General features: G+C 34.5%; 1 protein-coding gene and 1 long non-coding RNA gene across 2 annotated transcripts; one reads left to right on the forward strand and one right to left on the reverse strand.

Annotated features, from left to right (window-relative positions):
* The first annotated feature begins 72,916 nt into the window (after nucleotides 1-72,916).
* Nucleotides 72,917-118,707, forward strand: LOC148942947 (uncharacterized). Its single transcript, XR_016143104.1, has 3 exons — nucleotides 72,917-73,112; nucleotides 88,813-88,963; nucleotides 118,139-118,707. It is a non-coding gene; the product is annotated as an uncharacterized LOC148942947 (long non-coding RNA).
* A 4,214-nt stretch (nucleotides 118,708-122,921) lies between these two features.
* On the reverse strand, nucleotides 122,922-123,491 carry LOC148942948 (zinc finger MYM-type protein 1-like). Its single transcript, XM_089102408.1, has one exon. It carries the CDS (start codon nucleotides 123,489-123,491, stop codon nucleotides 122,922-122,924), a length of 570 nt encoding a protein of 189 aa, XP_088958534.1.
* Between the last annotated feature and the right edge of the window lie 20,688 nt (nucleotides 123,492-144,179).

A 144,179-nucleotide genomic window follows, 5' to 3' on the forward strand; every position in this document is an offset into this window, starting at 1 on the left:
TAATAGTGTTTTGCTTGAAAAGATGCTCTTAGAAAAGAAGTACTGACCCTTCATAAAGGTATGCTTCTTTAAATTATCTTTGAAGATGTCAAGACAAAACTATTCAAACAAAGTTTAAAGGAAAGACTTCTAAAGAACATTCTGCTATTGCCTCTCTCTAAGAACTTTTGACAAAGAAAGAAAACATTTGGATAATTTTATTGAAAAAATAATTAGGATTTAAAAGAATCTACTTCAGAAAAGTAAAATGTCCGAAGCTAACTGGTTGTGTACAGTTATAATAAAATAAATACGCAAATCTGCTTCTTCATATCGTGGTTGCAGCAGTAGCTACAGCCTGTAGCAGTAGCTACAGCAGTAGCTACAGACCAAATCACAGTCCATAGCCAGCGAAATCTTTGAAGCGTATTTTCTAGGAAATTGCCTAATGAGAAACATTTTCCATTTAGCGAAATTAAAATGAGAAATTGAATGAGAAATCGAATGAGAAATTAAAACTGTTATTCAGCTTTGATAAACCATTAAGCTGATATTATGATAATATCCTGAAAGCTTGATAGGTTCATGATATTATGTAGATTTATTGTGTATGAATTATTTATGTAAGTTTTCTTTTCGGTACATAGTTTCACACTTCTGCTTATTATAGACTATGCTTGGTTTTGTTCTCTATTTTTTTCTTTTTTGTTAGTAGCACATCCTTGCAAGTAATGCTTTTGGTGTGCTATCGATTGATTTTGTCTCTGTTTTTTTTTTTTTGATAATAAATTGCTATTACTTACTTAAAAAAGTACTTAAAAAAAGAATCTGAAATCCTTAAAATGCTGCAAATTGAAGTTAAAAGTACACTGCTGAAATCGTCAATCACATTTTCGCATGGATTTTACCATTTTCTGAAAGTAAAGTTTTTGCTGAAAACTAGGTTGAGTTTTTTGGAGACTTTCAATTGTATGCTAAAAGTTACCAATATCATGGTCAGCTCATACTATATAAGCCTTTTAGATTAGTCTTTTTATTTTTACAGGCCTGTCAAGGACTTTTCTTCCCTTAAGAGAACATCATGTTTTTTTGGGTGGCTTTTGTGTTTTTTTTTTTAAGTGCTATGTTTTTCAGAATTCTAAAAATAAGAGGAAATATCATCGGTCAATTCATTTGAGTTACTTTTGAAGATAAATTATAGGGTCTTATTTGCCTGTTTTACCCATGAATGAAACATACAAACTTATAGACCCGCATAAAAACCAAAAATGTTACAAGTGAATTTTTATTCATCAAATATAGTGTATCTCTTCTTAGGAAGGCCTTTTTGAAAACAGGAAATCTTCAGAAGAAATATTTTGATATCTGCAGAACTGTTGAAAGAGTTTGTCATGCTTATATGACGGAAAAGAACTTCTTTGATGTTGAGGCTTTCAAAGTTGATTTTAGTTGAAAAGAGGTTCCTAGAAAAGATGCACATATCCTTTTCGAGGCTGCGCTTCTTTAAATTATCTTTTAGATAATTTCGAAGACCACACTACCTTTCCATGAAGATAAATAAAAGTTCAAATTGGGATAAATCTGTTTAATAGACAGTGATAAATTTCACAACAAAATACTAAATATTTCGGTCACATGCAGTGACCGTCATCAGTAGTAATGCTAAAACTCTATAAGATAGAGTTTATAATATAAAAATAGTAATACAACTATCAGTAGTAACATAGAAATATCTAGTGTTTTTTGTGAAATTTATTAATGTCTATTAATTTTTTTTATCCCTGTTTTAACTTTTATTTAAATTATCTTTGAAGATCTCAAGACAAAACTCTTCAAAGCTCTTAAGGAACACTGTTATGCGTCTCTCTAAGAACTCTTGACAGCGAAAGGTTAATTCGGATATTTTTATTGAAAAAATAATTAGGATAAAATAAATCTACTTCAGAAAAGTAAAATACCCGGAGCTAACTCGCTATGTACACATTTCATGGTTGCAGCAGTAGCTACAACCTAGTAAGAGCAAACCACGGCCCATAGTAACTGGAATCTTTAAAGCACATTTTCTAAGAAACTGTCCGGTAAGAAACATTTGCCAGCAAGTTCTGATTCGCAAATATAGTGTCAATTGTTCGGATTTAACAGAGTGGTAATTCGTAAGAAGTTAAAACCTGAAACCCCTTGTAAATAACGGTAAATCGATATAACAGTGCACTAATGAAATCACCGTTCAAGAAAATCCTAATCAGGAATTATAGTCCCCCACCTTAACCTACCAAAAAAGTCACATTTTGTATGAATTTGCCATTTTCTGAAGCTTTGTTGAAAACTGAACCTGCTTGAGGTGTTTAGAATTTTGAGTTTTTTATTCCTTTATAGGAATTCCTTTAGAGTTTTTTTTTTTAGATAGTATAGCATTAATTCTAATGTCATTAAAGACACTATAGGTATTTAATGGTATAGCAAAGCTGTTAATTTCATGGCCGGTGAAAGACAATTGAGAACCTTATAAATTAGTCTTATATTTTTGGTAGAAAAGTCAAGAACTTTCCTTCTTCTCAGAAAATTTTCTGTTTTTTGATGTCTTTTCAGTAAGCTCAACTTTTTCAGAGCTTTACAAGCATGTGAAAACACCACAAGACAGTTTATTTGAGCTACTTTTACGAAATATTAGAGATGTTGCATAAACAGCGAAACAATAATTTTTGTCTGTTTTATGTTTCAACTTAGCTCTTTCTATCCGTCAGAATTCTTTTTTCTACTCAATAACACATATTTAATTTGGTACAGGGGAGGGGGGGGGGGGTCAACTGCCCAGAACAAAGTTTGCCCTCTCCCGCTGAAACTTAGTGTCTTCAAAAATGTTTTCAAAACTAAGATAGGCCTACATGATTCAAGCATCCACAGAAACAGATGTTTTCTTTAGTATGCCTTCACCTTTATTGGACTATATGGCTCATTTTTCGTTTTTTAATAGGTAATTTTCAATTCACTTGAGAAAATAGGCTTCTACTTTGCCCCCCCCCCCCAGGATTTCGACAAATCACGCCCCAGCTCAAAAAAGTAGGAAATAATACATGTTTTTCTTTGAAATCACACAGTTGTTTATTGCTTTTAAATACACATTTTATATGTTAAAAACTAACAAAATATTTGAATAAGAAATAAATAGTTTAGTGTGAGGGGTGGCACTTTTTTTTGTCATCAACAAGTTTTTTAATGTTAGGTTCTTACAGAGCTAAAGTTGTTGGCTTTGTGTCAAAATTCTATGAAAACAACGGGTGAAACACAAGGACCACTGTATTTCAATGAAAAGCTTTTTTTAAAGCAATAACAAACTTTAGTATAACGAGCGAGGAGCTAAGGAGGGGCCCCTTACAAATGAAAAAATTCTGTTCTTTTTAAGTTTTAATGTTGCACCTTACTTTCAATTCATAAAACTTGATTTTTTTTTTTAGTTTAATTTTTGATCGTTTTAAAATCATGAGAGGAAGTCCACCTCCTTCAGATTTGGTTTCAAACACCCACCCCCCTATCCAATCAGAAACGACCCACCAACACTCCTTGATAATAGCTGATACGAAATTATGCCTGATTGTACAGAACTTCATCAATAATTATCTCGATCAACCTGGTTGAATGAAGCTTTATAATAAGCGTCTTTATTAAAAGTTTATTTCGTATGAACTGTGTAACTCTTTAGTAACGAATTTGCCACCACGAGGCCTTACTGTCCCTGAAACTGGAAAGCCTAATATTTAATTTTTCAATAGTTTTGAGTTTTAAATCGTTTTATAATCTCATAATTTTCAGTTGAGAACAACTTGGCCATCTTTGGATCAAAATCGTAGTTCGATGCCATAGATCACCTTCCGCTGTCTTTTTGTTTATAAAGTCTGTTGTTTGTTCTGGGAGCGTGTATAGGAGTCGTGGTGTACGTTCTAATTGGTTTTGTAAGCCTGATTGGAATGATGTGAATTTTTCTGTTTATCTTATAACATTTGCTTCACTTCTAAGTACGATTTATGTTCCGTGTCAGCTTATGCAGTGTAGCCGGAATTTCATTTTTTCTAAATAGGAGATAGACCGACATTATCCTTCTATCTTTTCCGCCATGAAAGAACTTGAAAATAATTCTGTCCCAGTAAAATAAATCTGAAAAAATATTCAAAGGTTTCTTTGGTCACAAACCTTAATATTTAAGGTTTCCAAACCTTAAGGCCTGTAAAAATAAAGCTAAATTTTGGCTAAAAGTTTTGACAGAGTCTGGTCGGCCTAGGTTTCTTATTAAACAGAAAACTAAATTAGAATTTAAGAAGTATCTAAAATGTGTCCGATACCGAGGGCTTGATTTTCCATCTTCGCCTAAAGATTGGAGGAAAGTAATTAATTCAAGTAAAACAGACGATTCTGATGTAAGTAGTAATGCTATTCTACCAAGTTCTTGGCATGCATATTATTCGAAGATTTTTTCCGTTTTGAATTATTCTGTTCATAGAAAGTTTGGTGAAGCGTTTGTTAAAATTGTCCCTAGATTTCTAAGTCAGCGCTTTGTTTTGCCTATATCGAGTTGTGAAGTTTTGAACGCTTTGAATCATCTTCAGTCGAAATCTATTGATGCTGATGGTATCTCTAAAATGCATCTAACTCCCCAATGTGCTGAACTTGTGTCACATCTTGTGCTTTTGTTTCAAATGTAGCGGTAAAAGATTTACTATTTGTGGCGATAGAAGATTTGCTACTTGTGGCGACAGAAATTTCTCCGATGGCGCCGCTTATAGCGCTGGAGATTGTGTCAACTGGGCTAGCGCCGCTCTCAATTAATGAGAGAAAATTGAATATGTAGACATATAAATGTGGCCTCTTCTTTCTTGAGCTATCTGGAGATCAGATTCCTTTGGGAGCATTTACCTTGGAGACTTGCGAACTAATTACCTATTATCGGACTAGACGCAGACATATAAATGAAATAAACACATATAAAAAGACAATAGATTTATTGAACTTACATGCTTAGTTGTACAGCAACGGGTCACTTCAATGCCAATAATGGTGACCGAGATTATTTGCGGTACTAATCGTTTTAGGTCTGACTTAATATTAAAATTAAAAAACACATTAAACCCCATCCCACACGCAGTTCTTTCGTGCTGCGCTCTAGGGACTGCCTGCCATTGGCCCAAGAGGGCAAAGGATGTAAATCTTCCGTCCAATAGTCTTTTTTAAATGTTTTTGATGATTCAAGCATTCACACGGTTTTTTTGCCATTTAAACTTTCTTAGAAATATCGTACGTAGCGTTTTTTTTGCTACTAATTATCTTAGCGAAATTCGAACGACTAGCGCCGTTGTCTGACTGAAGCTAGAACGCAGTTTCTCTTTTTGCTGATTAAAAATTTAGACTCTTGGAAGCGGTATTTGAACTCAATTAGGGGACATTTAATTTCTGCCCGAATCATCTTTAGAAGGAAAGAGTTTTGTATTATAAATGTATGGTATTCTACTGCTGGTGCACATTACCCTTCCCATTAAATAATGACGTCCCGTCATTAGTAACTGCTCATTAGGAGTGCTGAAAAATTTTTAATTATTTTTATTATTTTATTCTACATCCCTATTTAAAATTCATCTACCGGACTAAGATTATTTTTGGTTCTAGGTTAGCTACTATATTAAAGATTTTTTTTTTCTATATCTAACACTGATTACTTTTACATTTCCAATAAGGTTGGGACTATTCTGCTTTTACATTAGTTTTTTTTTTGATTTTGCTGTCTATATGACGTACTACATACTATCTATACAACGTTAAATGAATAACATGATAATATTACACCTAATTATACTTGTGGTACATACAAGAATGATTTATAATATAAAATATTTGGTTCATCATATTCACTGATGACATTAAAACACTTTCACTATTGGGATGTTTGAGTTGTCAAAGCTATTAGGAAGTAACACATGTAGCTTCACATCTATTCGTCACCTTTCGTGTCCTTAGTGTACTACACCCTTCTGTTGTAAATTACTGTCCTTCACTCCTTTTGTCCTGGCAAAAATTTCGAAGCACTTACGTTATGGTTTCTTCATGGAACAGTTCGAGTCTAGTTGTTTTTACACGGTAAGCTTTCCCTAATATTCAACTGGGAAATGAACGTTAAATATCGTTCTAATAGTCAACTGGGAAATGATTCTTCCCACTACAGGTGTTGGGGTTTTTCTTCTCAGCATATCATTTTTAAGATTTTTGAGGCACATAGAGAATGTATTCTCGCGTAAAATTGTTCATTTGTGCCTTTTGAAATGGGTTGTCGTCATACTATAGTGACTCTCTTAATATATTGTCTTTAACTTCAGCTTCAAATATCTTCAACTATCATTTAACTTCAAATATCGTTAAGTATCTTTTATCTTGTGCTGCTCGATGGTGTTCTCAGAATTAAACTTCAAATTGTCTTTAATTTTTGCTTCAAATATCTTCAAATGTCTTTAAGTGTCATTTAACTTCAAATATCGTTTATCGTGTGCTGATCGATGGAGTTCTCAGAATTAAACTTCAAATTGTCTTTGATTTCGTCTTCAAATATCTTCAAATGTCTTTAAGTATCTTTCAAATTCAAATATCGTTAAATATCGTATATCTTGTTCTTATGGATGGGGTTCTCAGAATTAAACTTCAAATTGTCTCTAACTTCAGTTTCAAATATCTTCAAATGTCTTTAAGTATCTTTTAACGTCAAATATCGTTAAATATCCTTTATCTTGCTCTGATCGATGGGGTTCTCAGCATTTATGTAATTATATAGTTCGTTAAAGCACTTGATACTGAGGTTCAAATATAGGGTTACCTGATTTGTAATATGGTTCATGGTCGAAGAAACGACGGTCAAAGGTAACTGTTGTCTTTGTTGACGAAGGTGGGATGAAAGTTGCCTGGAGTCATGGTGAGTATTCTTCGTTGGTTTAGATATGAGGAAAATAGATGTTACTGGGTCGTATCTGTACTTGGTAGCTCATGGTAATGCTCAATAACCAATTTTCCATTTACTTCCTGTAATAAAAATAGCGAGGCAGACTAACCAGTTGTTTGAAGTAAATACCCATATAATAATTCACGCATTAATTGGGTTTTAATTTCTTAGCTATGAGATAGAATTAAATAAATACACTAATATTAGTATTCACAATGAAAATTTAAAATAGAGATGTCTTCAAATTTGTTTTGAGAATGAAAATATCGATATTAAATAAACATAATTTACCCTACATTATTAAGTTTGAGGTCTACTTTTACGATATTTTTCATGCCTGCATTGTTCACGCAAGTCCGTGCTGTTTAAGAAACGCTTTTTGCAGCGTCATAACCACACGGTTTTACGCGAACAGTACTACAATGGGGGAACAAGACATAACAAGGACGAGTGGAGACCTCTATACCCACTCGTTTTCTGATGTCTTCCCTATTTCTTGGCTTAGACTTTATCATGGGGCTCCGGGTTTAACCTCAGCATTTCAGCTGTTTCCCCGTGTTCTTCTATTGGTTTTCGTTCTATTATTTTTAGGATTTTTCCGTAATTACACTTTGATAGGGTTCTTATGGTCAGGTAAGTTGCGAATACGAAACATACGGCCAATAGTATGTTCCACCAGGAATTGGTCGAGAACAATCCGTATCTATCATCTACATACGTTAATCTTTGGTCTTCATTTGTAAATAGGGGAATTTGCGAATCCAATGTTTCTCTTATTTTTGTAAGCCTTATCGTCCCTTTATTCTTCTCTATTTTTGACCATATCGACGTTTTTAGTTCCTCGTTTTCTAGATTGGGAATAGTGTACGACAGGTTGATCGCCTTGAAGATAGTTATTTCGGGACTTATTACCTTTGTGGTTGTAGTAATTAACGGCGTTCGGACGGTTGACTCTTTAGTTACGAGTCGACACCCTTGTTTTATGGTTATCGTACCCACATTTTGTAACAGTAATTCTGTTTTGTAACTTGGGTCTATTCTTTCCGTATTATTGTAACAGGACAGAGTTCCGACGGTTTCTCTTGGAACTGAGAATAACCAAAGGTCATTTCTAAGGTGAATGAATATTTCTCGCTTAGTACTTCCTACCACGGCTTCGCATGAATTCGGTGTTTCTTCCTGTTGTGTGTCTTTCAAAAATATATCTAACATACAGGATCCAGACTTGACATTATAAATAGGTAACGTAAGTTGGCATACTAAGTTTTTGAATCGTACGCACTCTTTTAAGTCTTGTGGATTGGCTAGGGCGTATTTTCGTCTATCTTGATCGATAAGCAAGTACTCTGCTTCAGGCGTGATAGTCATAGATGAATTCGTCTTCTTTATGTTAGCCAGGAAAGTTGAAATTTTGTATAGGTCGTAAACGGATTTTTGATTTATCAAAGGAATTGTTACTACAACAAATCGCTGTTCATTTATTTCCGTGACGTGGACTTTTAATTTAGTATAGTAATGGAATAAATTTGATACTTCTGGTTCTCTGGACAGATTTAAGCCAAACGTTAGGTGCGTTTTTATTTTGTCTAGCATATTTTTTAGGCTAGAAGGATCTACTGGATTATAGGACAAAATTCCTCCCTTGAGGGTAAATAGTGCAAACTCGAACTTGCTGACGTCTGTCGCCAAATTTAGTAATGACATGGTAATTGTATCGAGTGAAATCATGGTTAAGCTCGCGTCTATTACCACGCGGTCCACTTCATTCCTTAAGTAATTCATTACGTTTATAGTTTTTGAGATTCTCTTAGATATCATATCGATTTTATCTCTCTGATAATTTGCTACACTGGCTTGCATCTCATGAGCGTGTAATGTTACGTTCATGGCATTGTTCAACTTTCTTACATTTTCCTTTAGGCTGTTTAGGGCTTCCTTTGTCGTTAAACCGAAGAATTGGGAGGCGAGTTCTCCAATGATGGGACTTAGGCCGATAGATCTACGGTATTTATTTCTTTGAAAGAATACTTCGAAAATCTTCGTGGTACTTTGTTTTAATTTTTGTATTTCCGTGTTAAATAATTCAAATAGGGCTTGTAATCTTTGTCTATATAGTATTAAGTAGGCTTGATGAATTGAAATTTTTTGTGTTCTTTTCTCATTTAGATTGGGTAACGGTTGGTCGTTGTTCGTTGCGTAATTTCCATCGTAAGGTTTTCCTTTCCCTGTAGTCAGTAGTTTAGGGTTTTTTGTCAATTTTGTTTGAGCAACGTCTTTTGCCAAGTCTTCCATATTATCCGCCAGTCTTTTCTTTCTGTCTTCCTCAGTGCTCGGTCCAAGTGCTATGTCAATTACTGTCCTTTTTTCATCAGGGTCATCTATTACGAATTTTGATTTTTGTATGGGTACAACTGAAGTTGGAAACTTTATTATCTTTATTATGCATTATTTTACTGGCCTGTAGTCCTTTGTTCGATCTAAGGTATTGAAATATCGATTCCTTGAGTTCATTCGTGTTTTTTTTCTCTAGCCTTGTTACTTGCTGGAACAAGGTTTCAAAAGGTTTGGGATCCAATTTCATAAAGATTTTCCATGAGTCATGGCTAACTAGCAGTGAATTTTCATGCTTGAATATTACTCCGTGTTTTACAATATCTTGGGCCACTGCGTGAACAACGAGGATAATGATGATAATCTTAGGCCTCATCTTATTGTTTGTTTCTAGAATTAATTTATTATATATTGTACCTCTTTTTTTTTGCAAACTTATTTTGTATACTCCTTTTGTTATTATTATATATATGTATTTTTTTTTCCAAAGGCACATTAATTTTTACTTAGTTTGTTTCTTATTATGTAATCATTTTGTGGCATTGGTCAAAGAAAACTGATTTGTAAGCGTAAAACAGAATGATTATTTAATGATTAGATAGGTTAGGAAAGTAAAGTTAAGACTTCAGAGCTTAATTCCGGTCGTGATATACCTCAAGGACTGGTTGAGATATAACTTTAAAGCTTAGCTAGTAATCGATATATATTTTTTTTTTTTTTTTTTTCGAGTAAGGAACATATGAGTAAGCAGGCGTGCAGCATATAATTACACTGGTATCCTATTTTGTGTGTAGGCCTAAAACAATTATAATCTACACTATGACAAAATAGTTTATGCATAGGAGTTTATTTTCTTTTAAAGTTACCTACTAATGGGTAGTTTTGAGTTTAGAATCTTTTCTTTATTTTCTTGTTACTATTTTTATGGGCGTCTCTTTTCCTTTGGTAAGTTTTCATCCGTTTCAGGAATAATTTGCTACCGAGGGATTTGTATTCTTCAGATTCAGGGTCAAATAAAAATTGTTTGTAATATTGGATTTCCGCTAAAGGATGATGTATGCCTTCATATTTGACACATTGGGGATTTTTTTCAAGGCTATAGCCAATTTTCGGGGCTCTGCATTTATCAAGGAGTAATAAGTCTGTTTGAGTGGGTCCCTTGCAATAGAAATACTTGATATTAAGGTTCTTTTGTAGGCGTCTTATCAATAATTGTAGACAGCCAAGTTGCTTTGCGCTTCTTCTCCTATATTTTGTTTTGACCTCCCCTCTAGCCGGGCGATACTTCGGGGAATTTGCAAGCGCTAAACCATACTTATAGGTGTGGGGTGCGTACCCTTTAAGGTTGTAGGTTACATCCCATTCTTTCTCATATATTTGATTTCCTTGTTCGTCCAAGACTAACATAGCTGCCGAATACATAATGTTTTCCTTCGCATTCATTATGCTAATGAACTCAGTATCAATTATCGCCCTTCGAGTAGTTTCTGATTCCATTGTCATGATCTGAAAATGCTCACGGTTAGGACACTCCACGATCATATTCAGGTATAGGACCAATAATTTCTCTTGGAAAAGAAATCATGATAGCCCTGATCTGGTGTTTTTTTTTTGATTTTATATAGCTGCCAGATATAATGGTACGGCCTACTGAATTGCATAGTTTAAAAATCAAACTTCTTTTCAAAATACCCGACACTCTGAACTAGTCGTGTTTACTTCAGCTAATAAAAACAAATTCGCTCTATCAAAATATACTGAAAACTGGCGGAAGTTTGTACGGGTATAATGGGGTGAAGAAATATAGGCCTCAGGAGGAAATCTCGTTAGTATTCGCTATATCAGAATTGGATAATTTAATGTACATGTTGCTCAGATAGATTTTGCATGAACTAAAAAAAGGGAGAAACAGGAAAAAAATTGACAAAAATAAACGTTTTTCACTAAATGAAGCACAGTCTTTTCAAGTTAAACATAAATCTTAGTCTAACTTAAATAAATTATCGGGGTCTAAATAGTTTATCGAGATGATTATATTTTTGTTCATAACTTGTGTATAAATTACACTTAGATAAATAATTAAATTACAAATTTGAGCAATAATTGACTATTAGATTAGTTAAATAGGAAATTGACTGATATTTTAGGTAAGAAAAACGAACAAGACGGCAAGCAAAATGGATGATTAAACACTAAAAACCTAAAAACAGACCAGAACACGATTCAGATCAAGCTCTAGCTATGAATAGTGTCAGATTATCGAATTTTTTAAGTCAAGTTAGGCATGTTTGATTTTCTTTTGATTAATTTTGTTCATAGTTAAATTTTTTTTTCAAATCTTCACGTGGAAGGCAATTTCAGTAGGGATTCTACATCTTAGAAAACTCTTATGCCCATTGTAGAGAGGAGATACACAACAGAAATCATGATAACATTCATAAATATGTACAGGATCCAAGGGAACGGAATTCATGATCCTCATGATCCGGTACATATCCAAGAACATGATCAGCTCATAATTAGACGCTTCTGTATTGGTAGTTTTTTTGTTTGGACCTGGGTCGATTTTTTCATAGAAAATCCGAGGGGACCCCCAAAAACCATAAAAATATGCTAATTGGGCGTTGATTTCATCCCCACGCTTACCACAAAAAGTGGTCCAACACTATTTTTCGTTATCAGTCGATCGCGAGCTTCCTACTTTAGGCCTTTTACTCTGATCACCAATGTTTTGACATCACTAGTATATATTTTTTTCTATTAAAATTTACTGTGTTAATTTTACTTGTACACTGTTAAATTTATTATGGTTGATCACAAGTTGATTTTAATAAGGGATTTGAAATTTTTTCTTTACATTAATTAAGTATATTTCAATCTGCCGGGTCTTTTAACCGTTCTACCTGACTGTTGCGTGTTATTGTCGTCGGTTTCTTTCGGTTTTTTCTTTTTCGGGTTGTATAGCAAAATAATGTCAAACTTTTTGTATTGTTTTTTCCAAAATTATTGCCCTTTTAATTTCGTTTGTTTCTCGTGTGTGGCTGCTGAGATTGGCCATGATTTCTCTATTTCTTTAGCTACTATAAGGTCTGATTTACTGTCAGACTCTGTGGACCTAGTTTCCGATGAATCTGGATTAGAAAATTTAGGGATGGCACTTTTGATGGTATCATCTGCAAGTGCCTTGTAAATTTCTACTCCCCTGGACGTAGAAGGTTTATTCCCAAAGTCCTCTTTTTGAGTCCTCAACCCGGGGGATTTTAAAGATTATTCAGAGCTTTTGGAGAAATCAATAGTTTTTTTGGGGTTCCTCAATTGTTTGAAGGTCATGTCTTTAGGGGGGTGGGACATTCTTTGCACAAAGGTTTCCCTCCATGAAGTCCACTTTTAGGTTTGACCTTGGAATCAGTTATATCTTGATATTGACCTTGCTGGTCATCCTTTGGAGTTTTATTCCCGGGCAATGTACTTTGACTCTTTTTTTATGGGGAAATTAATTAAGTCAATAGTTTTCGCAGGTTTGCTTCCATGAACTCTTTGAGAGTTTTCTTTATAGTAAAACCGGGAGTTTCTACAGCTCTGTTTGATTCTTCCTGTAAAGACAGGGGCCTTTCTATTGGTGTTGCAGGGGAAACCATATCGTCAGGAAATCTTTTGGGGGGACATGGTGTAGAAATTCTATCGGGGAAGAATTGGGTTTTTGGAGATATTGTATAATCTAAATCTCCCGCGCTCGCCGATGAATAACTTTTTGGAGTTTTTGGCGTTTTTTTTCTTACTGGTATTAGGGATTTTTTCTCAGGAACAACTAGATTTTCCATTAGCTAAAAATTCTTCAAAGTTTTCCTGATCACTGTCATTCTCAAAATAATCTTGTTTGAAATTAAAGGGTTTTAGCTCTGCCAGTCTTGACCTAGGGGGCTCATTTTCCCAATCTGACGAATCAGTAGAAGAGGGATGTGATACCCATATCTCTGGAAATTTGGCTCTTTTTATTCGGCTAACATGCGCCTTGTAAGATCGGGGTTCTCCCATTTAAAATTATGTACGTTGTCGTCATCTTCTACTAGTAGGTGAAGCAGGTAAATTTTTATGGAAAGTTTTTTTCCTTCCGCTTGCTCCTCGTTATTTATTCGCACTATTTCTTACGCTTTGAAATCTACGTGACTCTTAACTGAGTGTTTGTGACTTTTTTATGTGTCCTTTTAACTTTTTTACCACTCTTGCCTAACTATTTTATAAGTTTTCTTCATCCTATTTATGAATTCTTGTTTATAATCTTCTCAGTCGTTATAATACTGCCGAGATTCAATAATCTCATCATACGGGATTCTAAAATCTCGACCAAAAAGTAAATAAAATGGAGTGTCTTTGGGTGCTTCGGAATAAGCAGTGTTGATTACGTTAGTTAAGTAAGGTAAGAATTTATCCCAGTCGCTCCGATTGTCTTTCGTATAAATAATTAGAACGTTCGAAAATATTTTATTTCTGTTTTATATTTTTCAATTATCTTGTGGACGGTAAGGCGCTGTCACCATTTTCTCTATATTAAGGAAACTCATTAAATCTTTTGTTACTTTTGCAACAAAATTGCTCCCGTTGTCGCTCAAAATTTTATTGGGAATGCCAAATTGTAAAAATAATTTTGCTAATGCTTTACTTGTGGCATAAGCACCTTGATTTTTTAATGCTTTTGCAAAAGGAAATCCGGAAAAATGATCTACAACCGAAAGAATACAAGTATTACCTCTGCTAGAAACAGGTAAGCCTCCACTTGTCCCGTATAGGTCAAATGAGATAATATCGAAGGGGTACTTTGCTACTGGGACCCTTCCCATTGGAGGATTTGGATAAGCTGGGGGGATTTTTCTCAAATTATATGCTTCGCATGTACTTACAAATACTTTAAGTTTTGTCAGTGCCGATTGTACTTAAAAGTATTGTTTTACTTACGGAACGTTTTCATAACTCCTAAATGTCCACCCGTGTCCGAATAAAAATATTCAAATGCAGGCCCTATCAAGTCTTGTGGTAATAGAGGTTTTATCAAGGTTTGGTTTTTATTTGTCTCAGAAGTCACAATTCTAAACAGTATTTCTTCATCAAGGTCATAGCAAAAACTATCTATCTCTTTTCTAAGAGTTTTGAGTTTATCCGGTAACGCTTTATCATTCACAAAATAATCAATTAGTGCTACACACATTTCGTCCTTTTTTTGCTTTCTTTTTATTTTTTCCAAAGACAAGGGACAATAGTTAATCTTATTTTCTTTTACTGCGTCTTTGACTTTGTTTTTCTTACATCCATGTTTGCTTTTAGCATTAATAGCATTAACTTCATTTTCTTCAGTTTCCGACGGACTATTTTCTGGGTATCTACTCAAAAAGTCGCAAGCTGCGTTTTGTTTTCCCTTTAAATGTTCAAATTCATAATCTAGGTCTTGGATTTTCATAATCCATCTAGCTAGAATGCCCGTGGGGTTTTTAAATTCACGTGATGGTAAGACAGCAAACCTTATTGATTATGTTATAGTAAACCGAAGACTGGCAGGATCAATACAAGATACTAGGGTATATAGGAGTGCTGTTATTGATGTTAAAAGTACAGATCACCATCTAGTAGTGTCAAGGGTTAATTTAAAGCTGAAATATCAGAAGGGTAATTATCTCCCGGGAAGTTATGATGTTGGTAGACTGCAGCATGAGAATTTGAGAGAAAATTTCCTGTAACAGTTGAATATTAAACTTGAGAGTTTAAAATTTGATAATGTGGAAGGTGGTTTGAACAATTTTAGAAAAATAATTTGTAAAGTTGCTGAAGGTGCATTAGTGAAGAAAGCTAGAACTACAGCTAAGAATATTAGTGAAAAAGCTTTAAGTTTAATAGAAAGGAGAAAGGACTTGTACAATAATTATCTGAGTGATAGATCACATGAAAACAAAAGAAATGTAAAGAAAGTGGAGAAAGCATTGAAATATGAACTAAGGAGGTGTGAAGTGGAGGCCATGGATAAAATTGCCGAGGATTTAGAAGATGCAGCTAGACGGCATAATAGTAAGATATTGTACTGGCACGTTAACAAATTGAGAGGTAGTAGTCAATCCGGACTTGTCCCAGTTAAAGATAGGAATGGGGTGGCAATTAGCGATAAGACAAAAGCTAAAGCGAGGTGGGCCGAATATTTTGAGAATTTGCTTAACCGACATAGAGTTGCTGGAAAAAATTTAGAGGAAAATTAAAAAGTTTGTGATACCTTGGATTTGAAGGAAGATTTGTTTTGTGAGGAGGAATTAGCAACAGTACTAAAAGGATTAAAGAATAATAAGGCTCCAGGTGCTGATAGGGTAGTAAATGAGTTTCTTAAATATGGTGGCTCTGAGGTTAGAAATAAGTTATTGGAGATTATGAATATGATTTTTGAAAAAGGGAAAGTACCTAACGATTTCAGGAAAACCTTAATTAAGTCACTTTATAAGAAAAGTGATAAAAGTGAGTGTGGTAATTATTGAGGCATTAGTCTGGTCTCTGTAGGTAGCAAATTACTTAGTAATATGATACTTTTTAGACTGAGAGATGCCGTAGACAAAGTTTTAAGAGAAGAGCAGTGCGGTTTTAGAAAAGGTAGAGGATGTGTTGACCAAATTTTCACTCTTAGGTTAATAATTGTGAAGTGCCTAAGTTTTCAAACACCTTTGGTCCTCAGTTTTATAGATTATGAGCAAGCGTTCGATTCTGTTGATAGAGGAGCATTAGTAAAGATTTTATCCTTGTATTGTATACCAGACAAATATATTAGAGTGATTAGGGCTATATACGAGAACAACACTGCAGCGGTTAAGGTAGGAAATGAGGTGGGCAACTGGTTTTGTATTAAATCAGGATTTAAGCAGGGTTGTGTTCTATTCCCCATGAATATAGATCATTTTGATGGATTCTGTCTTAAGGAGCACAGGAAAGGCAATGAGAGACCATGGAATCAAATGGGGATGAAACAGTCTCTTGGACTTAGATTATACTGATAATTTAAGCATCCTAGATGAAAGTGTGAGCAAAATGAATGAAGTTTTAGAGGTTTTGCGAGTTCAGGGTGCTAGTATTGGTTTGAAAATTAATGTTAGGAAGACCAAGTCACTAAGGCTAGGAATAAGTGAAGATGAAAAGGTGACGTTGGGTAATGAAAAGATTGATCAGGTGGGGAGTTTCACTTACCTTGGTAGCATTATTAGTAAAGATGGTGGGAGCAGTGAAGATGCTAAAAATAGAATATCCAAGGCTCAGGGTGTTTTTTCACAGTTAAAAAAAGTCTGGAAGAATAGGAAGATAAGACTGCAAACAAAGATTAGAATCTTAGAAGCTACAGTGATGACAGTGGTCAAATATGGCTCTGAAGCAAGTACGCTCCGAAAAGAGTATGAAGATTTTCTAGATATTTTCCAGATAAATTGCTTAAGGATTGTTCTCGGTACCCGGCTGACTGACCGTATTTCAAACAAGAGGCTATACGAAAAATGTGGTTCAATACCGCTTTCTAGGTCTATAATGAAAGAAAGATTGAGGTGGTTAGGGCATGTTGTTCGGATGAGGGATGACAGATTGGCAAAGATTGTTCTTTTCGGCCAACCATCTAGGGCTAAACGGAAAGCAGGTCGTCCCGTCTGGGTTGGGAGGACGTCATAAAGAAAGATTTAAAGGAAATGGGAACTTCGTGGACGGGTGTAAAAAGGGAGGCTTTGAATAGATTGGGGTGGAGGAGGAGCGTGCGTAGCTGTGTTGGCCTCAGGCGGCTTGGTACTGCGATGAGTTGTTAGTAGTAGTAGTAGTAGTAGCAGGTACTGCAAGCTTTTATGGTCTGATCATAACATACATTTTCTACAAATTAAACAATGCCTAATTTTGTCCAAGTGGTAGATAATAGATAGCAATTCTAAGTTTGTGGCGGAATAACTACTTTCGCCTTTTGATAAAGTTTTACTTGAATAGCATATAACTTTTTCTATTTGTTGGGGTGTTCCCTGTAGAGGGTTAGGGTGTTCTACTGGGATTATTTGCGAAAGAATTGCGCCTATGCCCTTTGAGCTAGCATCAGTGGTAACGATGAATTTTCCGTTTTCGAAATCAGGGAGTGATAAAATTGGTTCAGAAGTGAGTGCCTTTTTGAGACGGTCTAGGGAAGTTTGAGCTTCCTGGGACCAGGTGACATTATGGGAGTTTCCTTTGGTTAATTCCGTGAGGGGTTTCGCAATTTGGGCATAATTGAGTACGAATTGCGTTTCTATAATTGCGTTTCTAAAGTAGCCAGTAAGGTCTAAGATACTCCTTCATTCTTTTATAGTTCTGGGGGGCTTGAGGTTTTCAACACATTTTTTTTGTCAGGGTCTGGGGATATCTCTCCCTGGGTTACTACTACTCCCAAAAATTTAATTTTGGATAGAAATAAGTTTACTTTTTCAGGCTGGCATTTTAAATTGCCTTGCCTGAACTTCTCGAACACCTTAGCTAAAGTTGCTAAGTGTTGCTCGGTGTCTTCCCCCACGCATACAATATCATCAACAAAATGAATTATATTCTTTAATCCTCTTAACAGGTGCAATAGGGGTCTACATACCGCGCTTGAACTTGTTTTAAGCCCAAATGGTACTCTCAAGTATTCATAAGATCCATATTCGGATGCTGAAAATGCAGTCTTATGGACATCCTTTTCGGCTATTTTCACTTGGTGGTAGCCTTGGGTAAGGTCCAAAGAAGTAAAAATTTTGTTTTTGCTTGATAGAGCGTCAAGAATTTCGTCTATTCTTGGTAAAGGAAATTTATCGCTAACTACTTGTTTGTTGAGAGCCCTATAATTTACTACGAGTCTAAGATCTCCATTCTTTTTTGGTACTAAGATTACAGGTGCGCTATACAGACTTATACTTGGGCGTATATTATACGGGCGTATAATTTCGTTTTTTTTCTAATTCATGGATTTTATTTTTTAACCACTCTTTGTGCTTATATGGCACACAGTATGGCTGTTTTGCAACGGGATAACCAGTCGTTAAAATTGAATGTTCGTAAAATGGAATTAGCCCGATATCATCTTCAGATGCAGAAAATATATCCTTAAATTTCCATAGTAATTCGGATAATTTTTTCTTAAGTTCCATATCCGTAATATGATCCATTTTAAATTTGTTTAAAAATTATGATTTAGTTAAAGGATATTCGTTATTTGAAGTTTTAATACCGTTAACTAGGTTTCTTTTAGAATTGTCACATGTATTTAAATCATTTTCCGTTAAAACCTCGATTTGGACTAAACAAGTCCACTTTTTAATTTTAATTGTATAGTTTTCATGTTTATTGGATACCCAAATAAAACCTTCCCCTTTGTCATAAGATATAATCTGTTCTTCGCATAACAGATTTTCAGGTATTTCAGACGGTGTCGCAAAACATATTTCTGATTTAATAACCATTGGCTCGATCATTTGTGATATTTGAATTTTTTGCATTGTTTTGGGAGGAATTTTTGTTTTCCTTATCGCAAATCCGTAATATTTTTCTTCATTTTCATTGTTTATTAGATTCATAGTGGCGCTATGCTGCGCCATTGCGGCATCTTGCTGCGTCACTTTGGGTTTTATTATGTTCTTCCATAATTCCGCTATTTTTTGGATTTCGTTTGACCTGTACTGTTGTATATCTCCTATTTTTATTTTTGCATGTTCAATACTTCTATTATTTAAATTTTATTCGTTTTTGCAATATCTCTCAGGAAAATTGAACAGATTTCCAATTACACCATGTCTTTGCGAGACATAAGGCTCATAATACTTCGACATTATACCACTAGAAATTTTGTTGAGTGTTCTACTATCTTCATAGATTCCGGCTCGATTTCCTCGGGAAGGAAGTTCTTTCCTTCCTTGGGTGGTGCAAGTGCGTGACTCGTTTCCTGTATCCGAGATACTACCTTAAGAACATTGCTATTACTACCCTGTGATAGCGGCATGGTGGAAGTTATTACATATAATAAAATTTGTAATGAAGTTTCTATTGTCCCTTTTTACGTTTAGGCAAATTGACCCTTTTGCATTTAACTTATGACCTGTCACGCTTGTTAAGTTGGGATTATTAGGGTTCTCTTGTCGCCTAATGTGCAGATGTAACATATTAAATACGTAAGAGTTTATGATGTTTACAGTAGCTCCACTGTCAACTAAGGCCGTAAAGTAAACGTTTTCTACACAAAAATCTTTAAATATAGGTAACTTGTTAGTTATATCACTAAAAGAAGGCACTAGTATTGTCTTTGACCAATAAAATAATCCTGGAACTCCCTGAGACCAACTCATGTTTTTGGGGGGCCTGAAGTGTTCCTCTGAGGATTTATTGCATTTGTCGGTGCCTGTAATAGATATTCAGATGTATTAGGTTCCGTAGGCATATTTAAATGATTTACGTCTGCCTGTCTTCGCCATGTATTATTATGGTAACGTGGATGTCTCGTGTCATTGCCGTGTGCTGGCGCGGTTTTCCAGTGCGGTTGGGTTGTAAAATTTTAATTTATAATTGGCAAATTTTAATGATTTCTATATTGCATTCTCGCATTATATTGGCCTTGGCGAGAATTTGGGTTTTCAAACCGATAATTAATTTGTTTGTTGGGGGAGGGTTATACAAAGTTTGGTGGTACGCATTATAAGGTATTGGTTGTTGCAATCGCGCCTGCCTATATCCTAGTGTGTGACCGGTGCTAAAACTTGTTCTTCTGACCAAATAGTTTCCGGAACTTTGCGTATTACTGACCGCAATTCTTGGTATGGGATTGGGGACATAGTGGCACTCTCTTGCTATGTGGCCAACACGATTGCAGTTATAGCACCTTATTATATTAGGGTTAATGGGCTGAAAACGTACTGTTTTCTGCCTAGCGGGTTCTGGCGTTTTGTTTCTTTGTGCTACTGGGGAGTTATCCCTTGAAAGGAAATTGGGGGATGCCTGATCGCCCTTGAAGATTAGGTTCGCGTTTGAGTCGTTTAGGCGATTTATTTTTTCATTACAATGATTAGCAACCAATTTATCAAATTAGGTTAGTAGCTCTAACTCTTTGACTGCAAGATACAACGTCTGAATATTCTTGGATATTAATAATCTATATAGTTTTGGGGGTAGCCCTTGCAAAAAGGTATTTAGTATGACTTTTTCATACAGTTGCCCAGAACCACTTCCGTATTTTGCTTCTACAGAAAAACGTATATTATCCATATATTCCCTTATATTTTGTAAAAAATCAAAGTTCGCTACTAGATGTTTTAATTTATTTATAGAACTGGTTTCTATAAATCTCTCTTTGAATGCTTTTAACAAGTCATCAACCGTATTTATTGGCAAGTTGGCGTCATTGCCTATGGTATGTTCGACCTGTTTTAGAAAGGTTAAGGCCTGGCCTCTTAATCGTAGAAGCAGCATGTATTTTAACGCTCCAACGTCTGTTTTGTTAATTGTACAAATTGGTTCAATTGGATATCAAATTCGTCAATATCTGACTGACCATTGTATTCCGGTATAGATTTTGCAATCTCTAAATTTTTTGCCACGAACTTTCGCACTATTGGTAATTCATTTAGATCGTCAATGTTTTTTTTTGCGTTTATATCAATTTAAATATTACTTCACCTGTTTCGGGGTATGATGATAAATCCTATTCAATAAAGTTGGTTTCCTATCATAGTTTAGTAGTCCTAAGAGTAATTCATTTATTTATATGTCTGTGTCTCTACTACAAATTAATTAAAATTACAAAGTTTAAACATCCTAACTAGTTTGCAGTTGTCCTCAAATTTCCGACCGCGCCATTTGTAGCGGTAAAAGATTTACTATTTGTGGCGATAGAAGATTTGCTACTTGTGGCGACAGAAATTTCTCCGATAGCGCCGCTTATAGCGCTGGAGATTGTGTCAACTAGGCTAGCGCCGCTCTCAATTAATGAGAAAAAATTGAATATGTAGACATATAAATGTGGCCTCTTCTTTCTTGAGCTATCTGGAGATCAGATTCCTTTGGGAACATTTACCTTGGAGACTTACGAACTAGTTATCTATTATCGGACTAGATGCAGACATATAAATGAAATAAACACATATAAAAAGACAACAGATTTATTGAACTTACATGCTTAGTTGTACAGCAACGGGTCACTTTAATGACAATAATGGTGACCGAGATTATTTGCGGTGCTCATCGTATTAGATCTCATTTCATATTTAAAATAAAAAACACATTAACCCCGCTCCCAAACGCAGTTCTTTCGTCCTGCGCTTTAGGGACTGCCTGCCATTAGACCAAGAGGGCAAAGGATGTAAATCTTCCGTCCAATAGTCTTTTTTAAATGTTTTTGATGATTCAAGCATTCACACGGTTTTTTTGCCATTTAAACTTTCTTAGAAATATCGTACGTAACGTTTTTTTTGCTACTAATTATCTTAGCGAAATTCGAACGACTAGCGCCGTTGTCTGACTGAAGCTAGAACGCAATTTATCTTTTTGCTGATTAAAAATTCAGACTCTTGGAAGCGGTATTTGAACTCAATTAGGGGACGTTTAATTTCTGCCCGAATCATCTTTAGAAGGAAAAAATCTTGTATTTTAAATATATGGTATTCTACTGCTGGTGCACAAATGTGCTTTGCATCTTCTGTCGTCCCGGAAAGCTTTTTGTGTGGCAGCGTGACTTCAATTTTAAAAAGAGGTAAACCGCCAACAGATTGCTCTTCATACCGTCCAGTTTCTGTTTCTTGCAATATCAGCAAGGTCTTCGAGTATATTCTTTTACCTAATCTAACTCAAAATATTTCTTTCTTTGGTGAAAATCAACTTGGTTTCAGATCTGTGGGATGCCAACATGCTCATCGTTTTCTTTCTTCTATTATACTTTTTAATTTTTCTAAGGGTAAAGGCGTAAATCTCTGTGCACTTGTCTTTCAAAGGCTTTTGATTCTGTTGTTCATAACCAGCTTTTCTTTTCTTTGGCTTCTTCTGGTGTTAATTTTTCGGTTATTTACCTTCTACGGTGTGGGTATTCTAATTCTTACCTCCGCCTGAAATCTTCTCCAGAAACAACTATTAAAGTGTTTCGTGGTGTTAGGCAGGGAGGTTTTTTTTCACCAACCCTTTTCAAAATTTGTATTTTTACTGTTCTGGAAAAGATCTCAGGCACTTATTTTTCTGGTTCTACTGATATTTCTTACATTGCCTATGCTGATGACAATCTGTTGATTAGTCGTACTAAGTCTGCTCTTTCTGCGATGGTTTCCTTAGTTTCTCAGTCTTTCCTAAATACTGGTCTATCCCTGAATCTTGACAAGTCTGAATTCTTATCTTATAATCTGTCTTCGTCTACTCCTCTGGTATGTAATGAATTTTCTGTACTTTCTGTCTCTTCCTTTCGGTGGCTTGGTATTACTGTTTCTAATTCTCTAGCTCTCTTTCGTAAACAGATTGTTGCTGATTCAGTAAAAAAAATTCAGTTCAGTTATTCAAAAATTGTAGCAAACCGTGGAAAACATAACAGAAGAGCTCTTGGGCGCTTATTCTCGACCTTTTCTGATCATTCAGTGCTTTATTTTTAGGGTGTTCATTCTGTTCTTAAGCTAAAGGATTTAAAAAAGATTAAAGTTACATATTTCAAATTTTGCAAATTTCTTCTTTCTCTGCCGCCATGGACTAGAAATCGGTATCTAGTTACAAATGTTTATGTTGCGGATGTAACTCAAAAGCTCGGTGACCTACACAAAAAGCTTTCTGCAGATGCATTTTGTAATATTGGCCCTGACCACGGTCTTTTACAGTTCTTTTCTTAGTTTAATTTAATTACTAGTGTTTATTGATGTTCTTTTGTGTTTTTCTTTATTATTATTATGTTTATACTCCACTTGTACTACTTGTTGTCTTGTAGTTGTGGGTAATAAATGATTGATTGATTGATTGATAATGGCAGAGAACTTCACTTTGCTGTGGCACAATCTTTTTTGTTAATTAAGAAGAGCACTATAAATTTGAATTTACAGTGGAATGAGCCGTCCCACAAATTTCAAGGACTATTGGTTCGAAACAGTCACCCCTGAAAAAAAAACAACAACAAAAAACTAACAAATAAACCTGAATTCGTGTTCGGTTAGTTCAGTTAAATAACAATGAGTTATTACGCAAGTAAATAAAGAGTGTTATTTAATGTGTTTAGTAAGATAAAAAAAAACAGAAAATTCCCTCCGCTTTGAAACTTTACCCCGAACTATTTCCCTGGAACAATCTCTCCACATCTAAAACTTTGCACCAAGAGAGAAAATAAGACGAAAAAAGAATTCAGTATATAAGTTCCAGAAAATTCCCCTGGAAGTATCCTCCCAAGGAAAACTCTCCCCATGAAGAACCCCCACCAACACCGGCAGAAAAATCCCAATCCCAGCCCCACCAAAAAAAAAAAAATTCCTTAGATATCCCAATAATAAATAACATGTGTAAAAATTGGGTAAATTGCTATGGTCATAGAAATTGGCATAGCTATTGGACCTTTCAACTATACTGAATCAAGGGCTATCTCAAAATTTTAATCGGATGTCTTTGGGGAAAAAGAAGTGACAGAGGGAGGCTAGCTGCCCTCCAATCCTTTTGGTTACTTAAAAAGGCATTAGAACTTGTAATTTTCGTTTGATGAACATTCTCTGGATTTTTTAGGACTATTGGTTAAATAAGGTCACATCTAGGAAAAAAAGAATCAAGCAAACACGCATCCGTAATCTTTGTTCTAGCAAAAAATACAAAATTACACACTTTTGTAGATAGGAGCTCGAAACCTAGGTAGTAAAGTTTTCTGATATGCTGAATCTGATGGTGTCATTGTTATTACTTTGGCCAAGTATTGTTATTGCTTCACTCATGGGGGGAGGGGGCGGGGGTTTCGTCCGTTTTTCGAAAATTAGGTAATTTTTCTCAGGCTCTTAGCTTTTTATGAGGAACATTAAACTAAACAAATTTTAAATATTTGGAATCAGCATAAAAAGCCAGTTCTTTTGATGTAATATTTGTCATTAAATTTCCTTTTTTTAGAGTTGGGGTTACTATTCGTCTGAGTCGCTCCTTATTTACAGCTCATTTTGCAGGGAAAAACAGTGATTTAAGCCAGTTTTAAAACACATTTATTGAAATATAAATAAATTAGGTAATATATACATTCACTTTCATTACTTTGTTCATTTATCTCTGATTAATATTTTTCAATAAAAATACTCTTTCTTAATTCTCGTGATGGCAAAAATGCAGTCAGTACGATCATTATTTTTTATAACAGAAGTTACAGTTAATACGATGTTAATATTTCGCTGTTCATATTGTTGACTTGCGAACAAAGTGATCATACCAATCGATGCCTTTTTTTATATTCTTTCCAAATATAATTATCAAATGAATTTTTGCCACAAATGAATTTTACCCTACCCCTATATATACCGTACCAATTCAGAGTATAAACTTGCACATTGGGGGGTGGGGGTAAATTTTAAAATTACCTCTCATTTGCATCAGAAATAAACTTTAACCCAACCCCCCTAATGTGCAAAACTTACCTTTAAAGTTTAAACTTACCTCTCATTTGCATCAGAAATAAAATTTACCTCCCTCCCCTAATGTGCAAATATATACCCCGAATTGGAATATATAGGGGTGGGGGTGAAACTTATTTGCAGCAAAAATGATTTTTATATTTGAAAAGAACATAAAAAAGGATTGAGTGGTATATTCACTTTATTTGTAAGTCAATAATATGAACAGCAAAATATTTACCTAATATGGCTTAACTTGAGAATCTTTTTTTTTTTTTTTCAGGTTCACCGTGACTTGCTTTGAAGTCATGATTTCGAAGAATAAACTAATTTCCAGGGTTTTACTCTGCTTCCAAGTGATTAAGAAGAAAAGGTTGTCCTCCTTTTATCTTTTCGCTCACTAATAGGTTTTCCAGGTTCATAAAGTTGTCTAAAGCACCAAGAAACATAAGGTAAATGAGAAAAGAACGTAGTCTTAAATTGAATCTTAGATTAATTTGTTGGAACTAACAGAACTGATCTAACAAAGCAAATATGAATATTCTCACCATTACTTGTAGATAAATCTTTAGTATATAAGTATGCCATTGACAGCTTTGTACATTTGTCTAAATTGCAACTTCAGAATAGTTTTAAGGGGCTCATCCACCAAGTGGCGCATCTTATCGCTTATGATTTTTCAAATTGCGTCTATTCAGATTTTGAAAATTCTTTTGGAAATCCCTCTCTATTGCCCTCAGGCTAATCATATTGGTTTTTTCTTTTTGCAAGATTAGAAATGTTACAACCTTGTTGAAATCTTGTGGAATGACCTTGTTGAAGGTTGAATTCTGCAAGAATTATTAGCATAATAGAAGGAGCACTATTACCCTCACTCCAACTGCATCTAACACATCTGCTCCAACCACGACTCCATGAATGTCAGTCTCTCTTATTATGCTATTTTTATAACCACTATTCCTATCACAACTGATCCTGCATTATGACTTTTCCCGCCTTTACATGGTGGTGCAGATACCATTTTCCTGCCATTAATGGCATGAACAAATATCATTAAAAAGAACTTACTAATTGGCATTTCTGCTATTAACACATACATTGTCAGTGTCAATTAAAAAAACGGATAAATTAAATCAATAAACAAAGCTTAATAATCAATGAATATTCAATTAAAAATTGAATACATTAAATCAATAAACAAAGCTTCAATATTCTATAACAACAAAAAGAAATATCTTAGAAAATCCTGATTTCAAGTAGTATAGGTAGAGCCAGGTGGCAACAAACATTTTCATGTTGATGCCCATAGTACTTTAAAATAAACAAACATTACCCTGATTGAAACATAAAACCACCAAAAAATGAAGGCGGACTTGAGATGAACAGATACTACCAATGTAATGTAACCTTCCCCTACAACCCAAATTCCCTTACCCCAATTCCTTAAATTTAATTAAAAATTTTTTTTACTATTTGATTTTATACATATTGTATTAATGAATTAAATAAAAAAAAAGTTTTTTTTTTAAACTGAAAGTAAGGAGTGACATTAAAACTTAAAACAAAGAGAAATTATTCCGTATATGAAAGGGGCTGTCCCCTCCTCAATGCCTCGCTCCTTACGCTAAAGTTTTTTTTATTGTTTTAAAAACTAAAGTTGTGAGACAGAGTCAAACTTTTACGTAAAGAGCGAGGTGTTGAGGATGAACTTTTTTTTCAAAAAGCCAAAAAAAGTGCCTTATTCGTCAAGAAAAAAAACAAACAGGGCGCACTGTTACTGTTAAACATAAATTACTATTACCATATTTTGCTTTCGATAAAGCTTAAGTGACAAAGGTAGGAAGGATGGGAAGTCTGAGGGGGATGGGGCAGAGCTCTAGTTCTTGGTAAGTTTTGTCCCGCCTCAAACTTAGTTAATTTTAAAGACAAGTTCTACCAGACAACAGTGCTGGTTTATTTATTTCTACATTGTTTTATCTCTCTTCGGTATTTATTATTTTTTTTTCCCTAGGGAAAATGAATTATCTCCTGCTGCTAAATTGACATATGGAGCACAATGTTATGTGCTCCTTACTTACTAAAACACCATCAAATTCCACTCAAGGTCTGTTTTATAAGGATATAATTTCCTGGCCCATTTCTGTTCTCCATCGTAATTCGTTTGTTGGTATCCATTTGTGACACCTTTAGATTGATGCCTTTGCTTTTTGTCGCAATAAATATTTTGCTTAACCTTTAAGGGTGCGACTGTATGCCTAAACGCGTCTAGCCTGACGCAATAGAAATATATCCATCCACCTTCAAATTGGGGTATTGTCCCTACTGTGAAATTAAATAAAAAAAACAAGTTTTTTTAACTGAAAGTAAGGAACGACATTAAAACTTAAAACGAACAGAAATTATTCCGTATATGAAAGGGGCTGTCCCCTCCTCAACGCCTCGCTCTTTACGCTAAAGTTTTTTAATGTTTTAAAAAATAAAGTTGTAAGACAGAGTCAAACTTTAGCGTAAAGAGCGAGGCGTTGAGGAGGGGACAGTCCCTTTCATATATGGAATAATTTCTGTTCGTTTTAAGTTTTAATGTTGCTTCTTACTTTCAGCTAAAAAAACTTGTTTTTTTTAATTTAATTTTTGAACGTGTTCGAAGTAAAGCAGTTTTTGATTTCGGCTCACCATACATGAATATTTAAAACAAAATTTGCATATTATATTTGGTTAAATGGCTTTCTCAAAACTTGTTTAATTTTATTTACGAACGTTTTTATTAGTAATAAATATATGTAACTTAGAATTAACTTACGTAACGAACTTCTATATTCATAAATTTTTAACACGTATGTTAGGGGGTTCGCCCCCTAGTCAATGCCCTGCTCTTTAAACTATAGTTCGAATTTTTTTTCCAGTTCTTTAAAAATGATCTCTTAATCACAATCAGTTGATCAGTTGAAAAACTTGTTTTTTTTTTATTTAATTCCTGATCTTTTTCTTTAATAATTCTGGGAAATCCGGCGCCCCCTTCATAGCAATGTCCCGTCCCCCCTGAAAAATTACTTCGTGGAAAGTTCCTTCCATATAGCTCCCGACTCTCTCCTTCCCCCACCTACCAGAAAAAATCTCCTCTGAAAAAGTCTGTATACTTCCCAATAGCCAATACTATATGTTAACATTGAGTAAAGTTCATAACTTTCAGCCCTCCCCCTGGGGACTTTGGGGGATCAAGTCATCCTAAAAGACATTTTTATCATATTTTCTACCATGCTGAACAAAATGGCTATCTCAAAATTTTGATCGGGTGACTTTGGGAAAAAAATGAGCGTGGGAGAGGGCCTAGTTGCCCTCCATTTTTTTTGGTCACTTAAAAAGGGCACTAGAAAATTTAAATTTCCGTTCTAATTAGCCCTCCCACGATATTCTAGGGCCACTGGGTCGATACGATCACCCCTGGGGGAAAAAAACAAAAAACAAACAAACAAAAAAAAAAACAAATAAACACGCATCCGTGATCTTTCTTCTGGCAAAAAATGCAAAAGTGCACATTTTTGCAGATAGGAGCTTGAAACCTCTACAGCAGGGTTCTCTGATACGCTGAATATGATGGTGTGATTTTCATTAAGGTTCTATAATTTTTAGGGGGTCTTTCCCCCTTTTTTTGAAAATCAGCCCAATTTTCTCAGGCGCGTAACTTTTGATGGGTAGCACTAAACTTGATGAAAGTTATATATTTGAAATCAGCATTGAAATCTGATTCTTTTGATATATCTATTGGTATCAAAAACCCGTTTTCTAGAGTTTCGGTTACCATTGAGCCGGGTCGCTCCTTACTTACAGTTCGTTACCACGAACTGTTTGATAATGTATTTCCTTGTTTTATTTCCCATGAATAAACCTTTCTTTGATCAAGTTGATCCTTTTTGGAACTAGGTGATATTTAGGAAGGGCGCGGCACCATTTAACCACCATTAATAAGAAAACAGCTCGGAATCCATATCAAAAAGCTAGATACTTAAGTATTAGTCTAAATAAACGACAGTGTCCCTAGGTAAAAAAAAAAAAAAACCAGCTATGTTTTTTAACAGCTCGATCTTGGTTGTTTTCACCTAAAAATAGCAATTGAAACTGTTTGAACCTAAAGCAATGTAATGCTCTTACCTCTTATCAGCCGTAGAGTTCCGCCACGGGTGGTAACATTCTGCCTCGTAAAGTGTCCGCAACTTAGTGTCCTCTTGCCACCTTGTGCAATAGCTCAGATTATTTAGCTCAATAAAACTTATAGAACAAGCTGCTACCCACTAGCTGATCAACAAAAATGAACTCATTTTTGAATTATGATTTATAAAATTGGCTGCTATGATTCAAAAGGCGTTATGATAAAAGACTTTATTTATTATTAAAAATATGATAAAATTTTGCAGAAGAGAGGCAAGTGAAAAGTTTTTCAAAATTTTTTGAACTATTTTGGAAAAAAAGATATTCCTACTAAAAATACTTTTAGACATGAAATACATGGTAAAAAAATTGATACTAGAATTGAACTTTCGTTTATTTTAATTAGTGACAATAGGGGATGTAATACATTTTGGAAAAAAGGATCTTCTATAAATTTTGACAACTAAATAACATCCAGAAATAGAACCATCGGCAGAGCGTGTCGGCCAACAATAAAAAACGTAGCGCCGTTTGAAATTGACGATATCTAAAATCATTAATTTTTGTATACAAGTGAAAATATTACGACATAAAAAAATTTTTTCGACTCTATATCATTTTTCATTTAAATGTCTTCTATTTTTAAGCATTAATGCTACTCTTTCCTTTTGTTGAGGGTACATTTAAAGATAAAATCAGATGCATTTATTAATAATCCCAATATTTATAACATTTTTCAAGAATAATCAGGGAATCCTCTGGGTTGTTTATGTTTATAGTTTCCATCCTTACAATATATTATATAAAACTTCATAGTATTAAAATTAAAAAGACTTATATTTATAAGAAATGACCCAAATGTTATAGCATAATTTTTTGTAGACAAGTGAAGAAAATATTACATAAAATTGATAAAATTTTTCAATATTATCTTTTAATTTGAATTTTCTAGCTTTTTAAGTATTAATACCACCTTTCAATTTTGTTGAAAGCGCATTCAAAAACAAATTAAAATTAGCTTACTAATAGGTTTAAAATTTTATAATTAACGTCTATAGTATTTTTCAAGAACCATCAGGGAAACTAGGCTATTTGTGATTGTGGTTTCCATCCGTAGCCTCCAACCTATTATACAGAATTTAACAAAATTGAAATTAAAAAATTTTAAAATCTATAAAAATATGACCTTTTGCATCTAGAGACGATTAGAATAGATAATAAAATAATAATACAGATTTTGCAAACCCCTTATGAACCCGATATAACCCTTTTATTTCTACTCTATCCCTTCAAAAAACTCAAGAATAGTCAATAGGAACCACTTAATCCCAGTCAATAAATTATAGCACTTCCTGGAAATGTTTTTCAGCGATAAATTCTCTTCCTATCTATTTATGGTAAACTCATTAATATGATGTTTTGTGAACTTTTCGTAAAAACACGAAAAAACACAACAGGGAGAGTTATTTAGAGTATCCTTTTAATTTCTAAAGAAAGGATCTGTCAATATGGCTTCGGATCCATTTCCTATATTAGTTCTGAATGGGATCACCTTTCTATGTTTGGTCATTTAGAATTTTGAATTATTCCTTTATTATAGTAATATTCTTATGCTGGAATGTCGCAATATTTTAAAATTAAAAAGTGTAATTATTAAATAGTTTATGTCTAAATTCGACAGTAAATCAAAATACGTATGCAGTTAGTGAAGAACCCAGGGGTAAAGGGGAAATAGTTGCATCTTTTAATGGTCCTAAATTAAATATGCGCTTGAAAGAAGGCATATCCTTATATTATTGTCCAAGCCTGAACAGCTGTCATAAGTTTACCGCAGATGATTTCTGGCTCTTCATTCTCGGTGCGAACAAAAAGCTCCTCCCACTTATGTCTGCACTTATGGGTTAGTGGGTATGCGTCAATCAATGAGAAATGGTTACAAAGTGCATTATTCGTAATTGCGAAAGCAGAAAAAAACTTGGTGAGCCGGCCAAGTGGTTTGCAAGTGTCCCCATCTCACAGGTATGACTTAATTTATATACAAATTATGACTTAATCTATTATTTATATACAGTGGACTCAACTGATTGGCCTGTGTAGGATTTTATAGAAAAGGGGGAGGGGAGTTGATGAAATTTGTGAAAATAAGGATTTTTTTTTCTTCTAATAACTGGTGGACTAGGTGTGATGGTTTCAGGGGTGGATCCAGGATTTTTTAGGGGGGCGCAAAATAGGTTGATCCGATAAACTTACGTTAGGAGCAAGTTTAATTAATACAAACTTGCGTTAATTAGGTAAATTACACTACTTTAGACTACTTTAAACATGCGTGAAAAGTGGAAGTGACTATATTTAATTTAGCATCAAGTCTACATTCATGCCCACCACGTAATTTCCCTTTGAGAAAAAATTGATAAAACTTTTAAAACTGAAATATCAATGCGAAGCACCAAATATCATAATCAAATGTCATCACTTTATGGCATTGTTGAAATAAAACTTATTTTTAACTTAATTATCGTTGTAAATTCATTCTTTGTATTTCTTTTCATTCTTAACCAATGTTATACTTACCTTTTGCATTATTACATCCTACTATATATACATTTATATAAATTTATATGCAGTGTTACAGCCATACCAGTTATTCTCCTTTCCTTTTTTATTTTATAATAATAATTTCTGGTCGTTTTGAGTTTGAGTTATTGTAGGCTTTTATTTCTCCTGATCTTAAGTTTAATATAGCCTTTACTTTTCTTTAAAAAAAACTTTCTTTTTCGTAAAGCTTTCGTAATATATATATATATATATATATATATATATATATATATATATATATATATATATATATATATCGGCGCGTACAAACAGCTCCTCTCATTTGATCTGCCATCAGCTGTCCTATTACCCTGGAACACGTATTTTGGTTAGAAACTTTCTCAAAATGCCTTTGAAACCAACTTGAGACTTCGAAACCTATTTTTAATTCCTAAAAACCTCTAATAATAACATTGCACTACTAATTACCCATTTTCATGTATGTATTGGAATAAATTAACTAAAAATTAGTTTCTTCAAAATTAGTGTTCCAACGTTGAAGCCAAGTTTCGCGTTCACGAGAAATCTGACTTGTCTACCCGTGAAAAGATCTAATGTCGCTTATGTTTATACCGATTTATACATTCTCTGTAGCAATCGCACCTCGGTCCGGGTTTTTTTAATGGGTGAGATAGGGAAAGATCATACTGCTATTATATATACTGTGGTGTATACTGAGAAAAAAAAACAGCCAAAAGTAATATGTTTTCTCGTTTCTATCTTGACTAGTCTAGCTTGTTTTTCAATGGAAAGGAAAGGTGTATATGGATTTAATGCATACGCTTAAACATTTATTTCTTCATATGAATTAACATATTACGGTTTATACATATCAGCTTTGAACAAGGCAAGCAGAGAGGTTGAATTCGATACCGCTTCTTTGGTGCATGCTGGATTTTGCATATATTAACTTGTAAAAAGGTCTTTTAAATCAATAGTCTTACAAGTAAAAGTAAGGATGGTATTTGAGCGAAAAACGGTCAGAAATAAAGCTAAGTAATCAACCAATTTTATAACAAACAGAATTATTATGAATGAATAAATGTACCCTAAACCGGATAGGAATTAAAAGGAATTATCAAGTCGAAATTAAAAAACAGACAGAAATTTACAGTGAATAAAGAGGCTTGTTGCCTCTCCCTACCCCCCTTTACTTTCAACCTTAGTAAGGTCACTAGAACTATACACAGGGGCCGAGAAAAATTCCTTTGTGCCCTTGCTGTTGGCCAAAAGCCAATTTTATCTCTCTCTATCCCTTTTACGGTATTCAACGCCATTTTGAAAGAATTTCTGAAAGCATTCGTTTTCCTTTCTCAGTTATTTTAAAAGTCAAGTTTGTTTTGAATTTGGCTTTGAAAACTAGTACAAACCGCTTTAAAAAGCTTTCACTTTTTAGGGAAAATTTTCTAAGGTCAGCAGTGAAGAAAAAATGAGATAAACATATGATACAGTATTTAAAATGAAAGCTTGTCCAATCGGGAATTTCTATTCGGTCATATTTTATTTTCAGCATGGAATATTTTCGCATTGCTCTCATCTCAGGGGAGAGAGAATCCCTATTCAATCTTTAACGGGAACATTTTGTCATGTGGGAAAATATTAGCTGCATACTTGAAACAATTATATTTGAAAATTAATTAAAACAATTATTTTAGAAAAACTGAAATCATTTTTAAAGAGGCAAGTCATGCAGAGTATCAGTAAAGGAACAAAATAACTGTTTGGAGAAACTTTTGCGCAATATAGAAAAGGTGCAACAAATTAGCATTTCAAGAAATGTTAGGCTCTTTTCCAGGCTCTTTCGGCTCTTTCTTGTTTTTTAGGCTCATTTGAAAGATCAAAGACCCAAAGGCTCTTAATAATTAGTGGGAACACCACCGATAATGAGGTGAGACCGCCTCATAATGCTTGACATATTTGCCAAGACATAGAAGAATTCCAAGCAAACTGATAAAATCGGTATCCTGGGTTTCTAATTCACCACAATTACATTTCTTGATTAAAACATTCACTTATTTGTTTCAGCGTAAAGTTTTCAACCTAAAAATAAGTGTTAGTAAATATCTAATCAGGAATCTTTTTTATAGTCTTCATTTTTTTTTTATATTTGTATAGTATCTGTTTCATATCTGTATAAGATCTGTATAATAATATTCCCTGAGCTTCAATTACTAATGAAACAATCTCGTCCTAAATTGTATTCCGCCTGAAGAATCAGTTTCACTCAATCTCTTGGAAACATGTGGGAGACCAGTGTTGCCAGATGTTACTCATTTATGCCATATATGCGCCTTTTCTGGAAGTTGTGAATTGAATTTTTCAAATTAGCGCATTTTTTAAAGTATTTTTTGTTCAAATTGCACTTTCAGAAAATTTGTATTCAAAGATTGTGCTTTTGGCGCATTTTTGCTATTATGGCTGCGCTATCTCATGCCTTGTATCATGTAGCGTTAGATAATTTTTAACTTCATTATCAGGATTCTAACACATTTCTAGTGAAATCACAAAATTTTTTCAGAGCTCCCTTTAAGAGCAATGAAAGTTTGGGTTGTTGCTCCTCTTTTAATGTTGCACCCCCTTCAACGAAAATGGCGAGAAGTCACATACTTTGAAAAGAACTATGATGATCATCATATTTTTTAACGTTAGGCCTTTTCTGGCGTAGATATTAGTCAACCTTGTTGATCGATTGTCTGTTTTGGCGGGGCATTGTTTATCCGAAATCGTGTTCTAGTGACCAACAAGGGCTTTGTTAATCGACATTGTGGGTGGAAAACGACCAACAATTGAAGTCGTTCTTCGTCAAACTTGTTGGTCAAATTTAAGACGGATATTTCAAGGATAATAGCATGGGGGAAAATTGTTTCTGTTCTTACAATTTTAGAAGAGAAAAGAACAGTTAATTTTCCAAAAATATCTTTATATTTGTTATTAAATAAATCTTTTACCTAAAATAAGACATGAGAGGGGGCTTGTTTTTAATAACCTACCCATTTTCTTCCAAGGGGCATGGAAAAAAAATTGCTGCATTTAATTGACGCTTTCAGAATTGGATCAGACAGTAAAAAAGTGCATAAACAGTGCAAATTATAAGATAAGATAAGATAAGTTTTATTCTTCATTAAATACACATACAATATTAGATGTTATAAATCCCTCAAAGGCTCATTGGCCTGTACAAAGAGGGAAGACATATGAATTACATACTCAAGGATAAAAAACATACTCAATATGAATTACATACTCAAGGATAAAAAACAAAAGAAAATTTAAAATGATCACTTACTCACATATGAAGGAGAAGAAAAGGAAATATAAATAAAATAGAAACTATAGAAAAAATTAGAATAAATAAACTAAATTAATTAATTATATTAAATAGACTCAAAAAAAAAAATAAAAAAAAAAAAAAATACTATAAGCGAATTCCTGTCGTCGAAACAGACTGTAATTATTAGACTGTAATAAAATGGTGCGAAAGCAATAAAATTTAACCTATCTTCATGAATGCTACTCCTTAGTGAACTATACAAGTTTCACCAATAAAAAATGATAATCATACCTGAGGCCTGGGAGTCATAGCGCAGAGAAGTCCACCATAAAACAAACTAACCATTCAGGGGACATCAACTCCACAAAAAAAAAAAAAAAAAAAAAAAAAAAAAAAAAAAAAATTATTCAGTTTGATTCTTAACTAAATGGTCCTTAAGAATCCTCTTGAAAGTGCCAAAAGAGTGACATTTCTGTACTGAAGAAGGCAGGGAGTTCCAAACCTGATGACAAGCGATGAGGGGATTGAAATCTGACCGCACAGTGGGAGTAGGAGGAATGCAGATATTATGTGACGAACGAAGGTTATATGGAGCTGAATCAGAAATAAACTGAGAAGTTTTTTGAAGGGATTTTGGAAGATCGCCATGAAGCTGATGAAAAACAAAAGAAGCACAAGAAAGAATGTAGATAGACTGTAGATTTAGAAGCGGTCTTGGTGAATAACGTTTGGTGTCAATAACCAGACGCCGTTTTTTATAATACTTTACAGAACGCGACCGCAGTGTAGAAGGAAAAGTAGACATCCATATTATGGGGCAATTAGAGACATTTGACTGGACAAGGCAGAAAAAAAAGAAGCTTCAGAATAGATCCAGGAAAGGTGTGTTTGAGTTTTCGAATGACACCCAAACTCCGTGAGACCTTAACCCTAATCATGGCTATATGGTGTCTAAACAAAAGGTTCTCATCAAGCAGGATACCAAGAAATCGGACCAACCGATTCTTTGGTCTACACAAGAAGCCTTGTGACACCTGAAGCTGTGTCAGTTGTGGGAAAGCTACACCAATTCGAGAAAAAATAAGAAAATGTGACTTGGTAACATTCAAGGCCAAGTAATTCGCCTCAAACTATGAAACTACTCTCTCAAATATTGCCACCAGATTAGACCTGACATCAAATTCCGTCTTCCCTAGAGTCCCAATAGTGTTATCGTCATCAAAAGCAACAAGGCAATCTTTGTGAGAAGTAGCATTGGGACACGAAGGTACATCCGGATAACGTAGATTGTAGAATACCAGAGGGCTGGTATTCTTGACTGCTGAAATCAGATCATAGACGTAAATCAGAAATAAAACGGGGCCAAGAACAGATCACTGGGGGACGCCATATTCTACTTCAAAAGGGCTCCGGAAAAGTGGATCAATTGAAATAAGTCTACCAGAAAGATATGATTCAAACCAAGAAAAAACATTTGATCTTATACCAATATGCGATAATTTCCAAAGAAGAATCTGATGAGTCAAAGAATCAAAAGCTTCGCGAACATCCAAAAAAAAAGTTGCCGAGATACGACCAAAATCTATTGCCGAATGAATGAAATTCAAGAGAGATGCGCAAGCATGCTCTGTAGAGTGATTCGCCCGGAATCCAAACTGAAAATCATGGAAAAAACTTTTGACATCCAGAAAACTAAGAAGCCTGGATAGCATAGCCTTCTCAAAAATTTTGCTGAAAACAGATAGAAGAGAAATTGGCCTATAATTAGCAGGGTCACTCCGGGACCCACCTTTATACAGCACTATAACCTTAGCTCGCTTGAGTGATTCAGGGAAAATTCCATTCACGAAAGACAGATTGACAAGCTTAGTCAATGGTGACATAATAGCAGGAAGAACGGCACGGATAACCCTTGTAGGAATCCTGTCTGGCCCTGAAGACGATGAACCTTTAAGTGCATTTACGATCCGAGCTACCTCAAACTCAGAAACAGGGTTCAAAACCATTGACTTTAAACATGGGGGTCCAAAATAGGCTCTGAAATCGCAACGCGGAGTTGTAGAGCTCACAGATGAAGCAGTCGCTTTTACGATATTAGCAAAATAAGACGTAAGCTCTAGCTGAACATTTTATTATCCATGGAAAGTTTTACCGTCAACTATCAGCGTTGTTGGAACTGAAGGCGGAGGGGGAGTAGGTTTAGGTACAGAATTAATAATTTTAGGTACAGAATTAATAATTTTCCATGTCTTCCCAACATCCTTTCCACACTCAGAAAATTTCCTGTGATAATACTGAGACTTGGCCTTCCGACACAGAGAATTAAATATATTCCAATAGGCCTTGAACCGCTGATGATGAGAAGCAGATGACGAAGCCTTATATAGTTTCCACAGATAATTTTTCCTTTCCCAGCTTTTATGGAGACCTGGAGTCATCCACGGATTCAGCAGTACTATCCTTTTCGAGGTATGAGGCTTTGAATTCTGGTGGCAAACTTCTAGGATACCTTCTTTTACTGAATCATAAAAGAAATCAAAAGAGTGGTTAAAATCCGATTCAGAATCCAAACTATCCCATGACTGATCAATCAAACAAGATTTAAGTAGACTGATCTCACTGACACCAAAACAGAAAAATGGGAGATTAGATGGCGAAACTTTACACTGCGATCGATTAGCAGTCCTATACCGTGAAATAGCAGGGACATGATCAGAAATATCACTAATAATCACCAAATTATCTAAGACATCTAGTGACGAAAAAATATTATCAATAAGTGATGCGTGCATCTCAGTAACTCGGGTTGGTATACAAACTGAAGGTAGAGCTCCCGCAGAAAGCATCATTGACAAAAAATCTGCAGCCTAAGCAGAATTTTGATCCAGCAGGTTAATATTGAAATCCCCCATAAGGATTAGCTCGCAAGGATACTTTTGGAGTAAGTCCAAAACCTCTTCTAGAATTTTCATAAACGAAGGAATAGATCCACTAGGGGATCTGTAAACCAAACCAACAACTAAATTCTTACAACCTGACTTAATCTCAATAAAAAGGGATTCAAAGATTCCTTCCTCATTGCTACTCAAATCACTTCGGAAATTATATACAAGATGATCGGCAATATACAGGGCAAGGCCCCCTTTCGCCATCTGTTTTCGGTTCATCCTCTCCATCCTAAATCTTTGGATATCTAAAAGCATATCCTTTTTTGAATCCAGGAAAGTTTCACACAATCCAATAACATCCGGACTTCCACCACTGACGATCCGTTTCAGCTCATCAAAAGAGGAACAAAGTCCCTGAATGTTTAGGTGAAGCACAGAGAAAATACCATCTTGTTTAGAAGAGGCAGAACCACTTAATTGCGAAACATATTTACTTTCAATAACCAATTTAGGATCATTATAATTCCTATTCCTACTTCCAACTGAATTATTAATTATACTTTCTATATCTAAAGGATTATTTTGTAACTCAACAAAACGTTCCCCCAAAGAGTTAACATCACCCTGGTCACTAAAAGAATTAATCATTTTACTTACGGTGGATAGTAAATCCGCTCCGCGACCAAACTCACCAGACCAAAGGTTAACGACTTCACAGCAGAGCTATGGTATCTATGCAGAAGAAAAATATTAACATCGAAAAATGACACAACCGAAGTAATAAAAAGAAAAAAAAATTACCGAAAAGTGCACCCAAAAATAAATATAAAACAAACAATATTTTTGAGAGAAAAAAAAAAAAAAAAAAAAAAAAAAAAAAAAAAAGAGAATAAAAAAATGAACCAAAAACTAGTGAATTGGTTTAGATAAAAAAAATAAAAGGGACAATAAACAAACAATCCATGAGAGAAACAAACAAACACAAACACAAAAAAAAACACAGAAAAAAAAAAAAAAAACCCAACTAGATACAGTCAGCGAGAGACCTTATTTTTTTTATTGGAGTCCCGTCACTAGGCTTTGCCAATATTTTTCCCCGATCAGACCAAGCATTCCGCTGACCGAATTTGTCTTTCGCCGCGTTCAGAATATCTCGTCTCTGCTTGGTCAGAGATTCAACAACAAAAATACCACTAGAGGCCAACTTGGATTTGGCCTTGAACACTTTACAAGCAACTCTTTTGCTCGAAAACTTCACTATTATCGGAGCGACCCTTGGAGTAGATGGAACCGCCTGAGTTGAATCAGCTGTAGCAGCATTATTCAGTCTAAGTCTATACACGTTCACGACCTCATTTGTACTAATTTCAGGCAAAGACATCTTCTGATTAATAGTTAGCAACTCAGCAGAACGAGTGTCAACTCCAGTTTTCTGCCTAACACCGTGAAAAACCAGACTGTCTAGTAGTGATTCTTGTTCATAACTATCCAACTTATTCTCAAGCCTGTTCAGTCTGTCCTCTAAATTTTCAAGTTCATTACTCAGTCCCTTTAGCGACTTTTCAATTCGCTGAAACTTGGGGTTAAATTCAATCATGAGAGCATCATAAATTTGACTAGCAATAAGCTCAGTCGATTCCTTAAGAGAGTCTGAGCTAGCCAGTTTTTCCGAAACTTTTTGAGTTATACTGTCCATCAGGTCATTTTTGGTTTTATCCAGTTCAGCTTGGGTAGCTACGAGTCTCTGTTGTATCGGGCTAATACTGCTAGATAATGCTAATGCTGGGCCATTTGCTCTGCTATTATAATTACCTCTCATCTCATGGTATTTTTTTTATAGTATAATTTATATATCAGGCGTATTAGCAAGCTCTTCAATAGCTTTTTTTGAAGAAGGAGCGGACAAATTAACAGTGTTAGGATCATAAACTTGGAGATTTGCAGCCACGAGGCGAAATTCTTCATGCGATCCATAGCAAAATGCCGTATAAACTGGCTTGCCTCGTGTATCTTTACCAGCTTTGATTATTCTTACTGGCCAGAGGGGATAATCCTTTAACTTCGCAAAAGCAAGATCAAACTGTTTAAAAGCCATGATTGTCAGTAGCAAGATAAAAAAAGCAAAAAACCTATCTTGACGTGAGGCCAAACAAAATATTCCAAATAAATATTCAAAAAGTCTAGCGCCAGCCAGCTAATGTATAAACCAAAACAGGTATTCACTCGATTATTACGTCAGAACACGGGTGAAATGAAAATAGGTCTTGCCTCGGGAGTATTTTCCACGGAGGCCGGGGGGGGGTAAACACCAGCCACCGTTCACAATTGGATGTAAAAATTATCCAAAATCTAAATGAATATCCTGAATCTAGGTCACTTTAACCCACAGCAAAATGTTACGAAATAACAGTCACTGAATTAGCTACGGACTCTAATTGATTCCGGATATAATGCTTTTTCAACACTTGTTCAAAACTGGTATTTTATCCTATTGAAAGAACAAATTGGTCTTCACAGGTCAGAGACTGAATAGCAACTGAAGAGTAAACACGAAAACGGCATTCAATTGATTTTGAAAATGTTACCATTTATTTTCAGCAATAATAAAAATGTGTATTCTTGCGAAAGTTATTGCTGATCTACAATTCTTGATAAAAAAATATATTCTCACGATTGTTAATCAACAATTTGTTCACCAGAAAAAAGGTATTATTCTGGGCCGATTGTTAGCTGCAAGCATTTAAGGTATTGAAATTCTTAATAGGTATGTTAAGACCTACCAGACGGGTAGTAGGTCTGCAAAACAAGGCCAAGAACAAAAGGAAATTTATCAAAACGATGCGTTATTTGTTATAAAAAATTTAATCTTTAAAGTTTCGATTACAGCTCGCGTGGGTTGCCAGTACTTTACTTATAGTTCGTCACAACGAAGTGCTTGATATATTTGAAGTAAAATTTGAAAAGACTGTTGGGTATCTAAAACGAGTTGTAAAAGCGTTTTGAGCGCCTTTTGGCATTAAAAGCAAGTCGTTCATTTTTCACCTGTAACCAGGAGACCCTGGTGGGTCAGGAGAACGTTGTGGGCCAGGAGATTAACTAGGACAATCGTGACCATACTAAATTAGATACAGCATTGGTTTTGCGAGTATATGAGCATAGCTTGTAAGTACGAGACTATTAACCAAGCAAAGAGTGTTTGTAATGCTTGCTCTACAGCCAAATTTTATGTAAAGTTGAATGGAACAAAGGTTTTAAAATAGAAAAACAAAATACTTAGAATCTTGCTTAAGAGTCAAATTTGCTAAATGCAATTTTTTTTCTTTTTATATAAATGGTCATGAGAAAACGACTACCAAAAAACGGGTTTCTGCTTAAGCTGCCAGATATTTCTTACGCAGAGGAACAGAGAGTTTGCTTTTCGTGGTTCGAAATCTTTTTATCTTTTTATTGGCTTAAAACTTTACACAAAAAAATAAAACAAATTATAGATTTTGCCTTAAAAGGATACCCTGCCTTTTAAAACAATGCCTAGCCTGACTTTCAGGATGTTAGGTGCAAGTACACATGGTTTGAAAAGACAGTCATTCCATAAATGAGGAATAATATGATTGGCTTGCAAACATACGTCACAGAAATTAGCCAATGAGTTTTAAGCACATATACAAACATCTCTCTCTCTCTTTGTCTCTGTTTCTAAACTGTAAATAGTAATGAAGGGATTACAAACCAGCCTAGCCAACTGGATGGCACGCTGGACTTACAATTTATGTCCTTTGGACTGATGACTTGGATTCGGGCGCCGCAAATCATTTAGCAATGGGTGCGGGTCAACGGTGTGACTCAGCAAGCTCAGCCACCGTAGGTCTATGAAGCTTACGGTTACAACATTTTCAAGTAACATTTGAATTTCAGTTATCGTTAACCTCAACGATTACTTTATTTAGATATAAAGAAGTATTTGTATTCTACCTTATCTTTTATTTATATTAACTTTAGAAAAAAAATGAGGCCAAGTTTTCAAATCGTCTTGTAGAGTTCTCTTTCAAATGTGCGGCTCAGGGGGAAAATCCAACAAACCTTCTCCAAATATTCAAGAAAAGCCAGAAAATATAAAATATTAAAAAATAGCTCTTTTTAACGAACAGAAAAGTTTAAAGACATAGATAAGCTTAAGAGGACAGTGACCTCGAAATTGGGGTGGTGCGAATTCCCAGCAACGAGTCAGCCCGGTCAACTTTTGCCAGGCCAAATGATACGTCCTCCCTGGCGAAGACCCTGCAAATTGATAAGAGTAAGGTTTCGGAAGAGTTTTTTTTTATGTACTGGCACGCTCCTGTCCATTTTTTGATTTTACATGTAGCCTATACATTTTGTCAGGTTTGCAATATATAGGGCTTATTCAAAACGAGAGGGTGCGGAAGCTATATAAAATTAATCATAAGACTAGATTTAATCTATGGACGGCAAAATTTTCGGCAACTATTTAAGACTTAAGCCAATCCATCTTCATTTTCATCATCGCCAAGAAAAGGATGATAAAAAATGCGAACAATCAAAAACAACAAAAGAAGCGTAGTAAAATAGGAACAAACATAATGTAAACAAGGAGATATAAAGGAGAAAATAAAAGAAATTTCATTTTTTCCTGAGAGGAATGGGCATACATGCGTGCTTATTTGTTTGTATCTTTTTTTCCAGGTGTCATAATATCGGACATTTGGTTTTAGAGTATCAAAAGATGGTTATTTCTGACGAAAATTGATAGGAATAGGTCCCACCAATACAATATGACGATTTCTGACATTTTGTGGCACAAAACAACAGTTTAGCCTCAAGAGAGGGAAAAAGCTATTGAGCAAAATTTCTAAGTGGCCAATTAATTCAAAATTTCTTGCTATGCCTATTGGTCTTAGAGGCTGAAATACCATGTGGTTGCACATTCACCCCCAACTATTTGCAGACGATTCAAAGTGAACGGTTATTATCTGCAATTTTTTAAAGATTCATTTGACTAACCTTATTTATTTTAGTAACTTAGTGCTTATTCAATCTTTCAAATATGTATGTATTTATGTAAATATGTATTTATCTTTCAAATATGTATAGGCACTATGTATGCCATATATAAGATACACAGATAGATAGATAGATAAACTTTTATTTTCACCAAGATCTTCATGGCACTGCCAAATTTCTTTGGTATAGTCATATTAAAAAGCATTAGTCACATTTTACAAGCATAGTTACATTAGAGTCACATAAAAAATTGAATATTAAAAAAGAAAAGAGAAAAAAAATACTAATCAATCCTCCTGATTTTGGTTGTACATATTTACAAGACTAGACATAAAGCTTTCGCTAACCGCTGATGAGCACAGAGTACCGACTGAAGTTTCAACAGGCACTGCAACCCTGCGCGGGAGTAATTTTTTTGTGAATTGAGGGGGGGGGGAGGATTTTGTGGATTGGGTAGATCAGAGATTGTCTTCCGAAATCCATGCAGAGTTTTTCTCTTCTTTTTTCAGAGTTTGCATTTTAAACTTTGTCAGCAGCTGACAATACGACATTTCTGCCTGCTTTGATACTATCATTAGAGTTTTTTTCCGAGCTCTTCTGATCCTGGCGCTTTACTCAGTCGTCAGTCCAAAATGCCATACGGGAGCTGCATATTCCAGAATTGGGCTAATAAAAGATGTAAATATTTGGAGGAGGTTATCTGGAAGGGCGCCATGTTTCGACATAAGCTTGAGCATCTGAAGCCCATCATTACCCCTTTTTAGCAGACTAGATGTGTTTGCTTCCCATGTTAAATCACTGGTAATAATAACTCCCAAAAGTTTAATCTTCCTGACTTTAAGAGAATCACAGATAGTTGGTAGAAAATTTGGTCCAGAACAATTTAAATATGAAATAGTTAAAATTGAAGATTTACTGTCATTTACTGTCATATTTGAACTGGAAGCTTTAGTCTTCACGTTATCAATTAAAATTTGAGCTTTGCTACATTCATTTTCTTCATAAATTTTTCCAAGTGTAAGGTCGTCAACATATTCCCAGCAGTTTTCACAATCATTAGCAATTTCATTCGTCATAACTAGAAAAAGAATAGGACCCAAAATGGTACCTTGAGGTACATCACAAAGAACTGTCTCGGGTTCAGAGAAAGCTTCTTATATTTTAAAATTTGGAACCTATTTATTAAAAAACTCTGAATATTTTTCACAACATCAGGATTCACTCTAAAATCAATTAAAAGCTTAGAAATTAAAATGTTATGATCAATCAAATTGAAACCCTTTTTAAAATAAATTTTTATTAAGTTTAGTCATTTACCAGGCTCATCAACATGCTTCAAAATAAAATGTAAAAGACTGACTAGATAATGGGATGCTGATGTATTCTTTCTGTTACAGTACTGATGAGGATCAAGGAGGGGTTCAACTTCAGCTTTTAGCCAATTTGCTACAAAACTTTCGCACATTTTGCTGAACAAGGGGGTCAAAGTGATTGGCCTCACACCATCAAAATTAAGTTCAGTATCTTTTTTAGGGATTGGAGTAGCATACCCCTTTTTTATATCTGTGGGTAAACTGAAGAAGTTGAAATGAAATTAAAAATTTGTGTTAGGGGCTTAGTCAATTTGTCAGGAAATGTTTTTATAAGTTTAATCGGAATATCTACGGGAGCTATACTAATTCGTTTAAGTTTATTTATTTTACTAAAAACTTGATCCTCAGAAATAGTAGGTAAAGGTACGCCATCATGTGGAATTTTCTGATACTCTTGGTTCGTTTTATTTACATCAAGAGGCGGCAAAGACTGGATTATTCTGGCCAAACAACCATTTAACTGGTTAGCAACTGTTTCATCGTTAGAATCATAGGCAGCACGCTAGCGCTGCCTAAGTAAAGAACGATGTGGGCACAATGTGTTTTTTTTTCTTCATACCCGGGCACTTCGTATCGAATGAGTTGTCGTAGAAACTTCGAAAAGGGCTCATTCGATTTGAAATTGGAGTGGCTAGTGCCCTTTTTAATAGTCGAAAGTGATTGGAGGGCAACTACCTCCCCCCCCCTCACGCCAATCATTCCCCAAAACACATCCATTCGAAATCTTGAGATAGCCATTTTGTTCAGCGTAGATGATTTCCAGATAGAAAATGTGTTTTTGAGGGGGACACTACCCCACAACCCTCAGGGCAAGGGTTTTAAGTTATGCCCTGTGGGCATATACGGTTTTTATAGAAGGTGTTGTCGTAGAAACTTCAAAAAAGGCTCATTAGATTGGAAATTCAAAGGGCTAGTGCCCTTTTTACAGCCAATTTGCTACCAAACTTTCGCTCATTTTGCTGAACAAGGGGGTCAAAGTGATTGGCCTCACACCATCAAAATTAAGTTCAGCATCTTTTTTAGGGATTGGAGTACCCCGTTTTCTATATCTGTGTGTAAACTGAAGAAGTTGAAATGAAATTACAAATTTGTGTTAGTGGCTTAGTCAATTTGTCAGGAAATGGTTTTATAAGTTCAATCGGAATATCTACGGGAGCTATACTAATTCGTTTAAGTTTCTTTATTTTACTAAAAACTTGATCCTCAGAAATAGGAATTAAACGTACGCTATTATGTGGAATTTTCTGATACTCTTGGTTCGTTTTATTTACATCAAGAGGCGGCAAAGACTGGATTATTCTGGCCAAATGACCATTTAACTGGTTAGCAACTGTTTCATCGTTAGAATATGAAGAAAAATCAACACCACTAGGGTATTTTCCACAAATTCGTTTTATTTCCTTCTACTACATGCTAGGCTTTGATTCAAAAAGGTTATCAGTTTTTTTATGGTAATACTCAGCCGCAGCTTTTCTTGTCATTTTACGTACTTTGTTCCGGAGCATATTAGAATTTCCTATTTTCCCTTCTTTTCTTAGTTGAATTTTATACTGAATCAAATTTATAATTTCTTGGATATTGTAAGGACGATCTGTGTTGTACCGCTTGAACATTTTCTCAGGAAAGCATTCTTCATATTTGTTTCTTAATTTATCTAGTAAAAATTTAGCTGAGTGGGAAACTTTACTGTTGGCTTGAGTCCATGTCTTCTGAGGAAACTTTCAATTTTTAGATCGTTCTTATTACCAGTAACGCAAATTACAAAATTTGGGTACTTAGAGGTAATTAAATCAACACACAAATCTAAGTTTTCAGCAAAGACCTTTTTTTGGCAAGATGCCATGCTAGGTGAGCAATAAAACACTCCAATAACAATACCAGTTACAGATGTCGGAAGCTTTTTTGGTTGAACCATAATCTAAGTCATTTCATCATCGTCATCAATATGGGAAATCTACAAAAGCCGTGGCGCTAACTGCTCACGTACGAAAGACACTACGGAGCCACATTTTTTATCTAACGGATGATTCGGATGTCTCAGTTTAATAAATTGTTTGTAACCTGGTATTGTAAGATGTTCAGGACTTGGTTTATGTACTTCTGTAACCGTAATAATATCAGCTATGGTTACATGAACATATGTATTATGTCAATCCTGTTACATATATATATAATATATATACTGCCTCTATAATATGCAACGCAAGTATTCTAAATTAAGGCAGAAAAATAGCCTTTTTCATGTCTCCAAAATTATAGCACGCTCCTTGTAGTGTATTTTGGGTGCCTATGATGTGAGTTTAGAACATATTTTAACTAGTTTTTATTCTTTAGGACATATTTTAGGGCATCTTTAGGACATATAACATATTTTAACTAGTTTTTATTCTTTAGGACATATTTTAGGACATCTTTAGGACATAGAACATATTTTAACTAGTTTTTATTCTTTAGGACATATTTTAGGGCATCTTTAGGACATATAACATATTTTAACTAGTTTTTATTCTTTAGGACATATTTTAGGACATCTTTAGGACATAGAACATATTTTAACTAGTTTTTATTCTTTAGGACATATTTTAGGACATCTTTAGGACATATAACATATTTTAACTAGTTTTTATTCTTTAGGACATATTTTAGGACATCTTTAGGACATAGAACATATTTTAACTAGTTTTTATTCTTTAGGACATATTTTAGGGCATCTTTAGGACATATAACATATTTTAACTAGTTTTTATTCTTTAGGACATATTTTAGGACATCTTTAGGACATAGAACATATTTTAACTAGTTTTTATTCTTTAGGTGTGTAAAGTTCCTTGGATGAGCGATTAACATCAAATCTCATTTACAGTTGATGGAGACCCACAATAAAAATTAAGGGCGAACTTAAAATTTTTTTTTTTGTTCGGCTTTAACTCTAGTCCTATTTCTTATACTATCACTTATACTTCGATAATTACTGCTCACAGACCTTTGAATGGTAATAAATTGACTTCAGAAGGATGTTAACTATAATTAGTACATTGGTGAGCTTTCCCATTTTGTGAAACAATTCTAAAGTGTCATCATAACTTTCCGTATTTTCTGTTTGACTACCTTGGAATCTTCATAACTTTAATAATATGTTCTAATAGTTTGTAGGAAAAAGAAATTCTCTCATAAAGCCTCCTTCCTCAGCTTAACTTCAAAGTGCTTCAAAAGGGACACTGCGGCCGATTTTTAACTCAGTAAAAAGATTTATTAGCAAGGGCTAGAAAGGGTTCATGAATAAATGAATGATTACACAGTCAGAAGATGAAAGTTGGATGTAAAATTAACTTTGGAGAAATGAATCCTTACATTGGATCTTGGAATCCTGTTCTTTCCCTTACAATAAATTCTACAACGTTTAATAGCCTTACGTTGGAACTTATGGCAGCCAACCGTAAACTAAACGTAATCAACGAGTAATGAATCCCTACACTGGATCTTGGAGTCGTGTTTTTTCCTTTGCAATGAATTCTTCAACGTTTATTACCCCAACGTTGGAACTTATGTCAGCCAAGCCGTAAGACAAACTAAACGTAAGAGCTTTGATGGAAGAAATTGAACAAATTTCTACTTCTTTGTTTAACTAACGTGTCAGGAATAGACTCGGTGATAAAATTTTTGAGGCTGGTGAAGCTCAAAAGTATTATTTCAATTAGAACTGTCGAAGATGGTGGTGAATATGTGTTGGAACAAATATGAAAAAAACCAGTTTGATATGGAAGGAAAACGACACGGGAGCCACAAGGAGAAACGTTACAACCTTTGCATTAAACTTAGATCTATATCTTTGCAGAACAAAGGGCCCTTATGCCCATGCTACATTATAGTCACACTTGTCAATAAAATCAAATTACGCACGACGACAGCGCCAATTATGTTCGCCGTTCGTAATTTTTCGAGTTGAACATTGTTCAAATTTCAAACATAAATTTCTTGCCTGACCAATCGGAGTCAAGGTTTAAGGCATAATTTTTAAAACTAGAAAAGATGGAAACTTAGAAGAGCGGTTTTTCTACCTGGGAGAGGAATCTGACAAAAGTTAAGAAGACTTAGTATTAGTAAAAAATGGTTGGACACAAATTACTGTTGGTGCAAACTCTTTGAACTAATTTCTTGCAATTTTAATTTGTTGCTTTTTAAATACAAGTGTGACGCTAAAATCAAGAAAATTGCCTGGTCATTCATGATATTTGGCTTTCTTTATCGATAGATTTGACTATGATGGGGCACGGACATTAAACATTCAAACTTTCTGAATATAAAAATTTGGATATAATCATTCGAATACGGTTATTCTCTATATAATCATTTGAAAATACAATCATCTGGTTGTGATCATTGGTGTAGTGGCTCATGGATGTAATCATCCTGATCAGAATCACCCGAATACAGTCATCGAGGACTAATCATCTAGGTGCGATAATTCTGGGTGCAATCACCTATGGATACAATCATTAGGGCGCAATTGTTTTGGGGAGAATCATTCAGCTGTCGTATTGAATGGTATTTACGTTTAAAACAGTGATATTTTTTGTAGCTATGGTGGATTAGCTAGCCAAGATTTAGTAAAAATACGACATGAAAAAAAAACAAATTGAAGCAATTTTTTTCTTGGTGAATTAGTGCTAGTTGGAACCTATAATAAAAAGTTCTTTGTAACAGTGCTAGTTGAAGACCAGTATACTTCTGTCGCGAAACGATTCTATCTTGTTCAGAAAATAATTACTGACTACCAATGGTGACCAAGGAAATCTGAAGTAGGACGACAACTTTAGAATATATTTCTTAATCTATCAAGTAATTTTACCTGTAGATAAAAGATTATTGCACAAAGAGAATTTTCTTGAAACTCGACAAAATAGTAAGAGGTATCAAACTATAAATTTTATAAAAAGAAAGAAAGATGGGAATTTGGGATCTTAAGATTTCCTTATTTAAGATAAACTTTCCAGAATTGTTTCTATAAAAATCTGTTTTAGGTTGTCGCAGGGATAAATTGATTTGCCTTGCGAATTTGCTATAGCACTATACCCAAACGTTTATTTTTGGAGCTACAACAGTTTTCTTGAAATTTGAAGCTCAGTTCAAAAATTCAAGTGAATTTCATAAGCTTTTGGACATGGGATAGTTTCATTTTAACATCATTTAGGAAATTCAGATTAAATAACATATTTTTTTAAAGAAAACTACTGGAAATTTTACAAGCTTCAGGAAATACTTTCTATTCGTTTTCATGATAACTATTTCGGAATAAAAGCTCAAAATTTTACTTATTGCTAGTCTAGGGTTATAGGGAAGCAAGTCGGCAAGACAATATTCTTTGACCTAAGAATATACATCAACATAATGATATACCTAATATATGAAGGTGAACAACCATCAAAACAACTAGTTTTGGACCTGTGAATATTCTGGTTAGCCAGCATTGCTGACGCTCATTGGCCTTTTAAATTAACTTTTTCGATAAGTAGGATAAAAAAACATCAAAACGCAAATAACAAAATAAAACGTATGTTTTTTTAAATCATTACTAAGCCAGCTCTCAAGGCAGATTGGAAAAAAAAGTTTTCTTCGGATCTATATCCTCTTGCGACGGTCCCTTAAGTAATGATCCAGTCCTCAAAAACTTTACCAAATTTCTAACACCTCCGGCTTTTCTATTCCTAATTGACCTTCAGACAAAGGTTCCCAGAGTTATTATCTATCTAGTTATATCCTTTTTTCCCTACCTGAAGAGAATAAAGCCAATTTTTTCGATAATTGGCAATAGGATGACTGCGTTGACTTTGCAGTGGAAAAGAAGTTATTGGAAGAAAAATCCTACGGGATTTAGTACCAAGTCACAAATTAAAAGAGAAGAATAAGGCTTAACTGCTGAAAGATAAGGCAAGGAAATGGATTGGAAAAGAAAATGCTGTTATTGGATAATAAAAGAAAATCTGGAATTTATCAAGTGGAGGGGGAGGGGGAGGAGGGCCGGTACAACTTCTTCCAAGGATTGCTAAAGTTTACCGAAAAAGTTTTTTATTTAGAAAAAAAACCAACAAAGAGAAAAATCTCTAAAAAAAAAAAAAAAAAACCAGACTGTGGCCAGTGGAGAGAAAAGAAAAAAAACAGAAAAAAAACACCGCGTATATTTCGCCTTTATACCAAAACGGGGACTAAAGAACTAAAGAAAAAAAAAAAAACCAAAAAAAAAAAACAAGATAAAACTAAAAACCAAAAAAAAACCCCCCAAAAAAAAAAACAAAAATGTAAACACGGCGCAAACAGAACCACGTAGGGAAAAGATGCAAAAATTGATTTAATTAAGTGAGGACACCAGAGTAACTGAGGAAAAATAAAAAAAACTGTAAATTACTTTAATTATTCAGTTGCGAAATAATCCTTTTGTTAGCTATTACTGTTTTTTAACTAAAGATAAATAATAATTGACATAAGCGGCTAATTGTTTCCCTTACAATTGACTAATTAAATATATTAAGCCTAACTGGCCAGCCATCAAAAAAAACAAACAAATAGAAAAATGTATAAAAAAAACAAAACAAACGAGACTGTGGCCAGTGGAAAGAAAAGAAAAACAACAGAAACAAAACAACGCGGATATTTCGCCTTTATACCAACAAGGCGTCTTCAGCACGAAATACACAAAAAAAAACCAAAAAAAAAAACAAGAAAAAACTAAAAACCAAAAAAACGCCCACCAAAAAAAACAACAAAAATGTACACTCGGCGCAAACTAATACACGTAGGGAAAAGATGCTAATATAGAGTTACTTCAGTGAGGACACCAGAGTAACTGAGGAAAAATAAAAAAAACTGTAAATTACTTTAATTATTCAGTTGCGAAATAATCCTTTTGTTAGCTATTACTGTTTTTTAACTAAAGATAAATAATAATTGACAGAAGCGGCTAATTGTTGCCCGTACAATTGACGAATGAAAGATCCTAAGCCGAACTGGCCAGCCATGAAAAAAAACAAACAAAGATAAAAATCTATAAAAAAAACAAAACAAACGAGACTGTGGCCAGTGCAGAGAAAAGAAAAACAACATAAACAAAACAACGCGGATATTTCGCCTGTATACCAACAAGGCGTCTTCAGCACTAAAGAAAAAAAAAAAAACAAAAAAAAAACACAAGATAAAACTAAAAACCAATAAAACCACCACCAAAAAAAAAACAAAAATGTACACTCGGCGCAAACTACACCACGTAGGGAAAAGATGCGAATATTAAGTTACTTCAGTGAGGACACCAGAGTAACTGAGGAAAAATAAAAAAAACTGTAAATTACTTTAAATATTAAGTTGCGAAATAATCCTTTTGTTAGCTATTACTGTTTTTTAACTAAAGACAAATAATAATTTAAAGAAGCGTATAATTGTTGCCCGTAAAATTTACTAATGAAAGATATTAAGCCGAACTTGCCAGCAATTAAAAAAAACCAAATAAGAGAAAAATCTATAAAAAAAACAAACAAACGAGACTGTGGCCTTTGTATATAAAAGAAAAAAAAAACAAAAAAAAAACCGCGTATTTTTCGCCTTTATACAAAAATGGCGTATTAAGAACTAAATACACAAAAAAAACCAAAAAAAAAAACAAGATAAAACTAAAAACCAATAAAACCCCCACCAAAAAAAAATCTTGTTTTTATCTTGTTTTTTTTTTTGGTTTTTTTTTGTGTATTTCGTGCTGAAGACGCCTTGTTGGTATACAGGCGAAATATCCGCGTTGTTTTGTTTCTGTTGTTCTTTTCTCACCACTGGCCACAGTCTCGGTTGTTTTGTTTTTTAGAGATTTTTCTCTTTATTTTTTTTTGGTCATGGCTGGCCAGTTCGGGTCAAGATCTTTCATTAGTCAATTGCACGGGCAACAATTAGCCGCTTCTGTCAATTATTATTTATCTTTAGTTAAAAAACAGTAATAGCTAACAAAAGGATTATTTCGCAACTGAATAATTAAAGTAATTTACAGTTTTTTTTATTTTTCCTCAGTTACTCTGGTGTCCTCACTGAAGTAACTTAATATTAGCATCTTTTCCCTACGTGGATCAGTTTGCGCCGATTGTACATTTTTTTGTTTTTTTTTGGTGGTGGTTTTTTTGGTTTTTTGTTTTTTGTTGTTTTTTTTTTTTGTTTTTTTTTGTGTCTTTCGTGCTGAAGACGCCTTGTTGGTATACAGGCGAAATATCTACGTTGTTGTGTTTCTGTTGTTTTTCTTTTCTCTCCATGACCACAACTTACGTTTGTTTGTTTTTTTTTAGAAATTTTTTCTCTTTGTTGGTTTTTGTCAGGGTGTGACAGATAGGCGCAGTACCTTTCAGTCGTCAATTGTGCTGGACGCATTAGTACAATTCAGTCCCTTAATATATGTATTTATTTAAGAAAAATTAATAGCTAACAAAAGGATTATTTCGCAACTGAATAATTAAAGTAATTTACAGTTTTTTTTATTTTTCCTCAGTTACTCTGGTGTCCTCACTGAAGTAACTCTATATTAGCATCTTTTCCCTACGTGGATTAGTTTGCGCCGATTGTACATTTTTTTTTTTTTTTTGGTGGTGGTTTTATTGGTTTTTAGTTTTATGTTGTTTTTTTTTTTTTTTTTTTTTTGTGTCTTTCGTGCTGAAGACGCCTTGTTTGGATACAGGCGAAATATCCATGTTGTTTTGTTTTTGTTGTTTTCTTTTCTCTCCACTGGCCACAGTCTCGTGTGTTTGTTTTTTTTTAGATATTTTTCTCTTTGTGTGTTTTTTTTCATTGGTTTCCACTTATGCTTAATAACTTTCAATAGTCAAATGTACGGGAAAAAAATATCCACTTATTTAAATTATTATTTATCTTTATTTAAAAAACAGTAATAGCTAACAAAAGGATTATTTCGCAACTGAATAATTAAAGTAATTTACATTTTTTTTTATTTTTCCTCAGTTACTCTGGTGTCCTCACTGAATTAACTTAATATTAGCATCTTTTCCCTACGTGGAGTAGTTTGCGCCGATTGTACATTTTTGTTTTTTTTTTGGTGGTGGTTTTATTGGTTTTTAGTTCTATTTTGTTTTTTTTTTGGTTTTTTTTGTGTCTTTCGTGCTGAAGACGCCTTGTTGGTATACAGGCGAAATATCCGCGTTGTTTTGTTTCTGTTGTTTTTCTTTTCTCTCCACTGGCCACAGTCTCGTTTGTTTGTTTTTTTTTAGAGATTTTCCTCTTTGTTGGTTTTTTGTCATGGCTGGCCAGTTCGGCTTAGGATCTTTCATTCGTCAATTGTAAGGGCAACAATTAGCCGCTTCTGTCAATTATTATTTATCTTTAGTTAAAAAACAGTAATAGCTAACAAAAGGATTATTTCGCAACTGAATAATTAAAGTAATTTACAGTTTTTTTTATTTTTCCTCAGTTACTCTGGTGTCCTCACTGAAGTAACTAAATATTAGCATCTTTTCCCTACGTGGATTAGTTTGCGCCGTTTGTACATTTTTGTGTTTTTTTTTGGTGGTGGTTTTATTGGTTTTTAGTTTTTTCTTTTTTTTTTTTTTGGTTTTTTTTTGTGTCTTTCGTGCTGAAGACGCCTTGTTGGTATACAGGCGAAATATCCGCGTTGTTTTGTTTCTGTTGTTTTTATTTTATCTACACTGGCCACAGTCTCGTTTGTTTTTTTTTTTTTAGAGATTTTTATCTTTGTTGGTTTTTTGTCATGGCTGGCCAGTTCGGCTTAAGATCTTTCATTCGTCAATTGTACGGGCAACAATTAGCCGCTTCTGTCAATTATTATTTGTCTTTAGTTAAAAAACAGTAATAGCTAACAAAAAGAATATTTCGCAACTTAATAATTAAATTAATTTACAGTTTTTTTATTTTTCCTCATTTACTCGGGTGTCCACACTTATTTACATATATATGCGAATATGGTCAATCCGTGTTGTTTTTTGATCGATGTTTAAATTTTTGTTTTTTTTTTGGTGGTGGTTTTATTGGGGTTTAGTTTTTTTTTGTGTTTTTTTTTTTGTTTTTTTTGTGTCTTTCGTGCTGAAGACGCCTTGTTGGTATACAGGCGAAATATCCGCGTTGTTTTGTTTCTGTTGTTTTTCTTTTCTCTGCACTGGCCACAGTCTCGTTTGTTTGTTTTTTTTTTAGATATTTCTCTCTTTGTTTGTTTTTTGTCATTGCTTGCCGGATAGGCTTAATATATTTAATTAGTCAGTTTTAAGGGAAACAAATATACGCTTATGTAAAATATTATTTATCTTTAGTTAAAAAACAGTAATAGCTAACAAAAGGATTATTTCGCAACTGAATAATTAAAGTAATTTAAAGTTTTTTTTATTTTTCCTCAGTTACTCTGGTGTCCTCACTGAATTAACTCTATATTAGCATTTTTTCCCTCCGTGGTTTTGTTTGCGCCGTTTTTAAATTTTTTTTTTTTTTTTTTTGGGTTGGGTTTTTTTTTTTTTTTTTTTATCTTGTTTGTTTTTTTTTTTTGTTTTTTTTTGTGTCTTTCGTGCTGAAGACGCCTTGTTTGTATAAAGGCGAAATTTCCGTGTTGTTTTGTTTCTGTTGTTTTCTTTTCTCTCCACTGGCCACAGTTTTGTTTGTTTTTTTTTTTTTTAGATATTTTTCTATTTGTTTTTTTTTTGTAATTGCTGGCCGGTTAGGCTTAATATATTTAATTATTTAGAAAAACGTCATGTTTTTCCGAATATTGAATTTTTTACTTTTCTTATGTTTTGAAGGGGGAAGGGGAGAGAAAAGTGAAGCAAGGTCACCCGAATCTTGCTTAAATGGTGCTGGTGGTCCATGATGTTTATTTGTTGTATTTTAGTTCTTATCACCTGCTTCTTTGTTATGTAGTAGTGTTTCTTATGCATTATGCTCTACTCTCAAACAAAGCAACATCCCTTGGTTTATCCTATCTGCATGTCCATGATTGTAACAATAGCTTACATAATCACCACAAAGACACCGAGCTTTCTCGGGATAGTTTTTTTTTCTTCAATAAGTAGAAAAATTGCTTCGGACATTTGCTTCAAGTGGATAGAATGCGTAATCGGTTCTAACGTAAGAAAGCTGCCCTAAAGTTTTTCTCACCTGTACCAAAACCAAATATCACACTTTGACAATTTGTTTCCTCCAAAGGGTAGGCAAATGTGCCTCACGATGGATCAGTGGATTGATCTTTGCCTGGAGATACATGATCCGGGTCTCAATCCCAGCCACCACGAGTCACCACAGGAACTTTTTTTAGTTGTTAATCAATGAAGGTTTTGACAAAGCTACAAGACCATGATTAAGATCTGGACGTGAGACCTGTCATTCATAAGTCCCCACATCCTAACAAAGAATTTTTTTTAGATGATTCCTGAAATTAGGGATTATTTCAGCCAGATTTAACTTATTTGTAATATGAGGGACCTGCTCCCTGAATGAAAAATCTAGCCTTTCTGAATTAAGTATAGAAAGATGAAGATGTTATGAACAAACATGGACAGCAAACAGCAAACAGCAAAACAGGAGCCCCAGAAATAACCTGGCTGCATGGCTGCATGGGTTAAGGTAAACAGTTTTCAGATTTTGAATCAGTTTTGAAAAATCATTAGAAAAGGCGTACATAGTCATAAAAAAGGTCATATAGCTTTTGCTTGTTCTCTTTTTGTGTAATTACCCAGTCTTCCGAAGGAAGAAGTGTATTCACTCACTTTTCATTATACTTTTTAAATGTGTAGAGGAGGAGGAGAGGATAAATTTTTGTGTTTATTTATTTCAATATATTTTGTGCAAAAAACAGTATCATCGAAAGGAAAGTTTAAGCGCAAGGGGGCGTGGGGCTTTTTTGTGTACTAGTCTAAAGCTCATACCCACCATAACTTTGAAGATCATGAGCCTTAAAAAAGATCGGCAGCGTAAATTCACAATTTCTGGAATTTTTTTTTTATTCACAATTTTCTGAATTGTTTATTGTAATATATCAAACAGTTCGTTGTAATGAACTGTAAGCAAGGAGAGACCCGGCTCAATAGTAACCGGAACTCTAAAAAACGGAGTTTTGATGCCAACAGATACATCAAAAGAATCAGATTTTTATGCTGATTTCAAATATTTAAGTTTCATCAATTTTACCAATCAAAAGCTACGTGCCTGAGAAAATGTGCCTTATTTTCAAAAAAAGGGAAACAACCCCTAAAAGTCATAGAACTTTGATGCAAATCACACCATCAGATTCAGCACAAGAGAGAACCCTACTATAGAAGTTTCAAGCTCCTATCTGCAAAAATGTGGAATTTTGTAATTTTTGCCAAAGATCACGGAAGAAAGATCACGGATGCGTGTTTATTTATTTTTTTACCCCCAACAGTGATCGTATTGATCCAGTAGTCCTAGAATATCGTGAGAGGCCTCATTCGAACGAAAATTGAAAGTCCTAGCGCCCTTTTTAAGTGACCAAAAAAATTGGAGGGCATCTTGGCCCCCTCCCTCACTCATTTTTCTCTCGAAATCACCCAATCAAAATTTTGAGATAGCTATTTTGTTCAGCATAGTCGAAAATCTAATAAATATGTCTTTGAGGATAACTTAATTCCCCACAGCTCCCGGAGGAGGGGCTGCAAGTTATGAACTTTGCCCATTGTTTACATATAGTATTGGCTAATGGGGAACATATAGACGATTTCAGGAGGGATATTTTCCTAGTGGAGGGGGGTAGGAGGAGGGGGTTACGGAGGATTTTTCCATGGAGGATGTTTTTTGGGGGGAAAGGACATTTCTATGAAGGAGGCGCCGGATTTCCCAAAATTATTAAAAAAAACGATCAGAAATTAAATTAAAAAACAAAAATCCAATTGAAAGTAAGGAGCAACATTAAAACTTAAAACGGACAGAAATTATTACGCTATGAGGGGGTTTGCCCCCTAGTCAATACCTCACTCTTTACGCTAAAGTATTTTTTAGTGCTTTCAAAAGAGCTATCAATTCTAATTAACCGGCCTTTGTGATTCAGGGGTTTGTGATTCGAACAAAATTCGAACTTTAGCGTAAAGAGTTAGGTAGTGACTAGGGGGGCGAACACCCTAATATACGTAATAAGAGCATAAGAATATAGAAGTTCGTTACGAAATTTAATTCGTAAGTTACGTTAGAACAAAAATTCGAGAAAGCTATTTATTCAAAAAAAGTAAAATTAATATTCAAAATTCGTTTTAATTATTCATGTACGGTTAGCCAAAATCAAAGCTGCATTAATACAAAAACGTTCAGAAATCAAATATTTTTTTTTTTTAACTGTGACATTAAAACTTAAAACGAACAGAAATTAATCCGTATATAAAAGGGGTGGTCCCCTCCTTAACGCCTCGCTATTTACGCTAAATTTTGACTCTGTCTCGCAACTTTATTTTTGAAAACAACAAAAAAATTTAGCTTAAAGAGCGAGGCGTTGAGGATGGGACCACCCCTTTCATATACGGAATAATTTCTGTTTGTTTTAAATTTTAATGTCGCTTCTTACTTTCAGTAAATTTTTTTTATTTTTATTTAATTTGTTCAATACATGACAAAAAAAAACAAAGGTTATGTAAGATACTTAATCTTAGAGGCCAAATTCTAAATGGGAGGGTGGGGGTATTTTAAATGATATGCTTTCCCAAATTTTTGCTTACCTAAGATTTAAAGACTATGGCCTTGAAAAAAAAATTTTAGTTGCCGGAAAAAGTACTGCATTAACGCTTTGAATATTGGCAAAATTTTTATCAAAAGAAAGTAAAACGAATGTCACAAAAAATAGTAATGGGGCTCGGTCGGAATTAATTTGCTAGATCTAGCGTCCTTTTTACAATTGGAAAATATTTTTGGGTGAGAGGGCCCCTTCTTTGCTTAGTTGGGTTAGGTTTCCTTCGGGACAATATAGGATATGTGACTTTCACTTCAGCAGTAGTTAGCGTCCCGAATGAGTAAATAAATATGGAATAGTTAAAAATCTCTCTGAGGATTTCTACGGGCCAAGGCTCGGGTAAGGATAAATCGAAATTTAACCATTTTTCGCGGATTTTTGGGCAGGGGATAAATAACTGGTGGGACAAATATATCGATTCAATTGACACATGTATTGTGAGACATATATAATCATCTCTCCTATATTTTTCAAGAAACGAGCATCGAGATAACCACTATGATAAAAAAAAAGAAAAAAAAAAAAGGATTGATAAAAGGTAACAATCTATTTTATTTCTGGAAACTTAAAATTTCTGTGATTAATTGTATGGGCTTAATTGTAATTAATTGTATTAATTGTATTAATTGTATTAATTGTATGGGCTTAATTGTAATTAATTGTATTAATTGTATTAATTGTATTAATTGTATGGGCTTAATTGTAATTAATTGTATTAATTGTATTAATTGTATAGGCTTAATTGTAATTAATTTTACTAATTGTATTAATTGTATGGGCTTAATTGTAATTAATTGTATTAATTGTATTAATTGTATGGGCTTAATTGTAATTAATTGTATTAATTGTATACAATTGTATTAATTGTATTAATTGTATAAATGTGATTAATTGTATCAGACATATCGTTGATGCACTAAGTGCATAGGACTAAAAAACAGGAAACACTTTGTTCCACATTTTGGGTTACTAGAAAAAGGACCTGTCGAACAATAGGAAAATAAAAGTGAAAAAAAAGAAGAAAAAAACTAGCAAACGCTCTTTTGTGAAGACAGGCTAGATAGTCCTCCAGAGCGCTGCCAAAGTAAAGGACGATATTGGTAAAATGTATTTTTTTTATATATTTTTTTTTCCTTTAGACCAGCGCACTTCGTATCGAAGAAGTTATCGCACAAACTTCAAAAAGAGCTCATTGGATTGGAAATTGGAATGGCTAGTTCCCTTTTCAATAGTCGAAAGTGATTGGAAGGCAGCTAACACCCCTTCCACGCCCACCATTTCCCCAGACACATCCAATAAACATTTTGATATAGCCATTTTGTTCAACGTAGTTGATTTCCAAATAGAAATTAGGTTTTTGAGGAGGAAACTCCCCCATAGCCCTCAGGGCAAGGGTTGTCAGTTTTGCCCTGGGGGCATATAAGATTTTTATAAAAAGCGTTGTGGTAGAACTTCAAAAAAGGCTCTTTTAATTGGAAATTAACGGGGCTTATGCCCTTTTTAATAGTTGAAAGTGATTGGAGGGCAACTAACCCCCCTCTCACGCCCACCTTTTCCCGAAACACATCCATTCAAAATTTTGAGATAGCCATTTTGTTCACGTAGTTGAAACTTCTGGAAATTAGGTCTTTGAGGATGACCCCCCCCCCCCAAAGTCCTCAGGACAAGGATTTAAAGCTATGCCCTGGGGCCATATAAGTTTTTTTTATATAGAAAGTATTGTGGTAGAAATTCGAAAAAGGGTTCATTTGATTGGAAATTGCAATGGATAGTGCCCTTTTTTACTAGTCGAAAGTTATTGGAAGGCAGCTAACAGCCCTTCCACGCCCACCATTTATCCAGACACATCCAATCAATTTTTGAGATAGCCATTTTGTTCAAAGTAGTTGAAAGGTCCGGAAATTATATCTTTGAGGATGACAGTCCCTCCACAGCCCTCAGGGTAAGGGTTGTAAATTATGCCCTGGGGGTATATAAGGTTTTTATAAATAGCGTTGTTGTAGAAACTTCAAAAAGGGCTCATTCGATTGGAAATTGAAAGGGCTTGTGCTCTTTTTAATAGTCGAAAGTGATTGGAAGATAACTAACACCCAACTCGCCCCCACCATTTCCCCAAATACATCCAATCAATATTTTGAGATCGCTATTTTGTTTGAAGTAGTTAAAAAGAAGCATTTTTAAGTAGTTAAAAATGCATAGAAATTAAACTAATAAGCATATCCCTAGTGCTGTTTAATATGTTTCCTTACAGATACAGGCACTTATGAATGGAGCCGGTGGTTATCATAGGAAGCGCAATAGCGCTGCCTAAGTAAAGAACGATGTTGGCACAATGTATTATTTATTTATTTCTTTGCTTTAGACCAGGGCACTTAGTATCGAAGGAGTTGTAGTAGAAACTTTGAAAAGGGCTTATTCAATTGGAAATTAGAAGGGCTTGTGCCCTTTTTAATAGCCAAAATTGATTGGAAGGCAACTAATACCCCTTCCACGCCCACCGTTTCCCCATACACACCCAATCAAAATTTTGAGATACCCATTTTGTTCAACGTAGTTAAAAGGATGACACACCACCCACAGCCCTCAGGGCAAGGGTTGTAAATTATGCCTTGGGGGTATATAAGTTTTTTTTTATAGAAAGCGTTGTGGTAGAAACTTCGAAAAGGGCTCTTGCGATTGGAAATTGAAAGGACTAGTGGCCTTTTTAATAGTCAAAAGTGATTCGAGGGCAACTAACCCCCATCTCACGCCCACCATTATCCCAAATACATCCAATCAAAGTTTTGAGATAGCCATTTTGTTTAAAGTAGTTGAAAGGTCCGGAAATTATGTCTTAGAGGACGACACTCCCCCCACAGCCCTCAGGGTAAGAGTTGTAAGTTGTGCCCTGGTGGCATATAAGGTTCTTATAGAAAACGCTGTCGTAGAAACTTCAAAAAGGGCTCATTAAGTTAGAAATTAAAAGGGCTTGTGCCCTTTTTAATAGTCGAAAGAGATTGGAGGGCAACTAACCGCCCCTCTCATGTCCACCACTTCCCCAAACATATCCAATTAAAATTTTTAGATAGCCATTTTGTTTAACGTAGTTGAAAATTCTGGAAATTAGGTCCCCTCCCCCCCCCCCAGCCCTCAGGGCAAGGGTCTTAAGTTATGCCCTGGGAGCATATAAGGTTTTTATAGAAAGCATTGTCGTAGAAACTTCAAAAGGGCTCATTCTATTGGAAATTGAAAGGGCTAGTGCTTTTTTAAATAGTTGAAAGTGATTGGAGAGCAACTAACACCCTTCTGACGCCCACAATTTCCCCAAACACATCCAATCAACATTTTGAGATAGCCATTTTGTTCAATGTAGTTGAAAGTTCTGGAACTTAGGTCTTTGAGAATGACAACCGGCTCACATCCCTCAGGACAGGGGTTATAATTTATACCCTGGGGGCATATAAGGTGTTTATAGAAAGCGTTGACCTAGAAACTCAAAAAGGGCTCATTCGATTGGAAATTGAAAGGGCTAATGTCGTTTTTAATAGTCGACAGTGATTGGAAGGCTTGACATTGTTATATTAAAGAGTGATGTGGGTACAATGTATTATTATTATTTTTTTGTTTAGACCAGGGTGCTTCGTATCGAAGGAGTTGTCGCAAGAACTTCGAAAAAGGCTCATTCGATTGAAAATAGAAAGGGCTAGTGCCCTTTTTAGTTGTTGAAAGTGATTGGAGGGCAACTAATTCCCCTTCCAAGCCCACCCTCCCATTTGTTCATTATGTTTAAAAACTAAATATTGCCTTAAGATTAAAACAAAATGCACTGTGTTAATGCTAATTCCCAATAAGGCATCTCAGCAGTATCCCAAGAACGACTGAGGGTATTATGTTCAAACTTTCGGGGCTACTTCTGCTCTTAAAATTTAACCAAATCCAAATTGCGTAAGTGTATCCAAGCTATCAAAGAAAGTAAACAGACTTTTTTGCGAATGCTATGAAGTTTTCTATTTCAGGTCAACTAGAGGAGGTATGAAACTAAACTAAACACTACTATTTTTGTCCAGATTTTTAAAAGGGTGTATGTTGTTAAAAATTTCTGAGAAATTTTCTCCAGCATACAAATAGTAGGCCAAACTATAAAGTCTTAAAAAAACAAAAAAATTTAAACTGTTATTTTCTTTTTCCATGAAAAGACTATGTCAATATAAAACGAAAAGAAATGAATTAAAATAACTTTTTCCACAAAAATAGGTTTTTCAAAGAAAAGTAAAGAAGTCCATTAAACCAAAAATGAGCAAAAATAAATTCAGATAATCTACCAAGCGTTAAACTACCAAAAACCAGCATCGATAAATGAATGAAACCCAAAACGAACACGAATTACAATAAATAACCGAGTCAAACTCAAAACGAATAGAAATTAAAATGATTAGGGCTCAAAACCCCTATGCCTTCCCAAGGCCAGAACATAGTTTGCACTTTACTGAAAAAAATTAAAATGAATGTGCATTGTCAGTTTAATATACATATACTGATATTTATTAATAAAAATGTTAATATTATTTGATTTATTAAAGTTATAAAAGTAAAAATATTCATATTTTTTTCAGAAAAGTGCAAATTACGTTCTGGCCTTGGGAAGGCATAGGGGTTTTGAGCCCTACTCATGTTAGTTTCTGCTCGTTTTGAGTTTGACTCGGTTATTTATTGTAATTTCTGTTCGTTTTGGGTTTCATTTATTTTTTGATGCTGATTTGTGGTAGTTTTACGCTTGGTAGATTATTTGATTTTATTTTGCTCATTTTTGGTTTAATCGAGTTCTTTACTTTTTTTTGAAAAACTTGTTTTCCGGAAAATTTTTTTTTTTTAATTAACATAAGTAAATAACAAAGATGAGAGTAAGATATTTTTTCAAGATCAACAATTAACTGTGATTGGGAGTCGAAAGAGCGCTTCTTAGATATGAAAAATTTGATAGTAGTTTAGATGTATAAAAGCTTCATGAAAAACAAAAAGGATGCTGAAATATTAGAAAATGGGAAAGGCACTTTGACAGAACTTGTCCTCTGCAAAAACTTAGAAGCTGCACAAATTTATTTTCATTTAAGAATAAGTCTCCTCCAATCACAGCATTGTGAAGTAAAAAATTTTCTTTCCGCCATTCTTTCTGAGATACAATCTAAGATTTACAGGGGTAGAAATATATTTTATTGGTTCTACACAATAAGGAGTGTCGTCAATTTTTGAAAATTTCAGGGTAGGGGGGGGGGGGAGGGGGTTGTGTTTTGTGTATTTTTCAATATCTAAAGGGCAAATTTGTCGTCTGTTTTCGATTTTTTCAAGAAAAATACACCGATAAAGGTATTTTCAAAATCTAGGAGGGATCTAAGGGCAGAGGACAGCCAATCGTTAGTAGTAATGAGGATCTGAAATCCACTGGGACTGAGTTTCTAATTATCCAGTGGGACTCAGCAAGGGCTGTAAGATAGGCAGTTCATTCATTATTTAGATAAAGTATATATTATTGAGAAAGGTATGCTTGTCTGAACTTTACTTTCCAAGAAGACGAGAGGTATGCATCTGAGCCTTTCAGAGAATACTGAGGGGAGTGATGAACTAAATCAAAAAACGTTAGTTGTATACAGATTGTCAAAAGGGTGTAGCTCAGGAATGACTGAGTATATGAATTTGGAACTTTCAGGAAATGATAAGGGAGATGATCAAAAAGGCAATATTTGCATGCTACCACTACTACTACAACTACCACCACTGCTACCATCACTCTAGTCTATTTACAATATTGAGGGGAAACTAGATTTAAATCAAAATACGCTACGTGCATTTACACTGTCAAAAGAGCGCATCTAAAGAATTGATTTGGATACTAAGCTGGGACTTTCAGAATAAAATTTTGTTATCTTGTTATCATCTTGTCATCAAATCTTGTCATCATCTAGTCAAATCAAGTTGACCTGGAACTGAGAAGCAAAATACTCGGAAAGAACTGGAAGGATCTGGTTCAGCCAAATTCTGTAGAACATTTTAACGGTTCGTATACGCAAATATTTGTAAAGTAGATTTCGTTGCCAAAACAGTCTGACATAAAATAGTGTTTGAATCTATTGGGTCTCAAAGCTGAGTTTGAGTAAAGGAAATAATTTGCATTTATTACAACTTCATCGGAATTGAAGCTGAAAGGACTAAATATCAACGAGGCAAATCCAATTAGATCTGGAAAAGGAGCTTTCTATGGCTATGAAGAACTCTTTGAAGCACTGCTAGAATATAAATATATAGCTTAAATAGAATATGTATACTTCCCAAGACCTAGTAAATAAATAACGTTAGGATAGACTGTTGACTTTTAACTTCAAACCAATCACTAACTATACGAAAGCAAACATATGAAAATAAAATCTTATTAGAATCGGTAGAAACATTGGCCGTAAACGTCCGTGGAAAAAATTAGTCGGGCGATGCAGGCTGTGGATTTAAGGTCCCAAGACGAAATAACTAGATAAAATTTAGAGTGAATTGTGACAATCAAATTCAAAACAATCAGTAAATATTGCAGTAGACATGAAAAAAACATTAAACTATATAGACTATAAAGAATACAGGCTGTAGATTCTCCCAAGACAAAATTACTAGGAAAAATTAAGATCAAATAATGAAAATAAATTTTTAAACTAATCTCTGAAAATTTTAGCAAAATACACACAGAAAATCTTTTCAAAATTGGTAGAAGTAATTGGTTACACATATTTGTACAATATAGTTTATATTTATAAACCAAATAAAATATATCAAACAGTTCTTGGTGATGAACTGTAAGTAAGGAGCGACTTGTCCCAATAATAACGGAAACTCTAAAAAAACAATGTACCAATCAAAAGTTAATAGCCCCAAATAATTTGTCTGATTTTCAAAAAAAGGGGGAAACAAGTCCCTAAAAGTCAAGCAATCTTAATGAAAATTTTTGTATATTTTTGAGAATACCTTTGTCTATGTTTCAAATTTATCTACAAAAATGTGGAATTTTGTATTTTTTTTTTTTTTTCCCAGAAGATGGATCACGGATACGTGTTTATTTGTTATTTTTTTTATTTTGTTTTCCGTTTTCCTAAGGGGTAATCGTAACGAACCAATGGTCCTAGAAGATCAGAAGAGGGATAACTAAAACGAAAATCAAAACTTCTGAGGCCCAATTTAAGTAACTAAAAAGATTGTCGGGCAATAACCCACGTCCACCGCCCTTTCCTCCAAAGTCATCCGATAAAAAATTTGAGATAGCCATTTCATTTAGTATAGTTGAACGGTCCAATAGCTATGCCTTTGGAGATGAAATCACACTCTGTAGTCTCTGGGGAAAGGGCTGTAAATTAAGCAATTTGTCCATTGTTCACATAAGGTATTTGTTATTGGTAAATACACAGACATTTTTTGGGAAGTAATTTTCTTCGGCGAAGATTTTCCACGGACATAATGTTTTGTGAAGGGAAGTTACACGGGGAGGGAAGGAAAGGAGATTTCCTGGCATGATTTAAAAAACGGTTAGAAATTAAATAAAAAAACAAGTTTTTTTCAATTGAAAGTAAGGAAACACATTAAAACTTAAACGAACGGAAATCATTCCGTATATGAAGGGGGCTGCCACTTTCTTGATTCTTGCTCTTTACGCTAAAGCTTGACTTGTTGTCACAATTCTCTAAGAAATAGTGCTCAACCCAAGGTGGCTGAATTTGAATGAAGTATTTAAAAAAAAATTGACAAAACGTCAAGCTTCAGCCTAAGAGAGAGGGCTGATGAACGGGTAGCCCCCTCTTATATGAAAAAATTCCGATAGTATATAATTACAATCTTGAGCATCACAAACTTTTGACAGTATTAAAGGTTAAAATAGTCTTATTTAACCATAAGCTAAAAAATTATATTAAAAATATGGAATTGATATTACTAGCAACATATTTTATAGTTTCTGCATTGAGTCTATTTAAGGAACTTATTTACTTGGAAATGTGTTTACTTAGTGACATATCTAATTTGCGAAATTTGCTTCTGAGTTTTCAAAATCGGCAGAGGAAAAATGTTTTCCAAAGATTTCCCCAAATTTATTAGAATTGTGCTGTTATAGCGGCTGATAATAAATGGCGGTGCATTAGTCCATTCCACTTTTTTCAATGAATGTTTCAGCCAAGTACTTTTATCTACGTTGATGTAAAAGCGGCACCTCTGTTCTACGATCGAAGGCTATTGTCCAGATTAAAGAAAACATTTAATAACTACCATATAACATTACAAACAGGCATGATTAATGTTATAATGAAAATAGAGAAATTAAATATTTAGGAACCAACAACATGACAATCTTATGCTGAACTAAAGACTAAGGAAAGCCCACGAACAAAGATTACACTTCAGTACTACTACTAATTGTGAGTGTTGATGCTTTTGGGTGGAAGATCTGAAAAAAATTATTCAACAGCGAAGACCTTGTCTTAAGTTTAACCAGATATAAGAGATCAAATGGTCAAGTGATCTTAACGTTGAACATCACACCTCCACCTCCAAGCTTGACTTGAAAGCTTACAATTTTTATTTATAGCGGTATATTCTGACCTCTACTGTCACAATGGAAGCCGAAATATTGATTAGGTCTTATCTATCCCTGAGTTTTGTTTCCCATTCACTTGCTTATTCATTCCCTACAGAGTGCAATGCAATCCTCTTTTCAAAGGTCAGACGGTTCTACCTTACCATAAATTAGAGACTAAAAAATATTTAAGATGACATTTATGATAACCGTCTAGAAAAGTTGATTTTCTTGATGGAACTGAAGTGAAGAAGCGGAGTTTCATTACTATCAAAGGTGTTCCGAAAATAAAAATAAAAACTCGGATGAGGTATAGTGTAGGAGGTACGGCTAGCGTTTGATTTTAGGGAATGTTGTTTCACATACTAACTTGTCACTGTCAGGTCACAAGCCACTGGACTTGGAAGGGTCAAACTCCGAGTAGCTTTAATAAGAACGGCTGTAAATAACAGCTGTAAAGAAGCTCTAATGAGAACCCCCTCATGAAACTTAATTGTTACGAAAGGAGTAAGAGTCCCAATCGTGGTATAACCTCGATGCATCCCCGGGCTTACCAGGGTTATTGCTGATTATGGTCGAATAAATTGTGCTGCATAGAATGTTCTAATACTGAATCCAGCAGGTTCAAATCAAAGAAACTACTATCGACTGAGCAGAAAAATATTAACTAAAAATAGGTGGGGCAAAAGTGATCGCCCAGTAAGAAAGAGAGAGAAATACAAAAGAGAATGTTAAACTCTCTCTTGACCAGGCAGTGCACTGCAAATTCAAGCTTCAGATGGGATTCCCCTTAGAAATTATGCTTGGAATAAACTCTTGTCTTTCAACCATATTTTCTTGCAGCTTCTCAAGACATGACTTTACGACAAATGCAAAATCCCCCTGAATAAGCTACGCGTATACCATCCCGAGAGTAAAGTTCTCGTCAGGCCCGTTATGTGACTTTCCAGTGTTTCAAAAATTCCACATGGTTGTTAGTGACAAGTCTTCGACACGGCAATCAAAAGTCAAACCATCTATCATTTAAAACAACAAAGAAAACAGAAAAATCTTGTTGTACTGCTGCAGAATAAATTAGTTCTAGTTTTTGATTTGAAGCCTGCACGCAAATATTACAAAAGCTACATGATATTAAGGATGAAAAGACAACCATCGACTAGGCTATTTTTTAAATATTAGAACTTCCCGTGATTACAGATTGTTCATCTCATTAGATGTTTCTGCCTGTTAGTCTAATTCACACATGGTAGCATACATACTAACATAAAAAAACAAATACCTGCATATCTTCAGCCGTATCCCTTGAGAATGGTTGTGTATCTTCAACCATACCCGTATGTTAAATAGAAAGCCAGCGAGAATTGAGTTTAGTTCCTTACCGATCATCACAATTCACCTTCTTTTTATTTATTTTGAACAATAAAAATTACTAGTTTAAGCCGTACTTTGATATTAGTTCCAGAAAAAATATGTTCAAATTATAATAATTCCGGAATAAGTACTTGAACTTCCGTTTTTAGATTTATAATACCTTTCTGATTATGAAGACGGATATTACTAATGGAGGAAAGCTGTGAAAAGCTGATGAAAACGAAAAGGAAAGACAGAGTCGTCAATACTTTTTTGCAGACTACAATGATTTCAGACAGATTTTATTAGGCTGCCTTTATTCAATCGTCGTGATGAAACAATAAGTAAAAAAAAAACTTTGACCAAAAAGAAGAAAAATCAGTAAACAAAAAAAAAGATTTATTTACTCGTTGGGATCAATCTAGAAGCTGAAAACAGCAAACAAACAAAAAGATGCTAAAATATTTCTTTTGAGAGTTGTTGCATAACACACGAGAAAAGTGAAGATAAAGGAAGAAAACATCAGCCCGTAATAACCAGGAAATTACACAAATATTTCGGCTCAGACCTCCACTCGGCCAAGCAGAGTGTCACCTTTTTATTGCTGATTTGACTGGATTTTCTGGATAATTGACTGGATAATTTTCTGGAATTTCTAGATTTGACTGGATAATTTCTTTTTCAAGTTTAACTTTTAGTTTGTTTTAAATATTTTATTATGTTCAATTTTATTGTTTCTGCATTTAAGAGGGCTGAGCGTGTATCTTAGTCAAAATAGTTAGATAATTGTTTGGTTTTAGCTTTTTAAAATTAATTTAAGTCTATTTATTAAGTTTTTTATATTAAATTTTGACACCAGAATCTGTTTTTAGTTCGAAATCGTGCATTTTAATGCTCTTAAATGATTCTATAGTATCGGTGGATATGAATATTTTTAAAATGACGCTGTTCATGGAGCAAAAGTTTCCGCAAATTTTATAAATAAACCTGTTATTTAAGAGTTTCCAAAACCTTAAGAAATGTGAAAATCAATAACATATCGAACAGCGTCTTATGATGGCAAGACGGCAAATACCTCCAGTGAAAATAAAGAGTTGATTTCTCATACGAATTAACTCTCTGTTGTAGGCATATTAATTACTTCTCTTTTAATCCTTTTGACTAGTCAAAAGGGAGATTTTATTATGAAATTTTTTTCCTTCTGTGATATCAATCCAAAATAATTGCTGTTTAAGGTTTTAGTATATAAAGCCCTCATTTTATCTTACCTTAGAATTATCATTCTACAACACAATTCCAGTATTAAAATTGCTTTTAGTCAAAGTTGGAGATACAAAATTTTCTACTGCTTCACATGAACTCGTAACTTGAACCTCTGGTAAAGAAAACTCGGGTGGGAGGTAAGCTACTCGGTAATGTGCCAATCACCGTTTAGTCGTTTCACATGCTGAGAAAGGACTAACCTAATCTTTCTTGATAAGCTCAACGAGTATGGGTAACTGACAAGAGTGGAAACTGGTGCTGGTGTCGATAACAAAACTGATCAACGCCATTTATCATTTTGCGTACCTTGGTATTTTCAAGCTTAGTAATCATTTTTCTGTCAAAAACTGAGGTCAGACTTTTATTATGTTACTAATTTTTCTAGTTACAACAATTAAATTATTTTTTCTTTTATTGTTGCACTGAAAAAAATGTAAAGAAACACCAAACGGTAGACGTTTTCAATGTTTCTTCGTAGACACTAGCGCTAGTTCCCCGCTCTTATACGTTACCCATGCTCTTTGGTTGAGCTTTTAAAAGCTGTAGTTACTTCTGGCACAAACACTCTTGGAGAGAGTGGGAGAGGAAATTCCAGAAGTCCAATTCCAATGAGGGATCCGTGTGTGAAAAATTGAAACTTAATAGCTTTATTATGTACAGTTTGACGGAAATCCAAGGAACCCCCCATAGATTACTCTAGCTCTTTTTAGAAGTTCAAAAAGAAAGACTTATTTGTGGAAGGCATTTCAGTGTTCTAATTCTCATCATCATTTTGAAATAAAAAATATAGAAAATTATTGAACTCTTTAATTCGTAAAGAAAAGTATATCTATTGCTCCCAGATGTTCTTCAAATTCGGCAAGAATATGAGAAAACCTGGATACTTACAAACAAACTTCTTTATCTCAATTCCAAAAGTAATAACTTGTCAAATAAACTAATTTTAATAGTACTGTCATAATGGAGAAAAATATCCGTTAAAATATTATGCAACACCAATCTGTGTACCGTCATTACATGACAACCACGTGTGCTCCTCTGCAGTTACAAGTGGGGGTTCACCATTGGTCTCCCACGTCTAGCATATCACGCGAGATCGCTTCACTCCCAATAAATCCATCAAGTGACGTAAGATTACGTCACCTTCAATAAATCTATCAAGTCACGCAAGATTGCATCATCTCTTAACACAAGTAAGTAATCCCTATTAGATAACATGCACCTTTATCTCTTAGTTCCCTGTGACGTAACAAGCAACTGCTGGCTCACGTGGAATGATGTGGTCTCGTAGAATCCAGGGATAGGAGTCCGCTTAAATAGCAGGGATCCGTTTAAAAGCAGGTTTAGGGCTCTCATGGATTTCGTTGAAGGGATGATACCAAAGTGGTCAGTTAGCTCTTTTTTAAATTGTCTATAAGAATGATATTTAGAAATTTCCTTTCAAGCTTTAGAAAAGGATGTTTTCTCTTATCTTAGTAAAACAGTAGTATTTTGAAACTTAGCAATTTGTATTTTTTTTTTGCACTACAAATACTTCACTTCATATTAAATTATTTCTGCTTAATTAGATGGTTACCACAGTACTTCCTGCTTTAGCAAGAGTTGTCCCCGACTCTGAATATTTTACTTTTGAAACATTGAATTTCAAGTATTTGAAAATGCTTTTTATTCTGCCATTATTTATGGGCCATTCTGTACATAAAGCCTCACTTGGTTTCTTTGTGGTTATTTTTTTTTTGTTATTGCTAAATGTCATGCCATGTCTGATTTCAAGGATATCCATTTTTGGGATTTAACCTGTTTATACTGTTTTCTCTCTTTTTAATTTCGCCTTGAAGACAATGAATTTCTCTTTTCAAACCCTTTTCTAACATGCATCTTTTCTTTTAGTTTGACTCACAATGGCTTAAGCATTTATATCTGTGTTTTTACTTAAACTATTTTTAAAGATGTATTTGAAACTATTACTTTGAGTTTAAATTTAATCCCCATTAATAATGCAATTTCCTTTGGAAATGTGGTAGATATAATATTTATCTTCCGGGGTTAGACATGCCTTGGGTAAATTATCCACAACAATTTTTTTTTGTTACCACAGATTTCACTTAAACACAACATATTACATTTTATTTAACTTTATGAATGCCATTTAGGATGTAAATAATTTGTTTATACGTCTTAGGCCTAGGATATAAGTGATTTGATCTCACTTGTCAGTATTTAATTTGGTTGTTAAATTCTCACTAATTACTGCATGCTACTGACGCTGATTTTGAACCATTTCAACCTTTAGGTCTTGGGTACAACGAAATTTGTCTTGGGATTTGCTAACAACAAGCTCTGGCAATTCATCAGATATTAATTGATATAGGCAAAAATAAATGAGCCGAAACTTGGCTAAGGTTGCATCAAAACTTTGTTGATATCGGCAAAAATTAACCAAAAGTTTATTGTATACAAAACTAGGTATTTGGCCTAAACTATATCTTTAATTATCAATATAAAAATAAAGCATAAACGTTAGTAAACGTAAGAGAAAAAACAACAGCAAAAAAAAACATAATTGTATATAATTTTTTTTTTGTTTAGCGAGAGTCTATTTCAATCGCCCCTAAATTTTTGCACGCTCAAATTCGCATTAATAATTTAAAAGATCTATACATTGATCAGATATCCCAAAGCTTAGGTTATACTTGATTAAAACACCAAAACATTTTTTTGAACAAAAACAAAAACACTCAAATTACCAATTCAATATATTTACATTGACAATTTACGCTGATATTAGTTATGTTGATACATAACTTAATTGTTTAAAAACAAACAATAATTATAAATCCTTAAAATTTATTAAATTACTGCAATGTTTATTCTTGGTACAAGTTTCTAAATGGAAACTTCGCCCAGGAAGACTTTCAATCTGATAAGTCTTAAACTGCTATCGAAACGATAAGAAAATTTTCAACTCTAACAAATAGATTTATAAACTATAATAGCGAACTGAGATTAGCCGCTATTTAAGGGCTAATCACGCTATTTAAGGGCTAACCTAATCATGGCCAGGGTTACACCTGTGGCCACTAGGTCTTTCCCTAGCATAATATGCTACTTATTTTGTACTAATTTCGTACAACAATTTGTAGTAATCTTGTTCGACCAGTTCAATATGCACGTATATCGAAGCCTAGCAGAGTCCATTCAATTTTTTTTACTTCCCTTTTACCAGGCTAAGAAAAAATAATTATTAGCCACGGCTTAAATTTCCAACTTGAATCTTCTTTTTTTACTTTTTTGATTGTTTAATTCAGTGAAGCCTAAGGGTTTTTTTCAAGTCTTTATCAGCAGGAGATTTCTTTCGTCAGTACAATAGGCCCTTTTTAAGCCTATATTTGTATGTCTCCTGTTTTGTCTACCAGATTTTTTAAGCAACATATTCTTTATCTCCATGTTTAAGGGGTGGGGGTTGGCTATTCTTACGATTAATGATTTTTTCCTAATTTACCAAATTTTTCCATAAAACACCGTTTATTAACTTTTTGGGTTCTCAAAACACCAATATATTGGATTGTTTTTTTCTTTTTACGTGATATTTTTGTCTTAAATATGCATCAATTACTGTGTTTAAAATTCTAAAGTTTCCGTAGTTTTCAGCCTAATTATTACTTTCAATGGAAAATCTAACATATTTAGCAGAGTCTATGATAGCACCTATTTCGTTACAACGGAAACACTCTTGATCACTCTTTGTTTTGAAACCAATGAAAGTAGGCTTCTCTTCATTGACTCTGTGTTTTTCCGTCGCATGATGTTCTATTTGTTTTCAAAAAAGTGAAAGTTTTTAGTTTGTGTGAGACTGTCAACGGTTTAGGGTTCGAGATTTTTAGCTGGCACAGGGGACAACTAATTATTTAAACTAGGGATCTCCTGTGCCAGTTCGTTGGCTCAGATCCAAAACATCACTAGATATAAAACTATTACCTTAAATTAATGTGGTTTACTTGTGACGATGGGATTTATTTTCGGCTTATTTTTGATTGATTTTGTCGTTGGCAATATCTGTTGGGTAAGTTTTTGGTTATAGCTTATTGGTTTTGGCTTCTGTCAGGTAGCATTTCCTTTGCTTTCTAAGATTATTCTAAGTTTTGTTTGAATTTTTAAAGCGCTTAAATTCTGCTTGATTTTTTCCGTTTTTTTTTACATTTTGCAACTAATAAAATTTATTATATTAGGCTATAATCAATTATATTAAGATTGCAGCCAGCTTGTAAGTGTAGCGCGGACTTAATGTAAACTCTTGCATTTTTCATTAGTATTAATTTTTAATTTTCGTTAAAAAGTATTATGTTTTTCATATTCGACTGAAGGTACTACCCCAAAAGGTCAAAGGTCAATAGATACATCGAATATACTTATTCTAGAAAGGCCAGCAGTGATTGCCAATATAACTTTTATTTGCCTATGGGATTAGCCAAAATTTACTTTTACATCATTATTTTTCTTGTTTGGTCAGGCTGCTGTAATTTTTGTCAATATACATAGCAAACGAATTGTCTTTTAATGCTGGTTTTTAATATATTCAATTTAGTTCATTTAACTAAATCCAACAAAAGTTACGAGACAATTATTAATTGCTGAAATAGAAACTGTGACGTCACTTGTTTTAATTCTCGCAAAAAATTTCTACTTGGCTTTGGAGACAATATTATTCGTAGCTAATTGGAGTATACAGGGGCTATTCTTTGCACAATATGCAATTATATGCATAATAATGCAATAATATAATTTGCACAATGAAAAACAGTTTAGCCCTTAAATGGGCTCTTGGATAATTTTTGTTCAATAGTCAAGGTTAGACTCACTTAAACCTTCAGTCTTTTCTTGATAGAAGAAGCAAAAGCTTAGGCATTAGGATATCTGATGCATTTTACTTTATCAGGTATCTTTTTAGGTGCTCATTGAGTGAAATATTGAACTTCACCTTCGGGGTCATGAATTGAATGCAGGTGTTTCTCAGAACTGAAGTCTTCCAAATTGAACATTGGAGTGTGTTTATCACATTCTAATATTAAGAAATTAGGCCGTTGGGCCATTTCCCTTACTATATACAGCTTGCACACTAAAAAACTGCAAATTGCTCAAATTTTCTCTTGTACTTTTTTATTTCATAACCATTTTCATTGTATGGTCTTATGATTTTATCATAAAAGCCATTTCAATTTATAAAATTTAATGTTGCACTCAATCGTTTTTTATCATACTTGAACATATTATATTTGATATTCCATTTACGGCTATAAAATTCATGACATTGTTTATCTAACAATAGGATTAAAAAAATGAAACCACAAGAGGAATGTTTCAATCCGATATATTCCGAGGCAATCACACCAAAAATTATAATAGCTCTTGAAAATAAAAATCAACGTTGACACACTGAACTCACTTCAATAATGAAGCATATGAAAAGATCTATCAAGCCACGTACCGTTGACCTTCAAAACCCGTTAATGTTAGATTATAAAGGTCCCCTCGGAACCCAAAACAAAAATCATGCGAGACTGAGTCATCACAACATGTAAATATTGGGCCATCTAACATATCATCGGATACCTGCAGCCAACATTCAGCTTCCCTTTGGATTTTTTCAAAGCCAGAGCCACATGAGTGTGAATTTCAACCCAACTGTTACCATCCACTCCACTATAGTTATAGAGATAGCAGCATAACTGGATAGGTAGGGTTACAATAAATTAACTACTTTTAAGTTGGGTTCATTTAGGTTAGGTTAACGTGACCGGGCACGTCAAGTACTTATGTGTTTTTTAAAAGTTATTTATGTTTTCTAAGAATTATTTTGGATTATGTATGAGCTTTTCGCATTCTATAAGAAATAATTGGGATGTTGTTAGAATTTTGTGTTTTGTAGCAAGTATTTTCTGGTCTGCGCCAACTAACTTTTATTCCCTTAGAATTTTTTTCGAATTGTGTAAAGTATTTTTGGATTTCGTGTTCCACGAACAAAACATGTTTCACGAGGAGAAAAATTAATGTATCAGTTTAATGAAGAGAAAAATGAACATGCAACAAGTTTTATGAATAAAAATTGAAAATATAACAAGTTTCTCGAACACATAAATTAAGATATATTAAGTTTCTTGAAGAAATAATACACATGCAACAAGTTTCACGAACCAAAATCAAAATGCATCATGTTCTAGGAAGGCAAAAAAAAAATGTAACAAGTTTCAAGAAGAAAAATATATAGATAAATTAAGTTTCGAGAACGATAATCAGCACACAACAAGGTCAACGAACAAAACCGGTTTCACGAGGATAAGAAATCAATGTACAAGTTTGATGAAGAGAAAGATCATTATGCAACAAGTTTTATGAAGAAGAAATATAAATATAACAATATTTTCGAAGACAAAAAACAAGATAGATTAAGTTTTTGGAAGAAATAATTCACATACAAAAAGTTTCACGAACAAAAATCAACATTTATCATGTTTCACGAAGAAAACAAAGCGACATGCAACAAGGTTCATATAAATCAGCATACAACAAGTTTGACGAAGAAAAAATTAACATACATTATGTTTCACGAACAATATATCAGCATGCAACAGGTTTCACGAACAAAAATCAACATGCATCATGTTTCACGAAGAAAAGAAAACCAATATGCAACATGTTTCAAATAAATCTCCATGCAACAAGTTTCGCAATGAAAAAATCAACATACATTATTTTTCAAAAATAATAAATACGCATGCAACTAATTTCACGAACAAAAAACCAACACGCAACATATTTCACGAAGAAAAAAATCGAGATGAATTAAGTTTCATGAACAAAAATCAGCACACAACAAGTTCCACGAACAAAACCGGTTCCACGAGGATAAAAAATCAATGTACAAGTTTGAAGAAGAAGAACAAGTTTTTTGAAAACAAAAATCAAGATACATTAAGTTTCTTGAAGAAATCATCCACATTCAGCAAGTCTCAAGACCAAAAATCAGAATGCATCATGTTTCACGAAGAAAAAAAGCGATATGCAACAAGTTTCAAATAAATCAGCATGTAACAAGTTTGACGAAGAAAAAATTAACATACATTATGTTTCACGAACAACATACCAACGTGCAACAAATTTTACGAAGAAAAATCAACATGCATCATGTTTCACGAAGAAAAGAAAACCAATATGCAACATGTTTCAAATAAATCTCCATGCAACAAGTTTCGCAATGAAATATCAACATAGATTATGTTTCACAAATAACAAATCAGCATGCAACAAATTTCACGAACAAAAAAACAACATGCGACATGTTTTACGGAGAAAAATATCCAGATAAAATAAGTTTCATGAAGGAAAAATTCAACGCACAACCAGTCTCTCGAGGAAAAACTAAAAGTACAATATGTTACATGAGTGAAAGATTAACGTGCAACAGGTTTCATGAAGAGGTAATCAACATACAACATGTTTCATGAACAAAAAATCAACATGCAACTAGTTTCATGGAAAAAAATCCATATGCAATATGTTTCACAAGGAAAAAATCAACATAAAACAACTTCCATGAACATAAAATAAAAATAAGACAAGTTTCATTAATAAAAAATTAGCATGAAACAAGTTTCACGAAGAAAAAAAATCAATATACATTACCCTTGTTTGAAAATTCTGTGATAGTCAAATGATTCGAAAATCTCTACGCTTAGTGAGCCTCGAGTTTCACCGGCAATAACGCCGTACGGTAGCGCAATCGTTTCTAAAGGTACAGGTAGTCCTACAAAATAAATAGGTAATATAGACATTTATTTTAGGCAAAAAGACTTTCCCACAGCAAAGTGACGTTTTCAGAATTTTTTAATACAAAACAAAAATTCTAGCTAAAAGAAGTTAAAAAAGCGTGAAGAAGTTAAAAAAGCGTAAAAATTTCGTGAATATTCTGAGATAGTTAATTGATTCGAAAAACTACATGCATATTGAGCCTCGAGTTTCAGAGGCAGTAATACCGTACGGTAGCACATTCGTTTCTAAAGATGTATGTAGTCCTACCAAACAACGGTTAAAACAGACATTTATTTTACCTAAGAAGACTGTCTTATAGCAAAGTGGCGTTTTCAGCCATTTTGTGGTGTAAAACAAGAATTCTAGCCAAAAGAAGTCAAAAAAGCTATTGCATGAAATAGCTGAGATAGTCGATTGATTTAGAAATATCGAAAAACTATCCACATATTGAGCCTCGAGATTCTGAGGCAGTGATGTCGTAAGGTAGCATATTCATTTTAAAAGGGTGCAGGTAGTCCTACAAAACAAACGGCTAACAAAGACAATTATTTTAGTCAAAAAGACTGTCCCAAATAACACACATATCCATGATCTTTCTTCTAGAAATAATGCAAAATTCTTCTTTTTGCGTATAAGAGCTTTGTAAAACGTGAACTAAAGCGTAAATAAAACTACCTCTAATAACAACCTCCCTCTTGAATTGCTTGCTAGGGTGGGTTAGCCACATATTGTCGCGGTGGTGTAAAATATGCATAGTCCTGGCTCAAAGAAACGTAGAATTTTCATTAAAAGCTCTTAGAAATAACTGCATGTAAAAAATGTGTCTCTTTTATCTTGCAGGGGCATCTAATGGAGTAATAGTAACGTTGTATTTTAATTAAGACCTCACAGAAGCACTCCTTAATATGGCTTAAATTTATATGTAATATCAACCCACTCCCTGGAAATGATTGCTAGGACCCCTACCTTTCTTTAATTAAATTCTTTTTACTTCTATTTTATCCTTTATAGGTTTTTTCACGTTTTGTTTTTTCGTTTGTTGTGTTTTAACTGTTTTTTTCTCTGTTTTAATAATATTTGTAAATTTCTCTTTCTTATTGAAATTTATATTTACAATAACCTTAATCCTTTGGATTTATTGTTTTAGGATAAAACTTCAAAACGTGGTCGTTTACGCAACTTAACCATCTTGTAGCCTTTCTCATATTTATTTCACCCCTGATAGTACATTCAATTTCCAATAGTGTAATAGACTCTGTTACTAAAAAAGGCTAACAGAAACCCGCAATTTTATCTGATAACGCTCTCTAAAAGTATTACTTAACAAGCAGGTGCATACCAAATTTAAACAATTTCTAGTTCGACTTTCCCCTCTGCATGTGTGTGCTCCTCCTCAGTTACAAGCGGGGGTTCCCCACGGTACCCCAAGTTTAGCATGTCGCGCGAGATTGTGTAATTCAAATAAATCCATCAATTCACGTAAGATTTCGTCACTCTCAATAAATCTATCAAGTCGAGCAAAATTACATCATCCCTAAACATAAGGTAACAATCCTTATTACGTAACACGTACAAGCATCTATTAGTTCTCTGTGACGTAACAAGCACCTGCTGGCTCCCGTGGAATGATGGGTTCTCATAGAATCCAGGAATAGGGCTCTGTTTAACAGGCAGGGCTCCGTTTAAAAGCAGGGATAGGGGTCTCATGGACTTTGTAGAAGGAAAACTACTCACCTCTTATGCCTAGAGACTCAGTTCTCTCCTCTCTTCTCTTTCTCCCCTCTGTATTTCTTTTTCAATTTATTTAATCGATTTATTTTGTTAGGTACGGCATTTTTGCTGTTGTTGTTTAATTTGTTTTTGTTCTTTTTTTATATTTTTTTTCTTCTTGTCCTTTTGTTTGATTTTACTGCTATTATTTAATGCAATGTTTAGTCTCCCACTCTCACAGGCCAAAGGGCATCTGTGAGGGTCTAAAGTCTTGTATTTGTTTCTCTTTAAATAAATTGATTGATTGAGAGTTTTATTATCGTTATTGCCTATCGTTTTATTTATGTTTACAAGTATCAAGGCGAGGAGAAGGCGCCTCGTCAAATATTTACAGAAAAAGTAGTCTTTCAGCAGTCAGCAAGTTTTTAAGCAATCAAGCTTGGTTATCGCAACTGAAGTCCTTTCATTTTTGGATCGCATTTTCAATTTTCACTTCTGTCGTCTCCCAAAACCATTAGGGCTAAACATTTATCTCTGATGTTTCACCTTCCCATCTGCTAGTGATATAGGAGAATTGTAAATCTTAGCTACTAATGTTTTGTTCTGAAACTTATCTACAGATTTTGACAGCATTTATGACAGCATAATTAGCAGTTTTTCTCTTGGGAAATTATTTTTCCAAGTCGTAAACTGCGTTGTGACGTTAACCTGTCTTCTTTAAGGATGAAAAGTTATGTGTAAGACTCACAAGCATGTTTCAATGATATAAAAGATTGACAGGGACTGAGAAAAAATGATGTAGCTTCACCTTTAACTTTATATTCCTAGGAATAATTAAATATTTAACATATTAAATATTAGTAAGTTACTTGCCAAAATAAGCTAATTTTTGAATGAGTTTACAGCAACTGTCTTCTAAAAGTTATTGAAGCTGATAGGCCGTTCAACGATTCTACTTATATAGGCCTAACTGAGAAAGCTTTATATCAATGTTTCCATATTTTTTTCAGGAGCATCATTTTATTTACAAACAATTTTACAAAAAAAAGTGCCAATGAACCTTCGACTCCAAGAACGTGGCAAGACGTTCCGAGCAGAAAACTGTGAGCGGGTTATTTCACATTGTGGCCGTTTACCGGCCTCAGTGTGAAACAAATAAAAACTTCGTAGTATAATTGTGAAGATCCACACCAGTTATAAACATAACTTTAAAACAATCTCAGGTAATGGTATTATTAAAATAAAACATTACCATTGATTAGTTTCTTGATAAAGATAATCGCTATCATTGCTGTTGTGATGCATTGTTCGCGACTCTTCACACCTTTTGGGATAATAGAAATTAGCCTTTTAAGCGACCAAAAATATTGGAGGGCAGCTTACTTCCCTCCAACGCCACCTTTTTTGAAGAAGTAGTTCAATCGAAATTTTGAGATAGCGATTTTTTCAGAATAGTTGAAAGGTCCAATAACTATACTCTTAGAGAAAAGCCCCAAAAGCCCCTGGGGAAAGGTCTTTAAGTTGTGAAATTTGCCAATTGTTTACGTATAGTATTTGTTATTGTAAATTATGCATACATTTTTCGGGTAGGGGGTGAATTTTCTGCTGGGGGATTTTCCAGGGGGAGAATTTTCCATGGAGAGTTAAGTTTCCGGGGGGGGGGGTTAAATTTTGAAAAGAAATTTTGCACTAGGGGAATTTACCAGAATTCCTATATGAAATTCTCTTTGTCTTACTTTCTCTTTGGCGACTCAATTTTATATGTAGAGATGTTAATGTAATTATCTGGAGTAAATTTTCATCGGGATTGAATTGCTTAGAGGATCTTTCTATAAAAAGGGGAGCCAAATTTTCCGGAATTATATAAAAAACGATTAGAAATTATAAAAAAAAAAATTTTTTGCCACTGAAAATAAGGAGCAACATTAAAACTTAAAACGAACAGAAATTATTACATACACGAAGGTGGTTGCCCCCTCCTCAATACCCCGTGTTTTACACTAAAGTTTGAATTTTGTCCCAGTTCTTCAATGCCGACTCCCCAAAAAAAGTGTAAAAACACACAGCTAGAAATACAAATCGTGTGTGGTAAAGCGTACTTCACGCTTAGTTCTATAGAATGTTTAGGAGGCAACAGCCCTACTCTCACTTGTAGTATACCAATCTTAAAGTTTAAAATTTGATCCTCAAGGATCCTAACATTTTAGGATCTTCTCAACCGGCCCTATCTGTCACAATATCTCTACAAAGTGTCTATTTTACACGAACTATTTGCATGATTTTCACAGCAGTACTTATTATGCCACCCCAGGAGAACAATTCGTTGGATCTTTCGAAACTTTCTACCTTGACATGTTTACCCGGTTGCATTTGGGGCTAAAGGGGGGAGCTGCTCCAGGGCCCATGAGATGTTCAAGGGGATAGATTTCCCATGTTCGCTCTTGGCTCTTAAAAAGAGCCTTGGAATTTTAAATTGCGATTGAATGAGCTCTACCCTGTGTTACTATGACCTTCTGGTCTATGTGATGAAAATGCACAGGATCTTTCCTGAAGATGTTGCGTCGAATGTCATTATATGAAAATGTGTTTTATATTAACACATTTCTACCGAATTTCAAGTTTAATACATCCACTATAGCTGAATATGGTTTAAAGACGTACATGAATTTATTTCCAGCGAATTTTTCGGAGGTTCATTTACACCGGCTATTGCGAAAAAAAAAAAAAAAAATCTCTTGTATATATGGCTGAAATATGATTTCAAAATCAATCTCAATGATATAAGAGACTGCATTCAAATTGAATGTTCATTGGCTTCAACGAAGTAACCAAACGAATTTATCTTTAGACTTTAGAAATCATGTTACTGCTAATTCTGCTGAATTTTTGAAAAGAGAGAAACTGAAATTGCCGCTTCACTTAAACATCTCTTGTCAGCGGTTTTGAAAGCAACAGTCCATGCATATTAAATAAACTCAAGCCCTACTCTGATTTGAAGGAATGGCTGAAGTTCATTTTCTCTCTCTCCTTCGAAGTTTGACAAAGGGGTCTAAAAAAATAGCGGAAACACAGTACTCTAATATTAGATATTTAATGTCTGTCATGTTTAATGTTTACCAGATTAAAATCCTTATTTGTCCTTATATATATATATATATATATATATATATATATATATATATATATATATATATATATATATATATATATATATATATATATATATATATATATATATATATATATATATATATATATATATATATATATATATAAATGAGACTTTGTATTTTGCCGGTCACGATGTCAACCACGCGTTTGACTCTGGTGTGCACCCTCAGATATTGTTGTCGGCCCGGAAGCGTGGCGTGGGTAAGTCTATTATACGCGCACTGAGGACTATGTATCAAACAGTTCTTGGTAACGAACTGTAAGTAAGGAGCGACCCGGCTCAATGGTAACCGAAACTCTAGAAAACGGGTTTTTGATACCAATAGATACATCAAAAGAATCAGATTTCAAAGCTAATTTCAAATATATAACTTTCATCAAGTTTAGTGTCACTACCCATCATCAAGTTTCAAGTTCACTACCCATCAAAAGTTACGCGCCTGAGAAAATTTGGCTGATTTTCAAAAAAAGGAGGAAAGACCCCCTAAAAGTTATAGAACCTAAATGAAAATCACACAATCATATTCTGCGTATCAGAGAACTCTACTGTAGAAGTTTCAAGCTCCTATCTACAAAATGTGGAATTTTGTATTTTTTGCCAGAAGAAAGATCACGGATGCGTGTTTATTTTTTTTTTTTTTTGTTTTTGTTTTCCCCAGGGGTGATCGTATCGACCCAGTGGTCCTAGAATATCGTGGGAGGGCTCATTGGAACGGAAATTAAAAGTTCTAGTGCCTTTTTAAGTGACCAAAAAATTGGAGGGCAACTAGGCCCCCTCCCACGCTTATTTTTTTCCCAAAGTCATCCGATCAAAATTTTGAGATAGCTATTTTGTTTAGCATGGTCGAAAATATGATAAATATGTCTTTAAGAATGACTTAATACCCCGAAGTCCCCAGGGGGAGGGCTAAAAGTTATGAACTTTACCCAATGTTAACATATAGTATTGGTTATTGGGAAGCATACAGAAGTTTTCAGGAGGGTTTTTTTCTGGTAGTGGGAGGGAAGGGTGGTTCGGGGGTTACGTTGGAGGATCTTTCCATGAAGGAAGTTTTCATGGGGGAAGGGAAATTGCCATGAAGAGGGCACCGGACTTGCCAGCATTATTTCTTGTTTAATGGGTCGTATGCTGACATTTTCCTTAAGTATTTTTTTTTGAAGGGGGGGGGGGGCTGTTGTCTGTGGCCAAAAGCGAGAAACAGAATAGTGCGAATTTTCCTGTGGGTGAAGGGCCCTTTCAAGGTCGGGGGCGCCATATTTCCATGCCTTATTTAAAAAACGATCAGAAATTAAATAAAAAAAAACAAGTTTTTTCAACTGAAAGTAAGAAGCAACATTAGAACTTAAAACAAACAGAAATTATAACATACGTGAGGGGGTTCATCCCCAAGTCAATACCTCGCTCTTTACGCTACAGTTTTTTTTAGTGCTTTCAAAAGAGCTATCTATTCTAATTAAACGGCCTTTGTGATTCAGGGGTTTGTGAATCAAATTTTTTTTTAACTTTTAACTTAAGGAGCGTGGTATTGACTAAGGGCAGAACCCCCTCATATACGTAATAACATATACGTAATAAAAAAAAACATTAAAAAAACAAGCGATACGGCTCAATAGTAATCGAAACTTTTAAAAACGGAATTTTGATGTTAATAAATGTATCAAAAGAATGTGTTTATAATGCTGATTCTAAATATATAAATTTTATTAAGTTTAGTATTACTCATCAAAGGCTACGAGCCTGAGAAAATTTACCCGATTTTTTAAAGAGGGAGGAAACATCCCCTTCAAGTGAAGGAATTTTAATGAAAATCACACCGTCAGATTCAGCGTATCAGAAAACCCTATTACATAGGTTTCAAGCTCATATCTGCAAAAATCTGCAACTTTGTATTTTTGCCAGAAGAAAAATATACGAATATAGAAGTTAGTTACGTAAGTTAATTTGTTAAGACATCCATTTAGCAAAAGAAAAGTAAATTTTTATGCCAATTTTGTTTACTTATTCAATGACGGTGAGCAAAAATAAAAGCTGCATTAACTAAAAAACGATCAGAAATTAAATAAAAAAAACAAACAAGTTTTTCAAACTGAAAGTAAGGAGCAACATTAAAACTTAAAACGAACAGAAATTATTCCGTATATGAAAGGGGCTGTCCCCTCCTCAACGCCTCGCTCTTTACGCTAAAGTTTGACTCTGTCTCACAACTTTATTTTTTAAAACAATAAAAAACTTTAGCGTAAAGAGCGAGGCGTATACATATATATATATATATATATATATATATATATATATATATATAAAAAGAGATATAAATTTAATTGTTAAATTGTATTTTGCTACCTAGCAGATTGTAGTAACCACTAACGTAATCTGCCGAGAGTAGAATAAATACAGAATATGATTTTTATAGGAATTATCAAAATTTGAAGTAAATTTTATTGCCCTTAAACTCATTTCAGATCAAGTAAAAAAAGATTAGATCCTATTTAGTTATGTATAGCTTTAATTAACTTCTTAAATCACTTTTCAGGGAAAAGGAGTGAATATTCTGTTCCTGCTTGAGTTTAAACAAAGAACCAAAGGAGCTCATAGTACAAGATATTTGATCCTTTAGCCAATTAACTGATGCCTTATCACTTTTTGTTGCAAAAATCTAAAAAAAGGATGTCAATTCTACCAGGCTAAAGCTTGTTAAGAGAATAAACAAACTTCTACAGGAAAATCTCTCATAGCAGAGAGATTAGAAAGCCACTGCATCACTTAAGCTATTGAAAGTTTATCATATAAACTAAGACAAAAGGAAAATTCGAAAACAGCACGTGGCACTTCAACATATATCGCTCTCTTACATAACAGCTTGATAAAGAAATTTTAAGTTTTCTCTTAGAAGATTTTCAACATCTAATCGCAACTCCTTTCAATATTTTTGTGTGGCAGCAAGTCAATAATATCCATATTGTATTTGGGATTATTGTTGTAGCATAGTGGATTCATGATCTGCTTGGCAATAAGGAGGCTGGGGTTCAATCCCCGCTGCAGCAAGGCTGTGCAACAAGCTTGCTATTTGTTCCTGCAATAAAGATCAAACAACTGAAACGCCAGTTTGACGCCCTATCCTCCTGAGACCTGGTGTCCACATCTGTGGATACCCCCATAAAATATTTTTTTTGCAAAGGCCTCGCCATCTAGCAAAGGTTTCGTTCTTTCAACGTGTTTTTTGGACCTGAAATGCCATCTTGAGATTTTTTTCCGAAAGTTTCTGCGACTTTTAGTGGTGTTTTGACAATCTAGAAAAGGCTAAAAAAAGGAGATGAAAAAAAGCAAAAGTAAGAAAAAAGAAAAAAAAGAAAGTGATGAGAACGAGTTCTGAGAAAAATCAGGTGTACTCTCTTGATTGTAGACAGTGCTTAGATAGTTTTAAAAGCAGTTAGTTTGATAAGTGCCATCTTCTGGAACTTGGAAAACCTCCATGTCCACGCCTGTGGCCAGGCGGTTCCAATCAAGTAAAAAGCTAAGGTTGATTTTTCGTAGTTCAAATCTCGATTCTAATGGGGATAGCAAAGGTCAATAATTGTTTTATTTACTAAATTGGCAACAACCTAGCCACCACTCACCCATAAGAAATCGCCACCCCCGTATAGTGTGCCCACCCACCCCCATCTTGTCTCCTATACCCTTTTCTACCTTACTGTATAAAAAACTTTTATTCCATCTTTTACAAATAAAATCAACCAGAATCACAACGCGTAAGTCTGCTAAAAATTAAACTATTTTGTATATATCATTTTTTCATTGTTGAATATTTGGTTATTTTATTTGTTACCCTTTTTGTCTTTTTATATTATGACCTTTAAAATATTTCTAGTTATGACCTATATTTATGACTTTTGTATTTTGTATTTTCTGACTTTTACCTGTCGTGTTTTCGTTACAGTGGTAACTATGTGTTGTTATTGTATTATTTTGTTATTGTATTTTTTTGACTAAGAAATGCAAATTCGGTCCACTAGGGTTTGTGATAGTTCTTTTGCCAATCACTATCTATATATCTCTCTATCTATCTATCTATCTATCTATCTATCTACCTATTAGTTTCAAGCCTACTGAACCAGTTCCTTTATTGTAGTTTCCCTTGATGACACCCTCGGAATGCTCGATGAGAGCGACCTGGACCTCTCTGATTTAGATGATGATGAGGAATGGATAAAAAACCACTCTTTGTCGTCTTCAGACTCAGACGGTAAACCAGCTGTTGCAGCCATTCCTTCATCAAGCAGTTATGCTGTTCTTCCAGATGTTGAAAGTGAAGAATAGGATGATAACTTACCCTTAGCAACCCGTGCCAAACGCTTAAAGGCTGACAAAGTAGCAGCAACCTTGTCCTGAAGGAAGTCTCAGCGGTTCGATAATCATCGTGGCCCGGAATTGGGCCTCGCTCATTTCCAGGACCACGACGACTGGAGTACAGAACAATTCTTTTTGCAATATTACCCGGAGAGCTTATTTAAACGTAAAGCATTTCCCATGAACTACAACTATCAGTTGGCCCAACACAAAAACTTGAAAGTAACTCCAGCCGAGCTGAAAATTTTTGTTGGCATTGTCATCCTGATGGGGAACCTCAAGTTTCCTCGGATCCGCATGTACTGGTCAGGGAAGTTTAGGGTGGAAGCCATATTGCAAAAGATGACTCGAGACAGATTCTTCACAATCTGGTCGAACATGAAGCTCGTTGTTGATTCAGAAATCTCAGAAGAAGAAAAAAACGAAATTAGGCATTGGAAGCTGCAGCCAATCGTTAACAGCTTCAGGAATATTTCTCCAGTTGCCACGTGACAAGAACTGTTCAATTGAAGAACAGATGGTAGCCTTCCAAGGTATGTCGACTCTTAAGCAATATGTCCCTAACACGCCCAATCCGGTTGGATTAAAGAATTCTGTCCTTGCCAGCTCCTCGGGGCTTATACTTGACTTCCAAATCTACCAGGGAGCCACCACCCTGGGAGAGCAGCTGGTAGCACATGGCTTGTCAGCTGGGATCGTACTGCGCTTGTCTTAGACCCTACCAGAATGTACATACCTCTATTTTGACCGATTCTTCTCGTCTGTTAAGCTCCTCGACATGCTGGCTGAAAGAAAAATAAATGCAGCCGGAACTATCATGAAGAACCGTTTGGGTGCCAACGGCCGAACGCTTTTTACCGAAACAGAAATGTAAAGAAAGGGCAGAGGAACCTCTGTCATGTCTGTGCGGTCAGATAGAAAAGTAGCCGTGACCCAGTGGTATGATAACAAAGTGGTTCTCCTGTCTTCAAACTGCAAAGGTATAGAAGAGGAGACAGAGGTCAAACGGTATGACAAGCTTCTGAGGTCTTACGTGCATGTCAAATGTTCACGAGTAATCTCCGACTACAAAACCTACATGGGTGGAGTCAACCTTGTAGACCGCATGCTCAGCTATTACCGGTTTGAGATGCGTACTAAAAAATGTACTGTGCGCCTGTTTCATCATTTTGTGGATGCTGTACTAGCCAATGCATTTTATGAGCTCAAGGGCCATGGCCCAGAAGTTTCTGGTGACCTCAAACAGCTCATTGACCTTCGTTTCAACGTGGCCGAGTTTTTGCTCAATTCTGGAAGTTCGGAGTCACGAGGTCAAGAAAATAGCAACGAAGATCTCTTGGGTGAAACTCAACACCGTGTTTTGAGTGTGAAAAAGAGGCCAATCCCTCCACCATATGCCAGAGCTGCACTACATCTACCAGAATTTTCGGACCTGGCGAATGCAGCCCGGTGCAGAAGGCCTGGATGCTGCAAAAGATCCAGATGGATGTGCTCGCAGTGTAAAATCATTCTCTGCTTGACACGAGACAACAATTGCTTCAAGAAATTTCATGAAGAGTAATGTTTTGTTTTCAACGTTTTGACAAATCTCTTTTAATTGACGAAACAGATTTTTACTATACTCTTACCTCGATAGGGACCCAATGTCCACACCTGTAGACATCCTTCAGAGGGATGGAGGGGGTTCAAATTTTTTTTTTAGTTGATAAATGGCCAAAATGATTTTTTAAAAAGTCAACTACAAAGAAATGAACATAATCAGAAAAGTTATTCTGTGGTCAGGTCTCAGGAGGCTATGTACCCAGAATTGCTCTGGAGGATCTTTGTATTTTTTTAATATATTAGGGATTATGCTTTTAGGAGCTACAAAAAAGAAGAAAAATGAAAGATACATCTAATATGGTTATGAGAAAAAATACACTAATGTCAGGCCATGAAATATCATGGCCTCCCAATTGGTGACTCTCTCAAAGCAACTAGAAAGCTCCCCATCCGTCATTTCTAGCGCCTGACGTCTAGTGCCTACGGCAGCAAAGTATTTAGTAAATTTCATTTCAATCGTCGTGTACTAGCTAAATTGTATAACTCATATTCGCTTCCATACTTTTTGTGCCTTGCACCTTTTTAGCGTACCTTCTCGGCAATAGAAATAAAACACTTCAGCGAATTTACTACCGGTACGCTAAATATCTTGGCCTTCCACCTTGGGCAAATAATTCTTGGGCAAATTGCAGATACAGTTTTACAGACCCTAATACTGCCATTGGCAGATGCATTGAAGCTTATAAAAAGGAAAATATGGACACCCCTGGTGTTCCTTTTTAAAACAGTAAGTGTATCCTTTTTTTTGAAATTATTGTGACTGTTACGTGTATTGTGTAATTATTTAGCTACTTTATGTGCTTTTGTGCTTTTTTAGGAATTTTAAGTTTGTTTCATTTGTCATTTTTTTATTTTCTTCTTTTTTTCCTCTCTTATACTCCATTTGTTATAGTGTCTACAACAGGTCATAAATAAATTCTTTAATAACATTTTTTATATCTATTTCCTTGTATATTTTTTTTATCTTTGCTTTAAATTAGTATGAAGTTAAAAGAGCTATTATTGCTACAAAAAAACAAAGTAGCTATATTTTTGTAATGCTTTCGTTTAACTAACCTTTGCTCTGCAGACTAGCTAATAAAATGAATGGACAAAGCAATTGTAGTGTAAAAAAGCAACCTTTTTTAAGGGCTGACACTGACAGAGGGAAAATCTGCTCTACGTCATGGATGCCTTACTCCTTTCAGCCCTATATGGCACCAGGTCAAAGTGTCAAGATAACCGTTGTTATTAAAATATTCAAAAGGTCCAAGCTTAACATAATAAGCACAGGAGTCAAGGTAAGCACCCTAAACTATTCAGAGGAAGGTAGAAATGCTAGATTGTGCTGAAATCAGAGTCGCAGAATGAATTTCAATAAAAATAGGAAATAATTACTTTCTTTCAGAAAAATTCAGGTTTGATTAAAAAAAACCTGGGCACTTCATTGAAATGGCGATTATGAAAGTTTGAAATTAAGTTTTTTTGAATTTTTTCCAGTTAACCAAGGTACCACTGCACGGTCAGAGTTGCTATTAGTTTTGATTCAAACCTACATTACAGCACTTGGATTTCCTGTCTTTTTAATTCCCCATAAACTTCAGATGACAGAGGATTATGGTAGCTTTGGTACTATGCAAACTAGAACTTAAATCTTTGCTAATACATTTAATTTAAACATAAAAGTGTGAAATTGTGACTGCCCTCACACTTGGCATTTCATTAGAGAATCTGGAGACGTCCTTGACATTGGAATGATTTGAAGGAGACCGCTGATTGGCTAGTCATTTTACGTATTGAGGTGCAATAAAATGAAACACAAATGATTTTTGCATTAAAATGGTGAAATAAATCTGAAGAATAGCAAATTAAAATTTCACGAAAATTTAAAACAATTTTAAATATAAAATCTTTTAAAATTTCAAACCGCCAGCTAGTCATTTTACGTATTGAGGTGCAATAAAATGAAACACAAAGGATTTTTGTATCAAAATGGTCAAACCAATTTTGAGAATAGCATATTAAAATTTCACACAAATTTAAAACAATTTTAAATATAAAATCTTTTAAAATTTCAAACCGCCAGCTAGTCATTTTACGTATTGAGGTGCAATAAAATGAAACAAAAATGATTTTTGCATTAAAATGGTGAAATAAATCTGAAGAATAGCATATTAAAATTTCACAAAAATTTAAAACAATTTTAAATATAAAATCTTTTAAAATTTCAAACCGCCAGCTAGTCATTTTACGTATTTTGGTGCAATAAAATGAAACACAAAGGATTTTTGTATTAAAATGGTCAAATTAATTTTGAGAATAGCATATTAAAATTTCACAAAAATTTAAAACAATTTTAAATATAAAATCTTTTAAAATTTCAAACCGCCAGCTAGTCATTTTACGTATTGAGGTGCAATAAAATGAAACACAAAGGATTTTTGCATTAAAATGGTGAAATAAATCTGAAGAATAACATATTAAAATTTCACAAAAATTTAAAACAATTTTAAACATAAAATCTTTTAAAATTTCAAACCGCCAGCTAGTCATTTTACGTATTGAGGTGCAATAAAATGAAACACAAGGGATTTTTGTATTAAAATGGTCAAATAAATTTTGAGAATAGTATATTAAAATTTCACAAAAATTTAAAACTTGGAATATCATTAAGCATTTTCATTTATTCATTTTCATCTTAAATTTTCATTTAAGCCTAAAAATGGAAAATAAATGATTTGACTTTGAATGTTTTTATATATTTTTTTTTTTACTCCGTTATCTGACCAACTGTGAATAAATATCAGCTTTAAAATCACTTTGAACTTCAGTTTCACCCATAAAAAAAAAAAAAATTTCAAGAAAAAACCCAAGAATTTACTACTAATTTAGAATTGACAGATTTTGGAATGTATTTTATTCCTTATCTTACCTGCTGAATTACACAAACTTTGGTACAAAATACTTTATGACTTAAAAATCACATAGCTAAAAGTTATTAGGTAGCCCAAAACTAAGCAAAAAGTCCAAGAACATATTTTCTTTTAAAAAAATTCTGAGAATTGTTTTCTACTAAACTGGACATATGGGACAAGAAAATTAAGTGCAAACAGTCGTGGAATCTTGGAAGTCGTGGAGTCATGGAAAATTCATAAGCAAAACCAGGCTTTAGTTGCTTTAAGAGAAGTAGCAGTGTGATTTACCCATCGGGTTTTTCACCTGGAGTTCGAAATTAAAGTTTGAAAAGAAATCTGCACTTAGAATGACTGATGACTGATGAAAGCTTACAAAAATTGCATAGCCTATGAGCATAGCATAATGAGTCATAAAAAATGCTTTCTTATGAGAAGTTCTACGTAATTTGCAAGTTCGTGGCAGAATATTTACGACAATAATAACAACAAGCATTACTTTATATTCTTCTGATAATACAAATAAAATTCTACAATTAGAGGAGTCCATATCCGGATAGTCGAGGGGAAGCGTAAGTACTGCACTGCCCTCTTCTTCCGATACCCATCTTTCATAATGATTAGCCCCATGACCCTGACCACCAAGAGCCAAGGCTAAGTCCTTGCGGACGAACTCATCCACGGATCTATACCAACTCTACAGCAATTTCTTGGATGTTTCGATGTTCTTATTCTGTTGTTTTTTTTGCCCTTTCTACCCTTTTCTTTAAAGCTATAAAAATAGATGTATGATTGATGCTGTCGAACGCAATTCAGGGAAATTTGGTTGCGATTGTGTAAAATATTTTGTGACATTTTTGTTTACCTGAGATTAGGTAAGAAACATATTTGACTGAAACTGACTGTGTCACTTCCTTGTTAGAGTAAACATTCATTAATTTGCTTTGATGTTACACTAATAGTCTGTTTCAGCTTCACACTCATCTTGGTTCTGCTTATCCTCAACTACGTTCGTGCAGTTCTCACATAAGCTTACCGACCAGACTGGATTACATCTCAGCCCTGACCTCCGATACGAGTACCTTGCTGTTTGACAATCCGACTCGCAAGAAAACTTGATGAAGCTATGCAGCCGCTCTGCCACGGGTTCTGCGTTTGTCTAAACTAGCACGATTTCTCATCTTAAAGGTGCTGACCTCAAGTGATAGGGTCCAGATTTTAAGGATTTTCATTCCGCTAAGTTATGTGAGGGAACACTCGATAGAAGTGGTAATTGAGCAGCTGAGGAAAGTAGCCTTGGTTTTGTAGGGAAAGTGGCTTTTTACCCCTTTTAGCCCTGTACAGGTGGAGAAGCGCCTGCTGTCCCACTTTGACCGGTTCGTCTTTCGACACTGAATATCTATTGAACACCGGATTTCTTGCTTTGACAACATCAGGGTCGCCACCAGGTGAACCAAAGAAATCAATAGATTCTTGAAAAAAATCACTAAATCACCATATAAATCACTAGATTATTGGCTAGAAATCATTAGAAAAAACTAAAATGATAATACTCTTTATCATTGTAATTAATGACTGTTTTGTTTCTTTACCATGTTCTATACAGGTGCACCTACAGAAGGGGTAAAATTACCCCCCTAGATGTGGAAAAATACCTTTAGATTGATGTTTTGTTTTTCCTCAAGCGAAAATTACCCTTGAAATTTTGAAAAATGCCTTTTTGTATCATTACGCAAAGAATAGAACAAAATCCTTGCTCCCCCCTTTGTTTTCCCGAATTGATACCCTTGACTTATACCCAATCACTGAAAATTGGCTATTTGTGATCTAATCAAAATATTTTCTTTTTCTTTTTAATTTTTTCCCTTGTCGATTCGAAACCTCAGTTTTTTTTTTTCAAAGAATATAGAAACTTTCTTTGTATTCTAGTTGAGCTGGTATAATTACTGGGACACCAGCGACATTTTTGAACATAAACTTTTTATATTTTCATGGAAAAAATATGATCCACCCTTCAAAAATTTCTATAAGCATCGGTCTTATTGCTTATGTAATACAAGAAGAGGTACTTGTTAATTGTACGGAACACACCCAAGAAGTAAAGTTATGTTAATCCTTATGAAATATGTCAAAATATGATGAAAATATAATACTTTAGTTTATATAATTATATAATTTGGGCTATATATTGGTACTTTAGGGGTGTGTCGGGGTAAAGTAACCTAACTTTACCCCCACCCCCTTAATGTACAAATATATAGCCCAAGTTATACAAGTCAAATGCATTCTGTCACCCGTTATTCGTCTTTGTGGCTATGAAACTGCAAATTATCCTTAGCATACTTTATTCTCCAGACCTATCCTCGGGGGCACTGTTGGTCATGTTAAATGTAAAGAAATAGTTTGGGAGCCTTTTAACTATGCTAAGCGAAATTGCCATCTCAAAATTTTCATTGAACAATTTTTGGGAAAAGAGGGACGTAGGAGGGCGTTAGCAGCCGTCTGATCTTACGGGTAAAATAAAATGGACACCAGAAATTTTGATTTCCGTCAAGAGAGTCCTCTCCCTATGTTCTTGGACTGTTGGTTCGATACGATCACCCCTGAAAAAAAGCAAACAGCAAATTAACACGCATCCGTCATTTTTCTTTTTTACAAATAATACAAAATTCAACAATTTTGCAGATAGGGGCTTGAAACCTCTACAGTAAGGTTCTCTGATACGCCGAATCTATTGGTTTGATTTTAATTAAAATTCTTCGACTTTTGGTGGGTGTTTCCTCCCTCTTACGAAAATCATGGCAAATTTTCACAGTTTCTTAGCTTTTTATGGTTTAAACTCAGCTTAACGAATCTTATTTCTTTGCAATCTACATAATATTTCGATGATATACTAATTGAAATCAAAATTCCGTTTCTAGAGTTTCGGTTACTATTGAGCCTTGTATCTCCATTCTTAAAGTTCGTAACCGCAAACTCTTTGATTTATGAGCACATAAATCCAAAAATATAAAGAATAAGATATTATCTTCACTTATTATGTTTTTCAATTACAAATAAGAGAATTTGGAGAATTATTGGAGTTTAGATTAGCTATTCGAAGTAAAGATTAAGATCATTAGACAATTTCCAGAGTAGATACCCCCCCCCTTACTCTCAACTAACTTCAATCATCAAAATACAATCGATTTAATCTATCTAGTTATATTAAAAATCCCACTATAAAAAGTACTAAGTCCTATTTTCTTTTCAATGATTTGTTTTTTCATTTCTAAAATCATAATTAATGTATACCTACCTTTTTGTGTATACCTACAAATAAGAGAATTTGGAGAATTATTATGGTTTCGATTAGATATTAGAAGTAAAGATTAAGATCATTAGACAATTTCCAGAGTAGGTACCCCCCCCCCCCCCTCTTACTCTCAACCGACTTCAATCATCAAATTACCATTGATTTAATCTATCTAGTTATATTACAAATCATATTATAAAAAGTACTAAGTCCTATTTTATTTTTCAATTATTTGTTTTTTCATTCTAAAATCATAATTAATGTATGCCTACCTTTTTATTTTTCAATGATTTTATTTCTGTTCTATTTGCAGATGTAGAGGGTGGATTCATATCCACCATTTACTCCACTTTCAAAGGTCTTAATATAGAAAATTTAATTTAGAACTGATAGATTACGGAGAAAAAACATAAATATGAGGACACAAATTTGACCTGAGCAAATGTTGTGAAATAGGAAGTATAGGACATTTTTGAAATTTTGCGATTAGCTAGAATTACCTATTATTTTGATGATAACAATCTGGGGTCTATATCTGATACGGACATATGGTGGAAAATCGAAAGTTTCAAAGGCGGTGTATTTGAATAGTAATCTGGAACATATTAGGACATGTAGTTTATCTCTTTTTTGCGTCTTTTTTTATTAATTAGCTTGTTGTGTGATTTATTCGAAAGAAACAGGAATCTACTCACCGTACCATAAGAAATTACTAGTTTTGGGAAGAAATCACTAGTTTTAGAACAAAAATCACTATAAATCACAAGCTAGAAGAAAATCACTAGGCAACATACAAAATCACTAGAAATAGTGATAAATCAATAGGGATGGCAACCCTGGACACCATTCCGCTGATAGAATAAGTGTTTCTTAAGGTTTCACTAATCGAGGTTCAGTAAACGTTCACTTAACATTTCCTTAATTCATAAGATAATGTTTCACGAATAGAGGTAGGTTTTCAAGCTTAAATTATCCCCTCACTAAATATTCAAGATAAAACAGACCGACGATTTAAGCAGATTATTGACTTCAATTGATCAAATCCTCTATCTCTTTACTGGGTAAAAACCTGTCATGCCCTCCTCCACATCTTACTCTATTGCTTCTTCTCCAAGCGTTATACAAATCACCAATAAATTACGATCGAAGAGCGTTTGCCTTTTAGAGATGCCAACGGATGTAATTAAAACCTTCTTGATTAAAATTGATGGGCCCTTGAAAAACATACTTTGTCATATTAGAAGACTTGGTAAGTTTCCCAGTTATTAGAAACACGGTTTCATTACAACTAAACAAAAGTTTTCCCATAAATCTATGATTCGAAAATGTATCTCCAATTGCTTCTACTCCGGTCATTACTGAACTTCATGTAAAAAAAAGCCTAAAAATTGAAATTACTCCAAATACCGGCATTCAAAATTTGGCAGCATGAACGGTAATTTGACCAGTGTTAACCTCGTACGATTAGTATTCACTGGTATTAACAGATAGAATCTATGAGCCGTGCTTGTAACTCAATATCCGTTTAACGCAACCTTGTTCAACTCAATACATTTAACTTAACTCTTGTCAACTCATCCCATTCAACTCAAATTTTCCTTAGCTCAACCCCCCTGTAACTCAATCTTCTTTTAGCTCAACCCCCGTTTAACTCAACCCCTATTCAAATCATCGCCATTGAACTCATCCCCAATACAACTCAGCACCCTTCGAAGTAAACCCAATTTAAACCAACCACAATGCAACTCTGCCTTAATTCAATTCCAACCCGTGTAAGTCATGTAACCCATCTAACTCCACGCCTATGCAGCAAGACCCCCATTTAACTCAACCTCATTTATTTCCTCTCCTATTTAATTTAACCCATTTAACTCAACTCTTACTTAATTCAATTCCAGTTTGACTTGACGCTCATTCAAATTGACCTATGAATAAGTTTGAACTTGTACTGATTCGGAGCCGAAATTTTGCCGCTTATTTTACTCACAGTTTTTAACTTATATTGCGTGCTCTATATCTCCTCTTTTAATAGTTTTACAGGGTTTAATCTTTGAGTAAAATCCAGCTTTTTAATTTTTTCATGGTAAAGGTTTTGACGGATTTTTTTTTTATCAAAGTTTCAATTAATTTGCTAGCTGAAAGGTAAACATACCATTCAATTTAACATCCAATGCTGTTTCCAAAAATAGTAATCGTGACCGCGTATTCCGTCCTAGCTTTTTATTTCTTCCCACCAAGCACTTTATGAGGGTGTTGTCATGACAAAATTATAAAAAATACGTACATGTGAACATGAGCTTTCAAATGACCTCTTAAAAAGCTCTCTACGATGTTCTAATGCCCTGTTAGTGCAAGACAAATAAAAAAAAAGAAAAAGAGACTTATCTGAATTTCCAGCTCTCTTTCAAAATTCCCATAAATTCGTTTCCGCAATAAACTTTTACTATTGAGTTGAAAAGAAAAAAACTATCATTCCTGAATCAGCAATAACAGTAAATTCGTCCCCAAAAAATAATTTCTTTTTCTAACGCGTTTTTAAGCTCTTGGTTACTATGGGCCGTGGTTTGCTCTGTACTAGGTTGCAGCTATTGCTGCAACCATTAAATTAAACTGTGTTCGGGGCTTGCACATGAAAATTTTTGCTAGTTTTAAATATATTACACAAGAAGATAAATTGTTCCATTTTGAAGGAGAAGAGGGGGTGGGATGGTTTTACATTAAAACAACTTAATATAAAAAAAAACTCTTGAATAAGAATTAATCAAAGAATAAAGACTATTTTATTCAAATCATCTTTTATCACTTAAAACAAAACTGGCAGAATTGCAACTTCTAGTTGTGTTATTGATTTAAGCAGGAGTGAGCTCCTCCTTAAGGGGTTGAGTCGGATAAGGCTGGGTTTAACGGGGGTTAAGTTATCATGGGGTCAAATTAAATGAGGGTTGGATTGGACGGGGGTTGAGTCGAAGGAGGTTGATTTAAACCGGATAGAATTGAACAGGGGTTGAGTTAAACGGGGGTTCTCCATCTTAGGACTCTTCAGTATATCCGAAGTAGTAAAATATCTTCAGCTTCCTATTTTCTAAGGGACTTCCCAAGATGCGGTGTTGAGACCACTGTTATTTATGTTATTGACAACCAAAGTAGGCTTCAACGCAATGATAAAAATTGGCTCACACCGTGTTATTTTGTCATTTCAATACAAAATATTATACGACTCTCTTAAAATCCTCCTTTAATTTTCATATTAAGTTCTAGATATTAACATTAAAAAAGAGTATATTTACTGTTGATTCCTTCAGACCTACCTCTATATTTTCGGCCTTCTCCTCTCTGACATAATCTTTATCTAATTTGACCTTCTTTGCTCGGCCTTTTCCAGTAATCCCGAGTGGTAATTTCCAGTTCATAAGATTGTTATAAAACTAAGAAATTGCTTTTCTTTCGGACTTTTTTTTATTTTGATTAAACCTGAATGCTCAGAAAGCTTTTGCTCCATTTACAACTTTCTTTCCTCATACCGTAAGTAGGGAAAGGGTTTATACCGCAGGGGGGACAACTATACAAACAACTTGGACGAAGAAGATTACACACCTCTTTCTAGGTCAATCAACGGTTAAAATACTAAAGAGAGTGTGACGCAACTTATTTTTTGAACCTCTTTTTTTTCTTTTTTTTTTAACAAGATAATTTTATTTCAACTTTTTTTTACATGTCTTAGAATGACATAAAACATAATTAAAGTATAAAAAATTCACATTTAAGCTAGATTTCTTAACGTATGTAGACGTGTGTTGTCTGAAACCTATGATTTGGGGTGCATGATTTACTATTTTGCACTTTTCTGACCTTGGTTTCTTAACCTCTCATAGGAGCGTGTTGTCTGAAATCTATGATTTGGGGTGTTTGGTTTACTATTTTAGACTTTACTTAGCTAGGTTTTATAACCTTTCGTAGGTGTGTGTTGCATGAAACTAATGGTTTGGGATGTATAGTTTGTTATTTTGGACTTTTCTGAGCTAGGTTTCTTAACCTTTCGTAGGTCTATGTCTGGTTTTATTAATAATATCTGATTTTCTAATAAAGTTGGGTTTTAATTTACAGTAATAAGGACATCCATATTTAAAATACATCTAATTTTATTAATAGTATTTGATTTCCTTTAATAATTGGGTACATTTTTGCATATTTTTTAATAAAGTTAGGCTTAAATTTTCGGAAAGAAGAACAACCCAGTATAAAATAAATCTGATTTTATTCGTAACATTTTCTTAGCTAGGTTTCTTAGCCTGTCATAGGAGTGTCTTTTCTGAAATCTATTATTTGAGATGTTTGGTTTACTATTTTAGAATTTTCTTAGCTAGGTTTCATAACTTTTCGTAGATGTGAGCTGCATGAAACTCATGATTTGGGTTGTCTAGTTTGCTATTTTAGACTTTTCTGAGCAAGATTTCATAACCTTTCGTAGGTGTATGTGTGGTTTTATTAATAATATTTGATTTTCTAATAAAGTTGGGTTTTAATTTTCAGAAATAAGAGCACCCTTGTTTAAAGTACATCTGATCTTATTAATAATATTTGATTTTCTTTAATAATTGGGTACATTTTTGCATATTTTTTTAAAAATAAAGTTGGGTTTTAGTTTTCAGAAATATGAACATCCCAGTTTAAAATACATCCGGTTTTATGAATAACATTTTTTTAGCTAAGTTTCTTCACCTTTCTTAAGTGTATGTCTGGATTTATTATTAATATTTGATTTTCTAATAAAATTGGGTTTTAATTTTCAGAAGTACGAACATCCATGTTTAAAATAAATCTTATTTTATTAATAATATTTGATTTCTTTTTAATAATTGGGTACATTTTGCATATTTTCTTTAATAAAGCTGAATTTTAATTTTCAGGAATATGAACAACTCAGTTTCAAAAACAATTGATTTTATTGATAACATTGACTTTTTTTTTAATAAAGTTGGGTTTGATCCAAGCCCTCATTGGATACATTTTTGCGTATTTTTTTTAATAAATTGAGGCTTTAGTTTTCAGAAATATGCACATCCCAGTTTAAAACACATCTGATTTTATTAATAACATTGATTTTTTTTAATAAAGTTGGGTTTGATCCAAGACCTCATTGGGTACATTTTTGCATATTTTTTAAATAAATTGGGGTTTAGTTTTCAGAAATATGCACATCCCAGTTTAAAATACATCTGATTATATTGATAACAAGTGATTTAAAAAAAATAAAGTTGGGTTTTAATTTTCAGAAATATGAACATCACAGTTTAAAAACATCTGATTTTATTAATAACATTAATTTTTTTTTAATAAAGTTGTTTTTTTTCATTAAAATGCACCTTTTCAATATAATTTTCGTGTCTAAAATTAATCTATTATTAGAATGATTTGAATATTGTTCTCGTATGCAATAGTCAATCTACTGGATATGGTTTACCCTTTACAAACATTTTCCCAAGGGGGGCCAAATGCACCTTTTCAATATAATTTTTGTGTCTAAAATTCATCCATTATTAAAATGTTTTGAATATTGTTCTCGTATGTAATAGTCAATCTGGTGGATACGGTTTACCCTTTACTAACATTTTCCCAGGGGGGCCACCACTATTTATCGACATTAAATTATTAAGAAGGCTATTTTTTCTTTGAAATACACATTTTCAATATAATTTTCTTGTCTAAAATTCATCTATCATTAAAATAATTTGAATATTGTTCTTTTATGTTATAGACAATCAGGTGGATATGGTTTACCCTTTACTAACATTTTTCGATGGGGGGCCACCACTGTTTATTGACATTAAATTATTAAGAAAGCTATATTTTCTTTGAAATACACCTTTACATTATAAATTTTATGTCTAAAATTCATCTATTATTAAAATGATTTGAATATTAGTTTCGTATGTAATAGCCAATTTGTTGGATATGGATTACCGTTTACTTATTTTTCTTCCAGTGAATCCCCAACCTCCAAGGGGCCCCTCCTTCCATCTTTTTGAACCCCCCCCCCTACTTTTTTATACTTTTTTGAATTATTTTTTTAACATGATAATTTTATTTCAACTTATTTTTTTACATGTCTTAGAATGACATAAAACATATTTCGAGTATAAAAAATTCACATTTAAGCTAGATTTCTTAACGTATGTAGATGTGTGCTGTCTAAAACCTATGATTTGGGGTGCTGGGTTTACTATTTTGCACTTTTCTGACCTAGGTTTCATAGCTTGACATAGGTGTGTGTTGGCTGAAATCTATGATTTGGGATGTTTGGTTTACTCTTTTAGACTTTTCTTAGCTAGGTTTCTTAACCTTTCGTAGGTGTGTGTTGCATGAAACTTATGATTTGGGATGTCTAGTTTGCTATTTTAGACTTTTCTGAGCTAGATTTCCTAACCTTTCGTAGGTGTATGTCTGGTTTTATTAATAATATTTGATTTTCTGATAAAGTTGGGTTTTAGTTTTCAAAAATAAGAACTTCCATGTTTAAAATACATCTGATTTTATTAATAATATTTGATTTTTTAATAATTAGGATACATTTTTGTATTTAAAAAAAAAATAAAGTCGGGTTTTAATTTTCAGAAATATGAGCATCGCAGTTTAAAATACTTCTGATTTTATTAATAACATTGATTTTTTTTAATAAAGTTGGGTTTGATCTAAGGCCTCATTGGTATACAATTTTGTATATTTTTAATAAAGTGGGGTTTTTAGTTTTCAGAATTTTTTTTATTAATTACATATGATTTTTTTAATAAAGTTTTTTTTTTCCATGTTATGAATTTCAATATGTTTTTATATGTAAAACTATTGTATGATTCTAAAAGACACAATTTTCTAGATATAAAAAAGTGCTTTATTGAAATAATGCATTTACACATAAACCTATGCACTCTATAGTTTTTAAGATTATGACTTCATCATCTTCAATCGATGGTGATGTCTCGATGGTGATGTCATCTTCATCATTGATAAATGTCTCCTTTATTGCTTCTTTCCGTCTTTTAGTGGGTGGGGGGGAGAAACTCCCTAGTATTATCATCCTCTGCCAGCTGCAGTATTTCTGCAGCTCTGCCAGCTGCAGTATTTCTGGAGTTTAATTGTTCTCCCCCTGGTCTAGTGAATTTTCAATATTGGATATTGTAACCTCATCCTCTAGATCCCTCCACTGACTATTGTCAAAAACAGATTGTGCCTCCTGAAACTTAAAAATAAAATATGAGGATCATGTTAGTGAAGTTAAACGAATCTAAGCTGGGTAATTTTTTGGATATTTTTTAGAAATAAAGCTGGATTTTAATTTTCAGAAATATGAACCAGAACAGTTTAAAAAAACATCTGATTTAATAACACTGATTTTTTTTTAATAAAGTTGGGTTTGATCCAAGGCCTCATTGGGTACATTTTTACATATTTTTTAATAAAGTGAGGGTTAAGTTTTTAGAAATATGCACATCCCAGTTTAAAATACATCTGATTTTACTAACAACATTTGATTTCTTTAAATAAAGCTGGATTTTAATTTTCAGAAATATGAACATCACAGTTAAAAAAACATCTGATCTTATACATAACATGGATTTTTTTAAAATAAAGTTGGGTTTCATTGGGTACATTTTTGCATATTTTTTATAATAAAGGTGGATGTAAATTTACAGTAATATGGACATTACAGTTTAAAAAACATCTCATTTTATTATTAGTATTGATATTTTAATAAAGTTAGGTTTGATCCTTGGCCTCATTGGGTACATTTTTGCATTTTTTTTAATAAAGTGAGGTTTTAGTTTTCAGAAGTATGCACATCCCATTTTAAAGTACATCTGATTTTATTAACAACATATGATTTTTTTTAATAAAGCTGGAATTTAATATTTTCAGAAATATGCACGTCACAGTTTAAAAAGCATTTGATTTTATTAATAATATTGATTTTTTTTTAATAAAGTTGGTTTTGATCCACGGCCTCATTGGGTAAAGTTTTGCATATTTATTAATAAAGTAAGGTTTTAGTTTTCGGAAATAAGCACATCCCAGTTTAAAATACATCTGATTTTATTAATAAAAAATGATTTTTTTAATAAATTTGGATTTTAATTTTCAGAAATTTGAACATCACAGTTTAAAAACATCTACTTTTATTAATAACATCGATTTTTTTAATAGGTTTGGTTTTTTTTCATTGAAATACACCCTTTCAATATAATTTTCATGTTTAAAATTCATCTCTTATTAAAATGATTTGAATATTGTTCTCGTATGTAATAGCCAATCTGTGGGTTATGGATTAACCTTTACTAGCAATTTTCCAAGGGGGGCCAAATGCACCCTTTCAATATAATTTTCGTGTCTAAAATTCATCTATTATTAAAATGATTTGAATATTGTTCTCGTATGTAAAAGTCAATCTGGTGGATACGATTTAACCTTTACTACCATTTTTCCCGGGGGGGGGGCACCACTGTTTATCAACATTAAATTATTAAGAAGGCTATTTTTTCATTGAAATACATGTCAAAACCTCTCCTTCTAGGGATATTATATTTGTGAGGAAAAAAAGAAAAAAAACAGCGCTCAAAATTTAATAATTAGACATTTATCATCGTTAATGAAACAGGTGTATCCGTTAATAGTTTTCATTCACAATTGACTACAAATGTGCTAGGAAAAAATACGTCCAGTTCATTTTGCTGTATATATCGTAAACTTGGAGAGGGGAAGAGTTCCTCTTTAAAAAATAAACTTACACGAAATATTCTATACCATTCAAAAGTGTCATCATTTTTTCCAAACCCACGGTAAAAATGTGTTTATTGTTTTATTGCGCGTTTAAGTCAAACAGCTCGTGGTAACAAACTATAAGGAGTGACTTGGACCATCTAGTTAAAATTTTAATACAACTATTTTTATTCAGTGTAGTAGAACAGTCCAGCAACTATGTCATTAGGAATATTGAGCATGTCAAACCCACAATTATGCCAAATTTTGGATTCATATAGAAAAAAACCGAAAAGATGTAAAATAATTTTCTTGAAAATGACTTTGTCACTAAAAAAAAACGAATAGAAATTCATCTAAAAAAGAAAAAGCTACTGGAACTTTAAATCAAATATGAATTTCATTATTGAGAGAGTATTAAACAAAAAAAACAAAAAGAAAAGTCTTACATCGTTTGGACTATTTATCGCTATTTTCTGATTAATATATCTTTGATGCTAAGTAGACTGCTCTAAGATTCAACATACACAGAGTTATATTGTGAATGAAAGTAGGGGTAAACTGCATTCAATATTTAGATTAACAATGTTATTAAAGAAATAGAAAAACAAGCAAATATCTTCTCTCACTTACACACACAGAACTATCACCCTGAAACCGTTATATTAATCACATAAAATATTATCATTTATTTCCCAGCTGGGAATTAAATGATAATTAATTAAAAATGAATAATGGGAAAAAGGGTAAACCATATCCACCAAATTGACTATTACATACGAGAATCAAAACATTTTAATAATGGATGAATTTTAGACACGAAAATTATATTGAAAAGGTGCATTTGGCCCCCCTTTGAAAAATGTTAGTAAAGGGGAAACCATATCCAGCAGATTGACTATTACGTACGAGAATAATATTCAAATTATTTTAATAATAGATGAATTTCAGACAAGAAAATTATATTCAAAAGGTGCATTTCAATGAAAAAAAAACCCAACTTTATTTAAAAAATCAATGTTTTTAATAAAATCAGATGTTTTTAAACTGTGATGTTGATATTTCTGAAAATAAAAATCCCACTTTATTAAAAAAAAATCAATTATTATTAATATAATCAGATGTATTTTAAACTGGGATGTGCAATTTCTGAAAACTAAAACCTCCCTTTATTAAAAAATATGCAAAAATGTACCCAATGAGGTCTTGGATCAAACCCAACTTTATTAAAAAAATCAATATTTATAATAAAATAGGGGATATTGTAAACTGTGATGTCCATATTACGGAAAATTAAAACTCAGCTTTATTAAAAAATCAAGCGTTGTTAATAAAATCAGATGTATTTTAAAATGGGATGTGCATATTTCTGAAAACTAAACCTCACTATATTAGAAAAATATGCAAAAATGTATCCAATGAGGGTGGGATCAAACCAAACTTTATTAAAAAAATCAATGTTATTATTGAAATCAAATGTTTTTGAAACTGAGTTGTTCATATTCCTGAAAATTAAAATTCAGCTTTATTAAAAAAAATATGCAAAAATGTACCCAATTATTAAAAGGAAATGCAATATTATTAATTAAATTACATTTATTTTTTAGAAGGATGTTCTTATTTCTGAAAATTAAAACCCAACTGGCTTAGAAAATCAAATATTATTGGTAAAACCAGACATACACCTACGAAAGGTTAAGAAAGCTTAGCTAGGTTAGGAAACCTAGGTAAGAGAACATTATTAATAAAATTCAGACGTATTTTAAACTGGGATTTTTATATTCTTGAACCCTAAAACCCTACTATATTAAAAAAAATATACAAAAATGTGTCCAGTGATTAAAAGGAAATCAAATATTATTAACAAAGTCAGATGTATTTTAAACATGGATGCTCTTATTTCTGAAAATTAAAACCCAAATTTAAAAGTAAAATCAAATATTATTAGTAAAACAAGACATACACCTACGAAAAGCTAGGAAATCTAGCTCAGACAAGTCCAAAATAGCAAACTAGACATCCCAAATCATGAGTTTCATGCAGCCCACATCTACTAAAGGTTAAGAAACCTAGCTAAGAAAAGTCTAAAATAGTAAACCAAACATCTGAAATCATATATTTCAGACAACACACTCCTTTGAAAGGCTAAGAAACATATTAAGAAAATATTATTAATAAAATAAGATGTATTTGTACCGTGAGTAAAATATGATATATTTAAAATACAAAAAATAAAGTTCCTTCTTTCTAAAGATAATTCAGATTTCCTCTAATTAAGTTTAAATCTAGTTTCAAAAAAAAAAAAAGTTCTTAATCAGCAAAGAGATAAATTGCATTTTAGCCTTAGTCAAACAATGACGCTATTCGGTTTGAATTTCGCTAAGATAATTGGTAATAAAAAAGATGCTATGCACAATGTTTATCAGGAAGTTTAAATTATAAGAGCAGTGTAAACGGTCAAATCATCGAAATATTTAAAACAAATCATTGGATAGATAGTTCGCATAATGTAGTGAGTTTGCGAACATAATTACAAAATAGCGGCCCCCTCCACAGGATTTGGGCCAATTGTGAGTCAGCTCTTAGGGAGATGGACAAAAACTAAGTTTTATAGTGTTGTAAAAGTGCTTTTTTGGAGGATTAGTAAATCAGAAATATTTCAGCATTCAGGCATTGCAATCCAGTCGTTATCATTGAAATTATTGTTATCTCAGTCACTACTGTTATCAGTTAAAGTGAAGTACGGCTGTACGCCTAAATGTAAGTCTCAATAGAACTATTGCTTTTCCACTTGTGTTTATTTCATTTTATACGTCTGTATCTAGTCGCACGGCAGATAATTATTTCGCACACCGCCAAGGTAGCGCTCCCAGGAATCTGATTTCTACATAACATTAGAGTTAATTGATTTCGAGATACTCAAGGAAAAGAGGTTACATTTATATAGTTACACATTTTATTTTCTCTCAAAGATTGAGGGTTGCACGCTCATAAATTTACTTTTCTCCCTATTGCTGTGGCGCAATCATAAAATTAATTTTCTCATTATTTTTATAGCTTTTCTAGTCTGTTAAGTAGCTTATGAAAAATCCCCCCAGAAGAACTGGCGCGATCGGTACAACGTTTTAAACCATAATATTACATATGACACAGTCCTTAGCGCTATAAGTGGTGCTATCGGAGAACTTATAAGGTGTAAGTTCACAGCCTTAAAGCATAATATTACATTTGACGTGGTCAATCTTTATTACCACAATTGCCTCAGACCCTTCTTTTTTATCGCTACATATGGCACGGTCGGAAATTGGAGGAAAACGGGCAAACTAATTAGGCTATAAACTTTGTAATTTAAATTTAATTATTGGAGAGATACAGACATATAAAAAAAGTAATTAGGCCTATAACCACTAAGCTATTATAGGAAAACCCTTTAAAATATCTCATAGGAGATAATAGAACCCCCCAAAATAGGTTAAGTGAAATAATGAATTTATTTTGAGTTAATCCAAACGCAAAAAAAGTGTCAGAAGAATTAAGCGAACTATTAATAACGCAAAAGTTGGTCGCGAAAAACATTGAAATAGCAAAATCTATTCCACAATACAATGGACAATCAGATATCGACGAATTTAATATCCAATTGGCCCAAATTGTAGAATTAACAAAAACAGAGCTAGAAACGTTAGTCGACATGCTTCTATTACGATTAAATGGCCAGGGCTTAACCTTTCTAAAGCAAATTGAAAATACTATAGGTGATGACACCAGCTTGCCAATAAATACGGCGGACGAATTTTTAACGGCATTTAAAGATAGATTTATCGAAACCAGTCCCACAAATAAATTAAAACACGCAATGGTATGCTTTGACCATTTACAAAACGTAAGAGAATATCTTGGCAATATACGGATTTCAGTAGAAGCAAAATACGGAAAAGGTTCAGAAGAACTGTAAGAAAAAGTCATACTAAATACCTTTTTGCAAGGACTACCCCCAAAACTATATAGAATGTTAGTATCACAAAATATTCGGACGTTGGATCTTGCAGTTCAGAAGGTAGAGCGATTGATCTAAGTTGATACGATGGTGGCTAATCACAGTAAAGCAAAAATAAACAGCCTAGGCGAATCAAACGCAAGCCTGACCTTCAAGGGCGATCAGGCATCTCCCAACTTCCTTTCAAGGGACAACTCCCCACTGCCACAAAGAAATGAAAAGCAAGAACCCGCTAGGCAGAAAACAGTACGTTTTCAGCCCGTCAAACAATTTCGTTATAAAAATAACCCTACAATAATAAGATGCTATATTTGTAATCGGCCTGGGCATCTCGCGAGAAAGTGCCGTTATGTCCCCGATCGCACACCAAGAATTGCTATCGGTAGTACGCAAAATTATGGCAACCATTTGTTTGAAAGAACAAATTTTGGCGCCAGTGCTTCACTAGGCTGTAGCCAGGGAAGATTGTGGCAATCAGTACTTTACAACGTGTACCAAACCAATTTGTACAATCCTCCCCCCACTAGACAAATTAATTACCGATTTGAAAACCTAAATACTCGCCAAAGCCAATATAATGCGAGAATGGTATCGAAATCCCAGAAATTTGCCGACGGGAAATACAAATTTTTCAAGCCGACAGCAAATAGTTAATTGGCTGACGGGATATGAAAGTTTTCCACGCCAACAGCATTGGCAGTCAGCGCCAGCACCCGGCACTGCCACAGCTAGAGACTACACGAACATGTCCGAATATCTATTGCAGGCACCGACGCATGAAATAAATCCTCAGGGAAACGCGTCAGGCCCCTCAGAAGAATAAATTGGACCCAGAGGGTGCCCAGAATATCTAATAGGTCCAAACTAATAGTAGTACCGTCTTGTAGTGATAGTAATAACAAGTTACCTATATTTAATGATTTTTGCGTAGCAAATGTTTACTTTAAAGCTTTGATTGACACCGGTGCAACGATTAGCATCATAAACTCATGCGTATTTAATATGTTGCCTCCGCACATTAGGCGACAGCGGAATCCTAATAATCCCAATTTAACTAGCGTGACAGGGCATAAATTGGATGCAAAAGGTACAATTCGCCTAAACGTAAAAAGGAATTATAAAATTTTTCCGACAAATTTTGTAATATGCAATAACTTTCCGTATGAAGCCATCATCGACACCAATTTTTTAAGGTCCAATGGGGTACCATTAGTCGTAGCAAACGAAAAGCCTTTTCTACCCGGTGAAGGTAGGGGAAGGAATTTATACCATAAGGAATTGTAACAGAGGTTACGAAGAGAACATAACAGAAAATAAAATTTCTGGCAGTACAATGTCACAATCTTTTGAACCTCATGTCTCGCAACAAGGAGGACATGGCATAATCAGAAATTCGTTTAATTATTCTGAGAGACATCGCAGAGATGAAGTAGATTTACATAATAAGTGGATTGAATCTGCGAAAATAAAAATAGGAGATATGTGACAGTATAGGTCAAAAGAAATTAAGAAAATAGCGGAATTATCGAAAAACATAGTAAAGCCCAATATGACGCCGCAAGATGCAGCAATGACGCACCATAGCGCCAGTAGGAATCTAATAGACAATAAGAGTGAATAAAGATTGTACGGGTTCGCGGTTTGGAAAACAAAGATCCCTCCAAAAACGATGGAAAGAATTCAAATATCACAGATCGTGCAACCGTGGATAGCAAATCTGAAATATGGCTTGCGATCTCGTCGAATGAAATTCCTGAAAGTCTGCTATTCGAGGAATAGATTATATCTTACGACGAAGGAGAAGGTTTTATTTGGGTAACTAATAACCACGAAAATGATACAACTACAATAAAAAAGGGGTTGTGTTTAGTTCAAATCCAAGTTATCTCGGAAAATGATTTAGATAGGTGGGAAAATTCCAAAAGAAACCTAGTAAATGGCATTAAAACCTCAATTAACAAATACCCTCTAACTAAATCGCAATTATTAAACAAATTGAATATGGATCATATTACAGACTTAGAACTTAAGAAAAAAATTATGCGAATTATTATGGAATTTCAAATATTTTCCGCATCTGAAGATGATATCGGACTGATACAGTTTTATGAACATTCAATTTTAACGACTGGGAACGCTGTCGCGAAACAGCCATATCGTGTACCGTATAAGCACAAAGAGTGGAAAAAAAAAAATTCATAAATTAGAAAAAAAATGAAATTATACGCCCCAACATAAGTCCGTATAGCGCACAAGTGATCTTGGTGCCAAAAAAGCATGGTGATCTTAGACTTGTTGTAGATTATAGAGCCCTTAACAAACAAGTAATTAGTGATAAATTTCCTTTACCAAGAATAGATGAAATTCTTGACTATTTCAAGCAAACACAAAATTTTAACTTCTTTAGACCTTACCCAAGGCTACCACCAAGTGAAAATAGCCGAAAAAGATGTCCATAAAACTGCATTTTCTACGGCTGAATGCGGTTCATACGAATACTTAAGAGTACCTTTTGGACTTAAGACAAGTTCATGCGCTTTATGTAGACTATTATTGCATCTATTAAGAGGATTAAAGAATATAATTTGTTTTGTTGATGATGTCATATGCGGACATCTTGACCGATAAGCGGAGGTCTTGACCGATATATTTGCATAATTTTTCAATTTTTTCACTGGCTGTTAATTGTCCTCGTTTCCTTTCTTCGCAATTTTTTGTTTATGGAAGAAAACGCTGAACAACACTTAGCAGCATTAGCTAATGTGTTCGAGAAATTCAGAGAGGGCAATTTAAAATGCCGGCCTGAAAAAGTAAATTTATTTCAACCTAAAATTAAATTTTTAGGAGTAGTAGTAACGCAAGGAGAGATATCCCCAGACCCCGATGATATAAAATGTGTTGAAAACCTCAAACCCCCAAGAACTATGAAAGAATTAAGAGGAATTTTAGGTCTCACTGGCTACTTTAGAAAATTCGTGCGCAATTATGCCCAAATTGCGAAACCCCTCACAGAGTTAACCAAAGGGAACTCCCAAAATGTTACCTGGTCTCAGGAAGCTCAAACTTTCCTAGACCGTCTCAAAAAGGCACTCACTTCTGAACCAATATTATTACTGCCTGATTTCGAAAACGGACAATTTGTGGTCGCAACCGATGCTAGTTCAAAGGGCATTGGCGCTATTCTTTTGCAAATAATCCCGGTAGAAAACCCTAATCCTCTAGAGGGAACGCCTAAACAAAAAAATAGAAAAAGTTATATGCTATTCGAGTAGAACCTTATCAAAATGCGAAAGTAGTTATTCCGCCACAAACTTAGAATTATTATCTATAATCCACCACTTAAACAAATTTAAACACTATTCAATTGGAAGAAAATTTAAACTACGATCAGACCATAAAAGCTTGCAGTACCTGCGCACATTTAAAAACCCCACGGGAATTCTAGCTAGATGGATTATGAAAATCCAAGACCTAGATTACGAATTTAAAAGGTAAACAAAATGCAGCTTGTGACTTTTTGAGTAGATACTCAGAAAGTACGCCGTCGGAAACTGAGGAAAATGAAGTTAACGCTATCAATACTAAGAGCAAACATAAATGTAAGAAAAACAAGACAAAGACACAGTAAAAGAAAATAAGGTTAACTATTGTCCCTTGTCTTTAGAAAATATAAAAAGAAAGCAAAAAAAGGACGAAATGTGTTCAGCGCTTATTAATTATTTTGTGAATGATGATGCGTTACCAAATAAATTCAAAACTCTTAGAAAAGAAATAGATAATTTTTATTATGATCTTGATGAGGAAATACTATGCAGAATCGTGACTGCCGAGGCAAATAGAAACCAAACCTCAATATTACCTGTACTACCCCAAAACTTAATAACACCTGCATTCGAATATTTTCATTCAAACATAGGTAGACACTTATGAGTAACGAAAACTTTCCATAAATTAAAACAATATTTTTACGTGCCGTCGGCAGTAACAAAACTTAAGGAATTCGTAAGTACATGCGAAGCGTGTAACTTAAGAAAAAACCCCCAAGCTTATCCTAATCCTAATCCTCCAATGGGAAGAGTCCCGGTAGCGAGATTTCCCTTCGATATTGTCGCATTTGATTTATATGGAACCAGTGGAGGCTTGCCTGTTTCAAACAGAGGCCATACTTGTATTCTTTCAGTTATAGACCATTTTTCTGGTTTTACTTTTGCAAAAGCATTAAAAAATCAAGGCGCTTACGCCACAAGTAAGGCGTTAGCGAAATTATTTTTACAATTTGGAATTCCAAATAAAGTTTTAAGTGACAACGGAAGCAATTTTGTTTCAAAAGTAACAAAACACTTAATGAGTTTTCTTAACATATAGAAATTGGTGACATCACCGTATCACCCACAAGCTAATGGTAAAAAAGAAAATAGGCATAAAATAGTTTCGAACGTATTAAGCATTTATACAAAAGACAACAGGAACGATTGGGATCAATTCTTACCTTATTTGACTAACGTAATCAATACTGCTTATTCAGAAACAACCAAAGACAATCCATTTTATTTACTTATTGGTCGTGATTTTAGAATCCCGTATGATGAGATTATTGAGTCCCGCCAATATTACAATAACTCGGAGGATTACAAACAAGAATTTATAAATAGGATGAGGAAAACTCATAAGATAGTTAGCAAGAGTTGGAAAAATGTAAAATAAACCAAGAACTAAGAAACCAACCCAAAGTCAAGGGGAACATAAATTTCAAGATAGGATATTGCGTCTACCTAAAGAACGAGGCAAGAACGGAAGGCAAAAAACTTTCCAACAAATATTCTGGATCGTACAGAATAATCAAAAAGTACGATAACGATTATACTTTTAAAATGGTGAACCCCGATAGTGGAAGGACTTACAAGGCCCATGTTAGCCGAATAAAAAGAGCAACATTTCCAGAGAGATGGGTATCACGTCCCTCCTCTACTGATTCGTCAGATGCAGAAAATGAGCCCCCTAAATCAAGATTGGCAGAGCTAAAACCCTTTAATTTCAAGCAAGGCTATTTCGAGGATGAGAGCGATGAGGAAAACTTTTAAGAATTTTTAGCTATGAAAAATTTAGTCATTCCTAAAGGAAAATTCCTACTACCAGAGAGAATAAAAACGCCAAAAGATCCAAAAAGTTCATCATCGGAGAGCGCAGGAGAATTAGATGATACGATATCTCCGAAAAACCAATTTTCCCCTGATAGAATTTCAACCCTTTGTCCCCCAAAAAGATTTCCAGATGATATGGTTTCCCCTGTAACACCAATAAAAAAGCCCCTGTCATTGCAGGAGGAATTAAACAGAGCTTTAGAAACTCCGGGTATTACTGTAAAGAAAACTCCTCCCAAAGATTCAATTAAAACAAATCTGAGAGAAGCTATGGATTTAATAAATTTCCCAATAAAAACGAGTCAAAGTACATTGCCTTGGAATCAAACTCCCAAGGATGACCAACAAAAACAATATCATGATATAACTGTGTCCAAGGTCAAGCCTAAACAATGGACTTCATGTAGGTAAACACAAAGAATGCCCCATCCCCCTGAAGACATGGTATTTAAGCTGTGGAGGAACCCCGCAAAAAGTTTTGATTCCTCTCAAAGCTCTCAAGAGTCTTTCAAATCTCCCAAGTTGAAAACTCAAAGCAAGGACTTAGAGAATAAACCTTCTACTTCCAGAGGAGTAGAAATTTATGAAGGAAGGGGAGGCGATAGCTCAAAAATGCGAAGCGTCACCTCTAAAAGTTCTAATGCGGAATCATCGGAAACCAGTTCCGAAGAGGCTGGTGGCGAATCAGACCATATGGTAGTTAAAGAAATAGGGAAATCAAAACTGACTTCAGCAGCTGCGCACGCAAAAGAAACAGTATGAAAAGGGCAAGAATTTTTGAAACAACAATACAAAAAATTTGATCTTATTTCGCTAGCAAAACTGAAAAAGAAGAAAACGCAAGAAGTCGAGGAGAAAGTAACGACACAACCAGGTAGAACGGTTAAAATACCCGATAGATGGAATTACACTTAATCAGTATAGGATTAAAAGATTTTAATGGATAGGCGTCATAAAGGAATGATAATTTAAAGAAAAAAAAATAAAATTTTTAGCTCACAAGTAAAAATCATAAAACTATAAAAAAGCTATAGAAATTTTTTTTCAACATATATCATGGCTTCGCATGAATCAAAACCGTCTGATACCGTCTGTTCAACACATATCAGTTCCCATAAACAAATTCTAATTAAAAAGTCACATTGCATATAATTAATTCGAATAATTTCCTTTAATACAAAAAGTGTACCCGTAACATTCCGGTACGCTGTATCCAGTCCAATTGAAAGAAGTTGTGTAAGGAAGTAATAAACAATAAATATTCATATACCTTACAAAATATATTAGACTATTTTCTGTTGCAAGTGGAATTGGTGAAACTTTGTCTAGTTATAATAATACAGGAACAACAAACCCAAGTTAAAAACACATAATTACTGTTTGAAGAAGTGGACATGGTAACCGTAAAACAAGGGTGTCGACTTCTAATTAAAGAGTCAACTGTTTGAACGCCGTTAATTACCACGAGCGCAAACATAATAAGTCCTAAAATAATCAATTTTAAGGCAATTAACCTGTCGTACACTGTTCCCAATATAGAAAGTGAGGAAATGAAAACCTCGTTATGGTTCAAAATAGAAAAAAATTAAGGGACATTAAGGCTTCCAAAAATAAGAGAAGCATTAGACTCCCAGATTCCCCTATTTACAAATGAAGACCAGAGATTAACGTACGTGGATAATAGATACGGATTGTTCTCAACCAATTTCTGGTGGAACATACTACTGACCGTATGTTTCGTATTCGCAAGTTCCCTGACCATAAGAACCTTATTGAATTTTAATTATGGAAAAATCCTGAGACTAAGAAGGTGAAAACCAAGAGAAGAATACGGGGAAACAGCTGAAATGCAGAAGTTAAACCCGGAACCCCATGAGAACGTCTAAGCAAAGAAAAAGGGAAGACATTTGAAAACGAGTGGGTATAGAGGTCTCCACTCGTCCTTGCTATGTCTTGTTCCCTCATTGTAAGTGTCGTTTACGTAAAACCGTGTGGCTACCACGCTGCAACATGCATTTCTTAAACATCACGGACGTGCTTGAAAAATGAAGGCATGAAAATATGTTGTAAACTGAGACCTTAAACTTAACAATGTAGGGTAATTTATGTTTGAAGGATTGTTTTAAATCTAAGAGAGGATTAAAAACGTGCCGAAGAATTAAATAATCCTTGTATCGTTGTTTCCTTTTTTAAAACAAATTTAAAGACATCTCTGTTTTAGATTTCCCAATGGGAAATATATGTATCTGAAACCAAGATGATAATAATGTCGTTTTATTAAAACCAATGTTTATGTAGTATTATCAGTGTATCTTTTTATATTGTCTTGTAGGGTAACATTCACCCCAAAATGCACCTAATAGTATTGATTATTATTTATTATGACTATTTGTTTTAAAGAAAGTGTGATTCAGCCTGGTTATTTTTATTACAGGAAGTGGATCGACATATTGGAAATTAATTAATAGAATGCGTTTTTCAGCGCAGATACAACCTAGCAGAATCTATTTTTATCAAACCTCAACCAGCTAAAAGCACTCATCGTAGAATCGGGGCACTTTTCATCCCAGGTTCATCTAAAAAAATTATAGTAACCTTTTGATCATTTCTTCCTCGGCCATAAACCATATTACGTATCAGGTAACACTATTTTTGAATATCAGTATTCAGTGCATTATTGAACTATATAATCACATAAATCCTGAGAGCCCCATCGACCAGTACAAGGTATAAGTACATAAATATCACCCTTGATGGTCATTATGGAGCCATGTACCATACGACTGTGTAGTTATGACATTTGATGACCCCAAAAATTATTTATGTGTCGCAGATTCACGCGTCGAATCCCTTTCGAACATTTCTCGGAATCCATCCTATCACCTCTATCAAATGCGAAAAGTTGATATCTCTGTTATCCCATAAATGTTAAGAGATAATTTCTGACAAATGGACCTGGAATTCAACCATTGAATTACAGAAACCAAAATTAATCCCAGTGACTAACCCCTCAGTGACAATATACCCCTCCCACAAGTTAAAAGATAATATGTTGAAGGAGTCACTAAAGTCTGATGTCGACCTGTTCCAAATCCAAATATTAATTCCCCTGTGATTAAACTAGGAATCACCGCAAAAGTTAATAGACGCAAGCCAGGCACGAACAATTTTATAAGAGAACTATTATCTCTGAGTGCACGAATGAACAATTTTATACGAGAATGACATTCTCTATGTGCCTTAAAATATCCCAAGAATGATATACTGAGAAGAAAATGAACGCAGTCCCAGTGTTGAACCCCTAAATGATAAGGCACCCTATGAACTATCAAAAAGCAGGTGAGAATGAGCTCTGATAGCATATTCCCACACCTGTAGTTGGAAGTATCATTTTCCATTTGACAATTATAGAGAGTTTGTTGTGTGAACACAATCATGCTCGAACTGTTCCATGAAGAAACTCTATTGTATGTGCTTTAAAAATTTTGCCAAGACGAAAAGAGTGAAGGACCCTAATTTACAACGGAAGGATTGAGTACGCTAAAGAGACACGAAGGGGATGAAATAGGTGTGAATTTACATATGTTACATCTTAATAACTTCAATAACTCAAAAATTCCAATATCCTATCATTAATTTTACGTAGCAAACATCCCCAGTGAAAGTGTTCTAATGTTACCAATGAACGTGGTAAACCCAATATTGAGTGTTTTAAATCGTTCTTATATTTAGTGTTAGATGTTCAGATAGATTTTATGTGTAGCGTTGTCGTAGTATTCATTTAATGTAGCGTGGATAGGAAGCAGTGTGCCCTATAGTCAGCAATATAAAAAAAGACTTGTAAAAGTTGAATTCTCAAAAAAAAGCTTATGTAAAGGTAGAATAGCCTCAAACTTGTTGGAAATATAAAAATCATCAGTGTTAGATGTAGAAAAAAAATCTTTAGTATAGTAGATAGGCTAGAACCATAGATAATTTTAGTCCGGTAGATGAACTTTAGATAGGGACATATAATAAAAAAAGAAAAGTAATAGAGAAATTTTTTTAACACTCCTTATTAAGCCAAAATAAAAATAAAAAATAATACACTATCAATCAAAATCATATTGAATAATTAATTAATAAATAGCGAATATTTGAAATACCCGAAGGTAAGCAAGTCCTAATGACAGTACGTCATTAAATATTGTGAAGGGAAAGATGTTCTGTGAGTAAAATGTTATACATTCTAAATATAACGAACTAAGTACTTTCTTTCTACATATAAGCCTGATTTCCTTTAATTGACTGTAAATTTAGTTTCAAAAAAAAGAAAAGTTCTTAATCAGCAAAAAGAGAAATTGTATTTTAGCTTAAGTCAAACAATGACGCTATTCGGTTTGAATTTCGCTAAGATAATTGGTAATAAAAAAGATGCTAGGTACAATGTTTATCAGGAAGTTTAAATTATAAGAGCAGTGTGAACGTTTAAATCATCGAAATATTAAAAACAAATCATTGGAAAGATAGTTCACATAATTTAGTGGGTTTGTGAACATAATTACAAAATAGCGGCCCCCTCCACAGGACTTGGGCCAATTGTGAGTGAGCTCATAGAGCGCAGGACAAAAACTATGTTTTCTAATGTTGTAAAAGTGCTTTTTTGGAGGATTAGTAAATCAGAATTACTTCGGCATTCAGGCATTGCAATCCAGTCATTATTGTTATCTCAGTCACTATTGTTGTCAGTTAAAGTGAAACACTGCTGTACACCTAAATGTAAGTCTCAATAAAACTATTGCTTTTCCACTTGTGTTTATTTCATTTTATATGTCTGTATCTAGTCGCACGACAGATAATTAGTTAGCATGCCTCCAAGGTGGTGCTCCCAGGAATCTGATTTCTACATAATATTAGAGGTAATTGGTTTCGAGATACTCAAGGAAAAGAGGTTACATTTATATAGTTACACATTTTATTTTCTCTCACAGATTGAGGGTTGCACGGTCATAAATTTACTTTACTCCTTATTGCTGTGGCGCAATCATAAAATTAATTTTCTCATTATTTTTATAGCTTGCCTAGTCTGTTAAGTGGCTTATGAAAAATTCCCCCAGAAGAACTGGTGTGATCGGTACACCGCTTTAAATCATAATATTACATATGGCACAGTCCTTAGCGCTATAAGTGGTGCTATCGGAGAACTTATAAGGTGTAAGTTCACAGCCTTAAATCATAATATTACATTTGACGCGGTCAATCTTTATTACCACAATTAAGGCCCGTCTAAATTTTTTATCGCTACATATAGCCATAAATTTTTATCGCTACATATTTTAAACTGGGATGTTCATATTTCTGAAAACTAAAACCGGACTTTATTAAAAATATGCAAAAATTTACCCAATTATTAAAGGAAATCAAATATTATTAATAAAATCAGATGTATTTTAAGCATTCATATTCTTGTTTCTGAAAATTAAAACCCAACTTTATTAGAAAATCAAATATTATTAATAAAACCAGACATAGACTTACGAAAGGTTAGGAAATCTAGCTAAGAAAAGTCCAAAATAGCAAACTATACATCCAAAATCATTAGTCTCATGCAACACACATCTACGAAAGGGTAAGAAACCTAGCTAAGAAAAGTCAAAAATAGTAAATCAAACATCCCAAATCATAGATTTCAGGCAACACACTTATATGACAGGCTAAGAAACCTAGGTCAGAAAAGTGTGAAATAGTAAACCAGGCACCCCAAATCATAGGTTTCAGACAACACACATCTACATACGTTAAGAAATCTAACTTAAAAATGAATTTTGTATACTTTAAGTATGTTTTATGTCATTCTAAGACATGTAAAAAAAGTTGAAATAAAATTATCATGTTAAAAAATAAAAAAAGGTTCAAAAAATAAGTTGCGTCACACTCCCGTTAGTATTTCTAACCGTTGATGGACCTAGAAAGAGGTGTGTAATCTTGTTCGTCTAAGTCGTTCGTACAGTTGTAACCCCTGTGGTATAAACCCTCCCCCTACTATCGTAGTTGAAGTATACTTACTGTTTGGCAGCCCCAGAAAACAGTTTGTCCCCAAATAGGAAGGGAGGAGATAGTAAGGAAGAATTTAGTGGGAACTGAAACTTCTTGGAAGGGTGCACGAGGGAGCCTATGAACAGATTGCGATGAAGGAGGAGCTTACGTAGCTGTGTTGGCCTCAAGCGGGCTGGTGCTATTGTGAGTTATTACTAGTAGCAGTAATAGTAGTACTTTAGTACTAGTAGTAGTTGCCTGATTAGTACTGAGTAGTAGTAGTAGTGTTCATTCAACTTAATAATATTGTTTTTCCTTTTATTCAATTATTTTGAGATCATAATGACAAAATATGCAATGATTTTCAGGTGCTGAGACAGGTGGAATCTAACCCCATGCCCCGTATTGCCAACCAGAGATCGATCCACTGTGCCATCCTCTGGTCGAACTTCATAAGAACATCAGATCTATCAAGAAGCATTTTTGTGTCTTATTTTTTCCTTTCAAATGATTAGGCACATAAAAACGATACATTAGCATATTCAGAATCTATAACATTCGTCTGTGCTACGCTACCTTTTCTCTGTTCCAAGAAACCATTTTCTTGTGATTCTAATAACCGTAAAAAAACATTCAAGGTAGACAAAATACTTATATAATAAAATAAAAAAAGAAAGAAAAAAAGTGTGTAGACCAGCAAACTTTTGTGTATAAATTTTTAAATTAAATATAAAAAGAAATCCTTACCCCTCTGACCTAGTTTTATTATATCTCTATACATATTAGTTGAATATACTAATTTAGCAGAAATAAATTAAACTAATAGAGTATACAGTAAAATAATTAAAATTAGGATATGCTAATTTTAGAAACAATAAACAACTTTCTTCAATTTCTGAAAATCTCTTCACGCTTACAAAAGAATGCCAGCCGTAGTAAAAAATTTCATAAAATTTCATAGAATTTCAAAAAATTTCATAATATTTCAAAAATTTCAATAAGTTTCATATAACTAAAAATTTCCAATAATTTCATAAGATTTTATAAAACAAAAATTTTATATTTTATAGTCAAAAATTTTATAAAAGTCGCTTTTGTAAGAGTTTGTTGATTGTTCACTTTTAAACATTCAAAATATTCTAAGCTTTAATCATAACTAATGAAGGTGAAACCCGATTATCTTTCTTCCTTGAAATTGAATGTCAAACCACAATAAGAGATGCAATAAACAGTATTTGCGGTCTCTTTTTCTGATGTATATTTTGCCAGATCTGCCCTAACTTATATCCGTTCCCCATTCATTGTAACTGACCTTGATGACACAGTGAAACCCAGCTCCCTTTTAATCTCTAAAAGCGAAAATAATAAATTGTTTACACCCTCTACTGAAGGTCCATTATCCACATTGAATATATAAAAAAATCACTCCTTTTGTTACAGAACTTCTTAATAAACGATTATTTTATCTTTTCTTCTTCAATCAGTTTCCATCTGGTTACTTCCCCTCTATGATCTTCTTTCCTTTGTTTTTTTAGTATCTCGTTTTTTCACCGAATTTTTTTTCTACCCTCTTTCTCCTTTTGTCTCAATTTTTGTCGTTTTTGTTTTTGCTATTTACAATTTTTTTAATTTTTACCTGAATAATGCTCTACGCCCAATTGATTTACTCTTGTTTATCGTTGTTTAAATATTTCCTTATGATTGACCAAGAGCTCGCCATATTTTTTGACATAAAACACAATAGTTTCTAGTACATTTGATTTACTGGAAAAAATGTTGACCCCCCCCCCATGAAAAAGGAACATAAATGATTCTTTAACCACTTTGTTAAAAGATGGCAATTAAAAAAAAAAACTTATAGCATCTATTACATTTGGATTTTCTCCATCAAAATGGCTATTTAAAAAAGACTGCCGACATCAATTAGGTTTAGATGTCTCCGTGTCTCCAATTCTGCTTCTTCCATAAGGATAGAGTCGCACCATGGCACTGCGAAGCATGGCACTGTTTCTTTATTCTAAATTCAGTAAATGCCAATGATATTTTTCTTGCAAATTTGAACTGAATTGTTACCTGAGATATCAAAGGCTTTGAGTCTTTTTAGAACTAAAAGTCTTCGGAACAAAATGACAAACTTTAAATTTAGCTTTCTTTTCTTCATACATACAGGTGAGGTTCACCTTGCTATTGGCCATCTTCCTAAATTGATTCTTTACGTTTCCTAAAAATTAGTTGATAATATTTTAATTGATAAACTAATAAATTAAATCGTTAAACAAAGAAAAACTATATGAATAATTAAATTAATAAATATATTCATTATAAATTAACAAAACAAAATAATCAACACAAATTAATAAATTTATTGTCTTTACATAAAATGATAAATCTTGTTTTCTTATGGTTCTGACATTTCTAAACCTGCTACCGTTATTAATGCCAACAAAATAGTTTTTTCCCTTTTTGTATGATCTGCCTTTGACACAAAACTAACTTTCACAATTTTTCTTCCCTAAAAAGACTTTGAAATAAGGGCTTCCTTCGCCAAAGAAAAATCTTGGAGCAAGACTTTGTTTTTTCTGGAAGAGAAAGTTATTAAGATCGGTCTTTGTCTTTGACTTTTCGAAGAAGATAATCCGTTGTAGTTAATATGTCTTTCTGTATCTAAGTAAATAATACAATCAAACAAGAAAATTTTTGGCAAAAAAAAAAGAAAACGGTTTTATTAATTAGAATTTAATTGAATTCAAATAAGACAGCTTATTAACAATCTGTGAGTAAGAAGTGACTCGTGCTAATAATATAGCACGGTTATTAATAAAGTTATTAATAATATAATTAATAATATTATTAGTAATTAAAATAATAAAAGCCCTAAGAAAAGTAGATTTGAGACACTATGTGTATCAAAAGAATTGGCTTTTTATGGCAATTCCAAACACGTAAAATTTCCTATCTTTAAACCGGCAGATCGAAATCTATAAGTCTGAGTAAAATTCACCGAATTTTCAAAAAATGTTGAAAAAAAAAGGGAAGTGATCTTGATGAAAATTACACCGACAAATACAGCATATCGGAAAACTCTTTTGCAGAGGTTTCAAGACCTTATCTACTAATATGTGAAGTTTTTCAGTTTCTAGAGAAGGACGGTCAAGATACGTATTTATTTTGTGTCATTTTTCTAAGAGTGATCGTATAAAATCAATGACCCTAAAAACTCGGAGAGGACTCATTCTAAGAGAAACTGAAAGTTCTAGTGCCCTTTTTAAATAGGGAAAGACATCATGGCACAGCAAATTGAATCACCTATTATACAGAAGGTCAAAGAAGGTGCCCGAAGTCCTAAAAAGTGTGATCTTAAACAAAAATTTTTGAAATTTTACTGCGCCTTCAGTAAATCGAAAAGGAGGGGTAGGGGTAGAGCTTTATCCATAGTCTCTTTCCACCCGAGGAATATTGTTAGATTAAGCACGTTAAATGGTTGCTGCAGGTGCACGTTATGTGGGTGCATCTTTTATTGCACAGATATTTTAAGTGTGATATGTAACATTATAGCAATTTTCGTAACTGCACTAAAGAGGAAGAGAGTGGGGGGGGGGGCCGTCTAAATTTTTTTTAATATTCTTCTCAAAACCGCTGAATGGCCCTAAAGTTCTGTTGTTTCAGGATTCCCGTTCCCCTCTTGCGAAATATTTACAGAGGAAAATTTTTTCACGGATGAAAATCGTTATTAATTTATTGCTCTAGGAATATTAGCAAGACTATTCAAAACGGGAATTGCCTAGGATTAAATTATTCGTAGCAACAAGCTGATAGTGAAGAGTGATCCTAGTCAAAGAAACTAAAAATCTAAAAAAAGGATTTTTGATTGCGATTTATACAGAAAACCAAATCTATTATTTTTGCTAATTCTAAATTTTTTAAACTTATTTATTTTAAAGCTGCTCATGAAAAGTTATTGACATATACAAATTTTCACAATTTTTGAAAAAAAGATTAAACTTACCAAAACAGTAGTGCGACTTCAATGAAAATTATACAATGAAGTTCAACATTTATGAAAACTCAGAGGTCCCTATCTAAAAGATGAATTTTTCTTATTTTTGCAAAGAAGGATGGTCAACCATATATTTTGTGCTATAAATACAGGGATGATTACATTGAACTAGTAATCGTGGACAGGGGCGTTACTAGCCCAAATTTTTTTTTGGGGGGGAGTGATTGATTTGACCGACTGGCTGATCACTTATGCCGACTGTTTTCACAACTAATTAACAAAATGTGCATTTCTTCTGTGCATTTCTTCTTTCTTCTATGGCCACAGTTGGTGCCACTGTCGCAACCCACTGGTAAACTGACCAGATAGTCGGGAATATCGATTTGACAGCGTTACGGAATAGTTTCTCAAAGATCGTGTGATTTATGACTTTGTTGCCTTCAACCCCACTCCTGGCCAAAAAAGTGTTTGAAAGCCCATAGATCTAACATTAGTCCCGCGGGATCTCATTCTTTTTCAGGAAACATCTTCACGAGTTTGGTAAGGCTTTCATAGCTGTCATCCATTCTGCACAGTAAACTTTGGTATATTGGCCCTAGAAAAGATGAGTTGTTATATATTACATCATCCATGCTGTTCGCTAGGGCTCTAAGGACACCACAGAGCTTCTTAGAATAGAACGATTTCCTGTCATCCACCGGGTTGGCTCCAGAATTAGCAGTTGCCTCTGAATAACGAGCAGGCAGACGTCTAGGACGGTGTTTAAGTCGGAACTCGTCGTTCGCTATTGAACGAAATTTTTCCACTACTGATTTTGTTGCCTCAATTTGCCTCCCTATCTGATCCGGGTCTTCGAGGAGAGAATCTAAGATATCGCGTGTCTCCCTGAGTTTTTCGTTAGCAGTTATCAGATAGAGGCGTTCAGCCTGGAACTTTTCCGCAAGAACCTTCGTCCTAAACATGACCTGGCGCATGAACATAAGAGTCACAATTAAGTCAAAGCAAGTTATGCAGTGGTGAAGAACTTTGGCTTTTTTTATTATTTTGTCCTACTTTTGTTCTTTTTGCTCTCCGAGAACTTCCACAATGCTGTCAAACTCTCTGATCTGGACTTCCATCTTATCATTGGCAAATCCTTTAGCTTCAGCAGTGATTCAGCCCTCTACAGTGCTCATTTGTAAGCAATGAATCTTTTCCTTCCACCCGTAAAAAAAGACGTGCTGTTCTTGTAATATCTCAAACATTTTCCAGACTATGGGACTGTTGCTGCAAACGTGTTCTATGATGAGGCTACCTCTATGAGCCATCCATCGAATGTAGCGTATTTGTCTTCCAAGTTTGGTTGACATGTGTTCCTGGACACCCTGTCGGGTACCAGACATATTACTAGCGTAATCATAGCTATGAAACATAAGTGCCTCTTTGCTTACGCCTTCCTTTTCCAGAACTTCTAGAATCTTGTCGGCAATTTCTTTACCTTTTTTTGATTCAACTGGTACCATAGGTAAAAGTCTCTCCTGGATGGTGCCATTGCAGTCAACGTACCTGATAAAAATCCCAAGCTTTTCTTTGTGCTCACAGTCTGGAGTGGTATCTGCGATAACTGAATACGCACCGCTATTGCTCACATCAGTTACAATTGTGCGCCTGATTTCGTTTCCCAATACCTCAATGAATTGGTTTTGCGGAACACCACTAAGGTAGTTCACCGTATTCCTTTCCATCGTTCTTTCATGCAACCAGTTGCTGAAATAAGGATCACAGCGAGCAAAGACTTAACAAACTGATGGAAATTCCTATCGGTGTCATCAGCCGCACCCCTAAGAGTTATCTATTGTTTTCCTAGAGTTTTTAATATATCCATAAGAACCTTGACCCCTCGTCCGTTTTCAATTAATTTTTTTTCTTGCTGTCTTTTCAAGGCCTTAGTCTTTTCATCCAACATATTTTCAATACCGTGCTCGAGTTTACTATAAACTGCCATTTCAATTACTGCTGACTGATTAGCAGTGCTTTCAAAATGTTCTTTCATTTTACCAGAGGTCTCCATCTCTCGATTCATCATCTTGTTCCAGTAGCAAACTCCATTTTTAACCCACACGTCTTCTGTCTTTTTGCGTCAGGTTGCCACCGTCAGTAGGATTTTACTAGATCTAGTAAAATGAAAAAAATCTAGTAAATTTAGAGGATCTAGTAAATTTCCAGAAATCTAGTAAAAAGTCATTATTTTGTAGTAAACAAAACTTTTGTTATTTTCCATGAATTCAGGGCTAAAAATTAGGGTCCATTCATTACAAAATCTGATTTCGATTATGTTAGATATTATGGCTACTATTGCTCTCATTATTGCGATTTCGCGTCAACCCTAGCGCTTAAAAATCTTTACTTTTCTCTAGGCTTCTTCTTGATACTCACTTTGAAAGGCAAACTATTTAAAATCAGAACTGGTATGTCAGCTTAATTTGTTTTCAGAAAAGTTTGTCCCTTTGTCCCTTTTTAAAGATACTGCTGGAGACGAACTTTTTCCATACTTGCCTAAGTTCTTTCTGATTCTCTGCAACTTGCCTCATTCAAGTGCTGGAGCAGAGAGACAGTTCTGGATTTTGTCCGTCATCAAAACTAAAAACCAGAATAGGTTTAATGTCTCGAGTGTTTCGTCCCTGATGAAATCGAAGCAATTCATTCACAGGTCGTCAAGTGGAGTACATGACTAGGTGATCCCCAGCGATTTGACTCGGGCTATCAAGAAATGGAAACAAGTAGATCCCTTCAGTCAGAATTCGACACTAGTGGATACTTTAAATTCAGATGGGGCCGAGGACGATTAATGCCTTTTAAGTGCGACTTCTTTTAATTGTGACTGCATGTTTTTCTTCTTACTTTTCAATTTTTATGATATGCCTGACATGAAGACTATTGAAACAGTGTTATTTTTTAAAACTGATTATTATAGTATGTTATATAAGATTTCTTTTTCTTGGCAGCCCTAGTCCAATTTGAGGTGCACTTTTTAGTTTACATAATTTTACAACTAAACCAGTAGCCGATTACGTCATTTCTGTTTTGAAGTGACATAGATTGTATTGGTTTTTGATTCCCTTGAATGCGAACAAGAGAGAATCCAGAAGAAATCAGTTAAAAAAAAAAATCCTAAATTAATTGCTTTAAAATTTGCCAGAAATCTTTGTAAGCAGCCCACCTCTTATTTAAAGACCAGCTCAATTAGTATTGCATAACTGGCAAATTTCCTCTTAAAAATGCAAAATTGAAGGGTTTAGATTTAAAACCTAAAAACAGAAACTGGGGACAAATTTCAAAAGCCGTCACTTTCAAACACATCTTAGATTCTAAGCACTACATCGCCTGAATTGCTTCGTGAATATGAGTTGTAGCTGTTTTTCTTCGTTGATTGTTTTTTAATTTTCAATATATCTGAATTTTATGACTTGAAGACCATTGATAAATTTAAAGCCGGGCTTCATCAGCAGGATTTCCAGAATCCAAGATTCCAGACTATTGTTTGACGTCTAGGATACACCTTATCTGGAATATGACGCCTATCCAGAAGTACATCCAAATAATCCAAAAAACGATTTTTGAACTTATAGGTTTCTAGAATATTTAATCATCCTATGAAAACGAAAGAAAAAGGAAAAGAGGACAAAAACAATAAAAAAGGAAAAAAGGTTGTGTAAATTCTTTTGATTATCCTCCTGTACTAAAAATCGATGGTTGATGGTGCGCCTGCGCAAAATTTTTTTTTTAGTATTTAGTAAAAACAGATGCAATTTAGTAAATTTTTCCTCTCAGATTTAGTAAATTCTTTAAGGCCAGGGTGGCAACCCTGTTTCGCGTTTTGGTCCAGTAGGAAACATGATACATGCAAAGCCGTACACACGGTCCTTGCTGACGCTAAACTCTAGGCACCTGTATTTGCCGAACCCACGTCTTTGGTATCTTCTTTTATTTTTGCATTCAAGTCCATGACATCTTCAACCAGAAAAATTTCTGATTCGGGTGTGGGGCAATCTTTATTAGTCATTGATCCCACCGGATCGATTGATACGTCAGTAATGGCTGACAACATAGTACCATCGTCATCTAAAAGAACAAGGATTGACTATATAATTTTTTGATATTGAGCAGATTTAGTGGGTGGGTGAAGGCAGAACTTCACCTTATACAGATTTTCTCCAAGGAACCTATTCGTCGTACCTGGAAAATTTAACCCAGATTCATCAACCTGTTTGATTCTTATGTGTACCAAAAAAATCCAGAACCCCCCCCCCCCTCTACTTCAGTTTGGTTGGATCAAGGGAATCGTTGACTATTTCTTGTCTCAGTTGGAATGACCACATGTGCAGGATATCCAGTTTCGCGGTTCTAGCCCATCCGCAACTGCCCAAACTAGAGATTTTCGGAATATGGTTTGACAGACGTTTTCACGATCACTAAAGGGCACTTCGGCTAGAAGCTGGAAGTAAAATACAGAATGAAAGCATCCATATATTCGGTCACTAAAAAAGACGAGGGCTTTGATGGGATCCAATGCTTCAAATTAGCACTTGGTAAATTCAGAAACAGAGTCAGAAGCGGTGCCAGGTTTGGCTGATTTTACTCTACTCCCATAGAAGAGTGTGGATAAAGCCTATGGAAATTTCTTATCGATGAATACCTGGAGTTGATAAAAACGCTTTCTCATCTCATCACAGAGCACCATCAAAAATTTCCTACACTCTGTTTTAAACTCAACAGCAACAGATCACTTTCACTTCCACTCGACCCCCACATTCCACGTCCTTGACATCGACGTAGTGGTTGGTGTCATGTGGGTTTCTGAGGCGGGAATCACTTTCTTTGGTGTAACTAGGCAACAAAAAGTTGAATGCTGTTGTCTTGTACGCTTCAGAAAAAGGGTAATAGACAAGATAAATCTGGGTCTGGTCTTCTGCATGAAATTGCTTGTTTAGGTCTTCGATATACTTCAAAATATACACCAGGAAGGCAAAATAAGCCCTGAAAACCGCAGAGAGCAGCAGATTTTTTAGTATTGCAGTGGCCTTCCCCGGCTTATTGGCCTCTTTAAGACTTTGGGCACGGAAGAATAAAGTCAAGCAATCCCACTGCTCCAAATACCGAGCTACAACAGCTTGTCTGGACAACTATGAAGTTGCTATGTGTCTCAAAATTCGATGTTTTTTCAATTCCATTTACGTTTGCAATTCTCAAATCTCACTGGCCCGTTTTGGGCTGCGACAAATGTAGCCGTATACATCCTGACAAAATCTTCAATTTCTTTTGGCAATTGTTTGCCGGCAGCACTAGCACATATGTGAATTGAATGGCATGAACAACCAAGTACAAAATAACTTGAGCAGTCTTCTGACAGCTTCGCCTAAACACCACCTTGCTCCCCCATCATAACTGAAGCACTGTTTGCAGTATATGCTATTAGGTTTGCCTTTGGAGCTCCAATTCCTTGAAAAAGTAGTTTAGTTAAGGCCCGATAAATATCTGCGTCTGTACATTGCTGAACTTCTATAAGTCTCAAGAAGGAGTCTCTGACAGGAAAACTCTTCTCAATAAACACCATTATAAAACATAAAATCGCGAAGAAAACGAGGACAATTAACAGCCAGTGAAAAAATTGAAAAATTATGCAAATATTTCGGTAAAGACCTCCGCTTGACCGTCCTCAGTGCAGAATAAAACTAATAAAAATAGAGAAAACCAAACCTTAAAATAATAACGCAAAACTAAAATTAGACGACCCTTTCTCAGTAACGGTGAAGAGTTACCCTTTTACCGTCAAATGCTTTCCAGTTAAAAAACCGCAAGCATTGACGCATGAATGATGCATTGATTAGAAAGTGGTAAATATTTTACCAAGTGTGGATAAAAGCTTCAATCTACGGCAACGGCTCAATAAAAGCTCCTGTGTCAAGCCCAAAGAGTTTCCACATTGTAACAAAAACACAGGATACAGATTTATAGTTAGCAATAGCGATTGAGTTTTCATAGTTCATAAAAAATAACATAGAACCATATTAACGAACGGTATGCAAAGAGTGACCTTTGGCAATAGAACAATAGAAAATAGAAAAAATAGAAACAATAGAAAAAAAAGTATTTTTGAAAATTCTATAAAGCCTTCTACAAATTTTTCTTGTTTTACATTAGAACCAACCTTGTGACATTAAACAATTTTAAAACTACAAGTTTTCAGGGCAGTGCCATAATTTTGACAAGGTTGCCACGCTAAACTGCAAAAATAGATAATCGAAAGTAAATTTATTTTATATGGAAATATTTTTTGTCTGTCAACATTCAAACATTAACAGTCTTTTGATTTCTAAAGACAACTACACCTTCAAATGAAAGCTAAAACCTCTAGTTGCTTCCTGCAGTATGATTTTAGCTTGATTCTTTTTTGGTTGATTCAAAACTACAAGTTTTCCTGGCAGTAAAAAAATATCAGTGTTGCCACGCTGACCTCTAAGAATAGATAAGTGAAACAAATTTAATTTTTTGGCATCAATCTTTGTCTGTCAACAATCAAACATTAAAAGTCTTTGATTTCTAAAGACAACTACACCTTCAAATAAGAGCCAAAATTTCAAATTGCTTCGTGCAATTTGTTTTTAGCTTGATTCTTTTTTGGTTGATTCAAAACTACAAGTTTTCATGGCAGCAAAAAAAACTTTTCAGTGTTGCCACAGTGAATTGTAAGAATAAATGAGCGAAACTATTTTTTTTAGGTGAGTCGGGTCTGGAATAAAAGTTTCACACAATAGTGCATTTAAACGTTCGAAATTTTATAAGTCTCTCTATCACCTTTTCTTTCGCTCAAGAACATCTAAGTAAGTTTTACTCTGATCAAACGGCTCGATTATTATCTTTCCTGCCAGAAAGAGAATTAGACTCAATAAGCATCTTCCCAGCTCTTTAATTAAGGCTCTTTCATGATGAAATAGATTTTCTAATCTTCCAGCGGTAGGTCCTACGAGTTACAAATTTTTTTGGAATTAAATATACGTCTATATAACTATATAATTTCATCAAAAGAAGGTTAATTCTTGACCAAAAATCAAAGACATAATTCTTAAGACCTTTGAACAGTTCTTAAGACCATAAATATTTGCTCAACAAATAATACACATAACATGTCTCCCAAACAGCCATCGCAAAGTGTTTCTCGTTGGTTTTAAATTTAATTCGGAATTTGAAATTCAAACCAGCCAAAGGCCCTTGACTCACTGAAACAATGCACAACCATGTTACAACCTCAAATTTAGATGACTATTGACAGACCAATTTATTGTCAGAATTGTAGTGCGTTATATCTTGTTTTCACTTTTTGTTTATCTAAGATTACATTTTAAGGCCATTTTTTATAACGAGTTTTGATTTTTTGCTTAAAGTACAAGAATAAAATTAGAAGATCAATTAGAAGATCAATTAGAAATTAGAAGATTCAATTCAAACAGATTTGTTTCTGGTTCAGGTTCCTTTTGTTCTGAAACCTTAACTAAGGTTTCTTCATGGCTTGAAACTTTAAGCATATTAAAATAAGAAACGACAATATTTTACACTAAGAATCCATACGACCAAATTTTTCTAAGATATTTGTTGTCCTTGGTAAGCTTCCCTTGGTCCCCTCAAGTCAAAAATTATAATCTATTTGATTCCCCCGTCCAATATTGCTTCCGAGTTTCAGCTGGGTCCCTTAAGTGTTACTTTATACCCTTAGCTCTACTTGAGATATTACAGGCACACCCTTTAGACATCCAGGATGCACATATTTTTCTTGGTTCATTTATTCATCTGGCTCAACCTTACCTGAAAGTTTCCACTTAATACCTTTAGCCATTCCTCATATACTACAGATATGCCATTTTGACAGACTTGATGCACATAGTGTCTTTTGATTTAGTTCAACATCCCCCTAAACATGCTCTGAGAGTTTTAGGATAATACCCATAACCGTTCCTGGTACTTTGAAGGTATGCCCTTTAACCACCCAGATATATAGAGTGTGTTTTATTATAGTTCATCATAACTCTGCCTACTCCCTGAAAGTTTCAGCTTGATACCCTTAGCCGCTGCATAGACATTGTAGAAACGTCTTTTTGACAGCCTGTATGCACACAGTGTCTTTTATCTCTCTCCACATTCCTGGAAAGTTTTAACTTATTAGTGCATAATACATTTAGCTCCTGTGATATTGCAGATATGCCATTATGATAACCTAGTTGCACACCGTGTCTTTTCCTCATGGTACTGGCAAGCTTTTGCCTATGGTACTACTAAGCGATTCCTTAAGGTACAGGCAATGCGTTTCTTCATACGTTTTACTTACTATCCTTTTCCCTTTATTCTTTTTTCCATTTTCCTTACTATTCCTTTTCTTTTCGCCATACTTTTTTAAAGTTTGTAGTCCATTTCCAAAGCCTGTAGTTTATTTCCAAAGTCTGTAGTCCCTTTCCAAAGTTTGTAGTCCTTTCCAAAGTTTGCAGTCCGTTTCTAAAGTTTATAGTAAAATGATGACATTCCCTTCCAAGTCCACCAAAATCCTGACTAGATTCCTTGAAAAATGTAGCACAAGGCTTCGGTCGTAACACTCCTGGATTTGTACCTTATGTTACCTGAAAAGATTTGCCTTTAATTGAAGCCCTAAAAATAAGGATTTCGAATTATGCAGGTGTAATTGGTGGTAGATAAGGATTATATATTTTTGCTGTAATTATCTGAGTACTCAATTGATGGCCCTGCAATTTTGCACGTAAGAAACAAAGATCTTCCCACTGCACTTTTCTTAAAGTATGGATAATACATAATGTCTTATCATCTCCCCTTTGTAGCCACAGAAACTATATAACTGGTCTCCAGGACCAATGGTGATGACTGACTGCTAGAAATCAGTTCGAACTTTAGTAAAATTCTAACTTCTTGTTTCCAGGGATTCAATTACAGACGAATCTTTTCTGGCTATATCACAAGTTATAAATTCAGAAGTGCTGCGAACAAAGCTTTAGGTCCCATTTTTAGCGGATATTTTTTTGATTATGGTGGATTAACGCAGGAATGGTTCTATCTCGTTGCAAAAGAGCAATAATTTTAACCGACACTATTGCATCCTTTATCCAACACCATTACATTGTTTATTTGAGGTTTTAACTGCTCATATGAGTGAATGGTGAAAAATAAATTCAATTAAAATAAGTATGGGATCTAGGTAAGTAATTGCTGTTACCCCAGCACTTAATTGTAAATAAATTACTAGTTGATCTTCGATGAAGCTCTTTGAAACCACGAGATGTTCCAGTGACGAATTGAAGTAGCTCGAGTCTTTTCTCTAAATGAAAGCACACCTCTACAATACCAAAGAATAAGTTATGGTTCTGGAATTATATTTCAGTACAAATCGTATTCTCTTTCCAGTCATTGACATCCATTTGTAACACTGTGGTAACTAGTCCCAGAAGCTGCACCGATAACCGGCAGCGTGCAACCGAAAATCTTTTAGCACGCCACCACTGATACGGTCGCCAGTGGCCTGCCGCCAGAAATTCCGAAATATTTCTGAGATTAATGAGAGGCAAATATAATGCAAAATGCACTATCTAGAAGTAGCTGTAACAATTTTGGATCCACTCATTATGTTTTTGAATCTTTAGATAATCACTCACTTGTTTCTGTCCTTTTCGTTACACACGGTATCTTCATCTGCTGCAGTTGAGTTTAAAAAAGAGTGCGAAATAATTTTTGATCGTGCTCTGTGATGAGATGAAAAAGCTGGTTTTTTTTTCGACGCCAGGTATTCATCGGTAAGAAAATTTGATAGGCTTCATCTACACTATTCTATGAGAGTAGAGTAAAATCAGTCAAACCTTGGCACCGCTTCTGGCTCAGTTTCCGAATTTACTGAGTGACAATGACCTGGAAGATATCGTCCAAAAGTGGAAGAGATTACCATTTTGCTCTGAGCTTGGTACTTCTATTGACTCAGATCCAGCCGTGCTTTGGACTCGGATTTACAGGCAAAACGATGTTAATGGGTCAAAGCGTTTCTTTTACTTGGGCGTTTCACTTTAAGACTACTTGTTCTCCCACAGGCTTCCGCTGCTGCTGAGCAAAGTTTCTCAGCTTACAATCTGAACAAAACCAGCATTAGAAATCGTCTCGGTTTCATCAACTTGAACGGGCTTCTCAGTGCAAAACAAATCGTCTCAAAGAATTGGAAACCACCCTTGAAAATGGTTCTGCATCCAATGTGGAAAAACTGTGGAAGGGGATATAAAAAAGCTGCACTACAAGAAGAAACAGTGGAAAAATGACCTAGTATAAAATATTCCTCTTTTTTTAATGTTACGGTTATATATACCTTTATACGGTTTAACCTGATATCTTGTGCAATATAGTCTAAATACTTTTGTTAAATTAATTTAGTTCTGATTTGTAGAATTGACCAAGAACTTATGTAGAATGACGAGTGAATTATGTGGTCAATGCGTAACTCGCCGATGGGTAGTCTAGTCCGTGGACCAATGGGAACCTGTGGTGTTAGCCACATTCATGTTGTGATTGCTGATATGTTTTTTTTTCGTAGCTTCTGGCGCTCGTTACTGGCTTTTTTACTTTATTCATTTTTCACTTTAATGCCCAAAATTTCGAAAGAAATGATTAATCCCACAATCAGCCTCGAGAACACTTTCAGAAAATTTTACTGAAACCGTCTTCTAAAATGCTTTTAACGGTTTGGGACTGCTACTTTGTTAAGCTGATAAAGTCTATAGAAGCATTTTTCATATTTCAAGCTATGAGGTTGCTACTGCCTTGGGTTTATTTTTCCTGCTCTTGCCCTAGAACTTTTTCTCAGTTTTCAGCAAAATCAACTAGACATAACTACCGGCTAGCGTCGTAAAGCGACGCGAGCAGTGAATTTTTAATCTATTATTCAGATGGTACAAATTAATCTCTTGCGGTACAACTTTGGTCAAAAAACTGGTACAATTTATCTCAATGTGTTCGCAACGCTGGTCCAAACCGTGTTAGAATTAGACTGGCTATTGGTCCAGAAGTATATGAAGGTATAGTTACTTCTAAACTTTTTTATTTTAATAGTAATAATAATAGTTCAAAAGAAAATTTAACCTCGTTTTAAAACATTTAAAGAAAGTAGAAAATATTTGTTTTTCTCGAAAATATATGAATTTAGAGCCATATATGGCTTTTTATAACATAGATATTAAATTGATCTAAGTTATAAGTGCTTAAACAAAAAAGTTGGTTTAAGTTATGTATAACCCAATCCGTTTTCACCCCTCGTTCTTACTAATATTCCTAGATTTTCGAGTTGAAAATTATTTTCTACTTTTTAGCTCATTTTCAAAACCAGCATAAAAAGTTAATATTTATTATTTTTGACTCTTTAGCAACGTCTTTAGTCTTCTCTAAGACAGAAATTTAGTTTATTTAAGATTCGAAACTAAGTTACCACTACTATACTCAAGTGTTGTTACCGTGGCTGCGCTATCAAGTCTTGTACAATGGTGTTTTTTTTTCCTGCACCCAATCACCCGCTTTTGTTGTTTCATCTATGCAAGGGGGAGTATAGAAGAGTGGGGGGATTTCAGTGTTGTAATATTGCACTGTTACCGGAAGCGATACTTGTACTGATTATGAAATTATCAAATGATTGAACATTTAAAGTGGACATTTAAAATGTCTTACAACTTTGACAATTTTTTGTAACAAAAAAGCAACAAAAAAGTTGGTGAGTTGAGGAAAAGGAGTTAAACAGACCAATGAAGGAGAGGAATTATTTTGTCTTTCTAATTCCGAAATTTATTTTTGCCATTTTTTATATGCTTTCTAAGGTGTAGGATCCTTATGATCCTTGTTATACAAATCAAGATAGGGCTTAAGAGTAGCGTTGCCACCTGCACCATGAAAGTACTATTTTAGCACTATTTCATTGTGTGTAGCACTGTAGTACGTGCTCAAGGTTGCCACCTGTTGCCCGAAAGGGCTATTTTAGCACTACTAAAGTCAATTTTTTTACTGTAGCATCGAAAATCGCTGTGTATATACAAATTTGGGCAATTGTAGCACTTTAGGAACTGACCGTGGTGGCAACCCTGCCTAAGAGACGTAAACCTGATAGTTAATGAGTAGTTAAAATAAAAACGCTTTATTCTGGTCTGCTGTTTAAGCTCGAATAGATTTGTTGATGCCCCATATCTGTAGTAATTCAAAAGCCAGTATGTTGTAAAGAGTAAGATTTACAGAAGACTGGAAAACTAAAAACCAAGTTTTGGGGCTTTCAATTTTAATTAGCGAATAGATGGTGGTACAAGGAATGTATTTATTTGGTTTCAAGATCAGATTGAAACAGTTTCAATTTTTAGATCAGATTGTAAAAGTTTCAATTTTAAAAACATGAAAATCCAAATATTTTTGGATTTAAGAGAAAAAGATGTAACATACTTTGAAAAAAAGAACCATTGTTTTGAGACCCTATTAAGATAGAAGAAAGGAAATTGGGTTAATCAATTGAGACATTTCAGCATTGTTTTTACAACAGAGCTTTCAATTTGCTTGAGCGAGGATTGGGCTATTGTTTTGAGGCTAGAATAGACGCAAGAAATCGGGTTGGGCCAATCAAGTGAGCCTGTTTCGTTTCATTCATACTTTTAAGAATATTGGTTTTACAAAAAATGTTGCACAACATGCAGCAGCAAAATTGTAGCCGTTTGAATTACAGCAGCCGTTGTGTGACTGTTGGCCCATTCTGTTACCAAGGTCTAGCAGTGAGAAAATAAGTTTTCCTAAAGATCATTGTATCCAATTTGCTAACTAGAAATAACTCCTTGTCTTGTTTTCCAAGAAATATTTCCTAACTATTTTTTGCAGCTACTATTTCGAAAAGGTATTGGTTGCAATCAAGGCCTTTATATTCTGACGAAGGTGATGGAAGATGCGATGAAAGAGAAGTATTAATTACAACTTTATGCAGTAGAAATTTTCGGCGCTTTCGACAACGTAGTCCACTTGCCAGCTATATTTCAGCTCTTCAGTAAGGGGGCAAATTGGTGTCTAACTTCAGTGAATAATATTTGAAATAACAATATCCGTAGGAGCTAAATAGTCAAACGAAGTACCTAAGGACACTGAGGTTGTGAAAGGTGTTTGCCAGAGTAGTGTCCTATCACCCTACATTTTCGAATGTGTTATTTTCAGTTGTCAATGTCTTCTCTAAACGTCTCTTTCTTTTATAAGGAGATCAAGAAGAGTTTCATCGCTTACACACGTCTATGATGTGCTTCTAGTGAGCAGCACTTAAGAGCAGCTTTCTGCGAACTTTGAAATTTTGCGGTCAGCAAAGGGGGACCGCGGTCTTTACATGGATATGTCAAAGTGCGAGTTTCTATCTTTTAATATTAGGCTTCATGCCTTTCTTTAGCAATAGAAACAAAAAGTCGCATAGGCCTATTGAATATTTATATTTGCTTGGCCTTACCTTCCACTCGTCGCTAATTGCTACGTGTCCTTTTATTGTTATTATGGCACTCCAGAACCCACGATTTTGTAAGGTAAGATTGTTCCTAATCGTAAACGTTTCAACTGAAGAGGACTGGCGCAGCTCTATTCAAGTTATCGCTCCTCAACAGTTGCTATTCCCAGTGGTGTTCACCACATTCTGCGGAAAAAGGACAAGATTTTATTGGGAATAGTTAACTCTAGGTACTGAAAGTACTTAATGTACCTCCCTCGGTCATACCGCATCAGGAAAATTGTCGGCAAGCCTTTGCTGCCAGATACCCTGATACAACTAGCAGAACTCGCGTCAAATCTATTGCGGAAGACGTGAGATCATTTGGGCCCATAAAACCCATTTCACACCTTTTTCATTTACATGTAAAGTTTGCTGTCTATTGTGTGTTTTTCTTTGGTTATTTTATATTTTCTTTTTGTCTTGTTTGTTTTTGTTCTTCTTCTTTTCGTATTGTACTTTGTATTTGCTTTGTTGCATTTACGTGTAAAAAAATAAAATAATTCATTCATATCACACTATATTTCCTAGTAAAACTGACAGCGTATACAGCGTTAAATAGTAGGTGAAACTATCAGAAAAGACAGAATGGACACAGCAATTTCGGAATGCTCTAAGCAGAAGAATACCATACAAGCGTAGCTGATTCGTCATCTGCCAAGTATGTAAACTATTAAACAACAGAGCAAAATTAATGTGATACTGTATTAATTCAATAAAATCCTGTTGCAAGCATTCATTACTTGCTGAAAAAAAAAACAACTAAATCTAGTTCCTTTACAACAAAGGAAAAAAAAAGAAAAATCCTCGTCCTATACTTCTGGTTAAAATTTTACTTGAATTCCATTGGTCTGTCTCGCTCTTTATGCTAAAGTACGAATTTAAGAATGACCCCTGAATCACAAAGGCCGTTTAACTAGAATAAATAGCTTTTTTGAAAGTACTAAGAAAATTTTAGTATAAAGAGTGAGATATTGACGAGGCGACAAACCCCCTCATATGCCTAATAGTTTCTATTTATTTTAAGTTTTAATGTTGTTCCTTACTTTTAGTTGAAAAAAACTTGTTTTTTGTTTATTTAGTTTCTGATCGTTTTTTAATAATGCCGAGCAATCCGACGTCCCCTTAATGTAAAATTCTCTTCTCCATGGAAAGGTCGTCTCACATAACCCGCTCCCCCTGAACCTCCCCCAACAGAAACAATCCCACCTGAAAACTTTTATATACTTCCCAATAACCAATACTATATGTAAAGAATGGGCAAAGTTCATAACTTGTAGCCCTTACCCCGGGGACTCTGGGGGATTAAGTTGTCCTAAAAGACATAGTTATTAGATTTTAAACTATGCTGAACAAAATGACTATCTCTAAATTTTGATCCGGTGACTTCGGAAAAAAGAGCCTGGGGGGGCCTAGTGGCCGTTCATTTTTTGGTCACTTAAAAAGGCCACTAGAACTTTCAATTTCCATTTGATTGAGGCTTCTCCCGACATTCTAGGACCACTGGGTCGATACGATCACCCCTGGAGAAAAAACGGATAAAAAAACAACAAAACAAATAAACACGCATCCGTGATCTTTCTTCTGGCAAAAAATAAAAAAAATCACATTTTTGCATAAACTAGTTTGAAACTCTACAGTATGGTTTTCTGATACGCTGAACCTGATGGTGTGATTTTCATTAATATTCTATGACTTTTAGGGGGTGTTCCCCCTTTTTCGAAAATAAGGAAATAAAACTTAATGAAACCTAAGTTTACTACATTTGAAATCAGAATAAAAATCCGATTTTTTTTCTTATGGATCTATTGGTATCAAAATTCCGTTTTTTTACAGTTTCGGTTGCTATTGAGCCGGGCTGCTTCTTACTTACAGTTCGCTACCACGAACTGTTTGAAATATTAAGCCAATAAAAAGAATTAAGTCTAAGGTTTTTGAGTCGAAACATTTTCGAAAGAACATTATCTATTTTTCTGTGGTTCTGTCCAAACATTTCTTTAATGTTTTAGTTCAGGTCTTGCTCAACCGAAAAATTTTGAGTTCCAGCTTAGTACTGTTTTAGCTTTCAAAGCTTGGGTTAGACTTGCCTCAAATAAAAGTTTAATATTTGGTTCGAGGTTGTTTGAGATAATGAATCAAGGACACGTAAACCCTTATCGTAGAATTGCTGTCAGTCACTTAAGCCTGAGCAGTGTGTCTCGAAAATCTTTAGCTGTTGCTAAAGCGAAAGTTTTCTAAAGAAGCAGATTTTAATAAGGCCATCACCTGCTAATGAAAACCCATATTTTATTTTGCCCTTAGTTTTCAATGAGTTAATTATTAGCCAATATTTTTTTTACAATAAAAAATAAAGCCTATTTGTTTCTTCAACTTTAATAGAGATTTCAATAATTGAGGTACTTCCTTTATCTTTAATGCGACACCATGAACAGAGGGAACATATATTTTTTTTTTTGCCCGATTAAGGAATCCGGTTTGAAATCTCTTAATTGTATTTGGCACTAACCCATTGCGTCGTAAAGTACATTTTTTTCAAAAGCTATTATACTTTCTAAGTGAAAACACTTGTCCCGCCTGACCAGTCAACAGTAAACATAAGAAAAAAGTTTTGGAAATCACCAAGTTCAGCAGATATTTTTTGAAGAGGCCGTTTTTCTTTGGATAATAATTTGAAAGTACGGCTATTTAAACTGGAGGATGTTCCAATATTGAAATTCAAGTGTTAAAGCAGTGTACCAGGGTGGAACATCGTTAGGCGCAAGGAATTACGTGTTATCGTGAGACTTGACATGACATTACGAAACGTCTTAGAGTGTAATGTGGTGTGGCGTGGAGAAAAGTGGCATGTAATGATGTGGAGTATTGAGTGGGTTCTGAAAATTGGTCTTAGAATGTGAAGCATGGTAAGACGTAAGGCAGTGCGGTAAGGAAAATGTGGTGCAACTATTAGGAAGACCACAATTTGTAAGGAGGACTTCATTTCTGACTATTCGAAGTTGGACAGCGTTCATCTAACTTATTTCGTCTTTTGTTGAAATATAATTTAGATAAGGAAACTGTTATTTCGATTAAAATATCTTTTTTGAATTTTTATACGTCAAATCTTGGATCAAGCTAAACATACAAGTCAATGCTCATAGAATTACATAAAATGTTACAGGGGCTCTGGTTTCGGCGAATACCTACTTTAGGTTACGATTGTCAAAATACAGTTAGAGGAAAAATAGCAACGAAGACCACACTGCCTTTCCATCATAAACGAATAAGTAGAGCAACAGGGAAATTTTTTTTTTATACAAGACAGTGGAACGCAACTTTAAATGAATATTTCGACCCTATATCCAAGGGCCGTCCTCAGCAAAACAGACGAAGAAAATAAAAATACTATAAAAGAAACTTACATTAAAATTCAATCATTAAACCTGTTAAAAAAAAATGTTTTAAAACAGCCCTAATATCATTACTCCAAGGAAGTTCAATCAGGACTGGTACTCCAAACGAAATGGACAGAGAACAATTCATTCAGATGGAATTAAAATACTTAGAGACAAGCTTTTAAAGCTAATCTCGCCTTCTTGGCAGCCAGCCTAGAAGGTCTATTCGTAATAGGTTGAGTGGAGTTATTTACAGGTTTTTTAATATAATTAGTCAAATCATTTTTAATTAAATTTGTGTATAGTACACACAAATTAAATTGTGTACTATACACAAATTTAATTAAAAATGATTTGACTAATTATATTAAAAAACCTGTAAATAACTCCACTCAACCTATTACGAATAGACCTTCTAGGCTGGCTGCCAAGAAGGCAAGATTAGCTTTAAAAGCTTGTCTGTAAGTATTTTAATTCCATCTGAATGACTTTTTCTCTGTCCATTTCGTTTGGAGTACCAGTCCTGGTTGAACTTCCTTGAAGTAATGATATTAGGGCTGTTTTAAAACATTTTTTTAAACAGTTTTAATGATTGAATTTTAATGTAAGTTTCTTTTATAGTGTTTTTATTCTCTTCGTCTGTTTTGCTGAGGACGGCCCTTGGATGTAGGGTCGAAATATTCATTTAAAGTTGCGTTCCACTGTCTTGTATAAAAATTTCCCTGTTGTTCTACTTATTTGTTTACAGTTAGAGGAAGATATAAGACAAGCTTTTTTCCATCTTCAGACAGTGACAGGAGTGAAGAGTTCCATCAATGTTATTGGCAGTAGTATAGGGTCAACGAATTTTACCATCCATATTTTACCGTATCCCAGGGACTCAACGAAGATTACCGGCCACTAATCCATGAGGCCATAACTAATATTACCGGCCAGCACACTCACCTTACCTACGACACACATGGCATTGTCTCAGCTTCCGGCGATAAGAATATTTCCAGGAAACATCGCTTTCCAGCTGTTATTTTTCGCTGAAACTATGCAATGAATATAAGCGGCCATGTACTCGATATCTTGCGCAATGCCTCCTGTGATGGATGCATTTGAATGCCAAAATATTTGACATAAAAGAATTGGAATTTGGGTTAGTTATTATCAATTAATAAACTGAGTTCGACCGCAGAAGTTTTACAGATGTTGGGTATTTTCGATTGTGAATACATTGGGTTAAAGAAGTCCTCGCGTGGTGTAATTTTTGAGTGTGCATTTTTATTGCTGAATATGGACTTTAGTGAAGTGTCCTGCTATCACTGGCATGCCAATTATAATATGCATGTCTTCAATAAAGACCTTTGGAGTATTACATTATTCCATATGAACAGACTGGGATTCTGTGACCGAGAGATTCCCCCATTCTTTCAAGGTGGGAAGGAACTAAATACTATTCAAGAGGAAGTAAAAGAAATTTACTTGCACATAATGGCTTTTGGTCAACTGAATATCCCCCACCTCATTCCCTGAACGTTCTAACTTAGTATCTAAGTTGTTCTCAAGATCCGCCCTTTTGACAATTAACATGCGGATTGCGTGTTTTTATATAGTGCAACACTCTCTTCAAGTTTTCCTGAAGAATTCACGTTAATATGGTACAGTCAATATAAGGTTTGACCGCAAACAAATTGCAACAGAAATTATTTTTCCACCATCTTGTAGAGAAAAAAAAACTATATAACATATCAAAAGTTGAGAAACCTAGCAGGGTGCAAAATTAGTGTTTTTTAGCGTTTTGTGTTTTATTTTTCGTTTTTAAGCCTAAATTTTCGATTTTCTCAAGGCTTAGAGTTTACTTCATGGGAAACACATTTCTGATGTAGTTTTATGTGCTGAACTCGAATATTACATCAGATTTAAGATACGGTGAACCAAAAGTGTTTCACATTCATCACCTTTCAGGAAGTTCGCGATTCTATTATAACATAGTCGTTTGACCACATTTCTTGAGTAGTTTTATGAGATGAACTCGAATATCACATCAGATGAAGGATATTTTCAACTGACAGTGTTTCACATTCATCACCAAAAAGTTTCTTCAAAATAATCAATCATCTCTTAATGTATTAACTGACTAAAATCACAGGTAACAAAAATCACATTGGTAAAAGGCAGGCAACTTTTCAAATGACTTGCGACATTAATCACTGGCAGTGTAGTTTGAAGCTTCGTCGTCGAGATCGTCGATGAGATCTTCTGATTTGGGACAATTATCACATTCTGCTCCCTGACAAGTTTTGCACGCGAGAGTGCAAGACATGCCGTTTCTGACACAAGTGCACCGAGCAGAGGTGCAGTTTGAACGGCAGGAACACTTAGCAATCTTAAGAAGTTGTGGAGGTGCTGGGGGTAGGTCCGTCATCACAGGGTAAAATGTGCCATTTCGTTCCTTCCAGCCCCACTTTTGAGGGTCCAATTCTAGATTACGGTCGTCATTCCAGGCGTGTACCTGAAAGTAAACTCTATAGCTGTGAAATGCTGCAGAGTTGGATGTGGGAGGTAGCTGCTCTGGGTGAACAAAAGCCGTTGCTGTGACGAGCTTTCTTTCGAAGAGCTGCTTTCGAAGCTCGTTCAGATTTCCCCCTTCTTTCCACCATATATTATAAGAAGTGCGTCTTCTCCGGCTTCCTTGACTTCGATTTTTGTTGCTGCCTTCTTCATAAAGACCTTGGCAGATGCTCGAAAAGTTTCGTCTTCTATCACTTTTTTCAGGGTAAGACCTTTTCCGATGTTGTGGACACGTGATGTAGAATCACACCCAAGGAAAGCATGGGCAAAGAGGATCAGACCACATACTTCTTGGCCTAATCTTTTTTTCATTTCATGAACATCCCAGCACCTTCGCTCTTTATTTTTCTTTGGCTCTGGGGCGAAGTACACCTTGTTAGTGGAGACATCACAGTGGTAGCAGAGAAGGACCAGAAGATCCGTCTCTTCTCCAATAACGGCAGTTACCTTCTGTTTAGCTGATTCGATAGCAGCTTTTACAATAGGCACGTCTGCATCACTGGGGGCTTGGGGACTACAAAATAGCCTTTTTGCCGGAGATGAACTGCAAGCGCACTAATGAATCATGACTTGTTTTTCTTGTTCCCGAGTAATTCTTCTTTCTTAACTTTCAGACGCATGTCATTCGTGAAGAAAACCTCGCAACCAATCGTTCGATTACGATACGAATGGGCCATATCTTTGATGGAAGGTCCACTATCATACCCATCGAAAACAACAGTTGCGCCAGGGTACTTCCGCGAAATATACAGAGACTAGCTCTGTATGATACCCGCACACGTGTCATTTTTTATCCATGGGACTCGGTGCAATAGAGATCCGCCGTCAAGTACGTAGTATGTCCCGTCGTTCAGCACACACGGAATTTCTTCGAGTTTGCATGCAAGTGCAATGGCCTTGGCGAATTCGGCCTTGTTCGGCACTCTCGGCATAAATGAGCTGTCAAACAGAGCAGCGGGATACGAATAAAGTTCATACCGGAAGCACTCTGATTCAGGAATTCTTGTCCTTTTGGCTAACGCAATGAAGCGTTGGAATAGCAAAGCTGGATCCAGTCGCTTGCAATCTCCTCCAGCGGTTTGCTTTGTTGTTATCTGAGTAGAGATGACCCTATTTATCGTGACAGTACAAAATTCGGTTATCAAAAGAACGTATCTCCTATCAGTACACCAAATAAGGGCATAGCCTCCCTAGGGAGAAAGATTACGTAATGGGGTCAATGACCTCTTTTTCCAAGGTCGATTTATTTGATGTTTCTATGTGTAATAACTCGGGGGCGAAGGTTGCACATGCGCATTGAATTCTGACGGGAACAATGTTATTGATCTAGGACTCGAGGGGGAAGTGAATTTCCGAGAACTTGATTGCGTAATCGATCGCAAAGTGAATTTCCAAGAAATTGATTGCGTAATCGATCGCGAATGTCATGGTGTCCAGAAATAGTATTTGTTGTTATTGCTCTAGGCAATGTTATGAGTTTCCCGGAATTTGGAACATCTGTGCTGTCAACCTCAATTCACCTATCGTGAATCAATAATTCACCTTAGAAACAACAAATTAATTTTCCCTTTCTTGACAGATCAATCAATCAATGACATCATCTGTCAGACTTTAAAAATTTCCGCATAGAAACATTTCTACAGGAATAGATCCAAGTCATTAATTTCTTTGCCTCGGGAACAACTCTTATGGTCGAACTCCAAAGGATATTAATAACCAAAGGCCATGGAAACAATTAGGCAAGAAACATCTTAGCGATGAATTGTTTTAGCGCGCGAGAAGGTTTCATATTAATTTGAAATGTGTTAGCACAGAGATGCCAATAACAAAGGAACACGCTGAATTTACATTTAGTGATTATTTGGGCGAAACCGTTTTAGACAGGTTATGGAACTATTTCGGCGAAACAGATAGAGACATTTTAAAAGAAGATTTTGAAGAGATTTTGGAAGAGGTTTTGAGTGTGGTCGTTATAATACACAAGTTTCATTTGAACAGTGTTGTGAGGTCCTCTAACCCAACCCCAAAGGGTTCCAATCCTCCTACCCCAACCCCGAAGGAAGCCCCCGGTCCTCAAAGGCCCCCCAAGCTCCCAAAGGCCCTCCACCGGTCCCCAAATGTCCCCCAGGACCCAACTGCCCCCCCCCCCGGACACTCAAAGGTCCCTCCAGCTCCCAAAGGGCCACCGGCGCCCCCAAAGGCCCACCCAGACCCCCAAAGGCCATCCCAAGGCCCCCCAAAGGCCCATCGAGCTCCCAAAGGACCAACGGGGTCCCAAAGGCCCTCCACCGGCCCCCAACTGCCCCAAAGGCCCTCCCCTGGTCCTCAAAGGTCCCCCGGGCTCCCAAAGGATCAACGGGGTCCCAAAGGCCCTCCACCGGTCCCCAAATGTCCCCCCGACACCCAAAGGCCCTCCCTGTGCCCCAAAGGCCCACCCAGACCCCCAAAGGCCCTCCCCGGGCCCCCCCAAAGGCCCATCGAGCTCCAAAGGACCAACGGGGTCCCCACGGCCCACCACCGGTCCCCAAATGTCCCCCCGGCCCCCAAAGACCCTCCCTGGGCCCCAAGGCCCGCCCGGTGCCCCCAAGGCCCGCCCCCGGCCCCCAAAGGCTCACCCCAGACCCTCAACGGCCATCCCCGGGCCCCCCAAAGGCCCATTGAGTTCCCAAAAGACCAACAGGGTCCCAAAGGCCCTCCACCGGTCCCCAAATGTCCCCAGGCTCCCAACTGGCCCCCGGACCCCCAAAGGCCCTCCCCCGCCCCCAAAGGTCCACCAGGCTCCCAAAGGACCAATCGGTCCTCAAGTGCCCCCCAGACCCCCAAAGGCCCACCCAGACCCCCAAATGCCATCCCCGGACCCCCAAAGCCCATCCCCCGGTCCCCAAAGGTCCCCCCAAACTCCCAAAGGACCATCGACCCTCAAG

The sequence above is a fragment of the Artemia sp. Qi Xiang Cuo genome, chromosome 16 (genome assembly GCF_049724085.1).
Source record: "Artemia sp. Qi Xiang Cuo chromosome 16, ASM4972408v1, whole genome shotgun sequence".
In the NCBI taxonomy this organism is placed as follows: domain Eukaryota; kingdom Metazoa; phylum Arthropoda; class Branchiopoda; order Anostraca; family Artemiidae; genus Artemia; species Artemia sp. Qi Xiang Cuo.

Coding starts and splice junctions, on each gene's coding strand:
- LOC148942948 (XM_089102408.1), bottom strand. CDS start 123,491: ATGGAAAGGAATACGGTGAACTACCTTAGTGGTGTTCCGCAAAACCAA.